General features: G+C 61.9%; 1 protein-coding gene across 3 annotated transcripts; it reads left to right on the forward strand.

The window, feature by feature from the left end:
- Positions 1 to 32,162: 32,162 nt before the first annotated feature.
- On the forward strand, positions 32,163 to 88,127 carry AJAP1 (adherens junctions associated protein 1). 3 transcript variants are annotated; one of them, XM_056128405.1, is made up of 6 exons: positions 32,163 to 32,271; positions 65,194 to 65,981; positions 81,545 to 81,632; positions 83,350 to 83,592; positions 84,644 to 84,772; positions 88,083 to 88,127. In XM_056128405.1, exons 2-5 carry the CDS (start codon positions 65,198 to 65,200, stop codon positions 84,714 to 84,716), a joined length of 1,188 nt encoding a protein of 395 aa, XP_055984380.1. In that variant the 5' UTR covers positions 32,163 to 32,271; positions 65,194 to 65,197; the 3' UTR covers positions 84,717 to 84,772; positions 88,083 to 88,127. The 3 variants fall into 3 exon arrangements, with proteins under 3 accessions (XP_055984380.1, XP_055984379.1, XP_055984378.1); XM_056128404.1 differs by lacking the exon at positions 32,163 to 32,271 and adding an exon at positions 32,425 to 32,669; XM_056128403.1 differs by lacking the exon at positions 32,163 to 32,271 and adding an exon at positions 33,046 to 33,203.
- The last annotated feature ends 52,020 nt before the right edge of the window (positions 88,128 to 140,147 follow it).

Genomic DNA, 140,147 nt, shown 5'->3' on the forward strand with positions numbered 1-140,147 from the left:
GAGGAATGGGGCACCCTTGGGTGGGGTGAGGGATGGGGATCCTTGGGTGGGGTGAGGGACGGGGCACCCTTGGACGGGGTGGTGGATGAGGCACCCTTGGGTGGGGTGAGGGATGGGGCTCCTTGGGTGGGGTGAGGGATGGGGCACCCTTGGGTGGGGTGAGGGATGAGGCACCCTTGGGTGGGGTGAGGGACGGGCACCCTTGGGTGGGGTGAGGGATGGGGTACCCTTGGGTGGGGTGAGGGATGGGGCACCTTTGGGTGGGGTGAAGAACAAGGTACCCTTGGGTGGGGTGAGGAATGGGGCACCCTTGGGTGGGGTGAGGGACGGGGCACCCTTGGGTGGGGTGAGGGATGGGGCACCTTGGGTGGGGTGAAGAACAAGTTACCCTTGGGTGGGGTGAGGGATGGGACTCCTTGGGTGGGTTGAGGGATGGGGCACCCTTGGGTGGGGGTGACAAGGATGGTAGAGAAATTTGTACTGGTTCCAATCCCATCCTCTGATGGGGGAGAAGGGAGCAGTTATTAAATGTTCTGAGAAATCAAGACGGATGCCACGGGAATCACCTGGATAATAACTTCATTACATCCGCGCGGGGGCTGCGGGCCGCATCCCTATTCCATCCGCTGCTCGTCTTTCCTCTGCACAGCCCGGAGCCTCGGGGGTGATGACTCTCTGGGCAGTGATGGATTACTCGTGGGTCCCCTAAAAGGAACGAAGGGAAAAGCTCATTTTCGGGCATCATCTCTGAGCGGAAGCCCCGGTGGCTGGCCAGCTCCCGGACTTTCCCAGGTGTTTCTATTTCCGGTTTGGTTCTGCGTGTTTCTGGAGGAAAACATTGGCCAGCATCTTCTCTGGATGTGCAGAAAATTAATTCCGTCGATGGTGTGGAAACGATAGCCTATAAAGTTAATGAGATATTACTGAAGGCTGGATAAACAATTAGCAGTATTAGCTGCGAAGATGCACCAGGACCTGTTGTCATCTACGAGAACTGCAACTAATTAAATAGAAAATTACAGCGGCGGCGTGTGGAAACAAAAGCCCATGGAATGCAGGGAGAATTAACGGGGTAATATTGCAAAGGCAACTCCGTTATTAAAAATGAGAGGTGGGAGCGGTATTAAAGCCATCCATTTCCCGGCTCTGCCCGCGCTCGGCGGGGCTCCGGAGGCGAGTGTGTACGCGGTACCTTCGTCCACCTCCGGGAGGAGCCGGCCTTGACCCCCGGCCCGTCCTCCGAGGCCGCGGAGCATGAAATTGGCTTCTTTGTTCCGAGCGGGAGCCGTCGCTCCTGGAGTCTGAGCCGTATTTCAGCTCTGCCTCTGCCTTGGCTCTGCGGCTCTCCTTGGCTTTCTGGGTCACGGGCCCGCCTAGTGCCCGCTTGGGGCAGCCCAGGAAGGCCCTGGAGACCCGCAGAGGCATGGCCGGGCCGGGTGGCCTTCCTGCGGGGAGGGAAGAGGCGAGAAACGCAGGGCTGGTTTGCAGGGCCTGCCTGACCATGACGGGCATGTTCAGGGTCCCTGAGGGTCTGGCCCGGCCGCCCGGCTGCCTCCCACCAGCTCAGACCCCCTGGGAAGACGGGGTGGGAGACAGCTGGATGCTGACGGCTTGGCTGCATGACAGAAGCCTGTGGGGTTGGGATGCCCCCAGCTCCAGCACGACCCCCGAGGGGGCAGGGAAGCAGGCACAGGCCCACATGGGGGCAGCATGTCTGGACACTCCTACCCCGGCCGCTGCAGCCAACAGGGCAGACCTCAGGGAGGCCGCCTCAGGAATGGGAGACTGTGTTTGAGACAGACGCATCCAGTAAACTGCATGGTTCCTGAGAGCCCACTTGGTGTCACTGCAAAAGGGGTAGGAGGAAGAGGAGGAGGAGGAGGAAGAAGAGGAGGAGTAAGAGGAGGAGGAGGAGGAGGGGGAGGATGAGGAGGAACGGGAGGAGGAGGAGCAGCAAGAGGAGGAGGAGCAGGACTGTCTGCAGACCCCATGGCACACTTAACTTTACTCTTACTTATTTTCATTTCTAGTTGACTATGAAGAGAAATTTTGTTTCCTCAAGTAGAAGCTTCAGGGTGTCGACTCTCTCCCTTTCTCTCTCTCCCTCTCTCTCTCCCTCTCTCTCCCTCACTCCTTCTTTCCTTCTCTCTGTCTCTCTCACAGACACACACACATGCACACACAGCCACCATGACCTCCCCACAGATGAAGCTCTACACAGATAACCTCAGTGACTTCGCACAGCAGCAGCACCAGCAGCGCCGTGAGCAGCCCTGCAGCAGGGATACGCCACCAGAGACGGGAGCCCCCCACGCCGACACCAGCCCGGGGCCACGCCACCCGTGACACCCCTGTCCCGGCCCACATCTGTCCTGTCTCCCACTGGACACGCTCTGGGCTCAGAGGTGGCCGTGGCCAGCCCACGCTTCCTTATCTAGGCCTCGGTGCCCATCAGACCGGCCCACTCTGGGCTAAGGAGCCGCCGAGTCAGCTGACCAGCCCATGACCAAGTGCCCCCAAGCCTCTGCCTCCTCCCCGCGGCCCTCCCACCTGCGTGCATGACTCAAGTCCAGCTCTCCACAGCCCGACCTGGAGAAGAGGCTGCAGGCTCCGAGTGCTCCCGACAGAAAGGGCTGTGCTCTAGGCCCAGAGCGGGCACCTGGCTGCAGTGCCGTGTACTCCGAAGGCTGCAGGGCTTGTCTCTGCTCCATCACCGCCCAGGTGGGCAGTGACGCAGCCGGCAGGGCTGGGCACTGAGCAAAGGCATGACAGCACCTCTCCGCTGGGCCCGCTGCGCTCTCTGGCCAGGACTCGGCTGATGCTGGCGGGCACACGGAAACAGGAGCTGGCACTGAGTGCCCACTCACTCCCCGCCCTCTGCTCCTCCTGGGCAGGGCTCCGAGCCGAGTGCTCAAGACCCGCAGATCCCAGCCCCCCCTCCCCCCGCACGCAGAGAACCCCCACCCATCCTCCCTGGTGGGCGATGCCCAGGCGAAGGGCACTGGCCCCACTTGTTCGATAAATTCCATCTTTTCAGGTGAAAATAATTACGTGAATGAACGCTCAGGAGGGCGGGACACGGCCGCCCCTTCGCAGCGGCTCACGCTGCCGGAGGAACCGGCAGAAAAGCCGTGGCCGCGACTCGCACCGGTAATTAAACGGCCGGAACGCGCTTATTATCCGCCACGACGCCGGTTAATAATTTTACTGGAAAACGTTTCATAAGTTAATTCTGCAAAGTCCGAGGTGCAGATCGATTTAATTAAATCTATATTTACATTAGCTTTTGTGATTTTTTTTTTTTTAGTTCACACGATTTCTCTGAGAAGTCAAGGAGTGTAGGGACACGCAGAGCCAGCGGCGAGGGGCTCCGGCCCCGGGGAGGGTTTGGGACTGGACATCCGGGAGGGTTCTGGCTGGACGAAGCTGTCACCTGCAGCTCTGGGATGGTGCGGAGACCGGGTGGAGAGGGGCGGATGTTGGGAAATCAGGACTGGGGGTTCCCGCCGTGTCGGAACACGTGTCCTGGTGTGTCCCCCTTTGCCCGTATAGTTCAGGTATGTGTGAGGAGCCCGAGCTGATGGCCAGACTGTGTTTGACTGGGGTAACGGGGAGAACCAAGCCCTTGCGAGTCTCCGCTCAGAAAGGCCCTAAGCGTGTGTCTTGAATGACCCGCCCTGTGCTCCAGAGGGAGAATGCGTCCCCATGTTCCGAGGGGTGGGGGCCCGTCTCAGGGGCGTGGGCCTTCTCAGCGCCGCTCACCCCAGACCCCCGCTTCCTCCTCCCACGTCTTTCTTCTCCTAGTTTCATCTCAAGCCCAACAAGACCGGATGCCCATAACGGAGGAAGCCCGTGATCACCGGCTCCTTGATCTCATCTCTCACCTTCGTTTGCTTCTAGAAAGACGTCGATGGCTCCCAATTAACCCGCCGACCCTGCCGCCTCACCTGCCTTGGCTCGAGCGAGGCAGACGGCTGCAGGTCAGCGGCCCCGCTCTGCTCGGGAGCGTGTTCACGCGGAAGGTGACTCGCGTGGCCGAGGGTGCGCGTGCCAAGGCTTGGGGGCGCTTGGAAACCACGTTCGTAAGAGCAACGGGAGAGGGTGAGAGGTTGGGTCAGACGCGCAGCTAATTACAGACACTTTATTCCAGGGCTAATTGGTATTCGGAGACGGGGCCGGCGCTGGAGGGGCGAGTGGACCTGATCAGAACAAGCGTTTGATCGGGGGGCACAGACGCGTGTACTGTAGAGAAGGCCCCTGATCTGTTGTAACTGCATGCCCCACGGATGTCAGGCATTGCCCTCTTTAGCTAGTGCCTGGCAGCGGGTGGGGACGCTGGCAGCGGCCGCCCAGCATGTGGCCAGGAGCGACATGTGACTCCAGCCCACCACCCTCTCACGGACACCCCCCAGTTCTCCACGAAGTCGGGCTCCATCACAGAGATGGAATAATTTTGGGCTGTGTTAATTTTTAATAAGCTGCTCGCATCAAATCTAATCATGCCACGGAGGGCAGTTTTTATATTTTATGAGCCCGAATCAATCCCTCCGCAATCTGCAGGTTCCTGGGCGGCGGCGGGCAGGGGCCTGGGGGCGGCATGCACGGACCCTCGGCCCCCGGAGCCGTCCCCGGCGTTAGGCCCCTCCAAAAGAGTCCACGCGCCTTAAATAATTGAATCTACTTAGAGAAATGAAGCCAATTAACTTCTCAGTTTACGACCAAGAAATAATTTCCCCGTGTGGGGTCAGACTCTGAGAAAGTATCTGGGGATCCAATTATTGTTTAGAGCTCAGAGAAGCAAAGTGGGGCCCGGGATGCGGCGAGACTGTCCCCACGGCACCCGGCAGTGTCACCTCTGCGGCCGGGCTGCACGGCCAGGCACCGAGCGGGCAGAGCCCATTTCTGGCCTCTGCGGACCCCACTCGCTCCGCCTGCCAGTTACACACCCCCTCGCACCAGTTTGTGCTTCATTTGTTTTCTCCTTCCCGAGGAAGCCCAGAGACCTCTGTGGTCTCTCCGCGCGAGGAGCGTTTTTCCCTCAGACTCTGTGTTGCGCTTGGCGGAGCTACGGTGATGGATGGGAGGTCAGGGAAGGGAATGTTTCTTCAAGGAATTTGCATTTTTAATAGGAAATGTGCAGGAGAAGGAAGGAGGGAAGTGTGGGCTGTGGAGTGTTGGGCGCTGCTGCCGGCAGGGAAGAGTCTGGGGGTTCTTAGCCCTGCAGGGGGGGCAGCCCCGCTGATCTCGGACCCGACCACCCCAGGGAGGTTCCAAGTCACTGCCCCGAGCTGGTCACTCACTGTTCAGAGCCTGGTCACTCGCTGCCCCAATACTGCCTTCCACTCTCCCCCGCGCCCTGTCTGGGGGCTGGCGCTTCTGTCTCCTGCCAGGTCCGAGCACTGCCCGGTGAGCTGGACCTTGATGTGGGCCAGTCCAAACTCACGTCCGCGGCTGTCTGGAGACCCTGCTCAGCTCGCCTCCTCCCGCTCACTGAGCCTGCAGGTCCAGCAGCACCCAGAGGGGCGTTGACCCGTGCCCGCCTTGCCCACAGGCTTTCTTTCTCTTCTCCCCTCCTCCCCCATCACTGGAAACATGGACTGCCGCCCCCCGCCCCCCAGTTTTGGGTCCCATTGATTGTCTCTCCTGTCGCTCCAAGTCATTCCACACACAACACCTCTTCCAGGAAGCCCTTCCTGCTTCTCCACGCCCCAGTCACCTGTTCCTCTTTCCTGTCTCAACACACATTTCGCAGACCCGCCCATCAGTGGGAGGGGCTTGGGTGCTGAGCTGCTTGCCCTTCTCTTGAGAAGGACTAGGGAGCACTGGAGTCTGTAACGGGAGACCTGTCCCTTTGCCTCTCAGCTCCTGTGGGTGAGGCTGGACCTGAGACTCCCGCCCAGGGGCTCCAGCTGGGCCGTGCACATGGCCTCCCCAGGAACTGCAAGTGGACAGCGCCCGGAACAGTAGGACACGGGATCCTGAGCTGGGACTGAGCAGGGTGGGGCTGGGTTGGCCGGACTGGAGGCCCGGCTGGAGGGACCAAAGGCCCAAAGGGCTCTCCTGGCCACACTTGGCCCCGCTGGATTAGCGGCCAGTGGCCGCAGAGGACACGCCCCCTCCATGCTGGGTGAGCTCTGAGCCAGCGCCTTGTTGGGTGCTGGCTGGGGCGGGCTGTAAGGGGCCCCTGGGGCGTCTCTGCCCTGGGCGCTCCCAGCAGCACCCAGACATGCCCAGGGCCCTGTGGGCACCATTCCTGAGCCGCCCCCCTCCCCAGCCCCTGCCCAGAGCAGAGTCCAACCTCGGGGCAAATTCAGCTCCTGGCCACCGGCCATGAGCTCCCCAGCTTGTTTTGATGTCTCTGGGTCCCATGGGTGGCTCACGTGAAGCGGGGAGGAGAGAGACGGTCACTTTCTCCCGATCTGTCTCTGCCACCCGGGACCCAGGGTTCCTGGGTTTCTGTCTCGCCTCGCAGAAAGGAATTTCAGGAGCAGACGAGCAGTGAAATGACACAGTTTTTATTTAGAGGTTTTGAAGGGAAGGAGAGAGAGAAAGTGGGAGAGCGTGGAGAGTAGCATGCTCAAGAGAGAACCCGGGCTTCTCCAAGGGCGGAGGGAGCCCCTACACACAACCCAGCATTAGACAGGAAAGCATGAAAATCCCCATCTCAAGAGGGAAGATGTGGGTGACACGTGTGCTCAGCCACCGTTTGTGCTCAGCCACGTGGACGCAAGCAGCACATGGGCTCGGGCAGCATCTGTGTGACCTCCCTTTGTCCCAGGTGCCTTTGTAGGGTTTCTCCAACCTGCCACCATCTGGGGCTTCTACCTAGGTCAAAGTCGTTGCTAGGGAGGTGACCAAGGGGGTTGGGAGTGGTGATGAAGGTCTTCTTTGAAATTCCCTTCCTGGCCTTTTGTTCCTTGCAGGAGCGTCTGTGGGAGGGTTGGCCCACCCTCCTCAGGGTCTGCTACAGACTGGCACCCGTTCTCCCTGAGGTCAGGGCGATATTACTGCCCAGGAGATTTACTGCCATTGCTTTGGGCTGGAGCGATAGCACAGCGGTAGGGCGTTTGCCTTGCACGCAGCCAACATGGCCGACCCGAGTTCGATTCCTCCGCCCCTCTCGGAGAGCCCGGCAAGCTACCGAGAGTATCTCGCCCGCATGGCAGAGCCTGGCAAGCTCCCCGTGACGTATTGGATATGCCAGACACAGTAACAACAAAGTCTCCAATGGAGACGTTACTGGGCCCGCTCGAGCAAATCGATGATCAACCGGAGGACCCTGCACAGTGACAGTGCCTTGGGGGAGGGGAGGGCTTCCCTACCTGCCTGCCTGCGTCAGTGTCACTGAGCAGCTCCATCCGCAGCCCGGGGGCAGCCAGGGTGGCTGTGGGTGGGCCTGGCTGGCCGGGACAGTGTCCCTGACTCCTAGGGCCTGGGGTGGGAGGTTCTCCGAGCTGGGGGGGGGGTGCGCTGCCAGGACGGGGTGGGGAGCCCCGGGAGCACACAATGGGCAGGAGGATGAATGGGCCGCGCACTCGGCCCAGCACAGAAGCTGCCTCATCCCATTGTGGGTCCCGCACACTCATTAATTTTTCCACCTTGAAATTGGTTATTGAAATCTCGAATTTCAATTTACTTTTAATCCTTTAATTCGGAGCCCAGCCGATGATGCCTAGATTATTAAACCACTTTAAAGTATTTTAATTTTGTCCAATTTGAAACCGATTTAAATGGCCTGTTCTGTAGGCAGGGGGGTGGTGGGGGAATGGGAGGGTGAGGGGTGGCCCGTCCTTCTCTCACTTCCCAAGGCCTCAGAGACAGTCACTGCCCCAGAGTCAGGCGGGGCCAGGCAGAGGGAGCCTGGGGAGGAGCCGCGGGGAGGATAGCGAGGACAGTGACGGTGATGGACAGGGCTGACCCCGCTGAGGAGAGCGGTGCTGGTGTCGCTGGTGGTCTAAGGTCACTCCCTGTAAAAATAATAAATAAATAAATAAATAAATAAATAAATAAAGTGTGGAGTTCATACCCAATTCAATCAGCTTAATCACTGTAGCACTGTCCTCCCGTTGTTCATCGATTTGCTCGAGCGGGCCCAGTAACGTCTCCATCGGAGACTTTGTTGTTACTGTGTCTGGCATATCGAATACGTCACGGGGAGCTTGCCAGGCCCTGCCGTGCAGGCGAGATACTCTCGGTAGCCTGCCGGGCTCTCCGAGAGGGGCAGAGGAACCGAACCCGGCAAGGCCAGGCTAAATGTGCACAAGACAAATGCCCTACCGCTGTGCTATCGCTCCAGCCCAGCAGTGCCCCTACAGTATAAAAAAATAAATAAATAAATAAATAAATAAGGTCAATCCCTGTGCCCAGAGCAGCCCGTGAGTGGACGGGTCAGCTGGCAGCTTGGGGCCAGGCTGGTGCCTGCAGGCACTCGGGACTCGGGAGAGTGAGTCTGCTGTGGCCCTAGCTTTGGTGGCTGAGGGACACGCGGTTGGTTGCACAGTTGTCACTCTCGGGCTCTTCCTGTGGCCAGCCCATGGCCTCTCTAAGGCTCTGGGACCCTCACGGACGGGGGTGCAGCCGGAAAGGGCCCCAGATGGCCACCCGCTCCGGCCATCGTGACAGGGCTGGGCGTGCAGACGGCCTCGGGGCCCGAACCAGGGGACAGTGCGGGCCAGGGTCCAGCTGCCGGGCAGCGTATGGCCTCTCCACGAACGGCATAGCCTGGCTGGTGTCCCCGCTGTTCCCGCAGCCTGTCCCGCCCCCAGCACGCCTCCGTCTTCCTGGCGGGACCCCAGTGTTCCCTGGGGCTGGGGGTCCCCTGAGCATCCCGAGAGACCCTTATCTGGGGTCTTAGGGGCGGTGTGATCGTGCTCAGGGCAGCTGGTGGAGGAACAGACAGCTGTGGCCTCCAGACAGCCGTGCCTCCACTGGGTGCTGGGCCCAGGCGGTCCCTCAGGAGGGAACTTGCTGGCCCAGCCTGTCACTTCCTGTCAGGGCTTACAGGACAAAGCCTCCGGGGTTAGAGCTTCCCGCCCCACAGCAAGGAGGAAACTGTCCTCAGGGCTTGCTCGGGACTGGCCTGAATCCATCACAGGCGAGTGAGAGGATCAAAGGCCTAGAACCCCTGGGGAGGGAGGGGGAGGGAAGGGGGTGACGGGGGCTGCAGCGGGGGAGCTGTGCCCTGACACACCCAAGGGGACTGGTGGCGGGAGGGGCATGGCCGCGAGTCAAGGTCCTTCTCCATCAAGGACACAGCTGGGCCGGCGTGGTCGGTGCTCGGTTCGTTTGGCAAATGGCCATCTTGGCACCCCGCTGGCGCCTGTCGGATCTCTGGAACAACGCCACACGCAGGGACGGTGAGGAGGGATGAACCCCTCGCCCCTGCAAAGGCTCCTCTGCCGCCTCCAGCCGGTTCGGCCAGGACGCTGGGCGAGGGTGACCTTGGGGCACTCATGCTGCGGGGCCGTGCTGGCCGCGGGCCGGGACATGGGGCCGGCATGGGACGGACAGCGCCAGGGTAGGACGGACACGAGCATTGCTGGCTGGTGTCAGACAGCAAAGTAGGGCAACATTGCCAGGATAACGGGCCCGAGTTCAATCAACATCACAGCAAAGGGACGTGAAAAGTGTGTCAGGTTCTTGTCGCATGTTCGGTTATTCGACTTAGGCCTCTCATGTATGCACACGATAATAACATACTCTGACCTGTGGGTGAGTCTCCACAGTCACGCCAGGTGTTGGACCATCTGCTCGCGGTACGTCAGGGGTGCAGCAGGGGAGAGCGCGGCCCACGGCGGGCCTGGGGACCCGGCCAGTGCCACGGCCACCAAGGAGGGCCTGGAGCCGCAAGGAAACCCACACTCCAAGGGCACGTCAGCCTGGCAGTGTCCCTGTCTGTGTCCTCAGAGGAAGACCTGGAGGGAGGCTGAGGGGCAGAGATAGGTGACACCCCCACACACTGTCACCCTCACACACTGTCACCCTCTGTCACCTCATTCACTGTCATCCTCACCACTGTCACCCTCACACACCGTCACCCTCTGTCACCCTCAACACTGTCACCTTCTCACTGTCACCCTCTGTCACCCTCACCACTGTCATCCTAACACGTCACACTCTGCACCCTCAACACTTACCCTCACACACCATCACCCTCTGTCACCTCACACACTGTCACCTCACACAGTCACCCTCTGTCACCCTCACCACTGTCACCCTAACACATGTCACCCTCTGTCACCTCATACACTCTCACCCTCACCACTGTCACCCTCACCATTGTCACCCTCACACACTGTCACCCTCTGTCACCCTCACCATTGTCACCCTCACACACTGTCACCCTCTGTCACCCTCAACACTGTCATCCTCACACTGTCACCCTCAACACTGTCACCTTCTGTCACCCTCACCATTGTCACCCTCACACACTGTCACCCTCAACACTGTCACCCTCAACACTGTCACCCTCACCATTGTCACCCTCATACACCATCACCCTCTAGCTGTCACCTCATACATCGTCACCCTCAAACACTGTCTTCCTCATACACTGTCATCCTCAACACTGTCACCTTCTGTCACCCTCACCATTGTCACCCTCACACTGTCACCCTCTGTCACCTCATACACTGTCACTCTCACCACTGTCACCCTCACATAGTCACCCTCTGTCACTTCATACACTGTCACTTTCACACACTGTCACCATCTCCACTGTCACCCTCTGTCACCCTCAACACTCTCACCCTCTCACACTGTCACTCTCTGTCACCCTCACACACTATCACCCTCAATACTCTCACCCTCTCTCACCCTCACCATTGTCACCCTCATACACTGTCACCCTCTAGCTGTCACCTCACACACTGTCACCCTCAACACTGTCACCCTCACATAGTTACCCTCTGTCACCCTCACACAGTCACCCTCACGCACTGTCACCCTCTGTCACCCTCATACTCTGTGACCCTCACACACTGTCACCCTGTCACCTCATACACTGTCACCCTCACCACTGTCACCCTCACATTGTCATTCTCTGTCACCCTCATACTCTGTGACCCTCACACACCATCACCCTTATTGTTGCCCTTGTCACCATCACTGTCTCCTCATGATCATCGTCATGCAACAGTCACCTCCCTCACGCTCTCCTGCATCTTGTTACTGTCCCCTGAAAGGTCAGTGGTGCCTCCCCCCAGTGCGGGTGCAGGGAGCCCTTGAGCTGGGTGTCGGGGTGGGTGTGGGCAGGACACCCCCCTTCCATGCTCCAGACTGGACCCTGCGGCCCTGAGCTGTGGCTGGGCTGTCCTTGGGCGAGTGACCTTCAGCGACTCGCTGCGTGGCAGGGAGCCAGACCGCCTCCCGGGGAAGTGTGTTCCGAGATGAGTTTCAGGAATTTTCTGGGTGTTTTTATCTCTGCTGTGGAGCCGTAACGGCCTTGGCGGCAGCTGCGCAACTGAGGAGAGGCTGAGGAGAGGCTGAGGAGAGGCTGCTGGTGGCTCATTAGGGCGGAATGGCGTTTCCGAGAGCAGCTCAGCCGCGCGCAGCCGCCCCTGACGCACAGCCCGTCAGCGCCCGTGGCTGATGGACGGCTGACGGGCAGCTGAGGTCCGGACGCTCCCACTTCTGGAAGGATCCAGAGGGCTGGGCGGGGAGGGTGGGGGCTGGGCTGCCACGGGGCATGTGCTGGATCCAGGTGGGGGTGTTGCTGGGTGCAGGGGGGCTGCCCTGGGCTCCCCCAGCCCCCAGAGCCCCAGGTTTGACCTCCTCTGTCCAGGCGCACCTCTGGGTCACCGCTGGCGGGGGCGGTGCTATGTGCAAGAACCTGAAGGCGGGCTGGGGTCTGGGGCCCTGGGCTGGGTGGGCAGCAGGTTTGGGCCGGGGGCTTCGCAGTCCTGTGGCCTTGCCACACGGCCGTCGTGGGTGTCTCAGTGGATCACGCTGAATCAGCAGAGTCCAGTCCCCAGAGGGACCCTCTGACAGAGGATGGAGGTGTGTGGCGTCCTTGGGGCTTGCCCAGAGCCTGTGGGTCATTTCCGTACACTGGCCACTGTGCCCGGCTCCAGCAGGGAGGGGACTCGCTCTCGGGGTGGATGGGTGGTTGGGCCTCCCGGGCCTTCTTCTTCCTCACTCCTGCTGAGGAAGTGGCCAACCCAAAGGGCCACGAGGAGGACAGGACCCAGGGGCTGGAGGGGCGGCTGGGGGCACTTGGGGGGTGTGTCACCCGCCTCTTCCCCGGGGTCTCCCCTCCGTGATGCCCTGGGTGGGTGTGGGCGAAGGACCCCGCTGGGGCTGGGGCAGACGTGACACTCGGGAGGCCAGTGGGGATCCTGCAGGCCACTGTCCAGCGGGTGGGGACACATTTCAGGCTGCCCGCTCCCACCCCGGCTGGGGGCGCCCTTTGTCTGGGCCTTTGATGACGGGGAGGTGCCGGTCCCACGCACGGGGCAGCGGCCAGTGGAAAGGGCCTTGGGGTCTGGGAGAGGAGGGACATAGCAGCCAGCCACCGGCCACCACCACCACCGCTGGCCACTGCCCCCTCTGCTGCGCGAGGGTGACCTGCACTTCGGACAAGGTCACACCAGGGGTGTTTCTCCCTGCCTGACCCCCAGGGAGCCCCAGAAACGAGCCCGTCCCTTGGAAACCCCCTGTCCCCAGCACACAAGGGCAGCGGGGACCCTGTCCCCAGCACACAAGGGCAGCGGGGACCCCCTGGCAGGGAGCGGGGGTGCCTGGTGGCCGGGTGCGGGCGAGGCTCGATATATAAATAGCAGCTTTGAGGGGAAAGTGCTGAGCTGCGCAACCATCGCCACGTCTGCTGAGACTTATTATTCCGGGGTAATTGGGGTTACGGGCACTTGCTCTCTTATCGTCCAGGTTTCCTTCGCGAGCGGCCCCTCGGGGTTCCTCAGGCCCCCTTCACCGCAGCCCTCAGCCTGTTAACCCTTCCTCTTCCAGACAAGGACAGTGTGTGCTCCCCGCCCCACACACACACACACATACCCCGTGCCTCGACGTCCCCGTGGCCCTTCTGGGCTGCCCTCGGTGGAGACGTGAGTGCAGCCTGGGAGGAGCCCGTGGCAGGGGGCACAGTTGTACTGCAAGGGGCACCCAGCTTAGAGACCCCAGGTCTCTCAGGAGAGACACAGAGCCCCACGCCTGTCACTGCGGCCCCTGCCCTGTGACCCCCATTCTGCAAGCCCAGCGACCTTCTCGCACAGGCCAGCACTGAGTTGTAGAAGCCCCCCCAGGAACAGTACCTGGACGGCTGGCCTACACAGCCCGGCCGGCAGCTCACCTGGGCAGTTCAGCTGGACATTTCACCTGGACAGCTCACCTGGGCATCACCTGGACAGCCCACCTGGATAGCCCACCCAGGCAGCAGACCCCACACAAGCGCCTGGGGACGAGGACAAGTCCCTCCCCGGGAAGCTCACAGACTGACCGTGCATCTGTGTGTCCATCAGACTTTGGCCCCAGAGCAGAGCTGACCATGACTAGTGCTGGCCCATGGGACACATGAAGCCCACCCCCCGCCGTGACCCCCACCCCACTCTCTAGGGCTCACCCGAGCCCCCGCCCCCCGCTGCCCCATTTCCCGTGCCTGAGGAGGGTGACCTTGGCGGTCGGACACTCTCTCCCTCTGTGACTCGCTGTTGGTGGGGCAGGGCTCGGGGTGAGCCTGTGAGGAGATGAGCTCCAGTGTGACTACAGGGCACAGTGGAACCCTGGCCTTCCCGCAGTCGGAGATGAGCCACGGCCAGGGCCCTGGGCCTGTTCCCGGCTCCAGTCTTGCTTTCACCCTTCTCCCCCTGTTCGGAGCCACAGAGCAGGGCCAGCATGCAGGGTCGCACCTGCTGCCTATTCCTGAGGAAGCCCCACCATGGCGAATGCAGGGGCCACGCAGAGGCGGGGTCCCGCCTCTGAGCTTCCCTTGGCCCCTGATACACACCCACGCTGGCTGACACCTGGATGCCGGGTGGACCACCGGTGGCACACACCGGAACGTGCTTTTCATGAGCACAGATGCAGAGCCCAAGTGAGTATATGGAAGTCAAATCTTAGGCGTTGGGGAAACAGCCTGGGGCTGACACACGCTGGGCAGGCACAGGGCCGAGAGGGTCATTGACGGCACGGACCCCAAAGGCAACCTGGGCTGGTCCCCAGACACCAGGGCCAGGTACGGCGGCTGGAGACCGGGGGCCTCTCTATGGCCTTTCTGTTTCCAGACTTTAAATCTTGGGGAGGCCACACCCGGCGGTGCTCAGGGCTGACCCCTGGCTCTGCACTCAGGGTCATCCCTGGTGGTGCTCAGGGGACGGCCAGGATCTAGCCGACGTGTGCCCTGAGATGGTAGTAGGCAGGGCAGCTGGTGGCGGTAGTGGGCGGGGCAGTACGTGGCGGTAGTGGGCGGGGCAACTGGAGAGATAGTGGGCGGGGCAGCTGGTGGCAGGGACTCTCGTGTTCTTCCATGTCCTGCAAACCCTCGGGACCCTCCAACAAGAAGACCGAGAACAGGACGGGCCTGAGTCAGGGCCCCAGTCTGAGAGGATGGACTCCCAGGACAGTGCTCCATGGTGGGCGGTGGGGCCGGAGCAGCTGCCAGGACAGGAGCAGCTAGGGAGGGGACCAGTGGGCATGCGGCAGGGGGGCAGTTCTGTCTCTACAGGGGACACAGGGGGCGGGGCACCCAGGGAAGGAACCAGCTGGGTCGGCCAGCCCGTCTCTTGAGGGGATGGTGAGGGAGGACGGGGAGCATTTCTGTGACCTGGGACTAACTTCAGTCTGGTGGTGGAGGCTGCAGATTATGGTGAGTCTGATGGGGGAGGCTGGGACTAGGGCGAGGGTCTGATGGTCGAGGTGATGGGTGAGAATCTGAGGGGGGAGGCTGGGACCTGGGTGAGGCTGATGCAGAGGCTGGAGGCACTCTGGGCTGTGCTGCCCTTGAGGCCTCGTGCTGAGCCTGGAGCCCAGCCGGGACCCCAGGGTGCTCCTCAGACTCCCTGACCCCTTCTTGCTTCCAGGGGCTCCTGCACCATTCTCAAGGACTGAGCTGGGACTCTGCATCCACCATCTCCCTCCAGGCTGCTGTCCACACACAGGCCTTCACACAAACGCGTCCAGCGAGGTGGGTTTGCACCAGGCGGCCTCTGTGCTGTGGGGCCGGCAGAGGCCCGGGAGTCCCTTCACGTCTTCCGAATTACCAGCTGCTCATGTCATTCAAAGAGTCCAATGTGAAATGCCTATTCTGGAGCCAGACGTTCCTTCTGCAGGGTGGAACAAAGAGAGCAGGACGAGGCCTTCGCAGGAGACATTTCGGGGTTTCCAGTCATCGCCACTAACGGTCCGCCGGAGCTTGGGGATGCTGACCCCCGGGTCTGAGGGAAACAAGAGCCAGGCTGTGCCTGGAGCCGCTGTTGGGCCAGCTCCCCGCCTCTGCGGGCTGAGCCGGGTCTCCCCAGACTTGGGGACATGGCGTGAGGGGGGGTGCACGCACGGAGTTGCCCTTGTCCACTGCCCAGAGAGTTCCCTGGTAGGTGACGCCCGTCTCCCAGTGGGCCTGGAGGGGTGGGGACAGTGGGTGGAGGGTGGCCGGGTCAGGGGCCAGCAGAGGAGTGAGGATTGTCCCTGGTCCCCGCCCCTGGCACATCCAGGAAGTACACCAAGTCCCCTGGGGCCATGCCCGTCCAGGGCCTCCCGCATCTCCTGACTCCTCCTTCTGCCCAGGAGCCCGGCAGCCCCTGGCTGGTCCAGGGGAGATGATGGCGGGACGGGGTCTGAGAACAAGGCCAGGCGTCAAGAATGCCTCCATGCCCTCATGGGCACCTTCCAGGGCCGTGCCCCCCCTACCCAAAGGAGGGAGCTGGGGAAGGGCCTGAAGGTGCGTGCCAGGGGGAGCTGAGGACAGGACGCGTCCTGTGAGGCAGGAGGGAAGGAGGGGCAAGGGGGCTCCAACCAGGGGTGGCCACCGGCCCAGGGAAGGGGGGATGCCGAGGGCAAGGAGGACTGACCCAGCCTTGGTGGTCCTCAAGTCTGGGGCGGGGGTCCAGGTCACAGCCTTGCTTGGTTCTCCAGAGGGGAGCTTCAGAGGGCTCAGGTGTTCCCCGGATGGGCCCCAGTGCTCATTTAGGAGGGATCCTGCCTCTCACACTAGAAGCGGAAGTGAGGCAGAGCCGGGTGAAGTGTTCCAGAACACTCTGAGGGGGGCAGGAGGAGCAGGGGGGAGCTCGAGGGCACGGATGCCCTCCACAGGCTGGTGAGGCTCTTCAGAGACAGCCAGGACCCCCTCTGTGGGGGGGGGGGCACATGTGAGCTGAAGCCTCTGGCAGGCGTGTGCACACGAACACGGTTTGAACTTGGTTCCCGAGGCCTGTGGTGACCATCCAGGACCCTCCAGCGACTGCCCCAGCCACCATCTCCTCCCGCAGCAGGATGGCGACCCCCCCAGCCCCCCAGAGACAGTGTGCTGGCCTGACCTCCACGGGGGCTGCACCATCGCAGAACCCCACCCGAGACCTCGGGATTGCACGAGGCGTGTCCCCGCTCTGGAGGAGGTGGGCAGGCAGGTGTGCACCCGTCACACGCCCCCGTTGCCGGCGAGCTCCGAGCTCCGTCTGGCCCCCTCCACCACACTCTTGGCAGCTGCTAATCTCTCACACTCTTCACAGCTTTGCCTCTTCCAGAAAAGCCACAGAGCTGGAATCCTGCAGACGCTCCAGCTCATTCATGCGAGCGCCAAGGGGCCCGGCCCAGAGGATGGGAGAGGGTTTCCATTCCACGGCGGGGCTGCAGGGTCCTGGGGTGGACAGTGGGTCCTGGGGTGGACGGCTGGGTTCTGAGGTGGGATGTGGGTTCTGGGGTGGGGTGCTGGGTTCTGGGGTGGGGTGTGGGGTTCTGGGGTGGGGTGCGGGGCTCTGGGGTGGGCTGTGGGATTCTGGGGGTGAGCTGCGGGGTTCTGCGGTAGGCTGCGGGATTCTGGGAGGAGCTGTGGAGTTCTGGAGGTCGGGTGCGGGGGTTCAGAGGTGGGCTGCGGGGTTCTGAGGTGGGCTGTAGGGTTCCAGGGGTGGAGGGCTGCTCCCCGGGGCTCTGTTTTCCTCTCCCTGCTGACTGCTTCAGTCCCCGAGGCTTATCCACCGGCCCCAGTCTCCTTGCGGCACTTTGCTCATTTTCACCTTCACTGTCGCCTTTGTGAGTCTGTCGGCTATTTGGGATCAGATGCTTATCAATGTGTCATTTATGAAGTTTCCATGCCCTGAGATTCCATAATAAAGAAGCAGTGACCTAATTGAGTCTAAGGAGCTTCTACCCTGCGCCAAAGTGTAGCTGGATGTGCAGAAAGGAGAAGCAGGGCGTGGACGAATTTCCTGGGCTGGGGCCGGCACTGCCAGTGAAACTGACCACAGGCTCTAGAACCCATATGATGCTTGGACCAATCCCGGCAGGAGCAGCCCCATGTGACCCCAGACTCCTCCCTCAGGGCGTGGCTACGGGACGCAGGGGAGGCACTTACACCAATCCTGGCAGGAGCAGCCCCCACGTGACCTCAGAGCTCCTCCCCCTCTGGGCGTGGTTGTGGGGACCCAGGACAGGCACTTACACCAATCCTGCAGGAACATCCGCCCATGTGACCCCAGAGCTCCTCCCTCAGGGCGTGGCTGCGGGGGACCCAGGAGAGGCACTTACACCAATCCTGGCAGGAACACCTGCTCACGTGACCTCAGAGCTCCTCCCCCTCTGGGCGTGGCTGCTGGACCAAGTTTGCAGAGTCTGACACGCTGGTTTCTGGACCCCGGTGGGTGCTTTTCTGCGTCCCTGGGCTTCCTGGTCCTTTCTGTGGTCCCACTACGAGCCAGACTTGTCTGGGTTGGAAGACCCTGTGTCCCCGTCACTGCTACATCTCCCGCCGTCAGACCTGGGCGCGCTGGGCCCTGAGTGCCCTGCTTGGCGCCCGCAGCTCCCCAGCGCTCACGGCAGCTCTACCTGCTCAGGCCCGCATGCCTCAACGTCGGGGGCTCCGCTGGGCTGCAGGGCTTGTTCTCGTTCCTCTTCTCACCTTCAGCCTGGCCGTGCCCACCGCTACTGTCCTTCTCTGGCCAGGGGTGGTGGGGCACTGTCTGATCTGGGCTGTGTGTGCTGCCCAACTGCTTCTGCTCGCGGCCAGCGCCCTGCTGGGCAAGGGTGGGCTCTGCTTGCGGCCAGCATGCTTGGCCTTCTGGGGAGGGGTGCCTCACCATGGTCCTTCCTCCTTTCTGGCAGGTTCTTTCCCAGACCTGAGCTGGAGTTTGCTCCTAGGCTACCGTGTCAGGTGGGGGGATGGGACAACAGGGATGGACCCTCACTGCCTGGAGGTGGGATGCCCTCCGTGGGTGCCCCCACCTGCGTGGCCTCTGGCTCAGGAGGGTGCCACGACTGTGTGCGGGTCAGGCTTCTCCCGAACGTGTCCTAGGACGGGGGCGCCATGCCTCCTGCAAGTGACTGAGCCAGGAAGCTCCCCCTGGGTGGGGGTCTCCCAGCCTGAGCCCAGCCCCGCCAAGCAGCTGACATTTGAGGCGGCTTTGCTTCCGCGGCAGGAATATTCTCAATATGAGAAGATAAGACCTCGGTGTTTGCCGAGAAAATAACACTGCTGTCCTTCAGGCCGAGGGACACAGGTGCCCAGGTACTGTGGCAGGTGGCAAGGGCCCCCTTGGGGGAGGAGAGGTGTGGAGGAAGGAGGGAGCTGGGCCCTGCGGCTCCCGGTGGAAACCACAGTGCTCCCCAGGGACAGAGGCAGCCAGGCCTCTCCTCCCTCCGCCGCGCCTGGGGCCGTCCTGCCTTGAGCCAGGCCGCCCGCAGGATCTCCCCACCCCCACCCCACCCCGTGTCCAGGCCACCAGCGGGAGCTCCCCCACAACCCTGTGTCCGGGCCGCTTGCTGGCTGCTCTCTAGGCCGAGTCCCCTCCTGGCTGCCCCCATCCAGGTCAAGAGGGGGTGCACGGGTCTCTGCAGGGAAAGAGTGAGTAGGAGCAGAGGGTGACAATCCACAGCCACCCCTCAGCGTTGGAAGCTGGGTTTCTCCCCTTAAATGTGTGCTCTTGCCCTGAAGCTATCTCCTCCCCTGAAGCTATGCTCCTCCCCCTTGAAGCTATGCTCCTCCCCCTTGAAGTTATGCTCCTCCCCCTTGGAGCTATGCTCCTCCTCCTGAAACTATGCTCCTCCCCCTGAAGCTATGCCCCTCCCCTGAAGCTATGCTCCTCCCCCTGAAGATATGCTCATCCCCCTTGAAGCTATGCTCATCCCCCTGAAGCTATGCTCATTCCCCTGAAGCTTGACTCCTCCCTTAAATATGTGCTCCCCTCCAAAGTTTTGCTCCTCCCTTAAACTATACTCCCCAGAGGACCGAGAAGGCACAGCACATGCCTGTGCCCACTGGACAGATGCGCGCACACACCTGAGAGCAGCGTCCTTTCCTTAGGACCGGGGCGGGGCAGTGTTTTGTGCACACAGGGAGGATGGGGCGGTGCGGGGGAGGGACTGGGCTCACCCCGAGGCTCCTTTGTCTCCCCAGCGCTGCTCCCCTCGCCGTCCACACCTGGTGACGAAGCGTGAGCTGCCAGGAGAAGCACGAGGCGGCGCCTTCCAGATCCAGACGACAGTGTTCAGACACTCCCGCGGGTGTGAAACCGGGACGTTATTTCCAACGCTCACGCTCGCCCCTGAGCCGGAGCAAGGGAAGCTGCGCCTGGTGGGGGCGCGCCGGGCGGGGTGGGGTGGAGGTGTGGAGAAGCAGAGATGAAAAGCCCTGAAGACTGCAGAGCCCCCACAGGCACTTCTGCTCCCCACCGTGCTGCAGAGCCAGGCAGCCCCTCCTGCCGGGGAGCAGCCGGCCTCCACTAGAGAAGGAAACTCTGAGAGATGTACCTTATGCACTCCACGGCCAACACGCCTTCCCCACCTCACTGGGGAGTGAGACTTGGGTCGGGGCAGCCAGGGTCACAGTGTCATGCCTGCAGACTCGGCTCAGTGATCGTGTCTTTCTATGGGAGCCAATGGCGCCATGTCTATGCAGGGCCCACAAGACACGTATCTGCACAGAGTCCAGATGTGGCAGAACCCACCTGGCCTCGGACCTACACTGATCACACGGCATGGGGCACCCAGGATCCCCCAGGAGCCACCTGGCCTTGGACCCACACTGGATCCACACAGAATGGGGCTCCCAGGATCCCGCCAGGGTCCTCCTGGTCTTGGACTACACTGGATCACTCGACACAGACCTACACTGATCACATGGCCTAGGGCACCCAGGATCCCCTGGGGTGCACGCATGTCCCTCCCTCCCTGCCCAGGCCTGTGGTTTCTGCTCTCCAATGTCATGGCCCGGGGTGGTGCCCCTGTGGCTTCCTGGGGGTTGGTCTAGAGTCTGGGACTCAGTGGCAAGTGTGGGAGGACCTGGTCACCCCCGTGCTGGTGTGGACCCCTGGCACGCTCTCTCAGTGCCTGCCTTGGGATGGGGCTGTGGGCCCAGAAACTCAGGGTATCCCATCCCAGTACGGATGGCTGGAGAGCCTGAGTTTCCAGGGGAAGCCCCTGCAAACTCAGTGCCCCAATCAGCCCCTATCACCGCAGAGCCCACGAAGGTGCATGCCTTGGTTAATGTCCTTGAAATTATTGGCACGTTAGACCTACTCTGCTGGCGGTTACCTTTGAAACTGGCATCATCCTTCCATGTCTTGATACAGGGGTACCTGGGCACCCGGAGAGGACCCCCTGCAGCGGGAAGATGCTTGTTGGGCTGTGTCTGTGTGTCATCAGAGGGAGTGTTGGGGATGGGAATGTGACCTGCACTCGGGACGTTTGCCTGACAAACACACTTGCACCACAGGGCTACTCTGGAGCCGGTGTGAGGAGCCGGAGCTCACACAGGCCCGTGGGAGATCCTGGGTTCCGTCCCAGACTGTCACGAGTCCCCAAACCCAGCGGGAAATATCTCATCAAATAAGTCATTTACAATTGCTTCGGCATAGGAAGCTCTCCCATACATCGAGACGCACCAACACACAGATCTCTCCACTTTGTTCCAGTCTGGTTCAGTATCTAAATGTTTTCATTAAAAAATAAAACGTCATTAAAAGACGCTTTCTACAAACGCTCCGAGACATTCCAAAGCGCCGTTATATCATCATTTCAAAAATAAAATCTTACAGGCTGTCGGGCTTCACGTTGTTCTGGTCCATCCATCGCCCGCGTGCAGAGGGATGGATTTAATTCTTCCTGTCTGCAAGCTTCAGAGACTCTCATGCTCTAAAATCCCCCAGAGCCAACGTGTTTATTGTCGTGCCCTGTCGCCGCTGAGCCGTGGCCACCAAACTTCAGAGGATTTGCTCTGGAGAGCGCCCAAGGCCGGCAGAGCAGCCCGTCGCTCTAAGGAGGACTTGGAGTGGTTCGAGCATTGCCAGAATCTTCTTTTATGCGAGCAGTCAAGAAGTAGCAAGTGCACATTGATCATTTCTCTTCTCTGCAGGGGCGGGAGGGGGGCACGGCTGGGGCTGCTCCTGGCAGTCCTTGGCTGTGTGGGGTGGGCCAAAGGGCGAGGGCCAAGCCATGCATGCCAGCAGCTGGGGCGTTAGGAGTCTCGGCCTCACCCGGGCCAGGCACGCCCCATCCCTTGCATGGCTCCCCTGATCCTCAGGGCTTTTGAATTCACTATCCAGAACATTCCAGCCCAGTCCCGTGCATCACCCCCTGCAGCGCCCGAGCTGCCTCTCTCTGTTCTGGCTGCCTCTCGGCCAGGCTGGGCCCTCACTCCATTTCTTCCTGGAATCCAAAGTGCTCTGAGACTTTTGTCAGACGCACACGATCACAGCTGCAACACCGCAGTTGGTTTGCTGTCCAGCACGGGGCGCCCTGGCTGGACTTGGCCTGGTGGGAGGAAGCTCTTGGGGCTCTGGCCGTCACCCATGGGAGCGGAGTCGCCCTTGGTGGCTGAATTCTCCAGGCTTCTCAGCAGCGCCCAGTGCTCCTGGGAGCTGTGCTGTGGAATCCCAAGTGCCGGGCGGGGGGGGGTGCTGTGGGGGACAGCCTGGGACTCCCGTGGCCCAGCCCCTGCAGGCGCCACCGTCTGCCTCTCACTGCCCTGGAAGTTGACGTGCCCGGGTGAGCATCCCAGCCTCCCAGCCTTGGTCTTGGCTGGGTGGGTGCAGGGGGAGGGGTGGGGTGACTGTTCTCGCTGCAGTTGAGTTTTATCTTGTTCACCTGCAGTGCTTACGAGCTACTCCTGGCTCTGTGCTCATGCTGGAGGTGCCCAGAGAGACCCTCCCAGGGCAGCCAGGCCAGGAGCTTTGCACAGGAGACAGTGCTAACTATGGCCTTTGACCCCCAGAGACCCCAGAACCAGGAGCAGGGAAAGGCTTCCCGAGCAGGACCCCACCAGCAGTCGGGGCCCGAGGGACATGGGGGAGCACAGTTCTCAGAGACACACGCGGGGCCCAGCCACATAGGGGGCCGAGGGGCAGGGCCGCAGGGACCCCCATGCCAGGGTCCATCCCGGAGCAGAGCAACGGGCAAGCCAGGGAAGCCCCTATGCCATCACCAACAGCTGCTGCAGAATCACAGACCCCTGGGTTTCTAGGAAGGAGAAACAGAGCAGAGAGACTCAGATCTGGCCCCAAGACACACAGCTGGATTTTTCTGATGTGGAGCCAGTACGTGGCCTGAGCTCTGTGTGTGTGTGAGTGTGTGTGTACGGGTGTGCATATGTGTGTGAGGGTGTGTGTGAGGGTGTGCGAGTGTGTGCGCGTGCGGATATGCAGGTGTGTGCGGGTATGTGTGTGTGTGTGTGGATATGCAGTTGTGTGGGGTGTGTGTTTGCAGGTCTGTGTATGAGTGTGTGTGTTCGTGTATGTCTGCATGTGTTGTGTTTGTATGAGTGTGTATGTGTGTGTGCATATGTGTGTCTCTGTGTGCATGTGTATACATGCATGTGTGTGAGTGTGTGCGTGTGTGTGTCTGTATGACTGTGTATGTGCGTGTGCATGTGTGTGTCTGTGTGTATGACTGTATGTGTGTGTTTGTGTGCATGTGCGTGTGTGAGTGTGGAAACAGCCTGGTTTACTCTTCTTTAGTGCAAGGCCCGGGACTGGGGGCGCTCAGGTCCCGGAACCCTCCCCCGGTGTTGTGGGGTTTGGCGCCTCTGCCCTTGGGCACGTCACAGGCCCCCACCCCGGCCGCACCTCCTGCTCAGGCGAGTCTGGTGGGAATGGAGAGTTTTCCCCCAGGGCTCGAGAGCCCCATTTCCAAAGGACGCTCTGGTGCCGCTATGCAGCTGGAGCCTGCCAGGCTGCGCATTCAGGTGGGTGCTCGGGAGGGCAGGGCCCTGGTGCTCAGGGTGGTGCCCGGCCCCACCTGGAACTGGGAAGCACCAGGCAGGAGACTGCTGTGTGGCTGCCCGTCCCGGCCGGGCTCTTGAGCCGGGCTCTTGCGCCCTGCAGTAGCCCCTGCACTCGCTGGGGACCTGTAGGCCGCGGAATCCGGGACGCGCATCCACCGCACGGTGGCCTCTGAAGCCGAGTCTCGTCTGCCCCAGATTCTGGGCCATCCCTGCCCGGCGGCAGCCGTGGTGGAAGTTGCTGGCTCTGGTGGGCGGCGGGGGCAGGGGAACCGGACCGCATCCCAGGCGCTGTGGCCGGAAGCCAAGGCAAGCTGGGGAATCTTCTGGAAAGAGTCGACAGGACACACCGGCTCTGTGCAGCTCCCTGCGAGCCCCAGTGGCCACCCTCCTCTTCGCTGCCTGGGGTGAGATAGGGCCCAGACCCTGAAATAAAGGGTCCCTGGGGGCTCCAGGTCACGCGTGAGCCAGAGAGTGGAAATGAGCCAGGAGCACCTTGCTGGGAGGTGCTGGGGTCATGGGGTCATGGGGGTCTTAGGGGAGAGCTGCTTCTCCTCCTCCTGTGCCAGTGTGCACCTTCCGGAACCTTCTGGCTCGGTGGGTGAGCAGGTCCCAACTGTATCCAGCATGGCAGAGCCGGGCCAACTTGGTGGCATGTGGGTGGGGACAGGGGACGGTCAGTTGGGGTCTGGGGTTGGTGTACATGGTGGGGGCCTGTCCCCTCTCCCTCCCGGGACCCTGTTCCCTGCCTCCGTTTTAGCATCAATGAGGGAACACCTCTCCTTTCCTGGAGCCTCTCAGCCCCCCGACAGAAGCCAGAGGTAAAGGGCCCAGAAGAGCACTGTTTGAGGGGTCACAGGAAGGTTTGTGGGGTTCCAGGGCAGGGCACAGGCTCATGGCTGCCAAGGGTGCCCCCCAGTGCGGGAAAGAAGGAAAGAGAGGGAGAAGTAGAGGGGTGGATGGGCGGTAGGAGAGGACCCTAATTAACATCTTCCTTCTCGGGGTGCCCTGGGGTGGCCCAATCTATAAAATCCTTGGCACAGAGCAGCTGGGTGTCACCCGGCTAAGGTGAGCGTGGCCCTGTCACCCCATTCACACAGGGCGGGCACTCAGAGCTCTGCCCGCCACGGGGACACTGGAGCCATGCCACCAGTTCCTGAATGCACGGCTGAGTGAGAATGCACGGCCTCACTGAATGAATGAGTGAGGGAGTGATTTAGCGATTGGGTGAGTGAGTGAGTGATTCAGTGAATGAGGCAGTGAGTAATGATTTAGTGAATGAATGGGCAAGTGCATGAATGAGTGAAGCGCGTGTCTGCAACAGGCCCAGGCCTATCTGGGTGAGTGAGTGAATGAATGTCTGAGTGAGTGAATAAGTGAATGGGTGAGGGAGTGAGTGATTCAGTGAATGAGCAAGTGAGTGCGTGACTGATTCAGTGAATGAGTCAATGAGCGAGTGAGTGCGTAAGGCGTGTCTGTAGCGCGTGTCCAGCGGGCCGAGACTTTGTGTCCTGTCAGACCCAACCACTCTTCACATAAATGACATTTTTATTAAAAATAACTTCCCCGGCCAGCAGGGAGCCACTGGAGTGGCCGACTGTCCTCCTGCTGCCCTGGGCTGCCGCCATCCCGGCTCTGTGGAGCCCTGTGCACAGTGGGGAAGGGCCGAACATCCCGAGTTTTGTGGTGGGCCGCAGCGGTTCTGAAGGGCTGGCGGCCCGCTGGCCTGCACCAGGCTTCTCCCAGCACCGGATCGGGGGTGGCCTCATCACCTGGTGACCCCCCACCCTGCCCCACTCGGCCACTCACCGGGGCAGGGTGCTCACTGGTGGTCAGAGTCCAGTGTCAGTGTCAGGCTGACCACACCCTCAGCTTCAGCCTGTCTTCGCCTCTGCAGAGGACGGGCGCCCCCAGATCCCAGCCCCTCGCCACCACCCCGACCTATGGACCTGTCTCCTGCCTGTGGACCCCAGGGTCCCTGTCCCCAAGCAGAGGCTCTTTCTCTCTCTTCTTTGGCGCCAGGTTTGCAAGGACCCCCACTCGCAGGGATCACGCTTCCCTGAGTCCCGTGTATCCCCATCTCGGGGTCCCATGCGCCCATCTCGGTGAGTCCCGTGTACCCCGTGTCACCGCGTCCTGTACACCCCCCTTTTCCACCCGCATCAGATGTGCTTTGGCGCCAGGCTCAGGGGTCACGGCTGTGCGCTGTTGGGCTGATTCTGGGGCTCACGCCTCCCTTGAGGCCTCACGGCCCGGTGGGCTCCCTGGATGCCTGGCAGCTCTTGGTGGGGAGAACTTGACAGACGGGGTGGGCACACCACGGGGTGCTCCCTGCACCCAGCTGCCCCACCTCCAGGGGGACCCGGAGCCCAGGCAGGGACGGGATGAGCCAGAGGAATCAGGGCATGGGACCCCCCTCCCTCCCATAGCACCAGCCTTGCCCCCAAGCTGGGCTGGTCTGTTTCTGGAACTCTCCGGAATGGAATAGAAGGTTCCACGTGTCCTAAGTTCCTGTTGGAAGAGAAGGAAGAGGTTTCCTCAGGTTGATCAGGGGCCCCGTGGACTCGCAGCTGGTCAGGTAGGGGGATGAATGAGTGAATGTGTGTGCATGGAATGAATGAATGAGTGACCAAATGTGCAAGGGGCACCAGGAGACCGTGTGTGCATGCGCGGGCAGGGGCGGGTGAGCGAGGGAGTGAGTGAAGGGGGGTGGGTGGAATGCGCGAATGAATGAATGAACACAGAATGAATGAGTGAAGGCGTGAGCAGGGGGTGAGTGATAGCACCAGGAAACAGACCAGAGAGGGAGTGTGAGCGTGTGTGCAGGAGAGCAGGTGAGTGAGCAAGTGGCGGCTGCGCCTGCGCACTTGATGGTGCCAGAGAATTCCTCGCCAGCCTTTCTGGAGCTTGAGCTGAAGTTCTGGGTGTGCCAGACCTGCCCTGCAGGGGTCGGAGCGTTCACGGTGGATCCCAGTTGGCCCAAAATTAGTTGATTGGATGAATGGTGGCTCCTTGTAGGAGTGACTCCTTCCTGTCACCCACTGGACTTGCAGGCCAGGGCCTGTCTCCTGGGCAGGTCCCGGTGCCCCGGTCTACCCCCATCCTCTCCCCCAGACTCTGAGTCTGTGGCATCTGCCCTCAGCACTTTGGCCTCGTGGTGACAAAGTGGCTGCTCTGTCTCCTGCATCCTTCTCTGCATTCCAGGGAGGATGAAGGATGAGAAGGAAAGCAAAAGGTGCTTTATTTCAAAGGGCCGAGTCCCTGATGAGCTTCAGCACGGTCTCGCCCGGCCACGTTTGCTGACACCCCACTGGCCTCTGCTGCATCATGGGCCACTTCACTACAGGGGGCTGCGGGTGTCCACAAACCCTGGGTCAGGTGCGTTTCTTGTCACACCCTTCTTCCTCTCAGGCCTAGCACTTGGACCTGAGACCGTGGAGAGGACAGGGACGGCACAGTGCAGAGGTCACGGTCTCGAGGTGGACGGCATTTCCAACAGATGGCGGCTGCAGGGGAGAGCTGGGGCAGACGCCCCACCCCCTGCGTTTCACCCTCCACCCCTGCATTCCGGCCTGGGTGAGAAACATGGCGGGGTGGAGAGGGGCTTCCCCACCTGGTCATGCTGGACAGCCGCTCTGGATACCTCACTGATGCCCAGCCTGGCACTGTCCCTGGCCCCTCTGAGCAGCCGGGATGCTGGAATGTTGCACCCACGGGTGGGCCCTGTGTGCCAAGTGCCCTGTGAGCTGTCCCCGAAGGGCCCAGTCCCTGACCTGCCATCCACCATCACCACCGGTGGGCCGATGCCGCCACGGCTCAGTGCTAAGACTGTCTAACAGGCTGGCAGCCCGGAGGCGAGTGACGGACACCCCGGGCGTGACCTGCACCCCCACGACCCAGGTCTCCAGGCCGGGTGGGTCCCTGGCAGCCGGGGCCACCAGCTGTGGGTCTGCTTGGTGCCAGGCACCCGCTAATGACACTTCATCCTCCCCCGTTGGCATGTTCCGGAAGCCTCTCCCGGCCCCGGACAGAGGCTTGGACAAGGCGTTGTTAGAGGAAGCGGCTTTCTCGCTCGATTACTCTCTGGATTGGCTGCGAGCTGCCGGTGCCCGCTAAGCAGCAGCTGGGGAGACAGGCTCGAGTGACCGCGCGGGGATGGGGCATGGCCAGACGCTGCTTCAGTGCCCGGGAGACCGTGTGTGCGTGCGCGTTTAGCCTGTGTTTCAGCAGCAGCTCGAAGCCCCATGGCAGTGCTGGTGGTGATGGTGTGGATGATGACAGAGTGGTGATGATGATGGCGGATGGTGGTGGTGATGATGGTGATGGTGGTGATGGCGGATGGTGGTAGTGGTGATGTTGGTGGTGGTGGTGATGGTGGTGATGGTGATGGTGATGATGGTGGTGATGGTGGATGGTGGTAGTAATGGTGGTGGTGATGGTGATGATGGTGGTGACGGTGGATGGTGGTGATGGTGGTGGTGGTGGTGATGGTGGTGGTGGTGATGGTGGTAGTGGTGATGGTGGTGGTGATGGTGGATGGTGGTGGTGATGGTGGTGGTGGTGGTAGTAATGGTGGTGGTGGTGATGTGGTAATGGTGGTGATGGTGATGGTGGTAGTGGTGATGTTGGTGGTGGTGGTGATGGTGGATGGTGGTGGTGATGGTGATGATGTTGGTGACGGTGAATGGTGGTGGTGGTGATGGTGGTAGTAATGGTGGTGGTGATGATGGTGGTGATGGTGGATGGTGGTGATGGTGGTGGTGGTGGTGATGGTGGTGGATGTGGTAGTGATGGTGGATGGTGGTGGTGATGGTGATGATGGTGGTGACGGTGGATGGTGGTGATGGTGGTGGTGGTGGTGATGGTGGTGGTGGTGGTGGTAGTGGTGATGGTGGTGGTGATGGTGGATGGTGGTGGTGATGGTGGTGGTGGTGGTAGTAATGGTGGTGGTGGTGATGTGGTAATGGTGGTGATGGTGGATGGTGGTAGTGGTGATGGTGGTGGTGGTGATGGTGGTGGATGTGGTAGTGATGGTGGATGGTGGTGGTGATGGTGATGATGGTGGTGACGGTGGATGGTGGTGGTGGTGATGGTGGTGGTGATGGTGGTAGTAATGGTAGTGGTGATGGTGATGAGGGTGGTGACGGTGGATGGTGGTGATGGTGGATGATGGAGGTTATGGTGGTGGTGATGGTGGTAGTAATGGTGATGGTGGTGGTGATGGTGATGGTGATGGTGGATGGTGGAGGTGATGGTGATGGTGGTGGTGAGGGTGGTAGTAATGTGGTGGTGATGGTGATGTGGTAATGGTGGTGATGGTGGTGGTGATGGTGAAGATGACGGTTTTCCTTGGCTCTTCCCTCTAGAGAGAGGAGGACCCCCTCAGATGACTGTCTGGCTGCCTTACAGTTTGAGGGGAGCTAACCCCCCTCAGCCAACTGTTACTGACAGGCTGTGCCGTGGCACAAAGGCAGAGATGTCAGCCCCATGGGCGAGCGCTGAGGCCTGGCCTGGCCCCTCCCCGCCCTGAGGTTCAAGGACCCGTCTTGAGTCTGGAGGGAAGAGGGGACAGGCCAGCATGACGCAGGGACAGGCTTCTCTCCTGGGGAGGGATCTTGGCATGGCCTGGAGCCGCGGGAACAAGACGCAGAGTCTCCCCGGAAAGGCCTGCGCCCTGCTTGCCGGGTGGCGCGTCGTGGGCGGCCCCGCATCCTCACCCACGACCCAGCTGGGCTGTGACACTTGCCTGTGCCAGCCTGCTGGGCACACAGGGCGGCCTCCCGGCTCGGCGCCATGTGACAGGGACACGGGCGTAGAGCAGAGCCGCGGGGGGTGTAGGGGTCGCGGGCAGCTCAGGGACTGGGAGCAGGCTCAGGCAGTGGGCCGGGGCAGGCTGTCTGCAGGCAGCAAGGGGCTAGTTCGAACTGACCACTGGTGTCCGCGTGTCCAGCCAGGGGGCACACTAAGCCCTGCTCGGCCTTGCCCACCCAGGCCAGGCTGTCAGGGTCCTTTGTGGCTACCGCCCCTCCTTGCGGGTTCCTTTCCCCCTGGGGTGCTCATCCCCAGGGCACCCTCTGCCCCGCCCCCAGCCTCTGCCTGGGCCTGCAGGCACCCCGATACCTCTGTGCTCCACACACACTAGAGCCCGGGGGTCTGCACAGCCTCACAGGGGCTCTGCCCCCTCCCCAGCTCCAACCAAGCCTCAAGCCCCTCAGTGCAACCCACGCGTACAGCCCCTCACCCTGTGCTCCGTCCCGTGGCAGGACCCCAACAGGGCAGCCAGGCAGGACCCTCTCGGCCAGGCCCAGGAGTCTGTCTCTCCCCTGCAGAGTCACCCGCACTGCTGAGAGCAGTTTCAGTTGCCCAGTGGGTGGGCAGGGAGACCCGAGCAGGCAACTGCTCCCTCTGGGTAGCCTCGCGGTGGGAGTGGCCGGGAGCTCGGGTCAAGGTACTTCAGCGTCCCCAGGGAAAGGCGACCTGCCCCCACGCCCCAGGTCCCCCCCGCCCCCGAAGTTGGGGCATCCGGGGCAGGGGGTGCAGAAAGACAGTGCCAGGGCCTTGAAGGGACTTCTAACACCTTTAATCAGCATCTCCCCTTCCGTTTAGAGCCACAGACAGCTCACCCGTGACCGAGGCGGCCTGACAGCTCGATTTGCCGTGGCCAGACTTGAAACGCAGCCAGTCTGTGACGCTTCAAAGATTCCTGCCACCTCCTGGGCCGGGCCGGCCACCTTCGGGCTCCAACCTCTGAGGGTCCAGGCGGGCAGTGGGCAGTGGGCAGGGCCAGGTGGTCCAGTAGCCTCACACGTGAGGTGGTACCTCTGCCCCAGGAACTGGTAGCATGCAGGTTCTCACATGTGTAATGTGTGAAGGTGCGTGATGGTGTGTGATGGCGTGTGATGGCATGTGATGATGTGTGTACCACAACGGTATATGTGTGGGACGATGTGTGCGTGTGTGACAGCGCGTAGGATAGTGTGTGCTCCTGTGTGACCACATGCATGTAGACGCATGTGACTGTGTACTTTCGTGCCTGCATTATCATGTATGTGACACCTCTTTGTGTGTGCACATGTAACACCATGTGCATGTGATAGCATGTCTACTCTTCCAGGACATACACACGGGTGCTTGTGTGTGGTGGTGTGTTTCCATATGTTACACAGGTAACTGTGTGCACGTGTGGGATGGCAGGTGCATGCCCATGACAGTGCGTGCCCCGGTGTGACTGACTGTGTGTCGCCGTGAGTTGTGGCTGGGGTGTGTGTGTGCGTGTGGGAGAGTGACAGTGTGTGGCTGTGTGGTGGTGTCTGATGGCTGTGAAGGGCTGTTGTGTGACGGGGCGGGGGGCGGGTGCCTCCAATGGTGGGGGGTGTTTGGTCACTGCAGCTGCTGGGGTGGGCAGGGCCATGGCAGGGGGCGTCTGGTTCCAGGTCGCCCCACAGCCTGGGAGGGGGCACCCCTGCCAATACCAAGGCAGCAGCCACTGTGTTCACCCAGGGCCCCCAGGGCCCAGCCCCACCCAGCCGCGCCGCACTCCACTCTGTGGAGCCCGGCAGGAGGCAGGACCCTCCCCAGCTTAGAACCCGGCGGCTGACCCGGTGGCTGTGAGTCCACCTGAGATCCCACAGCCCCGCAACTGGACATGCGAACACAGGGTCCTCTGGTCAGAAAGCGCTGACCAAACACACACATGCCAGCACACACACAATGCACACAGCTACATATACTACCTTATTACGCGCATACGTTCACACACAAACTCAAATGCACATACACACATACTCTCGCACACATATACACATGCACATATGCACACACAAACACACGTAAACACAACTCTCACACAAGCACACATACACATTTGCACACACATGCCACATGCACTCACACCCATGCACAAGGACACATGTACACACAATATACACACACTCACATGAGACACATACACACATGCACACATGAACACAACTGTCGTGCATGCCTGTATATGTGCATGCATGACACTCTCACACACAGAAGCACACGTGCGCACACTCACGCACAAGCACACACATGCATGCACACACACAAGCTCGCGTATGTGTGCACACACTCTGACACAAGCACACACGTGCATGCATATGCACACTCACATGCACAATCACACACGTGCGTGCACACACACACAACATGCGTGTGTGTACACACACACATCCACGCACGTGGGAAGCCACAGGCTGCCTCCCAGGAGCCCTCTCGCAGGCCGCGTGCTTCTTACCCCTGCTTCGATTACGCGGTCCGTTGGCTCCATCCGCGCGGGCGCAAGCTGCAGCGCCCCAGAAGCATCGGACAGGAGCCGGGGGTCTCTGAGCCCCTCACGCGCGTGAGTGACTGGGAAGGGGCTCGGCGCAGCATTCCCGACTCTTCCCACTAGGTGGCAGCAATGCGGCCGCCCGCTGCCCACTGGGGCCCAGCTGCTGCCCGACACGGCGGCCCCACATGGACCGGGCAGGGCGCTCCAGGCCACAGGCCAGAACCAGTGGCGGTGCTCCTCTGGCGGGTGGCCGCCAGGGGACGTGGGGCCTCTCCCGGAGCCCCAGAGACCTGGCCTAGGGCAGGTGTGTTCCCCAGGCCACGGGGTCAGCGGCCGGGAGAGAGGTCCGGAGAAGGGCCCCGGGACCCTCGTGCTCTGCCCGGTGCAGACCCCGTGGCTTGAGGACTGACCGCCCGCCGCTGCCCAGACTTGCGCGGGGCTCTCTGTCCGGTGCCCTGTGCCTCGGGGCTCCGCGCCCGGCTGCGTCCGGGCCCGGGTCCATTCCTGCGGGCTCGGCGTGGCCGAGACACCGGCTGTGGGCTTTGTCCAGCACCTGGAGTGACCTTGCAGGAGAGTCCCCGCGGCCACTCATTGTCCCCCAAAGGTGGGGCGGGGTGGGGGGACAGCTGGAGAGGGGCCAGCGTGCGCCGGGCAGCCGAGCCCGGGGGTCCTGGAGCGTCGGGGTCGGAGCTGTGGGCGCGGGCGTGGGCGCGGGTGGGCAGCGGCCGGCCCGGACCTGGGGTGGGGGAGGCGCGCCCCGGCCGGGCGGCCACGCGGGCTCCGGTCCGGCCAATCCGGCGGAAACTTCGGCGGCCCCCGCCGAGTCCCCCCGCGCCCCCGGCCGCGCGCGCTCCCCGCGTCGGCTCCCCGGGCGGGCTGGGCGCGCCCGAAACCGGGTCGGAACCTCCAGCCGCTGCGCTTGCCGCCGGTTACCGTGGCAACACCATCTCCGGCGCCCGGCGGTCCAATCGGAGCCGGCGGCCTCGCTCCAGCCTTCCCGAGGTGGGGACCCGGCCCGGGCCGGCGCTGGGGAAGGGGCGCCGCGAGGCGGGGCCGGGCCGGGGGCGGGGACGGCGGTGACGTGGCCGGGCCGGGCGGGCGCGGGCGGGACCCGCTCGGGAGGCGCAGACGCTCGCGGGGAGGCGGCCGAGCGGCGCGGGCGGCGGGACCCGGGATCCCCCGCGCCGCCGCCGCGTCCGCACGCCCCGCGCCCCCCGCGCGCCCCGGGCCCGCCTCCCGCCCGCCGCCGCGCGCGCCCCCCGAGCCCCGCCGAGCCGCGGGCGCCCAGCGGCGGCCGAGCCCCCCGGCCCGCGCCCCGGAGCCGGCGGCGCGCCGAGGGGACCCGCCCGCGCCCCTCCCGGGCCGGCCGCGGGGTCCCCGCCCGAGCCATGCGCCCCCTCGGCGCGCCGCCGGCCGGCCTGGAGCCCCGCGCGGCCGCGCGCTGACCCGCGGACCCGCGCCGATGGCCGGGGCCCGCCGCGCCTGATCCGCGCCCCGAAACGTGACCATGTGGCTCCGACAGCTCCTGGGACTCAGGTGAGCGGGCGGGCGGGCCGCGCGGGGTCCCGGGCCGGCCCCGGGGGGCGGCGCAGCGTCCCGGCCGGCCGCCCCGAGCGCCTCCGAGCCGGACCCCACGGCCACTTCGCCGGGGAGCGGCCTCCCGGGGCGCCCGGCTGCCCGGCCGGCCCTGGCGGGGACCCCCGCGCGGGGGCGGCGCGGCGGGGGGAGATGCGGCGCCCGAGACCCCGCGCCCCCCGCCCCGCGAGCGCGGGCTGGCACCGGGGCTGGTCCGGGACCCGGGGCCGCCCGGACCCCGTGCGCGGGGCACCCCAGGGCCCTTCCCGAGAAACTTTGGCCGCGCTGCCGGCCGGGCTTCTCCCCCGCCCCGGCGGCCCGGAGCCCCGGAGCCCCGGGCGGACCCGCGGCTTCGTGCCGGCCCGGTTCGGGTCCGGGGTGGCCGCGGAGCGTGCGGTTCGCGCGTCCGTCCACTGGGCTGCACTGCGCGCCCGCGCTGGGCGGCGGGTCCCGCGCTTCCCCGCGTCCCGCCGGCCGCCCCCTCGCCGCCCCCGCCGCCCCGCGCGCGTCCTGGTTTCCGAGCGATCGAGGGCAGAGCCCGCCTCTCCCCGCGCGCGTGACGGGGCCGGCGCCGTGGGAAGCCGCGAGCCCACGGGCCGCTGTCGCTGTCTGGCCCTTTTCTGGAGATCGGCGCCGTTCCCCACCCCGCCGGGGGCTGGGGGTGTCCAGCGCGCCCCGCCGGGCTCTAAAAGGTTAATCGCCAGACGTGGGCTGGTGGGTATCCGCGCCGGGCCCAGGCGGTACCCCGCACCTGGACTAGATAAGGTTTTGGCTTGGCCTTTCTGGAGCAAAAATGGAGCAAGGACGTCTCTGTCCAGGTGACCCATCCAGGGGCCGCGCCTCCCGGCCCCCTGGTCTCTGCCGGAGTGGGGGGCGCGTTGGGCAAGAGGGTACCCCCATCCGCGCACCGCCTCGGCTTCGCTTCCTGCCGCTGTCTGGCTCCCTGTGGCTGAGGCAGGCAAGTTCTTTGAACCGACATTTTTTTTTTTTTATGACTAAGTTGCTAGATGGAGAGATGGGTCCATCTCGATAAGGAGCAGGAAAGCGAATCCCGAGCCGGGTGCCCCGAGGGCCACCAGGCACGGCAGGCAGTGGCTGGAGGAGAGAGTTCTCGGGCTGATTTTGAAGTTTGACCTTCTGGTTTTTGCTTTCGGTATTAGCACCGAGATGTTCTGTGAGCTCGCCGGGCACCTGGTGGGGACGCTGGCAGGAGAGGGCTCCGTCGTGCCCCGGAGCGCTGTCCCCTGGCCAGGAGAGGGGGGACCTGCGTGTCCCTGCCCGCCCCGGGCTGGCTGGCAAGCTGGACTTGGAAATGTGCTTCTGCCTTGGAGACACACTGTCACCTCCGGCTCCCTAGGTGAGCCTCGGCCCCCTGCTGTGGGCCGGCAGCCTGGCCAGGGCAGGCGAAGGCAGAACCGGAGCCCAGGGCAGGCTCCAGCTCCCCCCGCCCCCAGCCGAGTGCAGGGGGGTTTCTGGGTCCTACGTTTGTTCGTCGCGGTGAGAGCTGAGAGCTCGCTGGCGGAGGCTCTCTCGCTCGGGGAAGCAGATTGCTGAGTTCTTTGTATGCGCTTCTGGTGGGAGTTGCTACCCAGATCCAAAGATACCTTCCGTCAGCAGCGGGGGCCCGGGAGGGGGCTCGGCCAGCAGCTGCCCGCGCTCACAGCTCGGCCCCAGCCCTGCTTGCTCAGCGCCCGCGTGCCGATGCCGTCCGCGTCGGGGCTGCCCGTGGGAGTCCGGGCTGGGCGTTGCTGCTGGGCTGCCCCTGGCCGTCCCCAGCCCCGCCTCCTCCTGGCCCCTGCCTGGGGCCATTCCTCTGTTCCTGCTGGAAGGTTCCATGGCTCTCTGGGCTGAGGCATTCCTGGGGGTGTCGGTCCTGGCCTGGGGACGGACGGGAGGCCCACTGCGCCACGCTCGGGTCTCAGGGCGGTGATGGGCGTGTGGCGGTACCCAGAGCCACTTCAGAGCTGGGGCTAGAGCTGGCACAGATGCCCCTCCCGGGGCAGCCCTTCTGGCCGGGGCCCTCCCAGCGGCTGCCCCCGGGAGCCAGAGCCAGAACTGGCCGTGAGGTGATGATGGAGGGGGCAGGGGCAGATGTGTCTGGACTCGGCGTCGTTGGGGGGATGGTGACATCTTCCGACCGCATGGATGAATCCCTGCCTACACCCACCCCCAGATGTCCAGTGTCCAGTGGAGAAGGAGGGGCGGGGGTTACTGGCACTACCCGCCGGGCCTGTGCTCGGATTCACGTGACCACCTGCCTGGCAGAGGGTCAGCGCGCAGCTCCCAGCCACAACCGCTGCCCGCCTCCCCCCTCCCCGCCCCTGCCAGCTGCCACCAACTCCCGGAGGCACCTCCTGGGGTCCCGGGCCTGCGGGCATGGGTCCGGCTCCTTTCTCCGCCTCCCTGGAGGACTTGTGGGGACGCGGCGGGTGCTGGAGCCGAGTCCCGTGAGGGCCGTGTCACTGGGCGAGCAACCCCCTCCCCCCAGGGCGGGCACCCAGGGGCCGCTCCGGGCTTACGTAAGAGTCATCAGCTTTCCACGCGGACTTGCCAAGTTTTCTTCAAAGGGTTACAAGTCAGTCGAGACCGAATTGATGTAAAGATTAGCTTGGACAGCCAAATATATCCTGCTCCAGATTCCCGTGTTTGAAGTCTGGCTCGGAGGGTTTCTCCTGCCGGCTCCGGGGACACGCAGGTGAGGGGGCGGGGGCCCGGGTTGGCCGACCCTCCCTCCGCACGCCTCCTTCCAGGAATCTGGGGGGGGGCTGTCCTCGGCCACCAGGCAGGGAGAGGCCTCTAGGGAGGCTGGCGACCCCCATGTGTAGGAAGTTGGGTCCACCCTGCTCTTCCCTGGGGTTTGCCCCTGTGCACGAGCGTGGGGTCTCCCCCTCCGCCGAAGCCGCCCCTCCCCATGGTGAGCGGTGGGGGCAGGGGGGGTGAAGGCTGGTTCCCGGTTGGGGACTGCTGAGAGTCATGTTGTCCAGCTGGCCGGCAGCCGGCAGGCGGGTCTGCGTGAGTGTCTCAGGAAGGGGCTGTGACCGTGCAGAGCTGACCCCTGCGGGGGGCGCCAAGGTGGGGGTCCCGGGATGAAGAGGCTGATGGGCGGGGCTCGGCCCTCGCCTGTGTCTCCACGGCACCCCAAGCCTGGGCTGTCTTGTCCACCCCGCCCCGTCCTGCCCAGCCCACTTCCTGCCGCTTCTGCCCCCTGGTTGGCGGGCCTGGGCCTCTGCCACCCACTGCCCATCCCAGGACAGCCTTGGTGGTTACTCAGGCTCTGGGAGGAGCCACGGAGCAGGGCCAGGAGGGTGCCCAGGGGTGCCGTTGCTGGAGGCGCCAGGGCCGCCGTGGCAGTCTCTGCTCTGTCAGCCTGGCCATGGGGTCGCTGAGGTGCAGGAAGGAGCCCCCCGGGGCCTGGCTGGGGTCGCGCTGCCGGCTCTTGAGAGAGACCGTCATGCCAAGCGCCCGCCGCTTGCTCGAGGGTCGTTCCTCTGATGGGCCGTCGGCTGATGACAGACCCGAGGGACAGGCGGCTGCGCCCAGCCGAGGGCAGGTGCTGGGGCGGGCGGGAAGCCGGGCACAGGCCTGGCAGGAGAAGCGGGTGATGGGGCAGGCAGGGATGGCACAGGGAGGGGTGGCAAGGCGGGGGCTCAGTCAGGGGTGGACACGCCCTGGGCACAGTTCTGGCAGGAATGTGGGCCTGGGGGCGAGGTGGGGGGGGGGAGCTGGCCTCCACGACTGTCCCCGGCGGAGCCCAGGGCAGGGGGGGGCTGACCGTGCTCCCGCCGACCGTGGGCAGCGGCGTGGCCCCTCAGATGGGCACACTGCGGGTGCCCAGGGCCAGCGCCGGGCCACCGGAAGGGACCGAGGGTGGGTGCAGCTGAGTCAGTGCTTGCAGGCCCGGGTCTTGCCAACACCGCTACACGCGTGTGCAGACCCGTGTTCCACCGTCACCGCCACACGTGTGTGCAGACCCGTGGTCCCGGCTGCCCAGTGCAGAGCTGGGTCTGGGCTGAGGCTTTGTCCCCAACGACAGCTCAGCTTGTGGGGTCTGTGACCCTCCTGCCCCCAGGGAGCTGGAGAGCTGCTGCCCAGCTGCCGTGTGTGACGCGGGTGTGCGGCCACCACGGGTGCTGTGTGTGTTGAATGTGGGACTCGGGATTGAGTGTGCTGTCTGTTGTGTTGAGTGTGTGCTGAGGGTTGTGTTTTCTGCTCTGTGTGTTGTGTTGAGTGTGTGCTGTGGTTGTGTGTCCTGTGTGTTATGTTGAGTGTGTGTTGTGTATTCTGTGTATTGTGTGTTCTGTGGGTTGTGTTGTGTGTACAGTGGGTTTTGTTGTGTGTACTGTGGGTTTTGTGTGGTGGGTTTTGTTGTGTGTGTACTGGGTGTTGTGTTGTGTAATTCTGTGTGTTGTGTGTGCTGTGTTTTGTTGTGTGTGTACTGGGTGTTGTGTAATTCTGTGTGTTGTGTGTGCTGTGTTGTGTTGCGTGTGCTGTGTTGTGTTGAGTGTGTGGGTTGTGTTGTGTGTGCTGGGTTGTGTTGTGTGTGCTGTGTTGTGTTGAGTGTGTGGGTTGTGTTGTGTGTGCTGGGTTGTGTTCTGTATGCAGGTTGTGTTGTGTGTTGTGTGCTGTGTGTTGTGTTGTGTGTAGGTTGTGTTGTGTGTGCTGGATTGTGTTGTGAGTGCTGGATTGTGTTGTGTGTTCTGTGTGTTGTGTGTGCGGGTTGTGTTGTGTGTGCTGGATTGTGTTGTGTGTTGTGTGTGCTGTGTGTTGTGTTGTGTGTGCGGGTTGTGTTGTGTGTGAGGGTTGTGTTGTGTGTGCGGGTTGTGTTGTGTGTGCTGGATTGTGTTGTGTGTTCTGTGTGTTGTGTGTGTGGGTTGTGTTGTGTGTGCTGGGTTGTGTTGTGTGTTCTGTGTGTTGTGTTGTGTGTGCGGGTTGTGTTGGGTGCGTGTGTGAGCAGGGTCTGGGTTGGCGTGACGGGGTGTGGGGCAGGCGGTGGAGGACGCTGTGTCTAGGGGCTGCCCGGCCCCGGGAGCTCGGGCTGAGCCGGGTGCAGACTCGGCTGTGTGAGGCAGGGCCGGGCGTGCGTTCGCTCCGCTGCCCAGTGGCCATGGCGGGCTCTGGCCCAGGAGTGCGGGGAGGGGCGGTGCAGGGGGCCGTGGGGTCTGCAGCCGTGCAGCCTCGTGTTGGGGTGGGGGGGCGCCGTGGCCCAGACCTGGTGCCTCGGGACCCCGTTCCCGGCTGCCTGTGGCTTCGGGCCTGTCCCTGGAGTCCCTGACCCCGGGGAGCCGCCAGCAGGGCCAGCACTGCAGCCCCGGGTCACCCCACGGACGGACGTCACCAGAGCCCGTGCCACCGCTTCGCCCCCCACCACGTGTGACGTGGACAGTCCGTGGCCAGCACCGCCTGCTCCAAGCAGACAGCCGGGTTTATTGCCAGGAGCACAGGCGTGCGGGGAGTGTCCTGCCGGCCAGCGTCGGCCGGACTCGCGGCGAGCACAGACGTCTCTGCCCATGCCGACGGGTGGGGGATCCGGTGATGGAGTTCCTCCTCAGACACACCTGGGGTCTGGGGCGAGGGTGCCGGGGCCTGGGGGGAGGGTCTCGGGGCCCGGGGCGAGGGTCTTGGTCAGGAGCATGCTCAGAGCTGACAGCTTTGTCCTAGGGCTGAGCCTGGACACCTGGAGACCAGGAACAAGTTAAATGCTGTGCGCGCGGGGCGGGGGGGGGGGGGCTCTCTGGCTAGGGAGAGAGGGGTCGGGGGAGGAGGCGGGGGAGAGGGGCAGGGTAGGGGTGCAGGGGGGAGGGCCATGAGCACCTGGGAGGAGCAGTACCCCCACCAGCGTGTTGCCGGTAGCCAGGGACCCACGGGGGCTGGGGCCGCCATAGGGGTGATGAGGGCAGCAGAGGCACCTGCCTCTGACCCGGCATGATCCGGAGCACTGTCTTCTGAGCACCCAGCTGCAGGAGCGGGCAGTGCGGGCAGTCTGTGCCAGGCTGCACTGCCCACAGCACTGTCCCCGTGTCCACGCCACTCCCTGGCCAGGTGCCCTCAGCCCGCGGCGGCGTTGTCTATGCCCCAGGCCCTGGCGTGTGGGTGGGAGGGGAGCCCCATGGGCCGGAGTCCGCTGGCTTCCTCCTTGCGGGGCCTTGAAGGCCAATCTGGGCTGGGCTCGCGGCCCAGGGCAGGCAGGTGGCCGTGCCAGGCTGGTGCAGCGCTCAGGGCTGGAGAAGCAGCGTTAGCCCCGGGCTGGGCCGTGGTTAGCGGCTTCCAGAGGCCTCGCCCCTCCCGGCTGCCCACGGTGGCGCGTTCGCCCGGTGGCAGCGTCCGGCAGGCCCCGGCACCCAGGCCTCTGTCTGCTGCTCCTGGCGCTCACACCGGCGGCCACTGCCCGGAACTGGCCCTGCGCGAACCCAGCGTGATGGGCCCCAGGGGATGCCACCAGGCTCGGTCCTCGGAGCAGTCAGGAAGGAATCTTCTGGACACTGTCTGGGGGAAGCAGAGTTGGGGGGGAGGTGAGGCTGGGGGTGGTGTGGACCCCCAGAGGGTCTCTGCAGAAGCACCATCTGGAATGTTCCAGGAGTCGCTGCCTCGGCCACAGGCAGAGACGCATCATGGGGGGGACAGGCGGCCCAGGGCCGTGCCCAGAGGGGGCCCCTGAGGGCTCTGTAGTGGTGCAGTGATTGGGAGCGTGGGGGCCGCAGCAGAGACCCTCACTGGGAGCTGGACATTGCTAGGAGCTGCACCCCAGGGCTGGTGGACAGGGCAGGGTGGGGCAGGGCAGGGGTGGGCAGGGCAGAGTGCGGGTATGGCCTAGTGGGTGGTGGTGGTGCTGGGAAACCCCCTGGCCTGTGGTGCCTGGGTGGGCCTCACTTGTGCCTGCACTCAGAGGGGGCCAGCCCGGGCCTTCTGGGATGTGTGGGAGAAGGGACGGACACCCCCAGACTGCAGGAGCCCGCAGGGGTGTGGCGCAGGAAGGCAGGCCCTGAGGTGACCACTAGGGTGCTTCAGAACCTTCTGGAAGGCCAGTGAGTCCTGTGTGTAGGGCAGCGCGGTGGCCTAGGCTGGGCCAGGGGTGGGAATGGAGGGCGGGGACTGGAGGCCGGGCGGGGGGGGGGGGTCCTGTGGCACCCCGTGTCTGCCTGGGGAGGGATGTGGTGTGGGGGGTCCGTGTTCCCTCAGAGCTGTGGGTGGAGGCTGCGCTTCAGAGGAAAAGTCTAATTAAGAGGAACGAGCTAATAGCCGGCATTCACTGTCACAGAGCAGCAGATGAGGGCTGCGGTGTGCGGGCATGCAGTTGCACATGAGCACGTGTGGGACACAGCACGCATGGACATGGTTTGCACACATGCCTCATGTGTGCATGTCCGTGTCCACAGCAGTGTGACAATATATACATTGTGTGTGTGTGTGTGTGTGTGTGTGTGTGCATGCTGATGTGAACAGATGCGGGGACTCTCTGGGAATGCGCTGGATGGTGGACAGGACAGAGCTGGCCCAGCCGACTCTGGTGTGATCGTGCCACATCCTTGGACGCATCTGAGCATGTTCTGTTGCGTGACCAGCTGCCGCCTCCTGGGAGACAGGGATCAGTGACCCGGGTGAGAATCACACCTGGACCAGATCAGCTCCAACGACATAGCTGCCTTCCGGGTGCAGAAGGCAGCTCCCGGCCAGTTCCTGACCAGCTCCAGGACCCACCGGGAACCACCTGGACCCACCCGGACCCACCAGGACCCACTGGGAACGACCAGGACCCACCGGGACTCACCAGGACCCACTAGAACCCACCAGGACTTACTAAGACTCACTTGTCCCCACCTGGACCCACCAGGACACCAGAACTCACTAGGACTCACCAGAACACACCAGGACACACCCGGAGCCAGGACCCACCAGAACCCAGGACCCCCCAGGGCCCATGGGGCCCTCCCACCCTCTGGCCCACACGCCACCTTGTCCATGCTCAAGCTGTGCGCAGGTTTTGGGGAAGGATGTAGCCGCCGGCATTGCTGCCTTGGTCTCCTTTTGGTTTTTATGACAGGAGTGTGTGTGCATGTGTGTAGACGTGTGCGTGCATGTCACATGTGCACCACCATGTGTGCCTACGTGTGTGCTCCAGGTGCTGTCTATGCACGTCACGGGCAGGGACCTGAGCTTGGAGTGCCGCGTCCATGCCCCTCCCTGCCCCCGCACCTGTGTTCCGTGAAACCTCCTCTCCCGCCCGGGGAGACTCAGTCCTGGGCCTTCTGGGGAATGAAACAATCCACGAAGTTGTGCAGAGGCGTGAGAGGGGCTGCCAGCCCCTGGGGCCAGCCTGGAGACAGGGGAGAAGGCCCGCGGGACGTCCCACAGAGCGGTGACAGGTCGTGACCAGGAACCGACCCTCCCCCCACCCCACTCTCGGGCTCCACAGATGAGACTCTGAAACCAGCCGAGCCCACCTGGGCCCACGATTCCCTGCCAGTGGTGTGTGCCGTGCCCCTGTGTGTGCATCATGTGTGACTATATGCATGCACGTGGGACTTATGTGTGCTTAGGTGCCTGTGTGTTCTACATGGATTTGTGTGTATGTGTGTGCCTATGTGTGTGTCTGTGTACACATATGTGTGCCCACGTATGTATACATGTGTGCCTTTGTGTGTCTGTGTACACATGTGTACGTGTGTGCCTATGTGTGTCTGTGTACATGCGTGTACATGTGTCTGTGTACATGTGTGAATGTGTGCCTATGTGCCTAAGTGTGTATATGTGTACACATGTATGCATATGTGCCTATGTGTGTATCTGTGTACATATATGCATGTGTGCTTATGTGTGTCTGTGTACACATGTGTACATGTGTTTATGTGTGTATCTGTGTACACGTGTGAGTATGTGCCTATGTGTGTCAGTATACACATGTGTATGTGTGTGCCTACATGTCTGTGTACATGTGTGTGAGTGTGTGCTTATGTGTGTCTGTGTACACATGTGTACATGTGTTTGTGTGTATCTGTGTACACGTGTGAGTATGTGCCTATGTGTGTCGGTGTACACGTGTGTATGTATGTGCCTACATGTCTGTGCACACGCATGTGCCTGTGTGTTTATGTGTGTATCTGTGTACACGTGAGTATGTGCCTATGTGTGTCAATGTACACGTGTGTATGCGTGTGCCTACATGTCTGTGTACATGTGTGAGTGTGTGCTTATGTGTGTCTGTGTACACATGTGTACATGTGTGTTTATGTGTATCTGTGTACACGTGTGAGTATGTGCCTATGTGTGTCGGTGTACACGTGTATATGTGTGTGCCTACATGTCTGTGTACATGTGTGTGCGTGTGTGCCTATGTGTATCTGTGTGCACTTGTGTGCCTATGTGTGTGTACACGTGTATGCGTGTGTGCCTATGTGTGTCTGTGTACACGTGTGTGCAGGGATGCTGTCATTTCGGGCTGGCCCTTCAGGATCCTTTCCCGTAATGGGGAGGTGGATCTCTGTCTCGTCACGCATGCCCCGAGTGGGCTTGTTCCAGGGGATGGGACCCTCGGGCGCTGAGCCAGGAGGAGCCCAGGCTGCCCAGGGTCACCATCTATATGCACCCGGTCTGCCCCGGGACCCCTCTGGGCTGTCTCGGGGCCGTGAGCAGAGGCTGCCAGTGGCCCAGAGTCTGTTCTCGTCTGTTCTCATTCCTGCAGGCTGCCAGCATCATGGGGTGGTGTGTGCAGCCGAGGGCTGGGCCAGCCGGGGGCCTTTTGGGGCCAAAGTCTCGGTGCTGGCCTCAGCACCGGCTGAGACTCGGTGTTGGGGAGGACAGTGCCCCCAAAGGGGCCCCCAGGAGCACTACCACGGGAGCACCTGTGCTAGCATTCCCCGGAGTTCTCGTGTGCGGGCCTGTGCTGAGCTTGTGACGCTGCTCCCCACTCCTGCAGATTTGTTCTGGAATGGTCATTTGTGCCCAGAGAGGTTGGCGTCCTGATTGAGGTCACACAGAAACGACCGTGTGTGTGGCAGGCCGGGCTGTCCAGCTGCTGATCCGAGCCCAGGAGGAGCCGAACGGGGCCAGTCCCGGCTTGCCCAGGAAGGCAGCCGAGGGGGCCTGAGTCCAAGCCCAGAGCTCGGCCTCCCGGGCAGGCGGCGCCCACAGAGCAGGGGCAGCTCCGCCACGTGCAGCCGAGCACCCCACAATGAGCACTGTGGGAGTCCGTGGGGCAGGAGAGAGTCGGGGGCCTTGGCGACCCCCAGCAGTGAGGCGCTCCAGTGCCCAGCTGAGCCGCGGAGGAAGAGGCAGATGCAGGCCTGTGGGGCATGTGCACGTTGGCGTGTGCTCGGAGGGTGTGAAGTGTGTGTGAAGAGTTGGTATGTGTGTGGAATCAGTATGTGTGTGGAGTTGGTGTGTGTGGAGTCAGTATATGTGTGGAGTTGGTGTGTGTGTGTGGAGTTGATGTATGTGGAGTTGGTGTGTTGAGGAGTTGATGTGTGTGGAGATGGTGTGTGTGGAGTCGGTGCATGTGTGTGGAGTCGGTGTGTGTGAGGAGTTGGTGCGTGTGTGTAATTGGTGTGTGTGGAGTCAGTATATGTGTGAAGTTGGTGTGTGTGGAGTTGGTGTGCATGTGTGGAGTCAGTGTGTATGTGTAGTTGGTGTGTGTGGAATCAGTATGCGTGTGGAGATGGTCTGTGTGTGGAGTCAGTGTGTGGAGTCGTGCGTGTGAGGAGTTGGTGTGTGTGTAGTTGGTATGTGTGGAGTTGGTATGCGTGTGGAGTTGGCGTGTGTGTGTGGAGTCAGTGTGTGTGTGTGAAGTCGGTGTGTGTGTGGAGTTGCTGTGTAGAGTTGCCGTGTGTGGTGGTACACTTGGCCTTGAAAAATCAATTAACGAGTCTGCCCTTTTCATCCGTCAGCTGCCAAGCAACTCAGAAACTCTAATTAACAAATCTCTCCACAGCCCTTCAAGGTCAGGGAACATCATTAGCCTTATTTCACAGATGGGTAAACTGAGGCAGCAGGGGTTCAGCAGTTTCTCTAAGCCACGCGAAGTTAGCGACGTCTCGCCCAGGGTTCCATGCGGAGCCCCACCCAAACTTCCCTGCGTCTCCGGGTGGGCTGTGCCCTCTCCTGCGTCTGGTGTGCTGGAGCAGGGGCTCCCAGTCGGTGACGAGTTCCTGCCACCCTCAGCAGCCGTGGCAGTGGTCAGAGACGGCGGGACGGGCACGCTGGAAGCCCGACCACTGTCTCTGCACTGCCACTGTCTGCCTGCAGCGCGCTCCTCCAGCCATGGCTCTCCCGGGGGAACCTGGGTCTGCCACATCATGAGTAGTGGAGTCTGCGCAAGTGCCACCAGGGTCAAACTGGACCCAGACAAGAGGAGGGACCCAGGATCAGCCAATAGGAGGGACCCGGGATCAGCCAATAGGAGGGACTTTGACTCGGGATCAGCCAGTAGGAGGGACTTTGACTTGGGATCAGCCAATAGGAGGGATCTGGGATCAGCCAATAGGAGGGACTTTGACTCGGAATCAGCCAATAGGAGGGACTTTGACTTGGGATCAGCCAATAGGAGGGACCTGGGATCAGCCAATAGGAGGGACTTTGATTCGGGATCAGCTAATAGGAGGGATCTGGGATCAGCCAATAGGAGGGACTTTGACTCAGGATCAGCCAATAGGAGGGACTTTGACTTGGGATCAGCTAATAGGAGGGACCTGGGATCAGCCAATAGGAGGGACTTTGATTCGGGATCAGCCAATAGGAGGGATCTGGGATCAGCCAATAGGAGGGACTTTGACTCGGGATCAGCCAATAGGAGGGACCTGGGATCAGCCAATAGGAGGGACTTTGACTTGGGATCAGCCAATAGGAGGGACCTGGGATCAGCCAATAGGAGGGACTTTGACTTGGGATCAGCCAATAGGAGGGGCTTGGGATCACCCAATAGGAGGATCCAGCTCAGCACTGTCTTGTTTTATGCATCTTTTATTGCAGAAAATTGCAGTGTCACTGTCCACACACGCATCGGTGGCCTTTGGTCACACGTGCTCCCCATGTGCTCTGCGCCAGAGCCGTCCATCTCCCAGGGGGACCCGCCCCGGTGCGCCCTCCCGCTCTTGGCTGCGTGGTCTCTGGCAGGCCTGTTCTGGAAGGTTCTGCATGCACTCACAGCTACAGGAGAGCCGCCCGTTGTGGACTGTCCAGCCTGGAGGGTTTCTGGTGCTCAGTGGGGTTGTGGGCAGAACCGCGTGCTGGGCTGCAGTGCGCATGGGCCTGTGGGGCTGAGGTGGAGCTGTGGAGTTGCAATGCCCAGCTCTGCTTCCCGCGCACCAGGCCCTCCTGGACAGACACGGGCGGCCGCTGTCTGGTCACTGCCCGCGCGCCCAGGGAGAGGCGGAGCGCGGCCCTCCATTAAGCCCTGCGCTAAGAGGGATTAGGAGCCATGGGGAGGTTAGAGCCTTTCCCCGGGGAACCCCCTGCCCGGCGGGCGAAGAGCCCGGTCCACGGACTCGGCTGACGGCTATCCGGCGCCCGGCCACAAGCCTGAGCGACAAGCCTGCGAGCTGGCCCCCGGACCCCACCAACCCTGCCCCTCCACCCCTCCCCCGCCACCCCCACCACCCCTCCACCACTGCTCCCGCCACCCCTGCTCCCACCACCCCTGCCCCCGCCAACCCCCCAACCGTGCCCCTCCAACCCTGCCCCCGCCACCCCTACCCCCACCACGCCTGCCCCTACCACTCATCCCTCCACCCCTGCCCCCTCCACCGCTGCCCCCGCCACCCCTGCCCCCACCATCCCTCCACCCCTGCCCCTGCCACCCTTGCTCCTCCACCCCTGCCCCCCTCCACCCTTGCTCCCGCCAACCCTGCCCCCACCACCCCTGCCCCTGCTACTGCTGCCGCTGCCACCCCTGCAACCCTGCCCCTGCCATCCGTGCCCCTCCACCCCTACCCCTTCACCCCTGCCCCCACCACCCCTGCCCCCACCATCCCTCCACCCCTGCCGCTGCCACCCGTGCCCCTCCACCCCTGCCCCCTTAACTCCTGCCCCCTCCAACCCTGCCCCCTCCACCCCTGCCCCCGCCACCCCTGCCCCTGCCACCCCTGCTCCCTCCACCTCTGCCCCATCCATTCCTACCCCTGCCTGCCCCCTCCACCCCAGGACCCTCCAACCTTGCTCCTGCCCCCTCCACCCCCGCCCCCGCCCCCCCTTCACCCCTCCACCCCTGCCCCTCCTGTCCCCTCCACCCCTGCCCCCTCCATACCCCACCCCTGCTCCCACCACCCATGCTCCCGTCCGCCCTCCCCCACCCTGACCACCCCTCCAACCCCACCCCAGCCTCCCCTGAGAACCCAGAATGTGCTGGAAGGAATCGCCAGCCCAGTCTGCTGTGGCAATTTCTAGAACGTTCTTCCTCTTTGGGGGGTTGGGGTTTAGGGAGGCAAATGCAGACGCTGAGTGTACCTGGGGGTGCCCATGTTCCCTGCGAACAGCAGCGCACACGTGGCCGTTTCCTCCCTCCTGTTTCCTCCCATGTGGGGTGGACAGTGGGGACCCTGGGGTCTGAGCGGCGTGGCCACCCCTGCAGAGGCCACCCTACAGCGTGCCCACTCACTGTAGAGCCTGCGGCCCCTGTACAGTGGGCCCCTGGGCCTGGGCCTGGAGCCTGGCTGTCCCGAGGGGCAGGGCCGGGGATCCTACTGTGACCAGGTGGGGCCCTCCCAGCCCGGGGCCGCATCTCTGTTCAGCTTGCTGGCCTGTCCATTGAGGCCGGGTCCCCCGGCATGGAGCCTGGTGAGCTCGGGAAGACCCGGACATCAGCCCCCAGGCTTTGTCACCCTGTGGGGGTCGGCGGCTCCCTGGGGGACGAGACTGGTTCTGTGGGACAGGCTGCTGGAAGCTGTGCTCTGCCTCTCTCCCCACCCCGCCCCTCCCCGCCCTGCCCTCCCCCTCCTGCCCCCTCTGCCCGCCCCTGCCCCTCCCCACCTCTCCACGCCCCCTCCTCCTGCCCCCGTCCCTCCCCACCCCCCTCTGCTGCCCTCCTGGTGGTGGGGTCAGCCTGGGCTCTGCAGGGGAGCAGGAGTTGGCTGAGCAGGAGACGGGGCAGGTGCAGTGATGGCCCAGGGGAGCAGGCGGGGTGGGGGCGGCCCCAGGCCCTGCGTGTGGGAGGGTCAGTGCCTTACTAGCCACTGATGGGATGTCCCCAGACACTGCCTTTGAGGCCCAGAGACACCACTGCTGCCGCCGGGATCCAGCTGCCTGCCGGATCCAGAACTGCCCCACACAGACAGGCACGCGTGTACACGCAGGTGAGTGCCTGGACACGTGCGTGCGTGGGTGCAGGTGCCCCTGAGTGAGTACGTGTGTGCAGTGTGTGTGTGTGTGCGCAGCTGTGTGTAGCTCAGGAAGGCTGTGAGTTCCACTCGGGACCCTGCTGGATGGCTCTTTGCGAAGATGATGGAGTTTGTGTTCGTCTGTTCACTGTCGCAGCAGCCTCCATGCGGGGAATAAGTGACGGTTAGCGGACACGCTCCGTGGACCACGTCTGCCGGCGGACACGCTCTGTTGATTCACATGTATTAGCTGACATGCTTCGTGGACCACGTCTGTTGACTAAGAAACTCTGTGGATTCACATGTATTAGCTGACATGCTCCGTGGACCACGCCTGTTGGTGGACATGCTCCATGGGTCATGTTCTATTGGCGGACATGCTTCGTGGGTCACATTTGTTAGTGACATGCTCAGTGGGTCTCGTTCTGTTGGCAGACATGCTCAGTAGGCCACGTGTTGGTGGACACACTCCGTGGGTCACGTGTTGGTGGACATGCTCCGTGGTCAGGCTCTCTGGGGCGCCCGTCTCATCTAAGGCTCGACTGGGGAAGATGCTTGGTGGGCCCGGTATGGGGTCCTTGGCGGCCATGCGGGGGCAGCACCCGGAGCTGCGGCAGTGTATCCCCTCCTCCCAGGGCACTGTTGGAGGAGGGGCCCGGGAGTGCCCAACACTTTATGGTCAGCACAGGAGGAAGCCTGGCTGGGGCCTCTGCCTGGCGTGGCTCAGCCGTGCCACCGTCCCTCCCCACAACTCAGTGGACATACTGCAGGTGGGGACCCCTGGACCAGTGCCCAGACCCTGCAGGCCACAGGTGCACCAGAGACAGGGCTGGCACCCAGGAGATGTGCCCAGCCACATGCCGCAGCCCCCTGGCCTAAGGGTATCCAGTCTCTGGTCAGCCCCGTGTGCCGTGTCTGACACCCCTGCCCACCCCCTGGGGCACCCCTGTGTCCTGCCCGCCAGGAGGGACCCACCGGGACCACACCGCTGCCCTGTGACCCTGGATCCCAGGACAGTGATGGCCAGAGAGCAGGTGGCAGGACCCGTTGCTTAAGGGAAGGGACCTTGTCAGACATGACCGCCAGGAAATGTTTCTGGCCCTGCCTGAGCCTCGTCCCGGACTGGGCGGGGTGGGGGGTCAACAGGAACTTCTCTCCAGGCGTCTCTCAGCAGCTGCCGCCGCCTTGTATCCACGCTCCTGGGCGGGCCTGTCCAGCTTCTGTCTCTGGCCTGGCCTGGCATCCCCTGGCCAGTCTCTGGGGCCTCTCAGCTCCCTGTCTGGGGACCAGTTCTAGCACATTCTCCAGAATGACACCACTGACAACAGTGTGGGCTGTTTGTGTGAGTGTGTATGTGTGTGTGTGTGAGTGTGTATATGTGTGTGAGTCTGTGTGAGTATGAGTGTGAGCATGTATATGTGTGTGAGTGTGTATGTGTGTGAATGTGTGAATGTGTATATGTGTGTGAGTATGGGTGTGTGAGTGTATGTGAGTGTGTGTGTGCATGTGTGGGCTGTGTATGAGTGTGTATGTGAGTGTGGGTGTGTATATGTATGTCTACGTGAGTGTGTATGCGTGAGTGTGTATGTGTGTGAGTATTAACGTGTAAGAGTGTGTATGTCTTTGAGTATGTGTATGATTGAGTGAATGTGTGAGTGTGTGAGTGTATGAATGTGTATATGTGCGTGAGTATGAGTGTGTGAGTGTATGTGAGTGTGTGGGCTGTGTGTGTACGTGAGTGTGGGTGTGTATGTGTGTGAGTGTGCATGCGTGAGTGTGTATACGTGAGTGTGTATGTGTGTAAGTGTGTATTAATGTGTATGAGTGTGTATTTGAGTGTGTGTATGAGTGAGTGAATGTGAGTGTGTGTGAGTGTATATGAGTGTGAGTGTGTACATGTGAGTCTATGTGAGTGTGTATGTGTGTGAGTGTGTGTGTTTGTGTGAGTGTATATGTGTGTGAGTGTGTATGTATGTGTGAGTGTGAGTGTGTGAGTGTGTGTGTGTGTGTGTATACAGACACGTGTGATGTCCTGTAGGGAGGATGGACATGTGTGTTCTGGACATTATAGCTGATTGGACACACAGCACTGTGCGAGACATGTATATGTGTCATATGCATCACATACACGTATGCTTGCACATGTAGACACAGGCATGTTTGCATTCACTGTGTGCTGTGTGCACACGATCTGCACATCACACATGTATGTGCACACTTCAGGCCCACCTACAGCATGTACACACGTGTATCCACGTACACATCTGTGCACGCTGTGTGTCTGTGTCTGCACATGTTCTGTGCAGCAACATGGCACACGCGCGTGGACCTGCGTGCATCCATCGTGCCAGCACCCTGCACACACACACTGCACCTGTGTGCGTCTGGGCGTGCCTGTGTGCATCTCTGCACATGTGTGCACACGGGACAGGCGTGTGAGCGCTGATGCTGTGTGTCCTTCATCAAAGGAGGCTCCTTGAGAGAATTGGCTGGCACAGCTGTGGGGCCAGCCCAGCCCGGCTCTGCGGTCACCAGCTGGAGGCCCCGGAGAGCAGATGGTGCCCGTGCCCGCCCCGCGCGGGCCGGCTGGTGAGCGGGGGGCAGACTGAGCTTCCCATTCAAGTTCAAAGGCAGGAGCAGCCGGACCTCGGGGCCGGGCAGTCAGGTGGGGGCAGCTGGACTCACAGCTCCTCACCCGGTTCCCAGAAGCCCAGGGTCGTGCTGGGCCACGTCGGGACAAAGCCCCCTCCACCGCCCCCACATCCGCTGAGCTCAGCCACACCTGCAGAGACGGGGTGGGGCGGGTCCCCTGTGCGGCGGCAGAACAGGAGAGCTCGGGCAGTGGGGGCTCAGGGTGCATGCCCCCCTCCCTGCAGGGTCCTGCCCTCCACAGGCCGAGCCCCAGCCCTGCCTGGCCACTGACCAGCCAACAGTCTGCTCTGGTGAGTTTGCTAGGAATGTGGCCAGGAACAAAGCGACTGTACCATGGGTGGGGCCTGCATAGCCCCCCAGGGCATAGACCCTGGGGCACAGACCCCCAGGGCACAGATCCTCAGGGCACAGACCCCCAGGGCACAGAAACCCTCAGGGCACAGACCCCAAAGCACAGACCTCAGGGCACAGAAACCCTCAGGGCACAGACCCCAGGGAACAACTCCACAGGTCACAGACCCTCAGGGCAAGGTACCCCCAGGACACAGATCCCCAGGGCACAACCCCCCCAGGGCACAGACCCCCACAGGGCATAGATACCCACAGGGCACAGATTCCAAGGGTATGAACCCCCAGGACACAGAAACCCTTAGGGTACAGACCCTCAGGGCGCAGACCCCAACGGCATGGACCCCCGGACAGAGACCCCTCAGGGCACTGGTCCCCAGGGCACAGTTCTTCCCCAAGACACTCGTGGATTCTGGCTGAGTGAGTGGCCACGGTGGCTTCTGCAGGGCCGTGGGTGGCACCTCGTGACCATTGAGCTAAATTATGGGTCTCCGATGTTAGAGCTCGGGCGGTCTGGAAATATTGCAAAGATAAACTTCGAGCAAGTTTTGTGGGAAATGGAGTGTTTTCCAGCTCCCGATATTGGCTTAAAATCCTGGGGGGGAAGAGTTAAATAAATCAAAGAGACAGGTGCAGTTTTTAGATTAAACAGCCAAACTCATACAAAATCCCTTTGTCTAGACTGGACAAACATCGAGTGTTATTCCAGACAGTTTGATGAAACGCCCCAGTGTGAGCACGGCTGCTAAATGCCCACAGTGTTCGCACAGGCCGGGCCAGAACCGCCACCCGCTGGGACGGCCAGGCGTGTCGCCGGCCACACTGGCCGCGTCCCCGTCTGCCAGAAACCGGACTCGGACAGAGGCCAGCACCCCCTCAGGGAGCCCCTTGCGGCTGCGACGCCGGGCACTCCCTCCGCCTGGGCGCCGGGGGGCTGGGCCGGGGGAGGCCACGCCGGGTGTCAGGAGAGACCCCAGTTCCCACGGGACCCTCTGTCTCCTCCTGACCAGGGATGCCCAGCTGTCATGCGCAGAAGCCAGGAGCCCAGCTGGACTCTCCCTGACCTGCACTGGGGTCTGGTCAACTCTGTGGTCCTGGGCAATCCCCGGGGACTGCCCACCCTCAGGACAGCAGGGGGCCAGTGCCCATGGGGAAAGCTGCCCTGGGGCTTGGGGTCCCGGTGCTGCTCTGACCCACCCTCAGCACCCCCGCCCCTCCCCCATTTATAGGCAGGGAAACTGAGGCACGGAGTGTGCAGGGCAGGTCCGGCTCGAGACCGTTAAGGGGAGACGGTGCCAAGGGCAGGTGCTCTCGGTGACAGCCTCCCTCACGCCGTCTCCACACTTGGCCTTCATCTGTGCACCCCCGTCTCCCCAGCTCACCTGTTCCCTAGTGGGGGTCTGCCGAGACTCGGGCTTTCAGGAGGACTGTGGCCCCAGCAGAGTCGGCCTGGAGTTGGGTCCTAAATGCCCCCACATCCCACAACACCCCGGTCTTCATGGGTGTCTGGGCTGGGGGGGGGGAGGAGGAGGAGGAGGAAGATGATAGTGAAGGCAGTGATGGAGACGTTGGTGATGAGGGTGACGGGAGCGAGGATGACCGTGAAGTAGGAAAGAGAGTGTGGTGAGGGCAAGATGGTGGGGCAGGGTGAGGAGGGCCAGGAGGGTGAGGCTGACTGACAGGGTGGTGCTGCTTGTGGTGGCGGGGATGGTGATGGTGATGGTGGTGACAGGGTGGTGGGGATGGGGATGGGAATGGGGATAATGGAGATGGTGGTGGTAACGGTGGTGATGGTGATAGTGGTGATGACGACGGTGGTGATGGTGGTGATGGTGATGGTGATGGTGATACAGGTGATGGTGGTGGTGACAGTGGTGTTGGTGATAGTAGTGATGTTGATGCTATTGGAGGTGATGGTGATGGTGGTGATGATGGTGATGGGTTGATGGTGATTGTGGTGATGTGATGGTAGTGATGTGATGGTGGTGATGGTGATGGTGGTGATGGTGATACATGTGATACAGGTGATGGTGGTGGTGACAGTGATGATGGTGATGGTAGTGATGCTGATGCTATTGGAGGTGATGGTGGTGATGATGGTGGTGATGGTGTGGTGGTGATGGTGATGGTGCTGGTGGTGATGATGGTGTGGTGTGGTGGTGGTGGTGACGGTGGTGATGCTGATGGGGATGGTGATAGTGATGATGGTGGTGCTGAGGATAGTGATCGTATGGTGGTGGTGGTGATGGGGACGGGGATGATGGTGAGGATGATGGTGGTGACGTTCGGGAGGAGGAAGAGGTTGGTGCTGATGGTAAAGGGGATGGCAGTTCTGGTGTCAGGCACGGGAATCATCACGCCCTGCTGGCCCAGCCCCTGCCTGCGCACTCAGAGCGGGAATCCAGGCAGCTCCACTGTCAGGAGCCCCGACTGGGTAAAGGTCAGAGCAGGGCGGGAGGCGTCCCTGGGTGTGACCTTGGGGGCGTCCCTGCCCTCCCTATTCCTTCCTGCCCTTCGGGGGAGGGGAAGGAGCTGGTGTGGGTGCCGGGAGCACCCAGAGATGTTGGCCCAGGAAGAGAATGTGAGTTTCCTGCCAGTCCTCAGGGCTCTCGGGCAAGGGGGGGGGCAGGACGTGTGACCAGTACAGCGTGGGCTTCCTGCCCAGCCTTCGCTCCTGCTTGCCGGGACCCCAAGTACCCTTGGAAGGAGGGAGAGAGTGCCGGCCGGGGATGTCCCCAGCCTGTGTGGGGACCCTGGGCGTGAGAGCTTGGGCGGGGGGCACTGGGGGGTGCAGCTCCTTCCTCCCGGAGAACTCAGGCTTGCCCAGGTTTGGCAGGTTCAAGACGTCACATCCAGGGGCAGGCGCCGGGGGTCCCGTTAGGAGCCTAATCCACCATCTGGTTACTGAGCTGCAGGAACGGCCTCAGAGTGGGGTGGGTGGGTGGGTGGGGGGGAGGCTGGAGCTCCCCAAGGAGACCTTCCCAGGCTCTCGACACCCGCTGGCTGCCGTCCAGGGCCCCCAGAGAGGCCCCCACTCGCCCCTGCAACTGGGTGGGCTGAGCTGGGGGGTGGGGCTCGCGGCCAGGGCCCAAAGGTCAGAGAAGTGCCTGACCCCCCTCAGTCCCGGACAATCGGCGCTTTCTCCCCTCGGACAGGCCAGGCTGTGCTGGGGCTTCCGACGTCGCGGCTGAAAGGGCAGAGTAGCCAGTTGGGTTAGCCGCGGCCCCTCCTGAAGGTCCTCTCCTGCGGGCCTCCTCCTGCGGGCCCCCCTCCTGCAGGCCCCCCTCCTCCAGGGGGGCCTCCCAGCTGCCGTACGGAGCTTGTCTGGGCCCCAACCCCACGTGAGTGCTCGTGTCCCAGCCCAGGAGCCGCGGTCGGTCGGCTGTAAATCAGCGAGCACAAGGACGTAACCTTGGTTCTCCCAGTGCCGCCGATCCGTTATCTGATCCCGGCGTGCTGGAGCGGCTGGCTCGCAGCGGCGCCCGCCCGGGAAGGATCCGCTCCGCTTTGCATCTTAAACGCGGCCGCGCGGCCTCCCCGTGATGGAACAAGTGTCAGGCGGGGAGGAAATAAACACGCTCCGTGTCACCGGCTTCCACCGAGACACTTACTCAGGGCCCGCGACTGCGGCTGCGAGGTGATTCGCGAACGGTCTTCAGCTGCTCACGGCTGTTGGAGCTGGCGCGGCTCCCGCGGTGCAGACGCCGGTGTGTCGGTTGGTGGGCGCCAGCGAGCTTCTTCCGGGGCTCAGGGCTGCCCCCCCCGCCCCCGGGAGTGGGACAGGCTTGGTGGGGCCCGTGCTTGGGCCCCTTTGGGCAGGGCAGGTGCAGCTCAGGGCCAGCCCTCCGGTCAGCCACAGCTCCTGGCCAGTTGCAGCTTCATCCTCACGCCTCCACCGGGCTGAGATGGGGCGTCGAGGCACGGTACCTGGGGTGCATCCCAGGTCTGGACAGATGCTTCCTCTGTGGGGGGCTGCCTGCTGCCTGCTGTGCCGCCCACCCCCCAAGTGCCTGCAGGCCTTTACCTCAGGCTCCATCCCCCAGAGCACAGGCTGGGCCCTGGCAGGCTGGCTCGGCGGCACACACCGGGCCCACCTTGCGGGGCTGCCGGGAAGGCGGGTGCTGCGTCTCCCTGATGGACCCCCCTCACCTGCTCCCACTCCTGAAGACTGGGGTCCCTGGGTCTCACATCACCCGGCCCTGCGTGGGGGCATCTGTCCCAGTACCCGGGGCTCCTTCTGTGCACCCCCAGTTTTCGTCCTGCCCCCTCCCTGCCGGGTCATGCACAGCTGTCACCCATGCTGTCCCCATGGGGGGGGTCCCTCCTAGGTTCCTTCCGGAACCTGCTGGGCAGGGAGCTGAGGCTCGTGGGGCAGTGCTCCTCACCACTGCCTGGAGCAAGGCAGAGGCGTGTGGGGGCAGGGCAGGAGCGTGTGGAGCAGGGGCCAGCTCTCTCCCCAAGCCCTCGGCTCCCAGGCCTGATTCTGTCCCTGGTCGCCCTCCTCCTCCCCTTCCCACACCCCAAGGTCCCCGTGTCGAGGCCCATGTCCCCGGAGGCAGCTGGGCCCGAGTCCTTCCCGCCCAGCGCCCCCTCTGCAGCGAGTGGACCTTGCGCTCCAGCTCCCCGGGGTGGCCGTGGCACCGAGCAGCGACGCTCCACCCCCGGCCAGGCTGCTGCCTCCTTCCTGTCCTCCACCCCCCTGTCCCCGCGTCCTCCCTGGCGACCCTCAGCCCTGCCCCCTGCTCTCAGCAGCTCAGCCTCCCTGCAAACCTCGCTTCTCCAGGGACCAGGGCCACGGGCGCTGCGCTCTCACCCCTGCCTGGGCTGACCAGGCGGCCCCTGGCCACAGGCCACTGCCCTGCGGAGGTTCCCATAAGTCTCGGAGGAAGTAGTCGCGTCCCCTCCCCAATCTGTGCCCTGAGAATCCTCCCGCCATATGCACTCAGACCCTCAGACTCCAGCCGGGGGGATGCAGCTGTGAGACCATGGGACGGGGCATGAACCTTGCAGACCTGCTGCGGGCGCTCGCCAACAGGCAGTGTGGGGTGAGGGTGGGAGTCTGTGCAGGGGTGAGCATGGAGTCTGAGGGGTTAGAGTGAAGGAATCTGTGTGGGGTGGGGACGGGGTTTGTACAGGGGTGAGGGAGTTTGTGGGTGTGAGGGGTGGGAAGCTTTTCAGGGGTGAAGGTGGGGAGTCTGCAGAGGTGTAGGTGGGGAGTCTGAGGGTAGGGAGTTTGCAGGGGTGAGGGTGGGGAGTCAGCATGGGAGAGGGTGGGGAGTCTGCAGGGGTGAGGGTGGGGAGTCTTCTGGGTGAGGGTGGGGAGCTGTGTGTGACTGGGTGGGGAGTCTTCAGGGTTGAGAGTGGGGAGTCTGTAGGGGTGAGGGGTGAGGAGTCTGCAGAGGTGAGATGGGGAGTCTGCAAGGGTGAGGGGTGGGGAGTCCACAGGGGTGAGGTGGAGAGTCTGCAGGAGAGAGGGTGGGGAGCCTGCAGGGGTGAGGGGTGGGGAATCTGCAGGAGTGAGATGGGGAGTCAGCAGGGGTGAGGGGTGGAGGGAGTCTGCAGGGGTGAGGTGGGGAGTCTGCAGGGGAGAGGGTGGGGAGTCTGCAGGGGTGAGGGTGAGGAGTGTGCAGGGGAGAGGGTGGGGAGTGTGCAGGGGAGAGGGTGGGGTGTCTGAAGGGGAGAGGGTGGGGAGTCTGCAGGGGAGAGGGTGGGGTGTCTGAAGGGGAGAGGTGGGGAGTCTGCAGGGGTGAGGGTGGGGAGTGTGCAGGGGAGAGGGTGGGGAGTCTGCAGGGGAGAGGGTGGGGAGTCTGCAGGGGAGAGGGTGGGGAGTGTGTAGGGGTGAGAGGTGGGGAGCCTACAGGGGAGAGGGTGGGGAGTCTGCAGGGGTGAGAGGTGGGGAGTGTGCAGGGAAGAGGGTGGGGAGTCTGCAGGGGAGATGGTGGGGTGTCTGAAGGGGAGAGGTGGGGAGTCTGCAGGGGTGAGGGTGGGGAGTGTGCAGGGGAGAGGGTGGGGAGTCTGCAGGGGAGAGGTGGGGAGTCTGCAGGGGTGAGGGTGGGGAGTGTGCAGGGGAGAGAGTGGGGAGTCTGCAGGGGAGAGGGTGGGTGTCTGAAGGGGAGAGGGTGGGGTGTCTGAAGGGGAGAGGGTGGGGAGTCTGCAGGGGAGAGGGTGGGGAGTCTGCAGGGGAGAGGGTGGGGAGTGTGTAGGGGTGAGAGGTGGGGAGCCTACAGGGGAGAGGGTGGGGAGTCTGCAGGGGTGAGAGGTGGGGAGTGTGCAGGGAAGAGGGTGGGGAGTCTGCAGGGGAGATGGTGGGGTGTCTGCAGGGGAGAGGGTGGGGAGTCTGCAGGGGAGAGGGTGGGGTATCTGAAGGGGAGAGGTGGGGAGTCTGCAGGGGTGAGGGTGGGGAGTGTGCAGGGGAGAGGGTGGGGAGTCTGCAGGGGAGAGGGTGGGGTGTCTGAAGGGGAGAGGTGGGGAGTCTGCAGGGGTGAGGTTGGGAAGTGTGCAGGGGAGAGGGTGGGGAGTCTGCAGGGGAGAGGGTGGGGTGTCTGAAGGGGAGAGGGTGGAGAGTCTGCAGGGGAGAGGGTGGGGTGTCTGAAGGGGAGAGGTGGGGAGTCTGCAGGGGTGAGGGTGGGGAGTGTGCAGGGGTGAGGGTGGGGAGTCTGTAGGGGAGAGGGTGGGGTGTCTGAAGGGGAGAGGTGGGGAGTCTGCAGGGGTGAGGGTGGGGAGTGTGCAGGGGAGAGAGTGGGGAGTCTGCAGGGGAGAGGGTGGGTGTCTGAAGGGGAGAGGGTGGGGTGTCTGAAGGGGAGAGGGTGGGGAGTCTGCAGGGGAGAGGGTGGGGAGTCTGCAGGGGAGAGGGTGGGGTGTCTGAAGGGGAGAGGGTGGGGTGTCTGCAGGGGAGAGGGTGGGGAGTCTGCAGGGGAGAGGGTGGGGTATCTGAAGGGGAGAGGTGGGGAGTCTGCAGGGGTGAGGGTGGGGAGTGTGCAGGGGAGAGGGTGGGGAGTCTGCAGGGGAGAGGGTGGGGTGTCTGAAGGGGCGAGGGTGGAGAGTCTGCAGGGGAGAGGGTGGGGTGTCTGAAGGGTAGAGGTGGGGAGTGTGCAGGGGAGAGGGTGGGGAGTGTGCAGAGGAGAGGGTGGGGAGTCTGCAGGGGAGAGGTGGGGAGTCTACAGGGGTGAGGGTGGGGAGTGTGCAGGGGAGAGGGTGGGGAGTGTGCAGGGGAGAGGGTGGGGAGCCTGAGGGGTGAGGGGTGTGGAGTCTGCAGGGGTGAGGTGGGTGGGGAGTCTGTGTGGTGTTGGTTCCCTACAGGACAGCAGACCTTCCTGCCATGTTCTCTCCTGGGGTGGAGGTGGGGCTTTTTCTCTGGGCGAGATTTGGGCACTTGACCCCGGCCCGCCTCACATCCTGTTTCCCGACCTCAGGAGCCCCGTGAACCCACAGGCCCTCCCCTTGCCGTGTCTAGACTCAGGTCCTGCGTCCTGCCACCTGCTCCCTCACCCGCCATAGGCACTAAGGTTGGTGAGACGCTCTCAGCCATGTGGAGGGACAGGGGCTTGGGCCTGGGCTCAGATGCTCAGGCCAGACCCCGCCCCACCCCATCCTCTGGGCCCGGAACCTGCCACTGCAGACAGGGGCTTTGGGGGCAGCTGTGCCCCGACGTGGGTGTGGGGCCCACCCTTGAGCTGCTCTGCGCCCCTGCTGGACCCCGCCCTCCCGCCAGCCCTGTGCCCCGGGTGCTGCCTCCTCACCCAGGCCCACACAGGCCCAGGGACCCCCAGCTGTGCCCGGGGACGGGGTGCTGGTGCCCCAGCTGCAGACACATCACAGGCGCGGCTCCCGGGACCGGGCCGCATCGTGGGCTGTGACTGAACTCCCAGAGAGCTTGGAGCCCCCAGATGTGCTCGAGGGGCGGCCTGCAGCCCTTCCCGCCTGCCGGGGGCTCGTCCAGGTGCCTGACCCTCGTGTCCTGTTGGTCAGGCTCCCCAGGGGCAGTCAGCTCGGTCAGGGCTGTGAGCGGGCTGGCGTCCCGGTTGCCTGGCAACAGTTGGGGAGAGTTGGGGGGGCATGAGAATCTGTAGGGGGTGGGCAGTGCCATGGGCCTGGGAGGCCTGAGACCTATCCACACTGACAGGCCTGTCACACACACACGCCGATCCACATGGGAGGGTTGGGGGCAACCGGCCAGGAATGAGTCCAGGGACTGCGGGCAACCCAACCCACAAGCCACCCAGCCTCCGTTACCCCGAGCGGGTCCCAGCCCTCCTGGGCACAGGGTCAGATTGGCCAAGCTCCAGGGGAGGACAGCGTCCACCTGGGCTCGGCCTCCTGTGATACCGGAAGCAATCCAGGCTGGGGGCGGCCCCAACAGAGGGTCACCCAGGAGTCCATTGGGGTTAGGGGGACAGTAGCCAGACCCGGTCCCTTCACACAGCTCCAACCCAAGTGTCCAGGGAGGGGGGACTAGGTGGGGTTGGGGCAAGACCCCCTGCCGGCACTATGGGTATGCGGGCACCGAGAGTATCTGGGCTCTGTGGGTATGTGGGCACAGTGGGCGTGAGGCCTGGCGTGGGGCACCCTCTCCCTCTGGGCCTGCGGCAGGCGCATGGGTAGTGCGGGCAGGCCCCGGGCGCAGGGGCAGCTCCTCTGGCTCCCAGGGAGTCTTGGGCATGGCGGTTCCTGGTGGGGGCAGGGTGGGGGGAGTCGTTGTGCCCGGCCGGAAGGGCCAGGACAGGCCCGGCATGGGCCCAGGAGCCCCCTGGGGCCCCGCGCGTCCCCCGCTGGCCTGCACTGGGCTGGGGTCCCCTGGGGGTGCGCCAGGCTCCTGGGCTGGCAGTGCAGTGCGGCAGGCAGAGGCGAGGCCGGGAGGGTTCTCAGCAGGATTGGGGAGACGCTGGGGACCAGCTCGTGCCTTGTGGGCCGGTACCCACCTGCCGGCCCCGGAGGCGTAGGGCATCCCTGCGCTCAGCCCGGTGTCTCTGGGGGGCGCAGCTCCCGAGCAGGTGGGCGTCAGCACCGAGGTCAGCGTGCTGTGCCCCCGCCGAGCTGCCTCACTGGCGGGTCTCACGTTGGCATCGGGCTCACAGGAGGGTTTGGGCTGAGCCCTTGGGTGGGATGCAGTGACCCCCGTGCTCAGCTGATGGGATAGGTAGAAACGTCTGGCCTTTCCAGAAGTTTCTCTCCAGCAGAGTTCCCCTGCAGCCCCTTTTCTACTCAGATTTTGCAGAACCCCACCAGAGGGACATTCTCAAGGTGCCTGCCTGAGATTGTTCTGGAATATTCCAGAGCTTTCTGGAATGTTCTGGATGCCTGCCACCCCAGGCAGCGACAGGAGCATTGCCCCAGGGAGGTAGGGGGTTTCCTAACAGAGGCAGGATGGTGTTCTCCAGGGAAAGGGGGTGCCCACCCACTCCCTGGGCCAGGGCTGTGGGACCAGCTGGGAGATCCTGTGTCCAGTGCTTTGGGTGGGCCGGGGGCTCTGCTCCTGAAATCTAGGGTGGACTTTGCTGTGCCTTCTGGCTGGGGCTGGGGGATACGGGCAGGGGAGGGGGCGAGACGCAGGTCTGGGAGATGTCCGGTCCACCCCCCAGTGCCCATGCCCACCTGGGACAGCTGGACAGTTTCCAGAGTCCAGGGACAGAGAGAACCTCGGGACAGCTCGGGGCTTGGGAGCCGCTGTCGGACCCTCCAGAGGCATCTGGACTCGGGGGTCACATGTGGGTGGGGGGTGACGGGGATGCGGGAGGCTTGCACTGGTGTGGCCATGACATGGGCATGTGGACCCTGCTCTGGGGAGACTGAGGCTTCTCCTGCTGTTAGCACTGGGGCCACCGGCAGGCTGGGCCATAGGGGTGCGGCGGGTCGGGTCGTGGGGTTGTGGCGGGTCGGGCTGTTGGCTGAGTCTGTACCCCTGTCGCAGAGACGTCCCCTGAGGGCCCAGCAGGCAGCCGTTGGCTCAGCTCCTTCCAATGGGACAGTTCGAAGTTGGCCAGTGGTAGAAGGTGCCACAGCGTGGGGTGGGAGCCCAGTCTGCTCGTGCCTCGGAGGCGGCCGGCTGTCCCCCGGCCTTCCCGGGGGATCCGTGGGGCCTCAGTCACCAGGGTGGGGCCCGGCCTGCAGAGCGGCTCAGCAGAGAGAATCTCGGGGTGCTGCCGGTGTTGAGGCTGGGGTGACCCTGAGCACCCCAGAGCTGTGCTCCCGAGCACACCTGGAACCCCAAGACAGCAGCAGTCCGTGGGGTCCCCATGCGGGCGGCTTCTCCCCCACCTGCCCGCCCAGCCCACGCAGCCCCGGGCGGGGGAGGCGCCGTTCCCGCTGGAGCCGGGACTCGGCAGCAGCTGGGCGGCGTGGAGGGGAGGTTCCCATGGCAACCAGCCGCGTTGGGATTGGAGGCAGAGGCAGCGCTCCTTCCTGGGAAGTTCTGGGGCTGCACGTGGCCGCGTGTGTTTCCTGGGGGCTGCCCCCTCGGGCTCTGCTGCTCCTCCTCAGCCCGCTGGGCCAGGCGGGGCGGAGCACTGTGCAGGGAGCCCCAGCTGGGAGCGCCGCCTCGTCTGTCCAGTGTGAGGTGCCCAGTGCTGACCGCAACTGTGCCTTGTGCCGGTGACATGGGGCTGGCCGGGCCCCAGCTCGGCTGCGGAGCAGAGACAGCTGGGCCGGCACAACGGCATGGTGAGCGTCAGATTCTGCAGTGACGCGTTTCCCTCAGGACGGCTAGGCTGCAGCGTCCCCCGCCCACCCGCACGCCCGGTGCAGGGGAGAAGGGCCAGTCGGAGAGGGGACAGGCGGGTTACACCTGGGCTCAGTCACCCCCGGCCCCCACCACACCGGACCCTGAGCTCTCTCTGTCCATATGGACGCTCGGCACCGCTGACATGCCTGACACCACACCTACACATCACCTCACAGACAGGCAACAGACATGCCTGTCACACACAGACACACCTATCACACACATGCCTGTCACACAGACACGCCTATCACACACAGACACACCTGTCACACACAGACACGCCTGTCACACAAAGACACGCCTATCACACAAAGACACGCCTATCACACATAGACACGCCTGTCACACACAGACACGCCTGTCACACACAGATATGCCTGTCACACACAGACATGCCTGTCACACACAGACACGCCTATCTACACAGACGCCTATCACACAGACATGCCTATCCACACTGACACGCCTGTCACACAGACATGCCTGTCACACACAGACACGCCTATCACACACAGACACGCCTATCCATACAGACATGCCTGTCACACACAGACATGCCTATCCACACTGACACACCTTCACACACACGCCTATCCACACTGACACGCCTATCACACACAGACATGCCTGTCACACACAGACATGCCTGTCACACACAGACACGCCTATCCACACTGACACGCCTGTCACACAGACACGTCTATCCACACTGACACGCCTATCACACACACACACCTATCCACACTGACATGCCTATCACACACAGACACACCTGTCACACACAGACACGCCTGTCACACACAGACACGCCTGTCACACACAGATATGCCTGTCACACACAGACATGACTGTCACACACAGACACGCCTATCTACACAGACGCCTATCACACAGACATGCCTATCCACACTGACACGCCTGTCACACAGACATGCCTGTCACACACAGACACGCCTATCACACACAGACACGCCTATCCATACAGACATGCCTGTCACACACAGACATGCCTATCCACACTGACACACCTTCACACACACACGCCTATCCACACTGACACGCCTATCACACACAGACGTGCCTGTCACACACAGACATGCCTGTCACACACAGACACGCCTGTCACATACAGATGCCTGTCACACACAGACACGCCTATCCACACTGACACGCCTGTCACACAGACACGTCTATCCACACTGACACGCCTATCACACACACACGTCTATCCACACTGACACGCCTATCACACACAGACATGCCTGTCACACAGACACGCCTGTCACACACAGACACGCCTGTCACATACAGACACGCCTGTCACACACAGACACGCCTATCCACACTGACACGCCTGTCACACAGACACGCCTATCCACACTGACACGCCTATCACACACAGACATGCCTGTCACACACATACACGCCTGTCACACACAGATACGCCTGTCACATACAGACACGCCTGTCACACAGACACGCCTATTCACACAGACACGCCTGTCACACAGACACGCCTATCCACACTGACACGCCTATCCACACTGACACGCCTATCACACACAGACATGCCTGTCACACACAGACACGCCTATCCGCACTGACACGCCTATCACACAGACACGCCTGTCACACACAGACACGCCTATCTACACTGACACGCCTGTCACACAGACACGCCTGTCACACACAGACACACCTATCACACACAGACACACCTGTCACACACAGACACGCCTGTCACACAAAGACACGCCTATCACACATAGACACGCCTGTCACACACAGACACGCCTGTCACACACAGATATGCCTGTCACACACAGACATGCCTGTCACACACAGACACGCCTATCTACACAGACGCCTATCACACAGACATGCCTATCCACACTGACACGCCTGTCACACAGACATGCCTGTCACACACAGACACGCCTATCACACACAGACACGCCTATCCATACAGACATGCCTGTCACACACAGACATGCCTATCCACACTGACACACCTTCACACACACACGCCTATCCACACTGACACGCCTATCACACACAGACATGCCTGTCACACACAGACACGCCTATCCACACTGACACGCCTGTCACACAGACACGTCTATCCACACTGACACGCCTATCACACACACACACCTATCCACACTGACATGCCTATCACACACAGACACACCTGTCACACACAGACACGCCTGTCACACACAGACACGCCTGTCACACACAGATATGCCTGTCACACACAGACATGACTGTCACACACAGACACGCCTATCTACACAGACGCCTATCACACAGACATGCCTATCCACACTGACACGCCTGTCACACAGACATGCCTGTCACACACAGACACGCCTATCACACACAGACACGTCTATCCATACAGACATGCCTGTCACACACAGACATGCCTATCCACACTGACACACCTTCACACAGACACGTCTATCCACACTGACACGCCTATCACACACACACGTCTATCCACACTGACACGCCTATCACACACAGACATGCCTGTCACACAGACACGCCTGTCACACACAGACACGCCTGTCACATACAGACACGCCTGTCACACACAGACACGCCTATCCACACTGACACGCCTGTCACACAGACACGCCTATCCACACTGACACGCCTATCACACACAGACATGCCTGTCACACACATACACGCCTGTCACACACAGATACGCCTGTCACATACAGACACGCCTGTCACACAGACACGCCTATTCACACAGACACGCCTGTCACACAGACACGCCTATCCACACTGACACGCCTATCCACACTGACACGCCTATCACACACAGACATGCCTGTCACACACAGACACGCCTATCCGCACTGACACGCCTATCACACAGACACGCCTGTCACACACAGACACGCCTATCTACACTGACACGCCTGTCACACAGACACGCCTGTCACACACAGACACACCTATCACACAGACACGCCTGTCACACACAGACACGCCTATCTACACTGACACGCCTGTCACACACAGACACACCTATCACACACAGACATGCCTGTCATACACACATGCCTATCACACACGGACATGCCTGTCTCTCACACATGCCTGTTTCACACACCCATGCACATACCCTTTCACACACATACACAGGCACGCCTGTCTCACACACAGACACGCCTGTTACACACACACACTTGCACTTAGCCATTTCGCGCCTGCTCACACCTGGGCGTGCTCCATCTCCCACTCCCCAACACACTCACACACTCACACTCTCTCACACAGACTCATACACACCCACACTGACTCACACATATACACACACTCAGACATACTCTCACACGCTCACACTCACACGCGGATACATACACTCACACTACACTCACACTATACACTCGCACTCACACACTAACTCCCCCACATACACACTCACACTAACACACCAACTCCACACTTCCACACCCTGACTCACTCACACATTCACTCACACATTCTCATGCGCTCACATGCACACACTCACATGCTCACACATCCACACCCCTCAGTCCCAGTGATGTGCCCTCTTGGCCTGAAGTGCCCCCTCCCCTGGAGCACTGCCTGGAGGGGCCTCACCCACCCCGGCCCCGCACCCCAGGCAGGGCTGCGCCATCCTGTGCCCACACAGCTGGGGTCAGCGGGAGCCGCAGCCTGGGGCCGGAGGGCAGCGGCTCCCTGACAGGACAGCTCTAGGTCAGCACTGCCCATCTGGCCACATCCGTGGCTCTCCCGGGGGCAGACAGGACCCAGGTGGGGACAGTCTCCTCCACGGCTGGCCTCTGCAGGGTGGGGTGGTCGCAGTGGCCTGAGACCGGCCCCTCCCCCAGGCCCTTCTCAGCGTCCCCCCATGGCCTGTGCCCTGACCGCTCTCTCTCTCTCCCCGCAGTGGCATGTCCTTCCGCTGGCCGGGCAGCTCCCTGGGAGGCCACGCGTGGATCCTCATCGCCATGTTCCAGCTCGCCGTGGACCTGCCGTCCTGTGAGGCCCTGGGCCCCGGGCCTGAGTTCCGGCTCCTGCTGCGGCCGCCCAGCCGGCCGCCCCGTCTGTGGGGGCTGCGCAGTGGACAGCCCACGCGGGTGCCCGTGCCGGTGTGGGGCCCACGGCCGCTGCCCCGCGCACATGGGCCTCTGCCGAACCCGCGGGGGGCCCGGCGGGCGCACAGACCCCGGGAGCAGGCGGGCGCCCTGGTGCCCAAGGCGGGGCTCGCCAAACCCCCCACGGCCACCAGATCCAGCCCATCCCTGGGCGCGGCGTCCACCACCTCGGCAGCCCCTGTGGGCAGCGGGGCCACCTCGGGCCAGCAACCGCTGAGCAGGGGCCGGCGGCACCTCCAGGTGGCCGCGCTCGGCGCCTTTGACCTCCGGCCCGGCCGGCCCACCCCGGAGCCCGAGTTCATCGCCTGGGGCCCCACGGGGGAGGAGGAGGGCCCCGAGCTCCACACGGTCCCCGGCGCCTTCGGCCCCACCACCGCCTACGTGTCCCCCACCCGGAGGACCACCATGGCCACCACCATCACCACGGCCACCGCCGCCACGTCCACGACGCTACAGAGCCCGGGCGCCACGGAGCCCCTGGGCCCGGGGCGGCGGTTCCCCTTCGGGGCCAGCACCACGGAGCCGTCCACCAGGCCCAGCAGAGACGCCAAGCCCCCCCGCGTCCTGGGGGAGAGCTCAGGTAGGTGCCTGGCTGGACGCGAAGGTGAGCCCTCGTCTGTCCCCCTGTCCTGCGGTGGGGTGGGAGGGAGGGGGGCCGAGGCGGGCTCCCGGCTTGTCCCCGCTGCTCACACAGCCGTGCCCTGAGGTTCAGCCCCAGGGTCACCAGATTCAGGGGTCGGGGGTTGCACGGTCCCTGGACAGCAGCTGCCCGGCAGCAGCGGGGGTGGGACGGGGCGTCTGCCAGGTCCGGATTCCTCCCAGGGTCTTTGTTTTCCTCTCGGCGGAGTCCTCAGCCTCCTGGTGGTCCATAGCCTCATTCCAGCAGCGCCTCCAGCCCGTGTTCCCCAAGAGCCGGGACCCCCGTCCTCTCTGGCTCCTCTGCTGTGCTCAGGGCCCCAAGGGACAGCCCCTGAGGGTTCTGACTGCGAAGTGGGTCTGATTCTAGGGCACCAGCCCACAGAGTGAGGGGGCCCGAAGCCCCCCGTGCCCTTAACTTTGGGTGCGGGTGCTGTTCTGGGGCCCCTCGGGGTCTCCCCTTGTAGAGGCGCCCCCTGGCAGCAACCGGGTTTCCTGGGCAGGTGCTCACGACTGGGCAGCGTGACTGCTCTGTGCCCTCCTTGTCCTGCGCCAGGGCGGGCATCTGAGTCTGGCCACGTGCTGGGCAGCGAGGGTAGCTCCATCCTTGCCCGCGGCTGGGCCCTTGGGGAGCAGTGCAGGGCTCCTTCACATGAGCATTTTTTCTCTACTGCCTGGACACCAAAACCTCCCTGAGCACGGCCTGGCCGCGGGCAGTGCCCCACACACTGCAGCAAAGGTTCCGTGCTGGGGACAGCCGGTCCAGTTAGAAAATTTATTCTGGGTGCAATGGACGCGGGAATCCACCTCACTGGATGCCAGTCTGCAAAAGGGCGCACGCACGGTTTCTCCTAATAGAATCTGGCGCCTGGCGAACTTGTTTAGCAAAACACGTTTCCAAGGGGAAATGGTGTGTGTTCACTTCTATGCAGAGAAACGTGTGTGGGGAGCTGGACGCTGCCCGGCCTGCTGGGCTTCCGAAGTGGATGTCAGGGCTGTTGGAAGCTTTTCCCCAGGGGGGTGCTAGGGACGGGGGGTGCTCCCTGCGTGCTTGGGGCAGAGGAGGGGCAGACGTGCCCGGCTAACAGCACATGAGCATCCCCAACTGTCGTCTAGGGGCCCTTCCCCACGTCACCTTCTAGTGTGGGGCTCTGCGTGTCTCACCCGGTCCCTGTGTGTGGTTCAGAGGCTGCCCCTCCCCCTGCCCTGCCGTCTGGCGTGGCTGGCTGGTCCCGTGAGTCTTGGGGGCAGGGATCCAGATGGGACCCTCCCACAGCACAGCCGAGACTCGGGGAGAGCAGCCTCCCGGGCCCCGGCCTGGCACAGAGCATTTGCCTGGTGTAGCTTGTGGCTAATATGCCAGCGATGGCGGTGGTGATGGTGATGATGGTGATGGATATTATAGTGATGGTAGTGATGGTGATGGTCGTGGTGATGGTGATGATGACGGTGACCATGACAACGGTGATGATGATGGTGGCAATGATGGTGATGGAGGTTATTGTGATGTTGGTGATGGTGGTGATGGTGATGGAGGTTTTAGTGATGGTGATGATGATGGTGACCATGACAACGGTGATGATGGTGGCAGTGATGTGATGGAGGTTATAGTGATGTTGGTGATGGTGACGTTGGGGACAGTGGTGAAGACTGTCACAGTGAGGATGGTGCTGGAGACCGCGTCGAAGGGATGAGAGCTGGCCGCCCTCCCTGTGATCATTTGCTCCCACATCCTTGTCTGGGGTCCTCGTGAGGCTTCTGGTGAGGCTCTACCCCTTTGTCCTCAACCTGTGCCCCAGACCGGGGCTGCCAGAGACGGAGAGTCGGAGAGTCACCTGGCTCGGTGTCTTGGGTGCTGGGTGCGAAGGGTGGCGGCAGAGAGGTCAGTGAGTTCATCTGAGGCCAGAGCACCTGCCACCTCCTGGCAGCCCTGCTGAGCCCAGTGCGAGGCCTGGGGCTGCCTGCCCGCCCGCCCCCACCCTGCCCAGCCCCTGCTCTCAAGGGGCACCCCCAGGAACGGCCACTGAGCCCTTCTCGGGACCTGGTCAACCCTGAATCCGGACCCCCTGCTGCTCCGGACACAGTGCTCGGCCCTCCATCCTCCCTCCTGCAGGAGCAGTTCACGTTGGAATTGGCTGGCACGTCTCCGAGGATGAGGTTGGCTTCCTGACCCTCCAACCTTGTCACCAGGGACACCCATGTCCTGCGAGTATCCCCGCAAGCCCCTTGACTGCCGTCTCCAGAGCTGCGTGTGGCACCTCAGTTCTCTCACCCTTCCCTGGTGCCGCCGGGTGGAGGCAGACACAGGGCAGACTGGACCCCTGCTGTCGAGACCCCAGAACCCCTTTGATTGGCCACGGCGTGTGCCCGAGGGGAGTGCATGTCTCTAGTTTAAGGGGGTCTGAAGCCGGTGACGTGCAGACTGCCATGGTTTGGGGCTACTCAGCCAGGCAGGCAGGGTTGGCAGGGGCAAGGCTGGGGGGTTCCCGCCTCTGTCATTCCCGCCTGTGCCCCACTTCCGCCCAGTGAGTGGGGGAACCGCAGGCCGGACGCGCCTGTCCGGTGCTCCTGGAACTGTGCTCTCAGCAGAGAAGCCTCCAGCGGCTCTGACTCATTAAAGGCCGCCCCCACACGCTCAGCCTCAGCCCCCCGGGGCTCATTCTGCTGCCACCAGCAAGTCCCGCCCGGAAGCTTCTCTGATGCCTGCACTGCCACGGGAAGCCGGGCACGGGCACTGCGGCACGGCCGGGCCCCAGCCCCGAGGCCCAGAGCTCTGATCCCCCAGCGCCGAGAGGACGGGGCCAAGGGCTGGGGGCTGGGCGGGCGCTGGCAGCTGGACTAGAGTCATGTGGCTGGTGAGCCCCTTGCAACGGCTGCCTCGTCCCAGGACTGGACACTCCCAGGGGAGGTGGGACAGCATGGTCAGCACACGGGCCTGCCCAGGGGGTCTCCCGCAGGGGAGTGTCACGGTGCCAGATGGAAATGGTTGGGAGGAGGAGGGAAGGGCCCGTCTGGGTTCCCAGGAAGCAAGGCCGAGTCTCGAGGTGGACGGGCAGTGTCAGCAAATAGGGCCTGGGGTGGGGGTGTGGTGGTCAGGAGTGCAGGGCTCCTGGAAGCCTGGAGGACTGCACGGTAGAGGGGGCCTGGGCGGGAGACCCCCTTCCAGGATTCCCAGCCAGGGCCTGGTCACAGCACTGAAGTGTCCAGCAAGTGCTGCTTTGGGGTCTCGGGGAGCTTCGGGTTTGAGGAGGGACAGGAGCGACACCCCCCCCCCGAGTTGTCAGCTCTGCCCCTTGCAGGGAGCCCTTGGGACCCCCATGGCTGACCCTGACTGGGTCACTAGCCACTAGCCTATGGCCCGGTCCAGCCCCCTCAGCTGTGGGTGACGGTCAGTGGTTCCTGTGATGTGACGTGGTCAGCGAGGGCCCTGCTGACCGCTGCATCCTGCAGGCCGCCCCTTGCCTGAGGACAGGGGACCAGATCCGAGAGGGAGGACACAGGCCCTGTGCCCCTGTCCTGGCCGGGAACCCCCAAGTCTATGCTCCCTGGTGGTCTCTGCCGTGTTCCTGAGGCAAGTCTAGTGTCATGGCATGGGGGGGGGGCACGGCTGGTCCTGGAAGCCGCAGGGCACCAGCGTCTTGGGGGGCAGGTCCTGCCCTGAGGGCCTTCTCCCAGCAGCTGACCAGCCCTTCCCACCTACCGAGATGGGGAGACCATTGCTCCCCAGGATGTCGGGGACATGTGGGCACAGCACTGAGGGTCCTCACGGGAGAACCTTCATCCATGGAGCAGAAGTTTCTGGAAATTTCCCTCAACCTTCGGTGCTCCGTCTCAGGTCCTTTCTGAGGAGCAGGGCAGCTGCAGAGGGCAGTGGGGACTGACCTTTGGCTTCTGTTCTCGGATGGAGAGAGGAGCCTGGGCGGGTCGCTGCCCCCGAGGGGTGATGTGGGGAGTGGACATTGACTCACACGCCCGAGGCTGTCCCCCCCAGCTCTGCCCTTGCGGGTGACCTTGGGTGTGTCTCCCAAGGTGACCTCCCTGCGTCTCCTGCCGCCCGAGCCCAGGGGTCAGCACGGCCTTCCTGCTCTGAGCCCCGGCTCGAGGACAGACTCTGGCCGGTCAGTGGGACGCCTGTCACTTTAGTCCCTTCTTGTGGAGCCCCTCCTCACATAGCCACCCCCCATCTGCCCCATCCCTGACCCCGGGTCTGTCCCTGCACCAAAGGGACCCAGAACAGACAATCTGAGGGACAGCGGCCCCCTCCCACCACCCCCATTTTCACATCTGTGCACCCCTCTAGATCCGCCCATAACTCGCCTGTACTCCCCCTGGCTGCCTGCCAGCATGGAGCGCCCGTCTCCTGCAGGCGTGCACAGAGACCCCCTGAGCGGGAGCATAGCAGGACGTCTGGGGCGCGAGAACACGGCATTCTTTCCCGAGTGACGGAGGCACTGACATTTGCTCAGGCTCCGACAAGAGGCTGCCATCTGGGCCCTGCGTCCTCTCCTGCCCCCGGGCCAGGGAAGGGGGCCGAGCCCCATGTGTGTCTTACTCTGCTGGGGGCACGCCCTGCACAGGACGAGGAGAGCCCAGGGGAGGGGGCGGGCTGGGGTCCATCACCCGGCCACCCTCAGGGCCAGCCTGGTCCCCCACCTGCCGAGTCCCCACGGACCGGGACTGCACCTGCCTCCTGCTGGAGGCTTCAGGGGCTGGCGAGAGTGTAGACACCGCAGTAGACAAGTAGACAAGCCTAGGTCTTGCATGGCACTGACCAGGGTTCGATCCCCGGCATCCCATAGGGTCCCCTGAGCACTGCCAGGAGTGATTCTTGAGTGCAGAGACACACAGCCAGGAGTAAGCCCTGAGCACTGCCGGGTGTGGCTCAAAGACCAAAAAAAAAAAAAACCCAAAAAGGGAAGGAAGGAAGGAAGGAAGGAAGGAAGGAGGAAGGAAGGAGGAAGGAAGGAAGGAAGGAGGGAGGGAGGAAGGGAGGGAGGGAGGGAGAGAGGGAGGGAGGGAGAGAGGGAGGAAGGAAGGAAGGAGGGAGGGAGGGAGGGAGGGAGAGAGGGAGGGAGGGAGGGAGGGAGGAAGGAAAAAGGAAGGAGGGAGAGAGGGAAGGAGGGAGAGGGAGGGAGGGAGGGAGGGAGGGAGGGAGGAAGGAAGAAGGAAGGAAGAAAGGAGGAAGGGAGGAAGGAAGGAAGGAAGGAAGGAAGGAGGGAGGGAAGGAGGGAGGGAAGGGAGGAAGGAAGGAAGGAAGGAAGGAAGGAAGAGACAGGGAGAGAAAGACAGAGAGAGAGATGGAGGGGCAGGTGTGTCCACCAGCCAGGCTCAGGGTGTCCCGAGGGACGTGTCCTTTGTACCCAGGTGTGTGCTGGGCCCCTCAGAACAAACACTCCAGTTCCTGGCGATGCTGGTCCTCTGCTGCCCGTGCTCCTGCCCCTTGGCTTTGGGGAGACCCACCCCAGCCAACCTCCTCCCCGGACTCAACCCCCCACCCTCAGCTCACTGGCACGAACAGCTAAACAGCCGGCCGACATGTATTTTCACCTTGGGAATCTTCGTGGGACTTCCCTGCCCCTCTGGCCCCCTACAGCTCAGCAGGGAGCTGAGTGCCGCTCCCAGGACTGCGTCTGCCAAGTGTGGGGCTGGAGGCGCCCCGTGTCCCCGGCAGCCGTGGACAGCACCCCCAGAGGAGCCACCGCCGTACATTAGCAGAGGCCCGTGCCCTGCTGCCCAGTGTCCAATGAGGACGGAGCTGGGCACATGTGTGGGGGGGCCAGTGCGCCCTGACCCCGGGCCACGGGCAGGCTGAGCTGGACGCGGCCCCGCCCAGAGCCAGGAGAAGTCCTGGCCACTTGCGTGGCTTCCCAGGGCCCAGAGAAACTTCCGGCGTTGAGATCTGCCCACACGCAGCGTCTGTGTCAGAACCAGAAATAGATCCCGAAGGTTCTTGCTCTGATTTCTGTGCGCATCACTCTGGGGCGAGACGCGCTGAGAATGTGGACCGGAGGCGGGGCCCGCGGACGCGCCAATCAGCGCCCGGGATGCGCGCGCACGCCCCTCCTATTGGCTGGACACGCCGCCCCCTCCACCCCCCATCTGGGCCCTTCAAACCCGACAGCATCAGACCTGGGGTCGGTGTCGGGAGACGGAGGGAGCTGGCTGACCGCTGCCGCGGGGAGGGTGCCGCCTTTGGCCTCAGTGGCCACCCAGCTCCGCCAGGAGTGACCCCTGCATCCCTGCGCATAGCTGGGGTGGCCCTAACGCTCTCCCCGGGAGGCCAAGACCCCTGAAGTCGGAGGAACAGGAAGGTGCGCGTCACCGGGAGCAGGGGAGGAGGGATGCTTAGGTGTGGCCCGTCCCAAGTCCTCACAGCCTCTTTCCCCGTTGAGCTCCAGGTTCTGCTCCGTCTGGGGCGAGGCAGAAGCTCTGGGACACAGACCTCCAGCACCGAGAGGCCAGGTGACTTGCCCAAGGTCACACAGCACAGGGCATGGGGCCGGTCCCGCAGCAAGTTCCCGAGTGGTCACTCTGAGTCTGAGCTCCCGGGCTGCCCATCCCGTCCTCCCCCGGCTTGACCGGCCCAGCAGTTCTTAAGTCATTTTTATGGACTGTGAATGTCACTGGCCGGCCGAGGAGTCCGTGTGGGGGCAGAGCTGTTCTGCTTGGGCGATGGCCTCTGTCTGAGCTGTCCCTCTGCCGACCCAGCCCCTCTTCCCGCCCTGCCGCCCAGAAGCCTGGCTCTCATCCACCCCCGCTTCTCTGCCACTTCTCCAGGAGACTTGTGGGGGGGGGGTCTGGGGACCCTCAGAGGACCGAGTCTGGGTGCAGGGGGGGGGACGGGACTGCTGTGTCCCCAAAACTCCCAGGGATAGTGCCGCAGAGACAGATCCTCTTGTTCCGTTTCTTCCCCGCATCTGCGGTCCCTGAGGCTGCACAGTGATGGTAGTGGGGCCTCTTGGGGTGATGATACCCCTGGAGCAGTCACTGGGGCGTCTAGGTTGGGTGCATAAGACCCCTCTGTCTCATGCAGGAACCCCTGGCCGCTGTGCGGGGGGCAACCCGGGTCCCCTGTGCCAGTAACCAGCCCACAGAGGTGGCCAGGGGAGGTCAGACAAGGGGGCTGGACTCTGCCAGACTTGGAGGATGGCCAGGCTGTGCCCGTCACCCAGACCTGGACTTGGCACAGTGGGAGACGTGTGGCACCAGGGTAAGCTGCTGTGCCACCTGGGAACTGGGTCCCAGAGCTCGGCTGACGCTGGCACTTCCTCACCCCACGTGTCCGCGCCCCTCCCTGAGGCATCTTGGCTGGGCTCTGTCTGGTTCCTTGGGCCCAGATGCGATCCAGGCTGGGCTGCTCTTCCCGGAAGCGGCAGAGCCGGTGGGGTGCTGGTGGGTGCCCACTGTGGAGGTTTCTCCTTCTGTACTGGGGTCCCTGCAGGGCGATGTGCCGCAGCCCCCCTGGAATCCTGTGTTTTGGGCAAAAGCACTCAGATCCGTTTCCTTCTGGGGTACGTGGTCCCTGCAGTGTCCTGGGTCTTAGGTGGGACGGATCCACCAGGTGAAGGCAGCTCACAGGCCCCTTATCCAGAGAGGGAACACAGGGTCTCTGCACACGTGTCCAGACAGCCTGGCAGCTGCATAAGGGGCTATGGGCAGGGGTGTGGATAAGTGGGTTCTAGAGCCCTTGCCAGGTTCTAGAGCTGCCCGGTGGGTTCTAGGGACGTCACTGGGTTCCAGAGGCCTTCCTGGGTTTTGGAGGCCCTGCTGCTGGGCTCTAGAGCTGCCTGCCTGCTTCTAGAGTTGCTTGCTGGGTTCTAGAGACCTCACGGCATTCTGGAGCTTTCCTTTGTGTTCTAGAGCTGCCCTCTGGGTCCTAGAGCCGCCTGCTGGGCTCTAGAGACTTTACCAGGTTCTAGAGGTGCCCACCAGATTTCTGGCGCTGCCAGCCGGGTCCTGGAGCTGCCTGCTGAGTTCTAGAGTCACCTGCTAGATTCTAGAGCCCTCACAGGTTCTGGAGCTCCCTACAGATTCTAGAGCTGCCCGCTGGGTCCTAGAGCCCTCACTGGGTTCTAGCGTTATCTGACTCTGGGCACAGGACACAGACATGGGTGTTGGCTGGTGTTCAAGCTGGCGCTTCCACCCCTTGTACACCCACGGGCAGACTCGTTGGTGGCCTGAGTGGAGGAGGGGCTAACCAATTTGGGAGACACTGTTGGTGTCCCGAGGAGAAAGTTCTAGAGGACCTCGCACTGCACAGGCATGAGGCGGCTCAGCCCAGGCCAGCACACCCTTAGCAGGGAGAAGGGCCGACCCATGCCATCCGCCGTCGGGGGCTGCCAAAGCAGGAACTTGAGCCTCGAGGGAGGGCAGTTGGGTCCCAGGCTCTGTGGTGCTGCAAAGGGGGTGTATGTCACGGGGGAGGGAGCCACGGCGGGAGGGGCTGGGAGCAGGACACTCGAGACGGGGTGGGGCTGGCCGAGGGTGGGTCCAGAGCAGACACAGCAGCTGCGGGTGCAAGGCTCCCAGACGGAGTTGGGGGCGGCCCTGCTCTGCCCGTGCCCTCAGCCCCTCACGTCTGGATATTGGGGCCGTCCACCCGGAGTGACCCTGTCGGCTACAGGGACGGTGTTTCTGTGGCTAGAGGAGGTGCCCCATCTGCCGATCCCTCCCGGCACCCCAGACACTCCTGTCCCCAGTGGCGCCGCTGTTCCCGGCCCACCTCTGAGAGCCCCTCCCTCCCGCCCTCTCCTCTGCCGTACCACACGCGACACACAGCCCCGTCCATGTTGTCGTGGCAAGGCCGGATTCCCCCCCCCCCCACTCAGAGCTGTGCTGCACCCACATGTGTCCAGGCCACGTTGTCTGTCCACTTGCTGGCACTGGGCCCTGGCTTGTGTCCAGGGCTGGCTGCTGTGCTCGGGGCCCGTCTGTGCGCAGCCGGGGAGAGCGGCAACGGGCCGATCGTGGCTTTCCCGGGCGCCCCCAGCCTGTTTTCCATAGACGCGTTTCTGCCGCAGCGAGTGACGGCTCTCCCGTTCCCTTTTCAGCTGCACCCGTAGATGTCTGTATTGGGGCACTCGGACCCCCAAAAGCAGTCGGGGAGCAGTTTTCACAGGCCCGTTGTTTGTCTCTGCGGCTGAGGGAGGCAGGGCTGGCCAGTGGTCTCGTGTTAGCCCAAACATGCCCCAAAGATCCGGTTCCTGATTTATGTTCTGTGGTTCAGTAAATGTCACGGTGGGGGCACCATCCGAGCACGCAAAGGCTCTGGCAAAGTCCCGGGCATGGTGGGCGTGTGACCCCATCCTCACCTCCCTGGGCTTCGTTCCCCGGGATAGGTGCAGGTGGCCTGTGACAGGCGGAATCGCGGTGGGGGCAGGGCAGGGGAGGCCACAGAGCCCCGGTCAGGTTAGGGAGCCCCCGGCTGACCAGACCACTGAACCCCAGCCTCGCTGCCCCTCGCAGGGTACTGGTGTGACTTCACGCAGGCACGGGAACTGGGAGGCAATGCCAGGCTGCCAGGGCCGAGCCGCCCACACACACCGGCCATGCAGCAGGGCAGCCGGGCACAGGGGCTCCCGAACGGTGGGACACAACAGGTGTGAGAGATCAGAGGGAACCAGGACTGGAGCGAGAGCACAGTGGGGAGGCCGCTCGCCTTGCACACAGTCAGCCCGGGTTTGATCCCCGGCATCCCATATGGTCCTCACCAGGAGTGACCCCTTGAGTGCAGAGGCAGGAGTGACCCCTGAACACAGCTGGGTGTGGCCCAAGAACCAACAACAAAATTTCCTCTTACCTATTCTAATTCTTCCATGCACTCCTCCGTGCTCTGCTCACATACACATGCATGGGTGCATCCACATGGGGACACACATGCACAGACATGTACACATGCAACACCATGCACCTGGGCATATGCATATGTGTGCAAGGCATGCTGGCACATGACACTCATGTGCGCACATACATGCATATATGTGCAACCCTATAACATGGAATCATGTGTGCGCATGTACACACATGTACACATATTTCTATGCACATGTACGTTTGCATGTCTGTACATGCACACTGGTATGTGGCTTTCACGTGCATTCATATGTACACACTGGAACATGGCGTTCATATATTCACACATGTCTAAATGCACGTAATACCATACATATTGCTACAAGCATACGTGTGTGCACAATACACTTTACATACATGTACATTTCTCACATATGTACAATAACAAGGTTTACCTACATGTACTGGCACATGCCTGGGCACTTGTGTGTGCATGGGGTACAGAGTGTCTGCCATCAGGAATTCTCGCTCCCCACATCAGTTCAGGATAGGCTGGGCCAGGTGTTTCCCTTTCCCAAGCACTGACCCGAGGCAGCTGCATGTCTGGATGCTTCCCGTGGTGTCCTGGTGATAGCGCACACGCCCAGCTGCACACGCCCTGTGCAGCCTCAGGCTCTGAGCATGTGTGCCCTGGGCTTGGCTGCTCCTTGGTTCCCGCCAGACGTGCTGGCTCCAGAGCCACCGGCAGAACATGATCCAGGGTCCAGGGTCCCAAACAGCTGCCCCCACAGCCCCCCCCCCAGCAGTCTTGTCCATCCATCCATCCTTCTTCTCATCCATTCATCCATCCATTTCCCTCCGTGTCCCGGCCCCCCACCCCCATGGGCCCTGCAACAGCGCTGAGCAGAGCCTGCAGTTCTCTGAGCCCTCCAACCTCGGGGACTTTGCCTCCCTCCCGCATCCTGCCCTGGGCCTTGAGTGCTCATGCCACCATGGCAGATTGCCATGAGGGTCAGGTGGTCTTCATGCCCTGCATGCAGGGCTGGCCCACAGCAGCGCTGACAGACCCCCAGGGCCAGCAGCGGTGTGGGTGGCGGTGACCATGCACTGCTTTGGGGGATGGTGGTGAGGATGGTGACAGCTCGAGGCTGAAGGGTCACAGCACAGGGTGTCCCTAGCTTCCGGTCAGGGTGAAGGGACAGAGGGGCCCTCACAGGGCCTGCAGCAAGCAGTCAGTGCGGTCAGGGCAGGGCGGGCCCAGGGCAGCGGCTGCTCAGCTGTTTGCAGGAACACGGTGTGCGAGCCTGAGCCAGGAACACGCCTATTTCCGGCCGACATTTGTCAAGGTCAGTGAATCACCAGCAGAGGGGCGGTGGGGCGTGAGAGGGCACTGCCCAGTGCCCGCCCGGGCCTCTGAGAGGTGCCAATCTGCCTGGGCCCGCAGAGACTGGCACTGAAGGTGGATGCAGACACACGTGTGCACACACATGTACACAGGCTCCCATGTGCTCACCTCAAGCAACATGCACGCACACGCTTGCTCACAAGCTCACAAGTAATTATACACATCATGCATCTACACCACACAGATGATGCACACACAGGCACATAGCAATAGCAGCACACATAACACATGCATGAGAGCAGACACCTACAACCACACAGACACATGCCCACACACATACGCAGGTATGCAGGTGCACATGAGTGTACACACACTAACACAGATACACATGCTTGCACACAGACATCTGCATGTGTCCACACTGAGAGGCTCACATGCATACAGAGGTGTGCACCTACCGCACGCACATGTGGGTTACACCGTGTGTACACAGGTGTGTGCACTCAGCCAGGGGTACACATGTGCGCGCACACACCAAGCCAAGCTTCAGGCTCCATCGGGCACCCCGTGGCACAGTGGAACTTCGGGCTGCCACACCCCCTCCGCTCAAACAGAAACGGTCGGAGGAACCCGCTGTGCCCTATACACAGCCACGGGCAGCGGTCACGCCGCACCTCTGCCCGCTGCAGGGGTGGCAGTGCCAGAAGTAATTGTTTCGGGGCGTTGACCTCAGCCTTAGGGGGCTCCTGTGCAGGTGGGGGCTGGGAGGGCTCCAGGCACCTCGAGGAGGAAGCCTCTGCCCATGCTCTCACCCTCCACCCCCACCCCTGCCCTCCGCCCATGCTCTCACCCTCCTGCCCATCCTCTGGCTTCTCTCCAGGCCACGGGGTCAGAAGCTCCTGGCCATGTCATGGCCCCTCTGCCAGCTCCAGGAACAGCCCTGCTGGGCCGCCAGCACTGTGCCAACATCCCTGGGCCTGTCGCCGCGGGTGGGCAGTGCTCATGCTCAGGGAATTCTGCCCTTCCCAGAATGGGCAGAGTCTTGGCAGAGGGCAGGGGGTAGGGGCAGGGGGCAGGCCCGGAGCTGTGATCTGAGGAACAGCTGGCGTTCCTGATGCGCAGGACTTCAGGCAGGGCTTGGCTCGAGCGCGGCGGGCACAGGCAGTTGAGGCTGAGGCGGGCAGCAGGTCCGACTCTGCTCTACAGTCTAGGCATTGCTTTGCCGCGGGAACGTCCAGGGTCCTGGACCCTGGAGCAGAACTGTGGGACCTTGGAGTTCAGCCTGGAAGCATGGCTGGGCCACAGCCTGCATGGGCCGGACAGCGGGCTGGGTGGGGCCTGTGGAGTGGACCTTCCTGTCCCCAATCCCTGGACATTCATCCTCCAACCTTTGAGCAAAGTTTGCTCCCCAAGGCCCAGCATGGGGTTGCAGTGAACCCCCGTGGTCCCCCTTCTCTTCACCCTCCTGGACACGGACGGTGAGGGGCCCTCCTGGTCCCCAACTGCCTGTTACTGCCCCCCCCCCCAAGACCCAGTTCCTGCCACCATCATGACAAGCCCTGCGTGCCCTGGCCTGGTGACGGCCGGTTGTGGGTGGCTGCAGACTCCAGGTTGTTGGGAGGGTTTTCTGGGATCCGAGTGTCTCCGTCCGGGCTCTGCCCGCTGCCGAGGGGCACTTTGAGTGGCAGGGGGTGAGGCCGTGGGGCCGCGGCTTCTGGGCACAGCCCTGCTACAGTCACACAGCCCGGGCACAGGGCGTGGACAGGTGGGCCTGAAAGCCTGGTGTGGGCATTGCTGCCTGGAGGGGGCGACCGGTGGGGCAGGGCCCCCAGAGCATCTCTGCGGGTCTGAGCCCAGCCCGCGGTGCCATGACCCTGAGCATCAGGGCGGCTGGGGGCCTCCTGAGCCCAGTGCTGGGTGTGGTCACTGGCTGCCCCCAGCCTCCAGGTCTCATGTCCGCCTTTCCAGCCAGGGGTGGATGGGGGGCTCCATCAAGCTGTAGAGAAGCAGGCGGGGTGGAAGGGGGCTGATGCGCCCCCCCCCCCCCATGCTCAGAGACTTGGACAGTGTGGGCTAAGGAAGGCCTGGGCTTGGCTTGTGGCCAGGACGAGGGTCCTGGAGTCCACTGTCTGTCTGTCTGGAGGGGCCCTTCCGTCAGGAGGCACTCAGGGTGCCAAGGACTCAGCCCCTGCCAGCCCAGCCCTGTCCCCTCCACAGGGCCCTCCCGGTGGGGCAAGCCAGGCTCTCTGTTGTACCGACAGGCACAGAGCAATAGGTGGGATGGAGGCTGGGGCCTCCTCACCATGGTTCCAGAAGCTTCTCCCTCCCAAGCGGAGCCCACACCCAGCCTGAGCCCAGCGAGCTGGCCCTGTCACATGTGGCCCTTCCCTCAGATGGACTTTGAACCATCCCCTGGGGCACAGCATCTCCCTCGCTTGGCTGCTCCTGCGTCATAGATGCCAGGATCTCTGTGCCGAGTCGTTGTCAGGATTCACCCTGTGGTATCCACCCGATGACTGATGTTGCTGGTGTCCGGGTCCTTTATGACTTACCACCCCAGCCTCACCTCCAGTGTCATCACCATCAACACCACCATCAGATTAGCATCAGCATCACCATCAGCACCACCATCAGCATCAAAGTCACCATCCGCTTCAGTATCACCATCAGCATCAATATCAGTATCACCATCAGCACCACCATCAGCATCACCATCATCATCAGCAGCATCAGCACCACCATCAGCACAACCATCTCCATCAGTATCAGTATCAGCATCAGCATCAGCTCTACCATCAGCATCAATGTCACCATCAGCTTCTATATCACCATCAGCATCAATATCAGTATCACCATCAGCATCACCACATTATCAACATCAGCACCACCATTCACCATCAGGACCACCATCAGCACCAATGTCACCATCAGCTTCAGTATCACCATCAGCATCAATATCAGTATCACCATCAGCACCAGCATCAGCATCACCATCAGCATCAGCACCACTATCACCATCAGTACCATCAGCATCAGCATTTGTACCACCATCAGCATCAACATCAGCACCACCATCACCATCAGCACCACCATCACCATCAGCACCACCATTAGCATCACCATCAGCACCATCATATTTACCACTGCCACTAGCACCAGCACCACTTTGACCATTTCCATCATCACCATCATTATCACCATAATCACCATCATTACCACCCTCACCATCACAGTTACCGCCACCCTCACCATCACCATCAGCGCTGTCAACACCATCACCACTGTGACTCCAGCACTGTCCTTTGCCCTCCCACCCTCTCCCCAATGGTCACTGAGACTGGCCAGGCACGCACTCTGAGAGCACCTGGCTTTCTCCAGGTCCAGCTGTGTGGTGGGTGAGGCTGGACAGTGCCCTGCGCGGCTCCCAGCCATGAGTCCTCTCCAGCTGACTGGGCGGCTGCTGGGTCAGAGGAAGTGGACGGTGGGGGTCACTGTGGAGAGCGGGCCTTGTGCCATCACCAACTTCCCCCGGGCAGGCTGACCTGGCTGTTTAGGAGAAGACAGACTTGCCCGGAGGGTCTTCTTGGCAGGTGCCACCCTGGGGGCAAAGGCACGGGAGCCGTTGGCAGGGGAGAGGCCTGCCCGCGTGTCCCGGGGTTGCACACAGTCGGTCCTTAATAAGTGGCTTTTCATCACGGATGTCAACGTGAGGGGACGGAGGCCCTGGCATTCACACCTGCGCTGACCTGCGGGGCCAGTGTGAGCTTGAGTCCCTGCAGACGCGGTCCCCAGTGCCAGGGCGCGTTGGCCGTGGGCAGGTCCCCAGATTCCACGATCAGTGGAGAGGGAACGTCTGTGTGTCCGCTTGGCTCCGGAGCTCCCTGTGAACACAGGGCACGTCGGCAGGCAGAGGGTGATGCCCCTGCCCTAAAGGGCGGCCTGCAGCCTCAGCATCAACTGAGTTGCACCCCGAGCCCTGGACAGCTGGGCAGGAACCAGAGGGCTGGTTCCAGGAGAATGAAATGGGCTGAGGGCAGCTGAGGGACAGAAAGAGAGTGCCCCATGTGCAGTGAGCTGACCACTCAGCGGCCTCTAGAGTGGCAGTTCCCAGGGCCTGCCCAGACAAAAGACGCAGCCCTGGACCAGCCAGAGACGCCCCAGAGGAGAAACGCAGCCCGGGGCTCCCCGCCCTCTGCACCTTTCTGCCCCTCAGGCAGCCCCCTCAGCAGCCTGGGGCCAGGACCCCCACACCAGCTCTGCCTACTCCCTCATTGAGTCCCGGGGTCCTTCCTGTCCCTGCAGGCCACCCATGGGGGCAGTGTCTCTGTGGGGAGGGGCGGGGCTGTGCTGACTCCTGCCCGTGTCCGCAGGCCTGGCCGTGCACCAGATCGTCACCATCACTGTGTCCCTCATCATGGTCATCGCTGCTCTCGTCACGACGCTTGTCTTAAAGAACTGGTAAGGACACGTGGCCACTGCCCCAGGCCCAGCCCCTGCAGATGCTCCCCCTCATCCCTGTCTCCTTGGCCCCTCTGGCTGTCTCCTCTGGCCATCTCTGGCCGTCTCTGGCCATCTCTGGCCATCTCGGCCCGGCTGAGTCACGCGGTCTCCGTCCTGTGTCCTCCTGCCAGTGCTGAGTCTGCGGAACTAGGTCGCTCCTGGCTCCCGGCGGCCGGCTGCCACTTCCCCGGCAGTCGGCCTACTTTGGGGCCTCGCTGGGCAGCACCTGAGACACCTGGGGAAGCCGAGGGCTGCCGTGACTCAGAGCTGCCCCCGCGCGGGGCTGGCCAGGTGGCAGCCGCCTTCCAGCCCAGGCGCCTCCGCAGCCCAGAGCCTCCAACGGAGCTGCCGCTCGCTCGGGGGACCAGGCCCTGGGATGTTACCCCAGGGACACGCCTGGCCGCCCTTGCTGGGCCCACGTGCCTGCCAGGGTCATGGGGTCAGTGCCGGGGTCATAGGATCAAAGCTAGGGTCGTGTGGTCAGGGCAGGGGTCATAGGGATAAGTCAGCACCTGAGCCACAGAGGTCAGCACTGGGGTCACAGGGAGGTCAGCACTGGGGTCATGAGGAGGTCAACACTGAGGTCATGGGAAGGTTAGCACTGGGGTCACTGGGGGAGGTCAGCACTGGGGTCACGGGGAGGTCAGCACTGGGGTCACAGGGAGGTCAGCACTGGGGTCACAGGGAGGTCAGCACTGGGGTCATGAGGAGGTTAACACTGAGGTCATGGGAAGGTTAGCACTGGGGTCACTGGGGGAGGTCAGCACTGGGGTCACGGGGAGGTCAGCACTGGGGTCACGGAGAGGTCAGCACTGGGGTCTTGGGTGTGGGAGGGTGACCCTCTGCAGAGGCCCTTCGGAACAGCCTGGCACAAGGGCCCATGACCCCAGGGTCCAGGTTTTCTTTCTTCTTTCACCCTGCCCCCGGGGGTCCCCCTGTCACAGGAGGCAGGTGAGGCTGGGCCCGTGGGGTCCCTCTTGCCCATGAGCGTGAGGAGGGGTCCCCTTTTCTCCTGGCTCCTGCCCACTTTGCCGTGTGGCATCCTGGGCCAGTCTGGGCTCCTGTGTCTCCTGGCCTGGCCTGGGGGCTTAGGCTAGGCACAAGGGCGCCCTGAGGGATGGACAGGACCCCACGGCACGATGGACCCCCAACTTGTCCTAGAGGCTCCTGCCTGGCAACTATGGGCTCCAATTCAGACAGGCCGTCGTGGGGCAACCGAGTCAGTCCCCCTCTGTCCTGCTCCCTCCCAGACGCCTGCGATGTCGAGGCCACTGGACAAAGGGAAAAGACGGTCGCTTGGCTGTGGTAGATGGTCCCGCAGAGGCCAGACTCACCACTTAGTAGGAAACGCTAATTAGTGCCCGGTCAGTCCCAGGGTGGCCATCCAGAGGGGCCCAAGCAGGCCAAGGACACGATGCGAGGTCCCGTGGGCATGCGCAGTCCAGGGCGTGCGTGGGCGGTGGGGGGGCAAGGGGGACATGCACATGCGTCCCGAGGTAGGTGCGGCCCCGAGCACATGCGCCCCAAGCACGCGCTCTCGAGGGAGGCGCGACCCCGAGCACGCGCGCTCCCGAGGCAGGGGCTCCGGAGTGCGCGCCCCAGTGCACGCGCCCCGAGCATGCGCCCCCGTGCACACGCCCCCGTGCACGCGCCCCAGCACGTCCCTGTCCCGCAGCTGCGCGCAGAGCGGGCACGCGCGGCGCAGCAGCCGGCAGCGCAAGCTGCAGCAGCAGGAGGAGAGCTGCCAGAACCTGACGGACTTCGCGCCCGCGCGCGTGCCCAGCACCCTGGACGTCTTCACCGCCTACAACGAGACGCTGCAGTGCTCGCACGAGTGCGTGCGCGCCTCCGTGCCCGTCTACGCCGACGACACGCTGCGCTCCGTGGGCGAGTTCAAGTCCACGTTCAACGGGAACCGGTGAGTGGACGCGGCCCGGGATGGGCCCTGCGTCCTGAGACGCCTCGAGGGCCGGTGCCCCTGAGATGCCCCCCCCCACCCCGCGGCCAGGGCGACCCCCGCAGCACCCGGGACCCCGTCCACTCAGGCCCACGGCGTCACAGCCCCCGGCCCGCGGCAGCGAGTGAGGGGCCGGGGTGGGCGCTGCCCAGGACAGGGGCGCCCAGGGCGCATGGGAGGAGGTCGGGGCTAGCAAGGAGCCCTGGGGTCAAGCCAGCCACGGGTCTGCCCCTCACGTGGCAGGTGTGTCCCCCACGTGGCAGGTGTGTCCCTCAAATGGTGGGTCAGTCCCTGGCATGGCGGGGGTCTGTCCAGGTGCTCCTCACTTTGGCGGAGGCTGTCGGGACACCCCCTTCCCTGCATGGGAGGCTCGACCAGTCCCTTTGGAGCTGCTGTCATCTTGCTTTCACACAGTGCGTAGTGGGTGCTGCGTGGACCTGCCCACCTTCCACAGTCTCTGCAGAGAGGGGTTTCAGAGCCTCCGTGGAAGGGGCCGGAGCAACTGGGCTGTTGGAGGCACTTGCCTTGCCCACGTTCTACCCGGGTTACATCCCCAGCGCCCCGTGGGGTCCCCGGAGCCCCACTGGGAGTGGTGGGTGCAGAGCCCCTGGCAGCAGCCCTGCACACCGTGGGGTATGGTTCCCAACAAAACAAGTACAAAACTGGGAAACAGAGGCCTGGGGCAGGCTCGTGGGTGGCTCCGAGCTGGGGTGTGCTGGGTTCCTGCTCCCCTCCGCCCCGCGAGGCTCTGGGCGCCCGGGGTGGGCAGCAGCTGTGCCCGTGGGTCTGCATGTCCGGGGACAGGCCTTCCTCCCCTCCAAGGGGCTGGGATCTGGGGCCCTGCGGGCGTGCCCTGCCCCTGGGACTGAGCCCGGGGCGGCGGGGAGCTGACCCCAGGCTGGTGACCCCGAGGGAAGGGGTCACTGCTGCAGAAGGGGTCACTCAGCCCCGTGGGGCCCCAGGGGTGGCCCATGTGCCTGGCCCTGCCTGCAGCCTCCCTTCCTGCCCACAGGCCGCCGCCCTCTGACCGGCATCTGATCCCTGTGGCCTTCGTGTCTGAGAAGTGGTTCGAGATCTCCTGCTGACTGGCGTGTGTTTTTACCTCCCGGGGGCTGGGCAGAAGCCATGCATCCTCTTTATGGTGTGTACCCCACTTCCCCCTTTCCCTGGGGGTGGCCAGGGGAGGGGAACACGATGTGTGGGACCGAGCATGTGTGTGGCCTGTCATGGGGGGAACCGCACAGGGGAGAGAGACGGCCCAACTCTGCAGCCCCAGGCAGTCGGGGGCAAGTACCACCTGTGCGGCCCACCACAGTCTATCCCTGACACCCCCTAGGGATCTCTGAGCACTGGGCTGGGAGTCAGCCCTGAGCACTGCTGGGTGTAGCCCGAGAGAAAAGCAAAGACAGGCAGGGACCAGGTGGGGACCAGGCTGCCCGGCCAGAGAAGGCTCTGGAAGGAACCGCTGGCCGGTCCCCGAGACAGACTCACACATCTCCGTCCCGCCTGGATGCCTCGGCGGGAGAGCCCAGGAGGCAGAACTGAAACGCAGCCGTGAGAAAGAACAGTGAGAAGGATGCCCAGGCCAGGGGAGGGCCGAGGGCCCAGACGTGGCTGGTCTGAAGCTGGCGAGAGCCCCGAGGGCGCTTGGCGCGGCCGCGGAGTCGCCCCTCGTGAGCTGCCCGTCATCAGGGAACCTGCTGGTCTGTGTCGGCCTCTGCCCTCTGGTCGCATCTCGCCCCTTGCGGGACCATCTTACCTCTTGCAGAACAGGGCGACACCCTGGGGCACTGCTGACTGCGTCGTCGGGGCGGGTCTGCTGGTCAAAGGCCCTGGGTGCAGCCCCCGTGGTCCCTGGAGCCCTGGGTCCGAGCTGTGGGGGAGCCGCTAGTACCCAGTCCCAGCCCTGACGAGGGTTGACTGGGCACCACTCTCGCCAGCCCTCACTGCTGTCCGGGGTCAGAACAGCCTGCACAGCCTGTGTCAGCCAGCGACAGGCTGGGCGGGTGGTGTCCAGGGGCCCTGGACAGGGTGGGCACGCAGGCACCGTTGGGTCTGCCCCGCCTGGGCACACGGAGATCACAGTAGCCTGGGCCCTGGAAGGGCCCCCGGGTACCCCTTAGGTTGCTGGCAACCAGGAGTTCGCGTGTGTCCACACATGTGCCCACTGCGTCCACCTGTGGGTGTGCCCTGCGGGGACCAGCCGGCCAGCCCCCTCGTCCCCATTAGGTTTTGAAAAATGCACAAAAGTTTCGGCCCCTGACGTCGGAGGTGTGGGCCCCTAACAGGACCTCCGCCCCCTTCCCCAAGGCGTAGGCACTTGGGAGCCCCTGCTGGCACGTGTCCCCCCTTGGACATCCAGGCGGCAGTGCACCAGGAGCCCATACGGTGGGCGAAGGGAAACTGAGGCACAGTCTCGGTGGACAGGGCAGCTCGCCCCGAGGCATGCAGGAGACCCTGTCTTGCTTTTCTGCCCTCCCCTGTGTCCGAGGAGCCTTGGGCGGGAGGGGACAGAGTGCATGTCCCTTGAGGTGGGCGCACGCACCCTGCAGGTTGCCACTTGACCGTCCCCCACCCCCCCACGCTGGGAGGCCCCCGTTATGGGCTGCTCACATAAATAGTGATGAATACACGACACTTAGTGAGGCTCGCGTCCCTGCAAACCACTTGGCGGGGAGGACCCGCTGCTCACCACCAGGCAGGGGTGGCCCGTGGCCAGTGGGGGGGGTCTCCAGACCCTGGACAGAGGCGCCCCAGCCCGGGCAGGCCAGCAGCCTCTCCCCTCCCCGGGGTCTGTGGCCATGTGCTGCCCGCCCCGCCTCCGCCTGGTCAGTGGGTTCCAGCTGGGCCGAGCTGCTGCTGGCCGCGGCTGCCCGGGCTGTGGCTGGCCTGCAGCTCATTTCCTGCCGTTCTCCTCGCCGCGAGTCCACCCCAGAGAAGCTCATTAGTACTCGAGCCGTCGTGGCTGCTTCATCCCAGCAGCGCCTGAGAAGTAATAAAAGTTCTTGAATCCGAAGCGGGTGAGGAATGAATCATGTTATTATTTTCAAAACACAGTGAAGACACAACGGATCATCCTTGTAATCATAAACAACAAAAAAAAAGGCACCTGAGGGGCTGGAACGATAGCACAGTGGGGAGGGCATTTGCCTTGCACGCAGCCGACCCGGGTTCGATTCCCAGCATCCCATAGGGTCCCCCGAGCACCGCCAGGAGTAATTCCTGAGTGCAGAGCCAGGAGTAAGCCCTGAGCATCACCAGGTGTGACCCAAAAAGCAAAAAAAAAAAAAAAAAAAAAAATGGCACCTGGCCTCGGCGCTGGGTTCTCAGGACAGAGGCTGGGCTGGCTGGGAGTGGGGGCTGCGGGACCCTCTGCTCAGCCGCCTGCAGGGCAGAGAGAAGCCAGGGATGAAGCTGAACGACTATGGCAGGAGGCCCTCCCTGGGGGCTCTCGACCACACCCCCTCATGCACCCCCGGGGCCCCCCAACCCCCCATGCTCCCCTCCCAAATGCGCCCCCGACCCTGACGCGCCCCCGACTCTGTTGGTCCCTCAGCGTCTGCGTCCAGCATCCCCTTCATTGTAAATTGACGTTTTCTTCATTTTCAAACTAGCAAAATGTGTGCCGCTCAACTCGGCCCCAACTCCTTCACCAGAAGGCCCAGGGGGCACCAGCCACTTCCCACAGCTGGTGATTCCCTCCCAGCCCAGATCCCCCACCCAAAGAGACCCCGCCCCAGGGCAGCACAGGCAGCCAGGCACCCGGCCCTGTAGTTGGCTGGGCACCACCTTCATGGTGGGATGCTGCAGAGACCCCCATGGGCCTTCATCCTGGAGTGCGCAAAAAGGCTGGGCGCGGGGGGGGGTACCTCTGCATGCCACACCCCCTCACTGCAGGGGCGGCTGGGTTGGGGGGTGCCTCAGGGATGGACCCAGCAAGGGGCCTCAGGCGGGAACCCCAGTGGGTTCGAGAGGAGCAGCACCAGCATTGTGGGGCGTCAGTGCCTTCCTAAGGGGTCCCCTGCAGGGCTGAGGGCCAGTGTACCCCCCTCGATGCCATCAGAGAGCTGTCAGTGTGGGGGTCAGGACTCCTGATCTCGGGTCCTGGGGTTCCCAAGATCCGGGGGACACCCGGGCCGGGCCCTAAGACTTCCCTGCAGTGTCCCCAGCCCAGGGCCATGGGGGTCAGTGTCCACATGTCCCTGATGTGGCCCCCAGCTGAGGGGGCGGTGCCACTGCCCAGGGGTGGGAGTGGAGAGGATCTGCCAGATGTTCGGGTCCCAGAGGCCTGGGGCAGCGCAGCCCTGACGCTCCTGCCCATCTCACGGCTCCTGTGCGTAGCCAGTGGCCCTGTCCAGTCCCTCCTTGTCTGTGGTACCTCGGGGGGCCGGTGGGTGGACGGAGGCGTCCACCCGGCCGCCGCCCCTCACTCTTTTCCTGTCTCTCCCCAGGATCCCGTCGGCGAACCTGTAAAAATACAAACTACAATAAACACAAACCCTGGAGCTCAGCCGGGGAGGCGAGATCTATTTTTCTACGTTCACGTCTGCGGGAACTGCTCGAAAGGGAAGGAGGCGAGGAGGGATCGGAAAGGACGAGGCGGGGCGCCGCCCCACGGATCCCGGCCTGGACCGAGACTCGAGCCTGTGCCAATAATACCATTATGTGCCATGTACCGACCCGGAGGCGGCGCTGGAGCCCGCGGCCGCGCCAGGACGCCCGGCAAGCGGCGCGGAGCTCCGCCCAGGGGAAGCTATTTCTGGTTACTATACATATATAAATATATAAATACAAACACACACGCACACAAGCGCACACGCACACACGCGCACACACACACACACACTTTTTTTGTACTGTAGCAATTTTTGAAGATCTTCCACGTTCCTTTTTAAAAAAAAATGTGTTCTCGGTTCCAAGAGCTGATTTATTTCACACGCTTAGTACGAACAGAATCGACTGTGTTTTCTACCTTGGCGACGCACATATATATGCATATATCGGACTACAGTTCCAGAGTGAGTGTCCGCTTCTCTGGGGACCTGCTGACCCAGTGCCACCTCCCCCGCCCCGGGGACCGTGTGCAGCCAGCCACCACACAACGGGCCCCTTCCGTGACACGCCGCCTGGCCGCTTCGGGCGTGAGACCGCCACGTTTTCTACCCAGGCATATAAATAGATATATACACGCACACACTTACTCTCTCTTTCCGTTTCCTCGTTCGAAGAAGCCGCCCCTCGGCCGCCGAGCCCCGGTCTGGGGGTGGGGGTGGTGGATTCTTGGCCATCTTTGTGTTATACAGACATAGACCGAATTAAAGACATTCTCCAGTGCCAATCACGCGGGGCAGTGGTCTTCTCTGAGTCCTCGCACGCGGCCCTGCCAGCCCGGCCTCAGGCCCCACGGCCCTGGCACTCTGCACGTGGGCACTCTTGGGACCCCCAGGGACCACTGTCTGGGGTTGCTCCACCCCTGCTCCTGCAGACAAAGGGGTCCATGTGGGGACCACCTCCCGTCACCTTCTGATAAAGTTGGCCTGGGGGAATTTTATCATCCACCCCGGGGGATCTGGCACCCCAAATGCCACTGGGGCCTGCCAGGCTCAAACCTTCGGCCCACAGTCTTGTCCTTGAACCCCAGGTTGGGAGGGGACGGCTGGCCCCAAGGTAGTATCTTGGGGACCCTCGGGGGCTCTTACCTGACCTGAGCTCGGCCCAGGGAGCCCGTGAGAGAAAGTCTCGGCTGCGAACCACATCCAGGAGGACCCTTATGTGACTTTGGTGTCATGGTCAGGGCACGTGACCCGACCCCGCCGACCCAGGGGACTCCTGGGTGTCCTGGGGTGACTGGTGGGCTCGAACCCCTGTTCCATGAGCACCTGGGCATTGGGTGAGGCAGGGAGCACATCTGCTCTGCTCTGGGCCGGGCGGATGAGGGGTTAGAGCTGGGTGTTTGCCCGGAACCCCAACTGCTGACTGAACCCCACCCACCCCCCACCTGCCACCAGTGACAGCCAGCTCCGGGCATGGGGAAATGGGGGCAGGGACATGGGGACAGGGGAATGGGGATGGGCACGGGATAGGGCCTTGTCCCTCCCAGCTGGGTGTCGGGCCACACCCCAGGGTGATAGTCACACTGATAGTCACAGCAGCAAGGATTGATCTCTGAAGAGAGACAGAAAGGAGGGGGGATAAGGAGGGAGGGAGAGGGAGAGAGAAGGGGATAGAAGAAGAGAGTGAGAAGGAGAGAGGGTGAGAGGAAGGGAGGGAGGGATAGGTAGAGAGTGGTGGAGGGAGAGGGCGAGAAGGGAGGGGGGGAGAGGGAGATAGGGGAGGGAGGGAGGGGAGGGAGGCCCAGGCATGCTCTGCCCATGGGCCTCTGGACTCCAGCTGCTGCGGGAGTGGACGGGGAAGCACATGGACTGAGTGTCCAGCACAGAGAGCCTGGACCGTGTTCCCTGCACGGCGGCGGCTCTGCTCAGACAGGAACCATGTCAGTGTGATGCCCAAAAGCCCCTTGGCTCGGCTCCTCCCGAGGGCCGCTAGTAGTGCTACCCCCAAAGGACTGGGTGGGGGACAGAGGCCCAGCGGCCCCTCAGCATCGGCCTGGAGGCCCCAAACCTGGAATGGGACCCCCGGGTCAGGGCAGCAACCGGCCCAGCCCAGTGCCCGAGCTCTGGCTGGCCGCCGGGTTTCTGAAGGCTGGTCAGTGGTGGCCCCATCGGTGAGCCTCAGCAGGGACAAGCATGTGGGGGACACAGTGGCCCTGAGAAGCCCCCAGGGGCTCGTGCTCAACCTCCGCACCAAGGGGATGGTGACAGCTGCCCACATGCCCCCCAGGGCTGCAAAGGGCCACCCAGGGCCCCAGGAACAAACTGGAGAGGCCCTGGGTCCCCACCGACCCGTCTTGGGGTCGTCACTGGGCTTGGAAGCTGGGCAGAGGGCGGGTGCAGCCCCCCGCAGAGACGCCATGGCGGGCTCAGGGTTCCAGCCAGAGAGCTGCACCCGAGCCTCGTCGGGGTCCCTGGAGCCCCCTGGAGGGGCCGATGCCGGGTCTCCTGATCCTCACGCCCAGACGAGGGAGTGAAGAAAATGACTCATATTTTTTTGTTTTTTGCATCACACCCGGCGATGCTCAGGGGTTCCTCCTGGCTCTGCACTCAGGAATTACTCCTGGCGGTGCTCAGGGGACTGTATGGGATGCTGGGAATCGAACCCGGATCGGCCGCGTGCAAGGCAAACTCCCTACCTGCTGTGCTATTGCTCCAGCCCCGGAAATGACTCATTTTAATCCCTCCGAATTAGCAATAGGGACGCCCACATCAGACACGTGATCCTGGTCAAGAACTCATTCATTTCTTGATTAAGAAATTTCCTTATTTCTTCCATGATGTCCTTTTATTATTTTTTTTTCATGAAGACACCGTGGTTTTGAAAGTTATTCATGGTTAAGTTTCAGACATCCATTCTCATCACGCATGTTTAAACCGTGTTCATCTCCCACCTTGAATCTGTGAGCACGGGTGTGTGTGTGGATGTGTGGATGGTTGGTGTGAGCATGTGTGAGTATGGCTGTGTGTGTGACTGTGCATGAGTGTATGTGAGGTTGTGACTGTGTGTATGTGCATGTGAGTGTGTGAAACTGAGTGTGTGACTGTGTGCATGAGTGTCTATGAGTGTGTGAATGTGTGAACTTGTGAGTGTGTACATGTGTGAGTGTGCATATGTGTGTGAGTTGTGTGAGTGTGTAGGTGGGTGTGTAAGTGATGAGATGGGAGTGCGTGAATGTGCAAATGTGAGTGTGTGAGCGTGAGTGCATGTGTGTGAATTTTAGTGTATTTGAGTGTGTGTGAGTGTTTATATGTGTGTACATGAGTGTGTGAGTGTGAGTGTGTGTTTGTGAGTGTGTGAGTGTGAGAGTATGTGTGTCTGAGTGCGGGTGAGTGTGGGTGATTGTGAGTGTGTGTGAGTGTGTATATGTGTGTATATGAGTGCGTGAGTGTGTGTGAGTGTGAGAGTGTGTGACTGTGAGTGTGTGAGTGTGAATGTGGGTGATAGTGTGTGAGTGTGGGTGATTGTAAGTGTGTGAGTGTGAGTGTGTGTGACTGTGGGTGGTTGTATGTGAGTGTGTGTAAGTTTGAGAGTGTGAGTGTGAGCATGTGGGAGCATGTGTGAGTGTGAGTGTGTGAGTGTGTGTACGTGTGAGAGTGTGAGTGTGAGTGTGTGTGTGCACTTTACAAGGAGCACCTACCTCTGTTCCAGCGGGACCCAGATCTCTCCGGCCTCGGTGCTGACAGCGTCTCCGCTCCTGGAGGAGCCGCCCGGGCCACCTCATGTGCCCCTCAGCTGCATCTCACGATCAGGTCAGCGCCCGGGACCTACAGGCATGTCGGGTGGGGCTGGGCTGGCGTGATTTCCACACGGGTGAGCTTCAGTCCCCGTGTCCCTGTGCTTCAGGCTCCGCGTGTGGGAGGCTGGCGACGCACCTGCTTCTCTGCCAGCGACTCACACCCCAACGTGCGGCACCCGCAGAACAGGCGCTGCCGGTGCTCCGACAGAGAATATGTGCCTGTCGCCCAGCGGGACGCAGTGCCCGCAGCTCTGGGCCCAGCCAGGCCAGCCTCCCCGGGGAGCGGCTTGAGGCTCGTCTCCTGTTGGGGACAGCGGGCGCCCGGGCCCTTGGATCTGCGGCCACTGTGGCTGCGTGTGCGTGTGTGAGCGTGTGGGCAGCTGCCACACGGAGCGGCACGAGGGCCCCGTGGAGTTCTGCCTGGAGAGGGCTGTTTTCTGACCAGGAGACTTCGGAGGGCAAGGCAGTGAGGGATGGAGCCGAGCCCACCTTGAGCCCCCAGGAGGTCAGGACGCCCAGGACAGGGAGATGCACAGACCCAGCTCGGGACCAGGCCCCACGGATCTCAGGGGACTCTCCTGAAAGTGCTCAGGGCCGCACACCGCAAGGGCGGGGCACGGAACCTGGGATCTGCACTCACTTTGCAGCTGCCTCCTGGCCAGGCACAAGGACATGATGGGGACAGGGGGAGTCAGAGGGTGCTGCGATGGCCCTGAGGCGCCAGCTCTGCCCACCCCGAGGGGAGCCAGCCCCTCACCAGGGAAGGCCTGGCCCCTGGGGCACTCACTCTTGGTGAGGGTAACACCCACGACGCCAAGGTGCTCCCCACCCAGTGCTCTCAGCCCAGTGTCGAGCCCACCGTGTCTCACGTCTGTGGGCCACTGAACAGGCACAAACGTGGGTTCCACAAGAGTCAGAGGCTTCCAGACCCCCCTCTCACCTGTCCCCAACCTCACCCAGCTCCCACCTCACCCCTCCCCACCTCGGCTCCCAGACGCCTGGTTCAGAGGGCTGGCTCCCGGGCCCTGGCTGAAATGCCCCTTCCTAGGAGGGGCCGCTTCCCAGGGGGAGGGGCAGGGGTGGGGGCAGAGGGGCCGGGTGAGGGGCAGGGGCAGAGGGGCAGGGGTGAGGGGCCGGGGTGAGAAGCAGGGTATAGGGCAGGAGTGGGGGCAGGGGTGAGGGGCTGGGGTGAGGGGTAGGGGCAGGGGCAGAGGGGCAGGGATGAGGGGCAGAGGCAGAGGGGCCGGGTGAGGGGCAGGGGCAGAGGGGCAGGGGTGAGGGGCCAGGATGAGAAGCAGGGTGTAGGGCAGGAGTGGGGGCAGGGGTGAGGGGCTGGGGTGAGGGGTAGGGGCAGGGGCAGAGGGACAGGGATGACGGACAGAGGCAGAGGGGTCAGGTGAGAGACAGAGGCAGAGGGGTCAGGTGAGGGGCCGGGGTGAGGGCAGGGGTGAGGGGAGAGTGGCAGGGGTGAGGGTAGCAGTGAGGGGCAGGGGTGGGGGCAGAGGGGCAGGGGTGGGGGCAGGGGTGAGGGGCTGGGGTGACGGGCCGGGGTGAGGGGCAGGGGTGGGGGCAGAGGCCCCGGGCTCACTGGAGCCCTGAGCCGAGCCGGGGCAGCACTGTCACCTCTCCTGCAGGGACACGCCCTCACTGCAGATACCCACAGGCCCTCAGCCCCGCAGAGCACCCTGGGCAGATCCTTCCTGGCGTGGGCTGAGGAGAGCAGAGCCACCCATCCTGCCGCTCCCGCAGAGCTCAGGGAGTGGGGGGCGAGGGGGCCCCCCAGCACCACCACCCGCCTTTGCCTCTGCTGCCTCCTTCTGCCCCCGGAGTCCGGCAAGTCTTGTTGAGGGCCGTCCTGACTGCGCCAGGCTTCGCGGGCCCCGCCGGGGCGGCTCTGCAGGGCCAGCCAGGGCTCCGAGCCACCCCGCCGGGCACCTTCCTCAAGCAGAGAAGAGACAGTGCCGCCGCAGTCACTTAACTGGTTTAAACAAATCAACAGTGGGGATACCATTAAGATCAACTCAATTTGCTCAGCAGCGAGAGGGAAATTGGAAGCTGGTCTCCATTTGCAGGGAGCACGCGCGCCTTGAGCGGAGGCCAGGAGCTAAGTGTGGGCCCGGGAGGTGGCAGCCGGGGCCGAGGGGCTGCCTGTTCCCAGGGGCCCCGCGGAGCCTGGCGCAGTCAGGACGCGCCCTCAACAAGACTCGCCGGCTTCCAGCAGCCTCTGCACGCGGGGGGAGAGGACGGAAGAAAGCCACGTGTGGCTGAGACCTCAGGAAGCGGGGGGGACAGGTGGCAGGAACAAGGGGTCCCGAGAGGAGCCTGCAGGAAGGCCGAACTGCAAGCAGGGTCCAGGGCCTGACCCTGCCTTCACTGCCCAGGGCACAGGGCGCAGGTGGCTGGACGTGCCCAAAGGGCCCCCTGGGCACCGCAAGGCGTCCTGGCATGTCCAGTGCTGATGTTATTCCCTCCCCTGCCCCAAGCTGGTGTGGAGTCAGCGTGGGTCCACGTCGGGAGCGTCGCTGGCCAGGAAGAGGAGGGAGCGAGGCCCCCAACTACAGCCGCCCCCCCTCCCCCCGTAGAAAGCGGAACCGACTTTTTTTTTCTTTTTGGGTCACACCCGGCGATGCTCAGGGGTTACTCCTGGCTCATGCACTCAGGAATTGCTCCTGGCGGTGCTCAGGGGACCATATGGGGTGCTGGGAATCGAACCTGTGTTGGTCATGTTGGCTGCGTGCAAGGCAAACGCCCTACCCACTGTGCTAAGTTGCTCCAGCCCTGCGGAATCGACTTTTCATAAGGAAACGGACGCTTAAGTACATGCTTGAAGCTCACCAAGGTTCCGAGCCACCAGACACGGGGAAGGTGTGGGAGGAGCCGGTTAGCAAGGGAACTACGGTGAGACGAGGGGACATGTGAGGCCCTGTGGATGGTCAGAGCAGGCCAGGCTCAGCTGAAAGGTGTGTCTGGGTGACCCCAAGGCAGCAGAATGGTGCACCCCAACCTCCAGAAGTCCCGAGGGAGAGGCACCAGCGCACCCATCATGGACAGTGGGGGTTGGATAAAGCCATGGGTGTAGGGACCAGTCGAGTGACTCGCCCTGTGAGAGAAGGGGCGGGCAGCTGACTCTCCCTGCGGGGCCTGGTGCTGAGATGGGGAAGGAGACCCATAGAGGCTGCCAGGCTCAGAAGGGCGGCACTGAAGTTGGCAGTGAGGGTAGAGGACTCAACACTGGCTCCCAGATGGGGCCGGCAGGAAGAACCGGCAGCACCTGTGCGGAGCTCCCTGTAGAGTCAGGCCCACCCCAGATTTGTCTGAAAATATATTTGGAAACAAGGCCACGAAGGTTCAAATGGATCCACAATTAAGTCCAGCTGGCACCAGGCTCAAAGGAGTCTCCAGGGGAAACAGAAGGCATACAACCAGGGACTGTTCAAAATATGCAACCTCAAATGAAAAATGCCCACACACAGCCAGAAGCAGGAGGACAAACGATAAGGAGAAAGCGTATTTAATAGAAAGAACCAAGAGGATGGCTTTGTCTGCCCAGGGTCTCCGAGGCAGGAATGATGAAGATGCTCAAGAGCTTTAAAGGAAATAATAATAATAATAATAATAATAATAATAATAATAATAATAATAAAAAAGGAAGATTTAAAAGTACTAACAAGGACTTCTAAAAGTAGCAGAATAAAACAGTATGAAATGCAAACGTTTCTGGAAGGGCTCAATGTCAGATTAGGTGCTGAAGAAGAAAGGGCCAGTGATCTTGAAGACACAGAAGGGGAAATCATGCAGCCAAACCCTATGAAAGAGTCTCCAGACTCTGCGTCACGCCGTCTTCACTGGGAAACTCGGAGGGGGGGGGGGGCCAGGTGAGTTTCCCTCCTCTCCCCAGCAAAATCTGGCAGCCAAAAACCTTCAGAACCCAACCGCACAGCCACACTCAAGGCCGCTCTCCACAGGTTCAGATGTGCTCACCCAGGAGTGAATCTGCAGAAAAACCCAGGTATGCGGGACCCGTGACAGATCTCCAAGCCCGCTCAGAGCAGGACCGGGCCTCCTCCCCCAGCTCCCCAGTTTTCCAGTAACTTGGCAGTCACACCCACAAACTGCCCCCCCCCACCTACGCACACCATATAATCTCATCAACGGCCTCACCCATGAGCGAATCTACTGTATAATTGTATTCTAAATTTTAGAATTCCTGGACCTCTCATACTCCACGCCACTGATGTACCAAGAGCAGCACACAACATTTGATGGGGTTTAACATACATGTTAGTAATCTCTGACACAAGGGTTTAATGTACTCCAGGACGGAATACCACCATCTTCATAAGCTTTCCTATAAGGAAAAACTCTATTGGACCATTTTTAGAAGATTATTCATAGCAAGCAATACAAAATTAATTGCTTCAGTTCTGTTTTGGAGGTGGGTCACAATTTGGGATTGGGGTGGAAACATTGGAAATACAGTGGTGGAAAGGGCCAATGGTGGTGGGATTGGTGTTTGAATATTAAATGTAATGAATTCTTGTGAACAATTTTATAAAAATAAAATAAATTTTAAAAAAACAGCAAAGAAATGGAAAGTAAACAAAACTGATCTGCAGGACCAGAATCAAGTATTGTCCCATGGAGTCCCAGAAGGAGAATGTCAGAACTGGGAGGCAAAGGATCTAAAGAAACAGCCACAGAAGCCTCCCTGCTGGCTAGAACACAGCCTGGCGGTCTACAAGATAAACATCACACACACACACACACACACACACACACACACACGCACGCACGCACGCACGCACACACGCACCATTAATCGCTTCCCCAGCAGGGGTGAGGCTGTGAATCAACCCCCGGGGCCTCTGCTCACTCTGAGAGCCTGCTGTCTGGAGACCCCGGCATGGGGGACACCCACAAAGGCAGATCAGCACCCAACTCCTGCAAAGGAGGAACAGAGAACAGGAGACAATACCCAGGATGAGAAGGAGGCAGAGGAGAACCAGGGTGAAAAACTGGCACCAGATTCAGCTCGTCCAAATAAGCCAGGCAGGAGGCGACAAGATGATCTTGGGAATGGAAGATGACGACATTTAAAAGCAATGAAAGCTGAAGGGATTGGGCGCTGACAACACACTAAGGAATCTGCCCAGGGCTGGAGAGATGGTCCAGGGGTTAAGACACTCACCCTGGGGTGAGGGTGAAGGAGGGATACTGGGAACATTGGAGGGGTGGGTACTTGAACATTGTTTGACTGAAATGCAATCATGAAAGTTTGTAAGTCTGGAATTGTATCTCATGATGATTCATTAAAATAATTTTTTTTATGTCTATCCCTCTCTTTCTTACTCATTCAACTGGGGAACATAAAGTAACAAAATAGGAGACTAACACCCAAGAGTGGCCTAGATTAGTACCAGGAGGTTTGCTCCCTGGCTTGGAGGCCAGCCACACATGCTAGGGGAAAGGGGAGCTCAGATAGAGAAGGGAACACCAAATAAAGGTGTTGGGAGGATCCTCCCAGGATGGGAGATGCAAGCTGAAAGTAGACTATAGACCGAACATGATTGCCACTCAATGCCTCTTTTGCAAACCACAGCACCCAAAAGGAGAGAGAGAACAAAAGGGAGTGCCCTGCCACAGAGGCAGGGTGGGATGGGGGTGGGGTGGGGGAGTGGGAGGGATACTGGGACCCATGGTGGTGGAAAATGGGCACTGGTGGAGGGATGGGTGTTTGATCATTGTATAATTGAAACCCAAGCACAAAAAATTGTAAATCTACAACTGTACCTCATGGTGTTTCACTAATAAAAATTTAAATAATAATAATAATATTTTTTTAATTAAAAAAAGACAGGGGCTGGAGAGATAGCACAGTGGGTAGGCGTTTGCCTTGCACCCAGCCGCCCTGGGTTCGATTCCCAGTATCCCATATAGTCCCCTGAGCACCGCCAGGAGTGATTCCTGAGTGCACGAGCTAGGAATAACCCCTGTGCAAAGCCGGGTGTGGCCCAGAAAGCAAAAAAATAAAGTAAAAAATAAATAATAAATAAAAAAAAAAAGACATTCGCCCTGCATGTGGCTGACCTTGGCTCAAGCCCCAGCACCACACTTGACTGTCCAGGCTCTGCCAGAGTGACCCCGCCCACAGAGCCAGGAGCCTGGGCACCCCACACAACCTCCCTCCCTGAGAGGGAGGAATCGTGAACAGCACTATCCTCACTCTCGCCTCCTCCATTTTCTAGAAAATCATCCCAACGGCGGAATCCACGTTCTTTTAGCATGCATGTGGAAGCCACATACGTGCGGGGCCATGAAACAAGTTTCAGTACTTACCATGTTAAAGGCAAGGATGGAGAGAGAGAGAGAGAACAGGAGCCTAGGAGCTTGCCTTGCAGGAAGCGAACTCTGGTTCCATCCCATCTCTGCATCTGCCCCCTGAGCACTGCCAGGAATGATCTCTGAGCATCACTGAGCACAGAGTCGGGAGTAATTTCTGAGCACTGCCCATGTAGCCCCCAAACCTGCATATAAATATCTATGTGCATAAAAATAAGTCACACATGGTCTATGCTCCGATCATAATAAAATTCCTAACTTTATTAGAAATTGGTTTACTTTCATGTATTATGAAACCGACAGGGATGAATGGAGACATCACTGGTGCCCTCTCCAGCAGCAAATCGATGAGTAACGGGAAGTCAAGCGATCAAGTGATTATGAAACAAAAATAATAACATCCATATGTACCCAAGATCTTTAGAAATGAAGAAATATTTTTCTTTTTAAAAAGTTTAATCCTTGAGGGGGCTGGAGTGATAGCACAGCGGGGAGGGCATTTGCCTTGCATGCGGCTGGCCCAGGTTCGATTCCCAGCATCCCATATGTTCCCCTCCCCCAAGCACCACCAGGAGTAATTCCTGAGTGCAGCGACAGGAGTAACCCCTGAACATCACCAGGTGTGACCCAAAAAGAAAAACAAATGTTCAGTCCTCAGACATTGTAAAGTATTTTAATCTCAATGAAGTGAAAATGCAAAGAAGTCAAAAGACAGAAATCGTATCAAACACAGGGGCTTGGGGATTATTTGGAATGATAATTGAGCAACCTCTGGAACTGTGTCTGACTCAGCTAACACAGAGGGAAAACCATTAGCATGTTTATGTGAGAAAGGAATCAAGGTGCCAAATTAATGACTTAATGTTTCCGCTTCACTGTCACTGTCCTCCCGTTGTTCATCGATTTGCTCGAGCGGGCCCAGTAACGTCTCCATTGGAGACTTTGTTGTTACCGTGTTTGGCATATCGAATACGTCCCGGGGAGCTTGCCAGGCTCTGCCGTGCGGGTGAGATACTCTCGGTAGCCTGCCGGGCTCTCCGAGAGGGGCGGAGGAATCGAACTCAGGTCGACCACGTTGGCTGCGTGCAAAGCAAATGCCCTATTGCTGTGCTATCTCTCCAGCCCTACTCTGTCTCTCTTCCTACTCTCTCCCACTTTCTCTCCCTCCTTCCCTTCAAAAACCTTCAAATCTGATTTACTTCAGTGCTTGGGCTGGAGCGACAGCACAGCAGTAGGGCGTTTGCGTTGCACACAGCCAACATGGCCGACCCGAGTTCGATTCCTCTGCCCCTCTTGGAGAGCCCGGCAAGCTAAAGAGAGTATCTCGCCTGAACGGCAGAGCCTGGCAAGCTCCCCGTGACGTATTCGATATGCCAAACACAGTAACAACAAAGTCTCCAATGGAGACGTTACTGGGCCCGCTCGAGCAAATCGATGAACAACGGGAGGACAGTGACAGTGACAGTTTCCACTTCAAGAATCAAAAGAAAAAGTTGAGAGTACAAAACAAGAACGAAAGGTTGGAGAAGCAGGAAAGTACCAGGATCGAGGAGCTTGCTTCCGCGTGTGGTCGACTCTGGTTCGATCCCCAGCATCCCACGTGGTCTCCTGAGCACAGAGCCAGGGGTGATCCCTGAGCACAGAGCCAGGAGTCAGCCCCGAGCCTTGCTGGGTGTGGTCCAAGCCTCCCCACCCCCGCACAAACAAGAACCAAAAGCAATTAAATAGAATATAAGCAATAGGCAAAAATCAATAAAATGATATAACCGGATCGTTGAAAAAAAAAAACCCTAAAAGCCATCAGCGCGAGTGAAACTATCCAGAACAAAGCAACGGAAAAATGGGATGATGCCCCATCCTAGAGTTTGAGGTGACGAGGGGATGAGCACCCCAGAGAGGGAGAGGACAGTGAGGTGTGCGAGGAGTAGGCGTCTGCCAATCAACGCGACAGCTTCGATGAAAGGTGAGAATGACTGACAGTGACCCCAAGGAGAGCCAGATGTTTGCACGTAAAGCTCTCGAGTCCACTGCTAGGGCCCAGGCTAGCAGTGGACTCGAGGCTTTTCGGGTTAGTGATGCTACAATTCCGAGGAAATGGCGCCAACCCCATACTAGTTCTTCCCCCCACAAGAAGAGAAGGTAGTTCCTGGTTTGTTTATGAACTGAGAGCCAAAGGCGTTATTAAGAACTCCAGAACCAGCCTCCCCAAAGTATTATTTTTGGCATGAGGATTATGTTGAGTTACAGCCATTTAAGACCCAGAAAACTCCAAGAGAAACTTTTGCTTCTTCCTTAATTACCTAGAAGAATTTTAATAGCAGGGCTTGCCATGTGAAATATTACCAGAAATAACTTTTTATGACCCAACTGTAAGGCATGGAAAACCTCTAATTACTGTGCATCTGCCTTTCTTTTTGCCAGGGGATCACCCATATCGGAAGAACCCCGGGCCCCACATTCCAGGTTCATGGGGACTCATAACTCATAGCCTCCCGTCTTTAGGTACCTTGTAGATATCTTGGTTCCCTGCAAGTAAAAATGAAATTTTCCTGTTAATCTATTTTGTGTTCATTTCATTATTAGACTTCTGAAGGGAAGATTCTGCCTCCCAACCAGTACAACATGCAGAGATCATGACGGATCGATATCCTCACTACCTGCTAGTGACACAGCCCTTATTATGATTTCAACAAATCAAATCCCGACAGATGCGGAAGGCATCATCCCGGCTCCTGATCATTCCAGTTAGTTCCATCTTTAGAAAGTCAATACCGTCAAAGTCCACTTAGTTCCATCTTTAAAACCTCCGTGAGAGATGGTTTTATTATAGAACGAGAAAGAAGAGCACGGGGTCACTCCCATGACTCAAAAAACGCACTTGATACATTTGACAAACAGCAAGACCCAGAAAGCGAGTCATTCCCCAGCAAAGGACAAATACAAGGAATCATCCCTTGTGGGGTAACGGGAAATCCTCAAGCCACCCAGACCCCAGACGGAAGTCTCAGCCGTAGGGAAGCACTATTTCACAAATTCACTGGTGAAACTGGCCTGTACAGTGAAGGGAAAGCTATCAAGGCCTTCAGAAAAGCCAGGAGACGGTCTTTACTTGCAGGTTACGTGATCTTACGTGCAGACAACCTGAGGCACTTCTCCAAATGGTTAGTGCACGAGCTAACGGGGCAGGATTTGGGGATAAAATCTGGGATGCTTGCGGCTGGTTAAGGAGCAGTGATGGAGGAACCAGCCCCCCAGGATGAGGGAAGCAGTGATGGAGACCCCAGCCCCGCAGGACAAGAGAAGCAGCGATGGAGGGACTAGAAGCCCTCTCTGGGAAGGACCCGGCACCGTGGCAGGGCCATCTGTGCCCACAAGACAGATTCGCACCTGCTCAGGGCAGCATTGTTCAGAACAGCCCATGCTGCGAAGGAGGGACCCAGCCCCTCAGTGTGGCCAAGGGACTATCCGTGTCACCGGATCAATGCCCCTAGATGTGTACATCCTCTGTCCCACCCACTGTCAGCAAGCTGACACCTCTCATCGTCCCTGCCACCCAGGGCAGCTGTCACCCGCTAACTGATGACCGAGTTACCATCCACCCACCACGTTTCCATCCACCCTCACCCACGTGTCCATCCGTCCACTCCTCTCTCCTCCGTCCATCCATCTCTCCCTCCATCTACCCACCCACACGGCCATCCAGCTGCCCACCCACAGACACGAGGACCAGCACACTGTTCTCTGCTGGGTCCTCCTGCAGCTAGCTGTACCTCCTTGGGCCAGCTTGAAGCCAACATTTCAGGCTCCCGGTGTCTCCAAGCTCTCCTGAGCCTGCCGGTGAGATGCCTCCTGCGTCACACCCACCTGCACTTCCCCCACCTGGAGCTGCCTCTGCAACACCAGCTCCCTGCCAACTCCGTTCCTCGGGTCCGGCCCAGCGTGGAGTGAGCATCTGGCTGCGTCCCCTTCCCTGGCCCGGCCCGTGGCAGGAATCCCGGGGGTCCATCCCTCAGGGGTGAAAGTAGCCAGCCTGGGGGTGCCAGAGGGTCTTCTGAGACCCAGAGCCCCTCCCGCATCTCTTCCTGTTCTGCAAGCCTCGACCCAAATTCCAAAGACGGCCCCGGCCCCCCGGGGCTCGGGTTGGTTGGGGGAGTCCAGAGCGCTCGTTTTGTCTAATTAGCTAGTCCTCATTGACATGAAGATAAATAACTTTTCGAATGATTCTTCCCTGTGAAATTGGGACTTGGGGGAGGCCAACCATCTCTAATTTAAATCGATGAATTAAAACATGTGATTTAGTGGGTGCTGAGGAGAGGAAAACTCTCATGCGCCAACCAGCTCATCCCTGCAGGGCCAGGGAACGTCCAGACCTGCTAATCACAGTGGATGCAGCATGGCTTGAGTTTGGCAGGCGGCGGTGACTCAATAAGCAGCAGAGGCCATAGTGGGGGGCCGCAGGTGGGCTTCAGAGGAGTGTGGGGGCTGCCCCTGAAACTACTCAACTCACTCCCTTGCTTCCCCACTTTGGTTCTTGCCCACGCCGCGTGCCCAGCTGCATGGGGTAACTTTCTCTGGATGCCCAGGGCCCCGACCAGGGATGTGGAAGTTTTAGCAAGCAGGCACGGGGGCACAGGGAAGGTGCCTCCTCCTAGCAGCTGCCCTGGGGCCCAGGCTCCAGGCGGGTGAGGCCCCTTCCTGCCCCGCTGCCCCCTCTCTGGCCTGAGCGAAGGCAGCAGAGTTTGGGGTGCAGAGGAGAGAGGGTGGGCTGGGTTGGTCCTGCTCATGCCCTCAGGCTCCCTCGTGGGTGCTGGGGTGTCTGTCCCCTCCTGGAGCTGTGGGGACACTGCACGGGGGGGTCAGGGCCCTGGGGACACTGGCACACACCCACCCCCTGTTGTTCCTTTCATCCCTGCTCCCGTGTCCCCCTCAGCACAGGGCAGTGGCCCGCCTGTCCATGCAGGGAGAAAGGAGCAACCTTGGACCACCCGGCAGAAAAATCCACCAGACCATCCCCCAGATGCTAGCCTGACGCAGCACCCAGCCCACCCTCAGGCACCGTCCCATGGACAAAGCTGCTGGAGCTCCTGAATGCCCACTTCCCCAGCCCTGTGTATGTGTGTGTGTGTTTCTGTCTGTCTGTCTGTTCCTGCACAGCCATCTCAGCAGGTGTGGAGGGGCCCTGAGGGCCGCCACATATCTGTGGGTCCCAGCTGCTCCGCAGGGAAGCCAGGGAATGCGGGGGGAATCTCCCTGCCATGTAGACACAGCATTGGCATGGCCATCAACAAACACGTCTACATGGTAATCAGCAAACACGTCTACACGGCCATCAGCGAACATGTCTACATGGCCATCAATGAACACGTCTACATGGCCATCAATGAACACATCTGCACAACTATCAGTGAACACGTCTACACGGCCATCAACAAACATGTCTACATGGCCATCAATGAACACGTCTACACGGCCATCAGTGAACATGTCTACATGGCCATCAGCGAACACGTCTACACATCCATAAGCAAACACGTCTACACGGCTATCAGTGAACATGTCTACATGGCCATCAATGAACATCAACATCCTCCTGCAGCCGTGACCCACAGTGAGAAGTGGGCGGGTGGTGCTCCAGTCCCCACACCAGCCAGCACACGCCTGAACACGCCGAGCGGACAGACACTCACCTTCTAACCCTGCTCTCTCCAGCCCCAAGAAGCCAAGTCCTGCCCCTGCCCCCAACAACTCTGCAAGCCTGTGGCCTGCCGTCCGGGGCTCTGCTCTCCCCTTCCCAGAGAAGCCACACTGCAATCAATTGGCACATAAATTGCATAAATTGGCAGCTCGTTAAGGCGACGGCAGGGTGCCCGCTGCACCCCCAGAGTTAGGGCGGGAGTTGGGGAGCCTCAGCCTGAGCCTGCAGCATAGAGGGGCTGATCAGGCACATGGAGGGGCGCTGGGCTCATCTGGGCATTACATCCCTGGTGGCACTCCGCTCAGTGCCAGGGACAGGGCGCTCACCTGCTTCCCGCTATCACGCTGTTCACACACTGGAGCTGTGAGATAAAAAACGACACGCAGTCGCTGCTGGGATTCCTGCCCCGTTGCTTCAGACGGCAAACCAGGGAGAAGGAAAGTGCTCCCCGGGGCGGGGCCGGCTGGCCTCAGGAAGGCCCTGGTCACCGGTGATGCGTGTTGAGGAACACTGACCGGCACCACCTCGGCACACAACAGGCACAGCAACTGTTCCCACTGCCTGCCCTCACCTCACGGAGAAGCCGCTGTCGCCCAGCCCGGGGGCTTCTGCCCACTTCCGCCCTCAGCCAGGTGAGGCCCATCTGTGCTGTGTCCTGAGCCACACTTGTGTCTGTGTGTCCACACGCGTGTCTCTGTGCCTACATCAGTCTGTCCCCATCCACGTGTCGCAAGCCCCGCACTCGGGCCTGTTTCGGCACGTGTGTCGGTGTCCTGCTGTTCCCCGGCCGCGCAAGTGTCCCCAGTCGTGTCTATGCCCACTCACTCTCCGTACCTTGGCCAACACTTTGCCCAGACCCACCCCGGACTCTTCTCCGTCCTGCAGCCCAGGTGCGTCTGTCCCGCGTGCTGAGCAGTGTCTCCACCCTGAAGTCACCACACGCACCGCAGCCACTGGGCCTCTGGCCACACGAGGGACCTCTCGGGTGGGGGTGCGGCCTGCTCAGCTCCGGGCTGGGCCCCCCAGCTGATGATGCTATGGTGCGCGGCGCGCGGCAGGAGGGGACACACTGCATCCCCTTCCCCGGGCACCGGCCCTGATGCTGTTTCTCCTCCTCCTCCCCTGCCCCTCCTCCTCCTGTCCCTCCTCCTGCCCCTCCTCCTCCTTCCCCTCCCACTCCTCCTCCCGACCCTTCCCCGCTCCTCCCACGCCTCTTCCTCGGGCTCCTCCTCTTGCTCCTCCTCCCCATCCTTCCCCGTGCCCCTCACCGCCTCCTCCTGCTCCTCCCTCTTCTCCTCCCTAGGTTCCTCCCCATGCTCCCCTTCCATCTCTTATTCTCCTTTCTCCTTTTGGCTTCCTCTGAAGTTAACTCTACAAAGTAGAGTATGGCCCCGCCCACCCGAGCTCAGGCCCCGCCCACCTGAGCATGACCCCGCCCCTCAAAGCCTAGCCCTGCCCACCGAGCTCAGGTCACGCCCACCTTAGCTTGACCCCGCCCGTGATTAGCCTATCCCCGCCTATTCCCCGCCCACTTATTGGGATCTGCTCTGAGGGGCAGCTCCTCCTGCCCGAACACTGGCAGGTTGCCTGGGCTGGAAAGGGCCAGGGCTTGGGTGGGCGAGGCCTGTGTCCCTGCGGGCAGGCAGGGCCATGCTTTGGTGGGCGGGGCCTGAGCCCGGGTGGGAGGGACCATGTTCAGGTGGGCGGGACCAGGCTGATCACAGGTGGGGCCTTGCTAGAATGGGCGGGGCTAGGCTAATCACGAGTGGGGCCAAGCTTAGGTGGGCGTGGCCTGAACTCGGTGGGCAGGACTATGCTTTGATGGGCGGGACCAGGCTAGTTGTGGGCGGGGTCATGCTCAGGTGGGCGGGGTCTGAGCACGGGTGGGCCGGGCCAGGCTGATGGTGGGAGACACCCTCTCTGCTTGGGTCTCACTTAGTGGACGGGCTGCCTAGTTTCCCACTTATCGGGAAAGCGGTGGCATGGAGCATGCAGCTTGGCACGTGAAACCTTGTCTCCCCTGCAATCTGTGGGCAGGGAGGCCACGCGGGCTCTGGACGCGTCAAACGGGCTCTTAACTTTGATGCCTGCGGGCTGCCCGCTGACTAACCAGCACAGCGAGGTGCCGCCTGCCAAGTCCCCGCAGCCCGCAGCCTTTCCTGGCCTTGAGCTCAGGGCTGGCGGTGCACGCCTCTCCCCAGGGCTCCCAGGCGGGAGGGCAGGGAGGACCGTCCCTGGGGGCACCCGGGTGAGGACGCGAACCTGCCGTGATCCCAGCACCCATGATCCCTCTCTGGGCACGGCTGTGTGCTCTCAGCTTGGCTAGAGTATGACTCTGCAGGGTTGTGGGGTATCCTGGGGCCAGGCTGAGCCTCCGAGCCTCTGGCACGGTGCAGAGGCCCCTCTCAGCTCTGCAGGGGTGAGGAGGGACCCCTGCCCACATTTCAATCACGCAGACCCCAAGACAGCAGTGCCTGACAGAGGCAGCTGGGCTTGGGTGCACGTCCAGGGCATCCGGAGAAGGTCCTCGTCTCGCCCCGAACCCTTGGTAACCTGGGGCCGGTGCAGGTGTGCTCATGGCCCCATGGAGGGGCAGACCCCGCTTTGCAAATACAACGTAGGGGATTTCTGCTTCTGTCTTTGCGGTGGCCAGCACGCCCGGCCCCCCGACCGTCTGGGATGAGCTGTCCCGTGTTCTGTGCCCAGCACTGGCCATAGCAGAGGCAAGAGCAGGGATGGGGAGGCCCCTGCCCCCAGCAGGCCAGAGGGGTGATTAGAAGGAGAGATGTGTGTCTGGCTGGAAGCTTCCAGGAGCAGAGCTGGCCCTCTCTGCCCCTCAGACCCGCCCCCCTGCGTCTGGGTTCTTGAAAGGATCAGACGCACCGGGACCCGGGGGCAGAGGGGCAGAGCCAGCCTGGGACAGGGAGGACACGGGCGGGATCCAAGGTGGGTCCTGAGGTCACACAGCTCCCAACATGCAGAGACGGGACGGGATAACCCTCTGTCCCCCAGAAAGGTGTGTGGGGAGGGAGAGGAGATATCCACGGAGCCAGTCAGCACGGGGGGCCCTGACCTGGCCTGCCCCCAGGGTCAACAGCAGCTGGAATGTGGGCGGCACTGGGGGTCTAGTGCTTGAGGCTGAAGCCTGTTTGCCAGCCCCTGGCTCTGCCCCAGATGCCGGGGAGGGGACAGAGGGTGCCCAGTCCAAGATGGGGGCTCACAGCAGCCCTGTGCCAGGCTCCAGGACCTGCGCAAAACCTCTCTGGGTGCTGGGCTGCCACCCTCTGGGGGTCCCATGGGGTCCCCACTGCAGCGGGTAGCAAGGGGAGCCTCCAGCATAGGCCTTACCCCCGCAATGAGGCCCACACTGACCCCCAAACTATCCCTCACGCTGACCCCACACTGATCCCACCTCAGAGTGTTCAGTGCTGAGTACCCTGTCCACCAGGCTTCATGGGGTCACTGCACTGTGGCCCCGCCCATGTCCTTATCTGCTCTCTGGAAGTGCCATCCCCTGCCCTGGGCAGAGTCCCCCTGGGCTTCCACAGGGCCTGGGGTGGGGGGGGGGGTGGGCAGCCTGCTGGCCTTGGCTGGTCCAGGTCATCCCGGCTTGGCCCCAAGCTCAGAACCTCTGTCTCTCCTCTCTCTGCCTCTCCCTCTCCCTCTCTCCTTCCCTCTTTCTCTCTCTTTCCCTCTCTCCCTCACCCCTCTGCCCGCCCCCTTGCTAATATGTAAGCGTCTGGCTCCCTTTCCCTGGATTTTGTAAGTAGAAATTTAAATACAATATCCGAAGCTTTTAGCCTTACTTATGGCAACCCACAAAAAAAAATGCAATTATCAATTAGAACTGATGGTGTTTTATAGACTGTTCCCTCCACCAGAGTCAGGCTGCAGCCAACTGCAGAGAACGCTTCTCAGAAACGGCCGCGGCTCAGGCTTCTGCTGACTCCATCCTGCGGAAGATTTAAGGTTCTGGCGAGAGGCGCCGGGGGGAGTGGGGGTGCAGGGCACCCTTCCCCCGACCGCGGGCACTGTGCCCCGGGGACGGTCCTCAAGGTGACCTCACGGGAGACCTGGGGCTCTGGCCCCCCGTCCCTAACTACGAACTTGACAAGGCCCCAGGGTCCAGCTGGGGGACCCCAAAGTGGCCGCTGAGATGAGGGCGCAGGAGGCAGCTTCCTGGCCTGCCCTCCCCTGAAGCGTCTGATCTACAGGCCCTGGGTTGTCGAGGCTGCCACCCCCAACGCAGGCGTTGGGTGGGGGTCACTCTCCCACTGCCTCTGTCGCCTCTGGCTTCAGCTTAGGGTCATGGCAGGTGGGAGCCGGCCAGCAGTGCGGGTCTGGCCTTGCACACGGCTGACCCAGAGGGGCCCTGAGCACGGAGTCAGGAATATGCCTGAGCATCAGCTGCGGGGGCTCAACCTTTCCCCACCGCCACAGGAAGAAATAGAACCAACTCCTTGAGGAGACCCTCCAGTTACGGGGGCAGCGTCCCGGGGTGGTGGGCTTCCAGCTCCAGGGTTTGGGCAGCCACCACTACACCCACTCCTGGCCCCCGGCTGCTCCATACTGGGCCCTGGAGTCAGGTTTGTTCAGTGCTGGAAACTGCTCTGAGAACTGGGGGGACTGGCTGGGCCCCTTCCCCTACAGACCTCCCCTCCCCCACACTCAGCCTCCTGCCCCCAGAATCCTGCGACCCCTCCTGAGAAGGCTGTTTTTCCCCTCCAGGAAATCTTGGAGGGGAAGCTCAGCGCGGTTTCTCCTCCTCCTCCTCCTCCTCCTTCTCCACCTCCTCCTCCTCCTCCTCCTCCTCCTCCTCCTCCTCCTCCTCCTCCACCTCCACCTCCTCCTTCTCCTCCTCCTCCTCCTCCACCTCCTCCTCCTCCTCCTCCTCCTCCTCCTCCTCCTCCTCCTCCTCCTCAACCTCTTCCTCCTCCACCTGCCTTTTCCCACTCCTCGCGGTTCTAGATTGTTCTTTGCACTCACCTTGACCTGTGCCCTCAGCAGCTCTCCAGCTCTCCGATCCCCGAGGGCTGAGAGCAGGAATGCTGACCGCAGGCACCAGTGGCCTCCTGTCTGCTCCTCCTTGGGTGACTGACCCTTAACCGGCAGGACTGGAGCGGTAGCACAGCAGGGAGGGCGTTTGCCTTGCACGTGGTCGACCCTGATCGATTCTGGCATCCCATAGGGTTCCCCGAGCACCACCAGGAGTGATTCCTGAGTGCAGAGCCAGGAGTAACCCCTGATGATCGCCGGGTGTGACCCCAAAAGCAATACAAAACAAAACAAAACAAAAAACAAAAAACAAACAAACCCACAAAAGAACAAAAAACAAACCAAACAAAAAAGCAAAAACCAGCAGGATGGGGAGGGGGTCCTGGGGTGGCCATAGCCGTGCTCTATGGCCTGGACTTGTTGCCTGTGTAGACAGACACACCCCTTGAATGGTTCATCTCTGCTTCCCAGCCCTCCCCAGAGCAGGGAATGTCACTAGGGCAGGGGGCGCTGGCCTGTCCTGGGAGGTGCCGGCTGGCTTCTTCAGACAGAGGGTGGTCTCTGAGCTGGTGGGTGCCCAGTCCGAGGGCTTGGACCAGAAACACCAGTGCAGGTAACGCTCCGGGGGTGCGGCCACGCCCACTGGGCTGACTCATCCTTTGTCGCCTGGTCCTGCAGACTGACCTGGAGAGCCACCCCCCCCCCCTGCCTCCAATCAACATTAGCTATAAATTAGAAACCAGAAAGCTGTCTGCGAGGCTGACGGGCAGGAGTCCCCCCAAGCCTGTGCTCACCCCAATTTCTCGCCGGCAGAGAGAGAACAGTTGAGACCCAAATCTGCATTCTGGCACTTTGCCCCCACGGTCCAGTTGCAGCCGGGGGCCCTGAGCTCCCCCTGAGGCTCAGAGACACTTGACCTGGGCGGGGAGGACACGGGAACTGGACAAGCGCACTGGATGGGGGTGATGGGTGGCACTCTCGCAGGGTCAGCAGGACCGGCTGGGCGGTTCTTCTTGCTGGTCAGTGTTATTTCCCTCATGTTGGCTGGTGCCTGCTGTCCCCGCCCTGGTCTAGTTTACAATATTGTGGGGCTCCGAGGGCTCTGTGCTCCTAAAGAGTTTGGGGTTCGGAGAAGCTGCGGGCCTCACGCTTGGCTCCCACCGCAGTGGGCCCACCAAATCTGGGCTGTGACTTAAAAGAGCCGCAAGTGGACGCATCAGCGCGGCTGAGCAGGCGGGGCCATGTGGCCTCAACGTCAGTTCCAGGCACTAGTGGGTCTTATCACTCTGCTTAATTATCAGGAGGAATGACCCTGTCTGTTAACGGCAGAAAAGTCATCAAAACCGAAACCGCAGAAGCCCAGACTGTCCGCATGTCCTGTTATAGAGAAGATTAATCGGCTCAGTGGCGCGTGCAGGTGAGAGGGGTGGGCTCTGCGCCGAGGCTCCCGGAGGCCTGTGGGGCGTCGGTCAACACGCCTCCGCAGTCTCCCCCCAGCTCTTGGCCCTCGGCCTCAGACGGAGTCCGGGAAGTGTGTGTCCTGGGGTCTCCCTGGGAGCCAGCCCAGCTCACACACAAACACACACACATGTCCACACACACTCACATATGCTCCCCCCATACATATGTCCACACATACACCATAGTGCACACATATGCAGTCTTCATTGCACACAGCACCACATGCTCTATATGCACACGCACACTCATGATCTATGCTCATCTACATGCACACCCCTGTACAAGCATGTGATCATGTAAACACATGTGCCCATGCACAAACACACATGTGCTCGCATAGACACACATACTGTGCACACCCAGGCACACACATACTCACATAGGCTCCTATATACACACACCCATGCACACCTGTATGATCACATTTACACATCCACGTACAAGCATGCACAAATACATATGCTCACATCTACATACATGTACACTCATGCACATGCAATCTTGTGTTTGAATATTTGCATGCAACCCATACAGACAACTATGAACTCACCTTCAATCACATGTGCACATAGATGCAGGCACCATACATACACACATGATGTGCAAACACACACTCATGCCACCCATACACGCAGACCGCCACATGAGCACACACAATGCACACATATAGTCACACACATGTACTCAGACACATTAATACATGATACACACCCTCAGGTATGTGCACATGTGTGAAGACACCCACATGTGCACATACACACATGGTCATACACATACGTGCACAATGACCTGCATATCCAGTACACGTGTATGCAGACACACATGCACACACATGCACACACATGCACACACATGCACATACTCTGATCATATCATGGTCAGGACGTCAGGGCAGGGGACAGTCTTAAGCCTGGAAGCCGCCTTCCCTGGCCCCGGGGGGCTGCCTGTGCATGGGGCAAGCATTCTGGGCTGGGGACCCACAACCTCTCCCAATTCAGGGGGGAACCATGCTCAGGTCAGACATGGGCTCCCAGAACCAGGACCCAGACCTGAGACCCCCAGTCCAAGCAGGGGTGCTGGGTGCTGCTCAGAGCATTTCACCACGATGGGCCAGGCCAGGGGTCCCCGGGATTCACATAGTGGGGTCCTGTCCCCAAATCCTCAGGACACAGTGGCCTGGGGGTAAGCAGAAGGGTCATCTGGTGGCCCCACCCAACGTGGACAGTGTCCCTTGAAGCCAGGTGGCCCGAACCCTTGCAAACAGTGTCCCTCACCTGGGTGAGCCTGACCCATGGGCCGGTACACCTCACACAGGTGGGCCTGACCCAGGTGGACAGTGCTCCTCACCTGGGCGGGCCTGACCTGTGGGCCGGTGCCCTCTGAGCAGAGGTGAGGCCTCTAGGCAGAGGGCACAGAGGGCTGTGGCCGGGTGGAGAACCTGTGTCTCCCGGCCATGGACATCAGATCTGAGTGTGAAAACTTCCTGCTAGAAGCCGTGTGCGGGACCCTGTGTCCATCTGAGGGTGCCCCTGTTCCCCGCCAGAGCCCTGGCCATTGCCCCCGGGCAGCTACTGTCCTGTCCATCTGATCCTGGCCTGTGGGCTCCCGCTCTGTCTTGGACAGGACTCGGAGGTGCCAGGACGGCCCCCAAACGGGTCTCTGAGAGCCGGTTCCCACCTGCCCGGGGATGCGCCTCCTGGACTGCTCTCCTTGCGCTCCCTCACCGAGGGGCTGAGCTCCTTCCTCAGAGCTGCAGTGTCCTGGGCTAAATTTAGCTAATCACACCTCTGAGCGCATCCCAGCCGTCCCGGCGCCCCAGTGGGAGGATTATGGTGCAGCCCCAGCGATGAGGCCCGGGCCCGTCCCAACGTCCCCGCAGACCCCGCAGAGATGGGGTGGGCAGCAGTGCTGGGGGGGACACAGGCATGGCAGGCGCGGCCCAGCTCTGCCCATCTCGGCACACACAGTTCCCGCCAGCCCGCGTGTCCCTGCGCTCACCCAGGAGGGGCCAGGCTCTGCTCCTGTTTCCCGTCACCCCTGAGGGCCCCCTGTACCCTGGGCAGGAGGTGGGTGACCACCGGCCACAGCCTGTCAGGGCTGGATGCTGCACAGGCCTGGAGGGAATGTGTGGAGTCACCAGCGCAGCTCTGGGGCCGGGGCTCAGGGACACACAGGGACACACAGGGAGACCCGGGTCCCGGGTCACGAATGAGAGCTGGTCCCAGGTCATGGAGGGGACCCAGTTCCTGGGGTCTCAGGGGAATTCCAGTTCCTGGGGTCATGAGTGAGATCTGGTCCAGGGGTCACGGGTGAGATCTGGTCCCTGGGTCATGGATGATCCCCAGGTCCTGGGGTCACAGGGAAGATCTGGTCCTGGGGTCATGGGTGAGGTCTGGTCCCTGGGTCATGGATAATCCCTGGTTCCTGGGGTCACAGGGAAGATCTGGTCCTGGGGTCATGGGTGAGGTCTGGTCCCTGGGTCATGGATAATCCCTGGTTCCTGGGGTCACAGGGAAGATCTGGTCCCGGGGTCACGGGTGAGATCTGGTCCCTGGGTCATGGATGATCCCCAGTTCCTGGGGTCACAGGGAAGATCTGGTCCTTGGGTCATGGGTGAGATCTGGTCCCTGGGTCATGGATAATCCCCGGTTCCTGCGGTCACGGGTGAGATCTGGTTCTTGGGTCCCAAGTGAGCTCCGGTGCTGGCCATGGGCACCTCTGGGCCGTGGCTCAGTGCTGTTTGGGGTCAGTGAGGGAGTCAGGCCCGAGGGAACCCTCTGGGGCTGGGGCTGGCCTAGTCTATGGGCCCGGCCCCCTGAACTAGCTCCCGCCCTTTGAGCCGAGGTCCGCAGGGCCCATGTCCCGGCCTACCGCTGGAACGCTGTGGCTGCAGAGTGGCCCTGGGGACCAGAACTCTGTCCTCCGGAGCAGGTGTGGAACAAGAGCTCCCAGTGTCCCTGCGTCTGCTGACCCCATGCCAGCAGCTGCCCTGGACTCCCACCCAGTTCCAGCCTGCAGGGCACTCGCTCTGTGCTCCTTCCCCCGGCCAGCTGCCCCCTACCCTCTGCCTTTCCTTCCCACCCTGGGCTGGGTCCAGGGGCACAAGGGCCTCGGCCAGCCTCAGGAGCTGCCCACAGTGCTGGCCACGCCCACGAGGCCTTGCAAGCTGCCGTCTCCTCCTCCAGGACCTGGGGACACGTCTCCCAAGGCTGGCCGTCAGTGGGGCCTCCGCGGACGCGGTGGGTATGTGGACCAAGTGTCCCTGAGGAGGGGCTCTGAGTTCGCCGGCGCCCGGTGGGGGCACCAGGCAGCACGGGGACGCCAAGCTGACGTTCTCGCTCCATTTCAGGTCTGCGGCATGGCTGGTCTCCTCCAGCCCTTCTAAGGTGGGCACCCGTCCCTTCTCTCGTCTGTGTCCTTAGTGGCCTCTGGTCGTGAATCCTCCAGGGTCTGTGAGCCACGCACCACAGCCCGGACACGCGGCGTGTCCTAGAGCCGGATGCGTCTACCGGGTGCTCTGGGCCCAGCTCCGGAGTTGGCTGCTGGCCAGGGGGTCACGTGCGTGTGAAGTACCAGGGGCTGCAGGTCCCACGAGCCCAGGTGAGCACCCATGAGTGGCTGCCCAGGCCCACCCTGGAGGAAGCAGACCCCCAGCTGGCCACGCCCCGCTGTGATGACGCCAGGGCTCCCAGCTCACCTGGATGGACTGGCCCTGAGTTTGGGGTTACGAGACCCACTGTGGAACCATTTGGAGCCTGTGGAGACACAGAGCTCATGGAGGAGACCTGGGCGAGGCCGGGGGACTCAGAGCATCCTGCCCTTCCTCCCAGGACCCCCTGAACATGGTCGGTGAAGGACCCCGCAAGAGGCCCCGGAGAGAGGCCCAGCCTCATCACGTCCACAGGGCCCGCCCCCTCCGCATCCCAGGCCTCCAGGGGCCCGCAGCCTACCAGAGAGGCGCCCAGGAGTGGGGGAGGGGCCCAGGAGCCGGACATCTCTGCACGACGAGGGCCACAGCACCCAGGGAGACTGCAGGGCAGCACCCACTCCCAGCTGCCGGGGTCCCCCGGCCCTTCCCATCCTGTGTCTGGACCCTGGAACTTGACTCCAGGCCGCTCTATCTGCAGGACAGAAAGACACAACAGGGGCCAGCTCGCCAGGGAGCTGCAGAGAAGGGGGTCCCAGGCAGCTCCCTAGAGAGCCCACCCCCTCCCCATCCCAGACCCCCAGGGGCTGCAGCCTACTGTCCCCATGCCCCTGTCCCCTTGGGGGCTCCCCTTGGTCTGGGATCCTGGCGGATGAGGCCAGAGCCCAGGGTGACCACCCCCGCCTGGTCTGGCTGCCTCCCAGGTACACCTGCCGTTTCTCAGGGCTGGGGCCAAGGAGGGGCAGGTGGAGCCCCTCTAGCTGCTGCTGGTGCCCCCTTCCCGTGCCCCCACACAGTGGAGATGGAACTCTGCCAAGGGGGGGGGGACACCTCTCTTCCCCCTTCTACGGGGCTCGTCTCAGAAGCAGCCACTTGGGGCTGGAAGTGACTCAGGGAACGGGTAGACACAGCCAGCCCGGCACATGGGTCTGCAGCCCGGGCCTCGGGGGCACTGGGGAACCCCCTTCCAAGCCTCCCCCAGGCCAGAGCGAGCCCTGCAGACCCCAGGTGCCATGCGAGAGGGTCCCTGATTCCTGGGGCACGCGTGTGCAGGGCTGTGGTAGCGGGGGATTGAGCCGCCTCCAGCTTCTCAAAGAGGCAACGTCCCCGACACGCTCCGGCTGAAAAATACTACACGCGTCTGCTCAGGGTTTTTAAGCACCGAGAACATAAAAGGGAAATTGGCCGGATCCCCCCCTCCCACCCCCTCAGAGGTGCTGCGGCCAGGGAGACAGAATATCACGTCTCTGCGGGCAATCTCATCAATAGGAGCGACTTTAAATAAGACACTTTGTTATTAAATAAAACCTCCTCGCAGACAGGGAGCAGGAGGGTTCACGGGTCAGGCGGCGGGGCTGGAAATCGCCTTTAATATGAATTTCCAGAGGATATTACCAAAGGGCCCGCATGGGCAATGAGACACGGCGTGTGGAGCTGTAAATGTGCATTTCTGCCACCTCCTTAGCGCATATGCATGAGCCCGGTCGGCCTGTCTGCAGCGGAAGCAGGTTCCAGACACCAGACACGGCCCTTCCGATCACACCGCGGGGAGATGCCGAGCCCAGACCTGGGCCGGGTGGGGCCGCGGTGGGCTCGCTCTGATGGTGCAGCGGGGCCCCGGGACCCCATGGGGACCCCACAGTGACAGAGCCCAGAGGAGGCAGGGGCAGGAGATGGGCTGGAGCTGCCCCCCCACACCTCAGGGCTTGCGGCTCCAGGCACGGCTGGGTGGTCACTAAGCGGCTGCTGGCCGGGTCGCAGAGGGCTGGGCGCTGCGGTCGCTGCAGTCAGGCCCTGTGAGCTGGGGGTGAAGGGGCCATGGCAGAGACCCCACTGCTGAGAGCTGGGTTAAACGCTGGACCAAGGTCCTGGGCAAGGCTCCCAGGTGCTTAGCACGTGGGCAGTGCAGCCTTGAAGGACGCCAGGGAGCCCTGCCCCCTCCCTCAGCCAAGGGGATGCCTGCTGTGTCTCACTGTCCCTGGGTCAGTGGGGCTGGGAGAACCTGGGGAGTGGCAGCACCACCGGGAGGGCCTGATGCCCCCACTCCATCCCCCCAGACCCCTGACCCTGGGAAGGGGCCCGGACACCTGAACAGGCGGAGAGTGCAAGCCCCGGGCTCCCGGCCTGCCCCAAGGGCACCGGGAACCACCGGAGGTGACCCAGGCTGCGTGGGGGCTGGGTGGGCGCCCTGTGACCCACATGGGGTTCTTGGGAACCCCAGGGGAGTCACGGGTGAGAGTGAGGGTCTGGGGGCCAGCGCTGTGGAAAGTCACTTCTCTGTGTGTCCTGGGGGTTGGGATCTTTGGGCAAAAGGGCACCAGCCGAGGCCCCTGAGTCTGACGCTCCACAGGGCAGTACCGGCCCTCTCAGCCTCCCATGGAATCCAGCTTCTCGAGGTCCCTCGGGTGACAGTGCCCCCTCTACTCTACCGCCTCTTTTATTCTATTCTGGGAGCGGCTGCTTCTCTGGGGATCGACGGGCCGACCGGGCACTGCCTGCTCTGTGTCTGGGGACCCCCGGGGGGGAGACGCACAGAAGCTGAGGGACCGGGAAGGAAATGTGGGAACAAGATAGAGGCTGTGCGTGTGTGTGTGTGTGTTCACATCTGCATGTGTGTGTGTGCATATGCATATGTGTGTATGTGCCTGTGTGTGTATGTGTGTGTGTGCGTGTGTGTGCATGTGTGGGCATGCAGGTATGTGTGCCTTTGTGTATGTGTGCATGCATACGTATGTGCGCATGTGCACGTGTGTGCATACGTGTTTATGCCCATGTGCATGTCTATGTTGTGTGTGCATGTGTGCGTGGGGGAATACAGGGGGTGGAAAGAGTGGGAGAGGAAGAGGGGGAGGAGAAAGGCAGAGAGAGAGAGAGAGAGAGAGAGAGAGGTTCCTGCAGCCCAATCCCGGGGCCCATCCGCCCAGGCCCCTGACTGGTGCCGCCATCCTCCCAGCTGGCCAGCGGTCATGCCCTTGCATGGGAGGGATGTGGCCAAGCAGTGCAGGAGACCGGGGCTCAGCAGGCGTTCAGGGGCCAGGAAGCCTGGCGTCAGACCGTGCAGATTAAACCCACCGTTACCTCAGGACCCACAGCTGGCCGGCATCCGATCACCCATTCCTGGCAGTGATCTCAGGTGCTGACCCCGGCTGGCGTGGGTGCTGGCTGGACTCTGACTCTGGGTCACTCCCACGTTCCTGGCCGTGGTCACACTTCCCCTGTCTGCAACGTCCAGCCCTGGCCCTTTGCCGACAGCTCCAGAGAGCTCGGCCCTGAGCAGCAGCAGCGAATGGCCCGGGGTGGCTGGGGGCTGGGACGTGACCCTGGTGGGGGGGGAGGCATCTGAGCACTCACGTATGATCCCTATGCCCATGTCTGCGCCTGCACACTGGCCTTTGGCTGGGCGGCAGGGACGTTCTCCACGGCCTCTGTCTGGGCTGAGTGGCCTCCACTGCCCCTCCCTCAGGCCTGAGGTGCTGCTCAGTGCCAAGAGCGCAGGTGAGGTGCACACATCCGTGCGCTTGCATGCCAGGTGTGAATGGGAATGTGTACACACAATTGCAGGAGTTTGTGGGCATGCATACCACGTGCACTTGTGCATGCACAGACAGGAAACCACGTGCATGCCAGCTTGCACACAGAATGTACACGTATGTCCTCGTGCATATGCAAGCATGCGCCTCCGCGTGTGCGGCCAGCATCCTCATTGCAGTTTGGGCTCCGATCCCCTCCTCAGTGGACCCTGCATTGGGCTGAGGCTCCTGTGGGCAGTCGCCCCGCCCAGGAGCCAGGCTGACCCCCACTCTGCACGGAGCGGGGAGCCACCGCCGGGGTTTGGGGGCTGCTGCAGCCTCCCCCGCCAGGGAGCCCTCTCGCCCCCGGCACTGTCTCTCCCACCCCATCCCGGCTGCCCGTCCAGGCAGCTGCCACTGCTGCCGGCTGGTCTCTCGGGCTCTGCGCGGCCGCTGTGGGGACTCGGGTGTTTCTCAGGAAAAGGAAACTTCCGCGAGATGCAATTTAACTTGTAATTTTATTTGCTGTGGAGTAGCTTAAGCCATGATTGTGTTTGATGGAGAGTTGAAATGCATAAAGAGATAAATGGCTTAATTTGAATCAATATTAATTTAGTGCAATTTGCTTTTAACTGTACTTCTCCGCAAATGAAATTACTCTGCTCAGGAGTCCTTCGAAACTTTCCTCTGCTCAGAGAACAAGTCGCCGGGTGCCGTCCCTCCCCACCCCCGCAACTCCCCGGGGCAGGCTGGAGGGACCGGCAAAGGGGGGGTTCTGGGAACCCCGTGATCAGACCCACGACCCCGCCTGGACACTGCCCAGTTCTGGCTTCTTGGGCGGCTCTGCTTTCCGGGCCTCGGCTCGGGCCCCAAGCGGCGTCGGTAGCGCTGGATTCTGAGTGTCTCTCCGGCAGCCTCCATGCTGTCTGAGCACCTGTTCCCGTCCCCTGAGTCCCCTCCTGTCTCCCTGGGCCCCCTTCCCATCCCCCTGGGAACCCTCCTGTCCCCCGTGACCTCACTCTGCCAGACCATCTCTCTATAGCCCCCAAGTTCACGCACAGTCAGGGCCTGGCCGGTCCGACAGCAGAACTCCTGGAGACACAAATGAGACTCTTCTCTCGCCAGGCATGGCGTGGGTGGGGACCCGTGTCACCCCGCCCCGAAGCCTCCTCAGAGCCAGCCTACAGCCTCTCCCAAGGGCTGGCCACAGGGAAGGTCAGGGAACTGGGGCTCTCTGGGTCCTGCTCGGGCCCCCATGGACATCCTGTGTGCTGCCTGTGTGTCCTGCCCATCCCTAGGAGGGCAGTGTGGACACCCAGACCCGGGGAGGGGCTGAGGAAGGAGAAGGCGGGGAGGGGGTTTCAAACATGGGGGAGTCCACGCGTGGGAACCTGGGGAGGTCAGAGGCACAGGAGGGGTCACAATCTGACTTCCAAGTCCTACGTGCCGACCAGAGGGACTTGGCTGGGAAGCCCGACTGAGCTCAGAAGGCCGGGACCCCCACTAGAGGCTCAATGATGGGACCCTGAGATGCTGGGGGTGACCCCAGCTGTACCTGGCCAGGCTCTGGGGACCCTGTGCTCCCAGGGATCAAACAGGGGTAGGACAGACACTGGCCAAGTGCTCTAACCACTGCACCATCTCTCTGGCCCCCAGGATGACTTTGAGAATGGACCCTGACGGGGTCACTCCGGCAACCTCAGACCCCAGCTCTGTGGAGCGGCCACCAAGAGTCCTACCCTGTCCTTGGCTGTTCCCTCCAGTTCCCGTCCCTGAGCGCTTTCCCTGCAGAACTTGGGGGCACCGCAGGGTCTGCTCACCCCTGGACAGTGCTCGAGCCCAGGCCACCTGCCCTGCTCATACACCTGCTAAGCTCGCCCCTCTCTGCCCTCACCTGGCCGGGCAGACCCCCCCCCTTCCCTGCAGAGTGAAGGCTCAGGCTGCAGCCGGGGGCCTGGTGGCTGGCCCTGGGGAGGCTCTGGGGAATGACGGGGGGCGGGGTGTCAGGGTGTCGGGACCCTTGGAGGCGGCCGGTGGGGGCGTGCCAGGGTTTGCCAACATCTGAGATCCCCAAGACGGAGAAAGTGCACTCCGACCTCTTTCCCGCGCGTGCCCCGCAAACACAGATGCTCAGTTTACGGGTGACTTCACGGGATTCTTTCTGCTCCGTAAATTAATGCGCATCCCGTCGCATCTTAGCCGTGGAGACGCTTCCTGCGGATCCTGAGGAGTGCGTGGGCGGGCTTGTTTTTGCTTACACACTCGAGGATGTCTGTCTGTATTTCTCCTCAGAGCAGGAGACACATCTAATCACAGCTTGGCAGGGCCCAGGCGAAAACGCTCCTTTAATTGGACTTCGGGGACGGGACAGTTTGGGGTCGGTCTGGCTGGGCAGGGCCGGAAGTCTGGTCAGCGGAGCGCGCGGGTGTGATTTGTCCACTTCTAATTGGCACATAGAGAGTCTGGGGTGGGGGTGGGGGCTGGAGCCCACCCTTCCCGCTGAGGTTGGCTGGGATTGAATCTGTGTGGAGCTGATGACTTGAAGGTACTCAACTCCCCAAGGGACCCAGCGTGGCCCCCAGTTCCCGTCCGTCCACCCTGTGCGGCCAAGTTGTATTGCTGTTTCCCTCAGGCAGGGAGGGTGCAGGCATGCAGGTCAGGCATCGGGCGTGGGCAGTAGGTGCCTCCCGGCCCTGCCCTGGCTTCTGGTCTGGACAGCTCCTGACCCGGACCAAACCCACGCAGGGCTGGCACCACAGCAGGAGCAGGGCTGGGGCCGTCCATGGGCACAGAGAGGCTGGGGCCACCCGGAACTTGGCGTGTCCGTTCCCCACAGGGCGCCCTGGGAGGCGGGAGCAGGAAGGACGACTGGAGTCGAGCTGGCCCGCAGTCCCACAGTCGGCAGCTCCCCGGAGGGTGGGTTTGGGGGCACCTGGGCAGCCCCTTTTTAGCCCAGTGTGAGTTCCTGACCCACGGAGGCCAGTGCAGTGGGCACGCTGGACGCAGCTCAGCACAGCCTTGGACCCAGTGTCCCTGACCGTGCCATGGAAGGGGCCCAACTCCCCCGTGCCGGCCACAGGGGATTGTGCACCCCCTGGCCTGTGCCCCGCCCGCCCGGGAACCATTGCTGGTATGCAAGTGTGATAAGCACATGGCCAAGGCCCGCCCCGTCCAGCCCTGGCCTCCTGGGGCCCCACTGGGCGTCCCTCCTGCTCCCCGAGACCCCTGTGCCCCTCTCCACAGAGACACAAGGGTCCGCCCCAGGCATGACCTCAGGTGTCGCACTCGAGGAGGGACTCAGGGTAGTTCCATCCGCCACGGTAAGCTGCCCCCACACGGGCGAGCCCTGCCGTGCCCGCGGGTCCCTGGGCAGCTGTCCTGGTGCTGAGCGGGGAATGCTCCAGATCCCAGGCAGGACTAAGGGTCCGAACCAAATACCAGCCGGGAGAACTCAGCTCGGAGCCAAGTACCAGCTGGGAATACTCAGTTCATGGCCAATTACCAGTTGGGAGCACTCAGATAGGGCAGATTACTAGCCAGGAGTACCTAGCACAGTGCCAAGTACCGACCAGAAGTACTCAGCCCATGGAACAGTACCCAGCACAGAACAGAGTAGTCAGGGCAGCATACCCAGCACAGGGCAGCGTGAGGTAGAGCCACCGGGCCCTTCCCGGGTCCTTTCTCCTCCCGGAAGAGCCCCATGGCTGCGAGGAGGCGTCTGAAGCCCGGCTCTCCAGGGAACCGTTGGGCCTGTCGGATTCTTCAGCAGCTCCACATGCCTCGGCCCTTCTGATTCCGGAACCGTCCGCCACCCGACACAGACTGTGCCCTCCCGGTCTGCACAGCTGCACCCCAGACCCTGTCGTGGTCTCCTGCCCTGCCCCACACGCGGGGGCTCAGTGGGGTCCTGGGCACCGCCCATCCCTGGGGTGGGGGGGCAGGGGCAGGCCAGGCCCGGGCACCCGCGGGCGGTCAGCACGTGTGCCCAAGTGGCCTTTCCGTCACCCTCTGGCCTGCAGCCCACCATAGCAGGGTCCCGCCATGCCCCTCCCCTTCAGCAGTGGCTGGGCTCAGGCAGGAGGGGCTTAGGGCCTGGGCCACGGCCTTCGTCCCTGTGGTTATGGGCCCAGAACAGCTGCAGGACCCAGGGCCTGACCCACAGGCGGCTCTGACCCGAGCTTGGGGGTCCCTGGGGGGATAGGCAGGACCGCACGCCTGGGGCTACGGCATGCGTTGGCAGTGTGGGGTGCGGTAGGCCTGTGGGACACCTGGGGGTGGCATCCGTCCCCTCAGGAGGCCTGTGAGACCCCCGGGGTGACACCCACCCCCTCAAGACGTCTGTGAGACCCCCTGGGTGACACCCGCCCCTCAAGACTCCTGTGAGACCCTTGGGGGTGACACCCGCCCCCTCAGGACACCTGTGAGACCCCCAGGGATGACACCCTCCCCTGGGCAGAGTTAGCTGGGCTGCCAGGAGGAAGCCACTGGGGAGGAAGGCAGCAGGGGGGGAGAAAGCACTTGCTCTGTGCCAACTAGAACTTTCTGGAAAGGCAATTAGGACTCCCAGTGCCTCTCGGTAAAGCGGTGATGATCCCTCCTCTCAAAGCAATTGCTCATAAAATTAAAGCCTAAAAGACAGAGAGGGCAGGAGAGAGACGGAATACAAATCGGGTCTTAGAGAGAGAGAAATCTGTAATTGTGGCGAGGAGGCCGGGCGCGGCGGGGATTTGGCTGGGCCGCGGCCGCGGGTCCATTAGCGGAATATTGATGGGTCCCTCCCTCCCCGGCCGGCCCGACCCTGGTCAGCCCCGCACAGGGAACGCGGACACGGCCAGCTCCTGCCCGCAGGATGGGCACCACAGGGGTGGACACGGCCGGGCGCCCGGCAGAAAGGCCACTGTGTCCCCTGACCCCAACTCCTGGGCCAGGGACCCAGCTCCAGTGGTGCCCACAGGGTGGGGGGCGGGGCGGGCGTAGGTGCCGTGTCTACACCCCCTGCCGTCCCCAGGACTCAGCTACCCACGGCAGCCTCAGGTGGCTCTCCGGCAGGTGCCCTCACGCCGTGCCCACCTGGGCCCTGGCACCCACCCTCCCCTCCAGCCCGATGTGCCAGGCCCAGCTCTGCTGGGGCGCAGCCCCCCATCTGGGCTGACAGGGGCTCTGGGGAGTCGGGTTCCTGCGCCCAGAGGCAGCCGTGGGGACGACGGGGACAGGCGGGTGTTGGTTTCTCTTCAGACCGTCTCGGCTTCTCAGCAGCTGTGGCGGCTTCAGACATGCCCGTGGCAAAAACTAGGAGCCTGGGTGTCATTTGGTTGATGGAAAAGCTGGTTTAATGGAAATAGCATCGAGGAAGAAAGGAGGGGAGGGGTGGGGGTGGGGAAGTCTGGGAAGAGGAGGGGAGGGGAGGGAAGGAAGGGGAGAAGATGGGTGGGAAGAGGAGGGGGCAGGGGAGGGGGAGGAGGGAGGGGAAGGAAGAGGAGGGGAGGAGGTGTAGGGAGGGGAGGGGTGGGAGGAGGGGTGCAGAGGGGGGAGAAGGTGAGGCTGCTTCCTCCTTTGGAACCTGGGGTGGGTGCTTGTTCGCTCTGTGCCTGGGGTTTGCCCGGGACCGGCGGACCCCGTGTCTGTGGTTGCGTCTCTGGCCTGCGGCTGCCCAGGGCCCTGAGCACAGAGGACAGAGTCGGTCAGCAGGATTTTCTCCTCAGGTGCTGCAGCCAGGGTGGGGGGGGTGGTCCTTGGGAACCAGAACAGGCAAAGCAGGGGAGAGAGGAGGGGCTTGCTCAGGCAGCAGGACCCCTGGCACCAGGCCCAGTGCCCGGGCTGGCGGGACCGTCCGCACCCTGGCCCCCAGGAGGACTACTCGTGGTGGGCTGTGCCAATGAGGCCTTTATCGTCCATGAGTGCTTAACAGTGCTCAGGAAGAGCCAACCTGGTGCACGCTCCTGCCCACATGCCCGTTGACCACCCCCTGGGGCTGGGCAGGGCCGCTCCCCTCAAGCTGCCCAAGGTAGGGGTTTGGACAGTGACCTGCAGCACAGGACGGGGCAGTTCCTGGGTGAGAAACTGAGGCTGCAAGCTCCGCCCCCGAGCAGGCTTCAGTTGTCCCTTGGGTAAGGACCCCCCCCACCATGGGCCCTGCAGGCTGCGAGGAGGGGACCTCGCAGACCCCAAGGCCACCGGCCCTGACAAACAGCGTTTGCTGAACCTGTAGGGCCTGGCCCCTTGCACAGCCATCGGAACAAGGAAGAGCTACCCGGTCAGCAGGGCCAAGGAGGGGGTGGACTGCCGGGACTCAGTCGGCGGCACTTCTCGTGGCTCACAGGTGCCCATGTGAGTGAGTATGTTCACCGGACTCGACTCTGCATGTGTGTATGCCTGGAAGTGAGTGTTGTGCACGTGTGTGCATGCACACATGAACGTGGGCATGCGAGTGCTGGAACTCGGTGTACATACTCAAACGTGCACATGTCTGCGTGCAGAGTGTGTGCTCCTGATGGTGAGAACATGTGTGCTGCATTTGAAATTCGGTGTGTGTGCCGTCTGCTCCTCCCGGATGGGAAGCAAAGCCCCCAAGCGCGGCAGCGGCTCTGGGGCCCAGTGCCTCGGCCCTGGGCAGGCAGAGAGTAGGGGGCCTGGTCCTCGCAGGGACGCAGGAGTGGGCTGGGGTCAACTCTGGGCTAGTTTGGGGGCAGTGGTAGGGGGGCGGGGTCTCCCCCATGACGCTCACCTGAGCAGGCCCGGGTGGGTGCACTGCCCTTCTAGAGTGCTCAAGAGGTGTCCACATGGGGAGCGGCTGAGAGCAGCCATGCTGGTCCCTGGGAACGGCTGCCCGCGGGTGAGACGCTTGTGTCCGCGTGACTGCGTGAGCGTGGATGAGCCCTGCCGAGCCCAGTGGCAGCGCGTGAGTGTGGACCAGGCGTCCCTGCCCCCAGGGGCAGCCGGACCCACTCGGGAACGGGCGGCTCCCGGGACACGCTGGACACAGACCCTGCACTGTCTGCCGGCCCCCGAGGGCTGCGTTTGGGTTTATTTCTGAAGCTCCTCATTATTCCCAGGACCTAAATGGATCCAGTTCTAAAAGCCTTTTCAAAGGAAAGAAAGACAAAGTTTACATCCTGGCGGGCGCAGCAGGAAGTGGGGCTGGCCCGAGGCTGTCCTCAGAGTGAGTTAGTATCGATCGGGCAGCAAGTGGCCACCGCGGACACCATGGCGCTTGGATCCCCAGGCATGGCTAATATCTGAGAAAATACCCACTGCTCCCGCCCCATGCAAGCAGTCGGGCCCGCATAATGCACATACTTCCTCACATGCAGGTACACGTGATACGTGCTCACCCACACACACAGGCATGCATGATGCGTGCACAATCACGCAGGCAGGCACGCATGATGAATGACACATGCACGCCCACGCATGCAAGCACGTGGCCATGCGTGACACACGCACACTCACACATGCAGGCACATCACGCACACCCATGCTCGCAGACATGCAGGGCACACACACACATCTAGGCACCCATGCACGCATGCACACATGACACCTGAGCACACACTCATGAGCACATGCAGGCAAGCGTGGACACACCCATGCAGGTATACACACCTGTACACATGCAGGCATGTTTGCACACACATAGACGGGCAGGTGCTACACACACGTGGGCACCCATCCACGCACACATGTAGACAAGCACGCAGACACGTATACACACAGGCACACACACGCAGGACATGGGGAACACATTGTTTGCTGGTGTGAGCACAAACACAGTGAGATCTGCCTGGTGACCCTGGCGGGGACACTGGGGGTCAGGGACGTGGCAAGGGTGCAGGGTGGGGCTGCGGTCTGGGAGTCCGGGGACTGGGCCTCACTAGCGTCCACTCGGCTGTAATTAGCCAAAGGATGAGGCGTGGTTTAGCAGCGGTTTAGCCGTGAGCACTGTGGCCCGCCCGGCTGCTAATTAAAGCTGTAAATCCATCCCTGGCCGTGCAGTGGGGGAAACTGAGTTTGCAGGAAAGGGAGAGGTGCTGAGGGAAGGGGCGCGGGGCTACACTGGACAGAGGGGGTGAGTGGCCTCTGTCCTCTGCTTCCGACTCTCCCAGCGTCTGAAGCTCCTTCCTGAAGCGCAAACCCAGTAGGAGCCCCTGGCCAGCCGGCTGGGGTGGGGCGTGGGGGGAGGGGCTGTGGTGCCACTGAGGGGGATGGGCCCAGCAGGGACAGCCGCCCCCTGTCCCCAGCCCAGAGCAGCTTCTCTCCTGGGGCACGGGGACCTGGGGGAGGGACATTCAGTAACAACCTTAGGGTGCCGCTGAGGTGCCAGGAGTGCCCCGGAGGGGACAGTGGTCAGCTCGGAAAGTCAGTCTCTGAGCTGCCCAGTGGACACGTAGCGTTCAGCGTGCACCTGACCCAGCTAGGGGTGGACACATGGGTGCCGTGGGCATAAGGTCACCCTGTGGGCAGTTCACAGACCCAAGGGTCCCACAGTTCCTGAGAGCCACTGTCACCCTGAGAATGTCCGAGGGCTCAGAGGTCAGCACAGAGGGCCGGGTCACCTGCAGAGTGACCGCGACTCTCCTCCTGGATGCTTCATGTCCAATCAAAGGGACAAAACTGGACAGACACCAGCCGGGCAGCCCAGCCCCTCAGCCGGGCAGCCCAGCCCCTCAGCCCCACCCCCAAAAGACTCCGGCAGCCAGGCTGGACTTGCCTGCCGCTGAGAGGTCTGAGAAAGCCCCCAGATGCCCGCCCTGACACCACCTGAGCTGCGTGTCCTCGGGGACCAGGATGGGGCAGGGTCAGTTAGGACCCAGCGGAAGCTAAGGGAGGGGGTGGGTGCTTGGCCCTGAGAGCTAGAGGCGCTGGCCAGGGGCAGCCTGAGCTCATGGGCGGCCCCCTCCCACCCTGAGCTGGAGCCGCAGGACACCACACGCTGGTCCACTGTCCCCAGCATCACGGCTTCAAACCGTGACGTCAGCAAGGCCGACTGGGCACAGGAGGAGCAGGTGGGGAGCGGGATCATGGAAGGAAGTGCGGGGTGGGGGGGCTGGGGGAACTAGGTTGGGGGAGGACTCAGTGTGGGGAGCGCTCTGCTGAAGGAGGGATGCAGCCTGGGGAGCACTCAGCTGGGAGGAGGGATGCAGCACGGGGAGCACTCGGCTCAAGGAGGGACCCAGCGTGGGGAGCACTTAGTTGGAGGAAGGACTCAGTGTGGGGAGCACTCGGCTCAAGGAGGGACCCAGCATGGGGAGCACTCAGTTGGAGGAGGGACTCAGCGTGGGGAGCACTCGGCTGGAGGAGAGACGCAGTGCGGGGAGCACTTGACTGGAGGAGGTACCCAGCGTGGGGAGCACTCAGCTGGGCGGAGGGACTCAGTGTGGGGAGCACTCGGCTGGAGGAGGGACCCAAGCATGGGGAGCACTTGGCTGGAGGAGGGATGCAGCCCGGGGAGCACTCAGCTGGGAGGAGGGATGCAGCGTGCGGAGGACTTGGCTGGAGGAGGGACCCAGCACGGGGACGACACTCTGGGAGCGAGTGAGAGACAGAACAGCCAAGTGAGCCCTTAATGCGACTGTCCCAAGCTGTGGCCAGGAAGGACTACCCTGAGAACGTTTTCTGAGAAAGGAGGATGGAGGGCACTGCGGGAATCCGGGACAGAGCAATTGGGGGTCCCTGTGGTCAGGGCCGAGAGGGCCTCCCCCGGGCACTGGTTCCAAAAGTCAGGACATGGAAGGGAACGCTGACCTTGGAAGAGGCCACCATCAGGGAGCGGGCAGCGGCCAGTGGGCAGAGGCAGGAGGGCACTGGCTCGGCTGCTCCAGAAGGACGCTGAGCTGGCCCGGCCAGTGGAGTCCAGAGCTGGGAGAATCGGCCAGGTGGCCCTCGGCTCGACCCTCGCATAGCCACAGTCCCGGGAGCGATGCCACAGACGCCACAGACACCCACAAAGTCCGGGCACCCGGACACTCGCCCTCAGCTCAGACATCGTGATGGGGGACAATTATTTTTAATTGGAAAAAACGTTTCCATGAAAAAGAACTCTCCTCCTCCAGGAGAGTTTGAAAAGGGCAAATGGAAAATTCTGGCAGTCACATGCAAATGAGAAGACACAGCTCTGAGGCCACCGTGATTCTAGGGGCAGATTTCCCGGCCCCCCACACACACAGGGTGGCCTCCAGACCCAGGCCAGAGTGCCACCCAAGAGTCGGAGCCACTGAGCTGCCAGAGAAGCACGCCCGGACATGTGGCACCGTCTGATTTGCACCAAGACAAATCACAGCTGCAACACACAGCAACAGCAAGAAATTGTCCCCAAAAGGCTGCTGGCCGACCCCAGACGCTGCCCAGGGTCCTGCCTCTGTTGGTGGCTCCAACATCACAACGCTTCTGTGAGGTAAGAAACGTCAGGGGCTGCTGGGGGCCACACCTGGCGGTGCTTGGGACCCACTCCAGGCTCTGTGCTCAGGAATCACTTCTGGCAGTGCTTGGGGGACCCTGTGGGGTGTACCGGGAATCCAACAGGGCTGGCCGCATGTAAGGCTTGCGCCCTGCCTGCTGTACTATCTCTATTCCCAGCTATTTTGATTTTTACTTTCAGGGGATGATGCTGAGATGTTGGGTGGATTGGGCAAAGCCACACACGGCTCGGAGGAAGCAAAGGAGCTTGTTCCCATGAGGAGGAGCGAGAGACGGGAAGGAAAGAAGAAGACAGTCGCACAAGGCGAGAGCGAGAGCAGAATGGCGGCACGACACAGAGCACGCTATCCATCAGCGATCAGGAACAGCAAACAGATGAAAGTTGCCACTTGTAGACAGATTGTGAGATCCAATTTCCCGAGCAAAAGTCATTCTCATCTGCTGACAAGCAAGGCAGCCCCAACACGGGGACACAGGTTGTATATAGAAGGCGGTGGGAGAGTCAGACTGTGCAATTAACAACTAATAGAACCCCGTGTGGGTCTATTAATATCAGACTAAAATAGCTTCTAATATCAAAAAAGCATTAGCAGAAATAGAACCAGTACATTTTGATATATTGCTCAATTTCCCAGGAAGATATCACAATTCCAATTTGTATTCACCTAATAAAATTGCTTCAAAATATATAAAGCAGTGCCTGATGGAATCTTGGGGAGAAATGGATAAATTCGTCATCCTCTGGTGGGGAGGGGGTCTATCTCCCCTCAACTCAAAGGCAACATTTCTGAAGACCCAGAAGGATGGCACGGCCCTGGGCCGGGGGAGTTGCCCTTACTCGTCACAAGGGGCGCTTCCTTCTCAGATATATGGAATGATTACAGGCTCATCCTGACCCAAAGAGAGTGTCCAGGGGCCCTGTCCCTGTCATGCGGGCACTGGGACAGCTGGGCAATGAAGGCAGAGCTCCCAGGGGGTCAGGGGCTTGACCTGGCCAAGGCCGCGGCTGGGCTCTGTGTGCCACATCAAGCCAGTCCTGAATTGATACCGCTAATGGTGATAGTGAGGATGGTGGTGGTGATGGTAATGGCGGTGATGGTGGTGGTAATGGTGATGGTGTTGGCAGTGATGGTGATGGTCATGGTGATGATGGTGGTGATGGTAAGAGTGATAATGGTGATCGTGATGGTGTTGGCAGTGATGGTGTTGGTGATGGTTTTGGTGATGGTGTTGGTGATGGTGTTGGAAGTGATAGTGTTGGTGATGGTGTTGCGATGGTGATGGTGTTGGCAGTGATGGTGGTGGTGGTGATGGTAATGAGGTGATGTTGTTGGTGATGGTGATTGTGTTGGCGGTGATGGTAATGGCGGTGATGATGGTGGTGATGGTAATGGAGGTGACAATGGTGATTATGAGAATGATGGTGATAATGCGGTATTGACAGTGATGGTGTTGGTGATGGTGTTGGTGCTGGCGGAGATGGTAATAATGGAGGTGATAATGATGATGAGCATGATGGTGATAATGACAAAGGTGACGGCGTTGGCAGTGATGGTGTTGGTGACGGTGCTGGCGATGGTGATGATGACAGTGCTGCTGGTGTTGGTGGTGAAGACAGTGATGGCCAGAATACCAGTGACACAGACGGCAACAGAGTCCTCCCACGTGCACCAAGCACAGAGAGTGGCCCTGGGCACCTTTATCAACTCGTGGCTTAGAAGCAGGAGTGTGTGGGTGTGGCAGATGCTGTCCTCAGTGAGCCAGACCCCAGAGGAGGGGGTGAAAGACCTTCTCTGGTCTTGGGGTGGAGGAAGACTCAGCCAGACACAGGTGCGGGAGACGGTCCTGACGCTCTGGCGGTCACTGCTTCCTGTAGTGGATAAAGCCGAGCCAACAGGCTCCTGCCTGGTATGACCCGCAGACCCAAATCCGCCGGGCACCTCAGGCCAGGTCCCCGCTGAGGGGGGATCAGGCAACTGCCACGGGCAGCGTCCTCAGCCCAGGGGGCCGGGCTGGGGCGAGCTATGGGGTCTCCTTCCTGGCAGGCAAAACTGCAGTGTCCTCAGAGCCTGAATACCAGCCAGGCCTGTCCCTCCCCAGTCCTGAGATGAGTGCCGGGTGTCGGGGCTGGGCTGGCTGAGATCTTGGTCCTAGTTTGGGGTTTGGGGTGAGAATGCTGGATTGTGGAGCTGGCGTTGTGCATGTGGCCAGGGCCCATGGCCTTTCACACCCTGAGCCCCTCAGCGGCCCCACCTTCCTTGGAGAGGGAGGTCCAGGTCCCCGCCATCCATCCAGGCCTCTGGGACCCTGGCACCTCCCTGTCCTTGGCGGTGGGGCTTCCCTTACTACCCCCGAAGTCCCTGCTGCCTGTCCTGGGCACGACTCCCCACCTCGGGGCCTGGGACCCCCACACGGACTTGGAAAGTTGGCGCGGTTCCCACACACCTCTCTGCCCCTCCCCGCCAGGACTCAGGGCCGCGCCAGGCAGTGGAATTGATCAAAGAGGAAAAGGGATTTGCAAGGAGAGCAAACAAGCTTCCGAAGAGCAAACGTGTCAGAGCCTGAAATCGCTGGTGACAAGCAGTTACTGTCGGAGACACGGACCGGAGACAGGAGGGACTTGGCGGGGGGGGGGGGGGAGGGCGGTGACGGGGTGCCCGGCCCGTCACTGGCAATATGGATGGAGTCCAAGCCGCGGGGGGCACGGGCCAGGAGACGAGCTTCCCGACAGATCAGGCCAGACAGTTGCCACTCCCCATTTCCTCCCGCGGGGCACGAGCCGGGACAGTGTCTCCAACTAGGAAGAAGGGGGGACACGTGCCCGCAGGCCACACCCATTCTGTACAAGGACCATGCTCAGACGCATAGAACTGAAGGGATGCGGCCGTGTAGGCAGGACACACTCATGCCCGAGGGTCCAGGTCTCAGGAGGCCTCTGAGGGCTTCTTCCCTCCGAGGGTGGAGGCGGACGAGAGTGACATGATGTGCAGATGACAGTCCTCAGGATCCTGGCGTCTGCTTTGGAGCCGGCCCTCAGCTATGAGACAGGGGTGTTGGGAGGGAGACCCCACCCCCGGACCCTTGAAGGGGCCTGGCAGGCCCCCCTTGGCCGTGGCTCCCAGGACAGTGGCCACTTAGCCTCAGCGTCCCCCTCCCATCCGTGCTCAGGCCAGGGTAAGCTGGACGTGGGGTTAGGGCAGGGAGCGTCAGGGGACGCCTGCCCCTCTGCACCACCCCACGAGGCCACCCATGGGGTGCTGCAGGGTGCTGGCTGAGGGAGCGGCTCCCAAGGGCGCCTTCCCGAGACCCAGCTCAGGTTCGGGTGCCGGGAAACACCAACCCCGCATGACCCGAGGGTGCGTGGGGCAGAGGGTGGTCTCAGGCGCCCCTGCCGAGATTGGTCTGAAACCCCGAACGGGACGTGCAGCCCCAAGGTGGGTCTCTGAACGCGGCTCCCCTATGAGTCCTGCAGGTCAGCGGCCAGCCAGCCCCAGAGCTGCCCCAGGCGGCCCCGAGTCCCCCAGAAATAGGACTCCTGGGGCCCAGGCTGGAGCCAGCTGCCAGAGTCCCCCAGGGGCCCCCGAATCGTGCTGAAGGCAAGTGGCGGCCCCAGCCCTGGGCAAGCAGTGCCTGGGGCCAGTGAGTGGCCCCGAGACGGCTTTCTGAGTCCAGCAGAGCATCTCTATAGCCAGGGCAGGCCAAGGCGACCTTGCCCGCCTCTGCCCCAGCCCTCGGCTTGGCGACTCTCTCCATGTATTTAGTATGTTTCGGTTCCTCTGGTCTCTGCACTCAGGGATCTCTCCTGGCAGTGCTCAGGGACCCTCAGGGGCAAGCGCCCTCCTGGCTGGACTGTGGCCCGCGCCCGCCCACGGCCGTCTCTCCTGCCTGAGCCTGGCAGGGGGGATGCAGGGCCGTACCAAAGGCGACAGTTACTGACAGGGCCTGAGCCAAAGTAAAGTCCCCTAAGGACTTCCGGACCCGGCCACCTGCTTCCTGGGTGGGAACCTCTCCTCTTCCAGGGAAACCTGAGTGCGTGGGCTTGGCCCTGCCCCAGGAGCTGGGCAGTGTCGGGCTGGCCAGCTGCATGGGGCGGGGGCTTCTCCGGGTCTCTGGGAAGCAGTGACCACCTAGTCCATCTGTTCCGCCCTGCCCAGAGCAGACCATGGCGGGGGCTGCGCTCTAGCCTCGATGCCTGATGCAAAAGCAGCCCCACAAGAAGGTCTCGGTGCCCTTCCTGGAATGGATGTGGCCTGGGTCAGCGGGAGGACATGGCCAGGAGGTGGGGTGTTTGCATGTGCACACGGGGACCCCCTGGTTGATGGGCAGTTGGGCCCGGGCAAAGAAGTTCCCTCACCTGCCCGAATCCCCTGGGCCACCTGCACGCCCTGAAGCCCTGGGACTGTGGCTGGCCACCATCTCTTGTGCTGCTGGACTCGGCCAGGGCTGCCTTGCACCTGAGCCCCAGCATCTCCTGGTGCCCCCGTGGGCTTGCATGTTCCCCACGTTCCCCAGCCCCAGAAGATTGTCCAGGTCGCACGCCTCGGCTGCTCAGGACCTCCTAGAATGAAACCCGCCAGCTCACAGCTCAAGTCCCTCTCTCGGCCAGCTGAGGAAACACGACAAGCCCCAAAGTGTGACGTGGGACAGTGCAGACAGAGGCTGAGCCGCCCAGCACGGGCCATCAGGGTTAATAACGCCCAGGGCCTGGCTCGTGATCACTTGGGAGCCGCACCTGCACCTGACTTCCGTGACTGATTAATGTAATTGGTGGCGGAGTATTTTCTGGGTTTTTAACATTCATGCCATGCAAATGCATCAATTTCTAACAATATCTAATAAGATCATTTGAAAGTGAGATTCTCCGGAGAATCGCAATCACGGTGTCGAGTCCCGCTTGGTAGCCACTCACGGGGATCAACAGAGAGGTGGTTGCGGTCCGCGGGGTGCTCTCCGCAGACGGGGGGCGCCAATCCATATGCATTACGCGGCACCTGTCCACCTGTTGCGGCTGATCCCGAGGGGAGGAAGGGCCGCGTGTGCCGGGTTGATGAGCAAACGTTTTTCTTGCTCATAAGACTTGGAAATGAGCGAGTGCGCCCAGTTCCGCGAGCGCTGTCACGTGACCGACTCTTCCCGCTCCCCACGTGGAGGGTTCTAAATTGAAAATCTCTACCTCTAGGGGCTCAGAGACCAGAGAAAACGGTTGGACCCCAAAGGGACCATTTCCCACCATAATGAGAATTTTAAGTGGCGAGCTTAAGACTCTCTGAAAAACCCTTTCAGAATTGTGTGTGCAAATGATAGTTTCTGAATTACTGCAGAGATGCAATTAAATGAGAGGGAGAGAGAGAGAGAGGAGAGGGAGAGGAGAGGGAGCAGGCCCCCACCCTCCAGTCTTGCACACCCCTTGGCTGTGTCCCCTCAGCTGGATGGGGGTCCCCAAGACTGGGGGCCTTTTGACCGCTGGAGTCGGGGGCCCTCTCTTGACACAGAGTCCCATCCTGTTTGGGTGCCGGGGTTAAGTTTCTTGTGAGGATCCCACAAAGGCTTAAGGACACTGTCCACCCTACAGATGGGCTGGGAGGCCTCCGGAGGCCCCGTGATGACTCGGGAACCCAGGAGAAGCCCCCATGGTCACAGATAAAGGAGTTCACTCTTTGCTCAGAGATGGGGCTCAGGACCCTGAGGTCCATGGGCAAAGCCACAGTCCTGCCTACACGGGGACTGTAGTGACCCTGGCGGGACCTGCAGCTGCTGCCCGCTGGTGAGGGATCGCCCTGCATGCCCCCCTCGAGTGGCAGAGCCGGCGCCCACCAGCCTTGAGAGCGGATGGCATTTCCCACGGGGCACTAAAGCAGGGTGGAATTTCCTGATGGGCAATAAATAGGATGGCATTTCCTGAGGGTGCTAAAATAGGATGGCATTCACCAGGGAGCGCTAAGGCTGGCACTGATCCTCCCCAGGGTCCCAGGCACCCAGGCTGCCAGCCGTGACCTCCAGCACAGAGCCTCATTGTTGGCGGACAGCACTGGGCATCAGTGGGCACCCCACCCCAGCCCTGCTCGGCACCTCAGACAAGGCTGCCGGTGTCCACCCTCTGGCAGATAAAGGGACCCTGTCTGTCCCCAGGCCTCTGCCTGACCCTCGACCCCATGACCCTTCCCCCCAGAAAGGCCCGGGGTGGACAGACGACAGTGTTCCAGATACGCTGCTCGAGACAGCTGTGGTCACCACACCGTGTCCGGCTGGGCTGGGTGGCCAGGCTGGGACCCCCAGCTCTAGGACAACCCCCCTGCCAAACCATCCCCCTACCCCGGTGACGGGGTCCTCCCGGGGATGCTGGCACTGGCCACTCCTCTTGCCCCTCATACATACCAGCATGCCCTGCCTGCAGCCTCCCACAGACATGAATGGTCCCGTCCGGGGGTGAAGGGGCACCGGTGTTTAGCCAGGCTGAAATCATAGAACAGTGCTTGCTCCTCCCTGCAGCACCAGGGACGGGTGCTCACAGTCCGCAGGGGCCCCTGTCCAGCCTGGGGGGAGGCCGGAGAAAGCAGAAAGTGGGGGTCAGGGAGAGGCCCGGCCAGCCCAGGGGCACTGTCTGAAGCAGGCGGGTCTGTCCCTGTCCAGGGGGACAGGGATAGCGAGACGGGGCTGGTCAGGGTGGGGGGGGGGCAAGGTTGCAGGAAAGGGGCCCGAGGGTCTGTCCAGCCTCGGGTATTTCCTGGGGCTTCTCGGGAATGAGGGGATGGACCCCAGGTGAGCGGGACCCCGCGGGGTGAGGCTGGGGGGGCCTGTGTGGCCGGACTGGACGGTCAGGGCGCGGCGGCCGGGAGCAGAGCAGGGAGCTGAGCCTGGAGGGGGCGGTCACTGGGGGGCCACGGGCCTGGGGGAGGTGCCCCCCGCAGCACCCCCATCTCTGTGGGCATCGCCCCAACACGCACGGCGGGGGCTGTGAGCAGTGCCCGCCCCTTGGCCGAGACAGACTCGGGCCCAGCACTGGCCGTTGTCTCGGGAGCCCCACTTGTCAGGTGAGCTGGGGGGCACAGAAGGCAGGCTGGGGCTGCGTGCACCCGTCCGTGTGTCTGTCTGTCCCCTGCCCCGCACACTGGCCCGAGTTCTCCCTCTCACCTGGGCTACCCCAAACTGGCGCCCACAGAGAACCCCTCTTTCTCTCATTTCTTTTCTTTTCCTTTCTTTCAGTTTTGGGAAACCCTAGCTGTGCTCAGGGTTACTCCTGACCCTGAGCTCAGGGGCCTCAGGCGTGCCGGGGATGAAACCAGGGGAGTGACCCACCTGCTGTGCGTTACTGTGGCCCCTGGGCTGGGATTTAAGGTCATACAAACTCAGTGGCTCGTGCACCTTCCCTGTTTATTGTCGTGAAATTAATAGACAGGGAGAGAGAGAGGGAGAGAGGGAGAGACTGAGAGGGAGAGAGAGGGAGAAGGATAGAGAGATGGAGAGAGGGAGGGAAAGAGAGAGGAGGGAGAGGCAGAGAGAGGGAGAGAGGGAGGGAGAGAGAGGGAGAGCGAGGGAGAGAGGGCTCAAGGTAAGATAGTGAGTTTATTATCAGCGCTGAGGACGCCAGGTGGAGAGCGAGAGCCCTGGGCTCATTGGCTGAGGAGTCTCTGACGCTCTAGGGTGGGCGTCATCCCACGTGCCTCCTTGTCCCGGGGCTCAGTGGAGCAGGAGACAGGCGGCGAGCCAGGCGGTCAGCACGTCCTCCCGCCCCTCCCAGCTGCAGGCGGTGGGCGCGGGCGCAGGTCTCGGCTGCCTCAAGGCCTTAAACGGGAAACCCTCCCCCGCCTCCTTCCTTACCCCCCCCCCCCCCCACCAGTTTCAGTTCCTCAGTTCACGTGCCATAACTCTCGCCACAGGGTCTTACCCTCGTTACACTGTTGCAAACCTCACACCCAAGGCTCACAGACAGGGCATGCTTGCACACCTAAGCACACTCCCCCACAAACACACATGCACACAGGGACACACACACATGCACACACAAACACATACATGCACATATACACACACGCTTGACCTGAGGACACCGATGGGTGGCTCTGCTCGGGGAGAGGGACAGTCACCGTGGACATAAAGCAGGAACGTCAGCAGCATCGGAAGGAAGCAAGTCAGATCCATTTAAATAGGAAGGAAGGAGGGAAGGAAGGAGGGAGGAAGGGGGAGGAGAGAGGAGAGAGGAGAAAGCAAGCAAGAGAGAAGAAGGAAGGAAGGAAGGAAGGAGAAAGAAAGGGAACGAGAGAAGGGAATGGAGAAAGAGAAAAAAGGAAGGGAAGGAGAAAGGAAGGAAAGAAGAAAGGAAGAGAGAGAAAGAAAGAAAGAAAGAAAGAAAGAAAGAAAGATTAACACACTTTTATTAAAGTACCATGATTTACAAAGTTGCTCACAGTTGAGTTTTAGACCTAAAATACTACAACATGATCCAAGCACCAGGGCCCACTGCACCCCCCCACCACCACTTACCCCAGATCCCCCCACGGCCGACACCTCCAGCCGCCCTCCTTTCTAAACTGAATTGCTAAAGTTTGGTCTCTTGACTTTAGTGCTGTGACTCTGTGGTTGGATATTACTCCTTCATAGCACCTTTACACCTTAAGCCCCTGTTCACAACATTGAAACAAATTTTTTAATAAAAATAAATTTTTAAAAAAGATGGGTGTTTTTGCAAATCTAGTACAAATGCCCTAGAATCCTTTAAAATATCAAAACTTTGGATTAGAAACTACGAATACATTTTCCTTGGAATATGAAAGAGAGAAAGAAAGAGAGAAGAAAGAAGGAAGGAAGGAAGGAAGGAAGGAAGGAAAGAAGGAAGAAAGAAAAAGAAAGAAAGTTAGTCTCAAGTTGGCCGCTTTCCCTCCTAATCTCATTTTGCATATTAAATTTTTATTGTCTTCATTCTTGTTTAGGGGAAAATCATTGGTTTGGCTTTTTAAAAAACTATCAGATGTTTTATAGACCTTCTAATGGCGTCTTTGGTGTGAAATTAATTATCAAAGATTCGCAGAGAGTTTTAAATTAAATTTCCCCTGCTCTTCAAGGCAAACAACTGGTTCTGTTTTTGTCACTAATATAAGGTTCTCCTTGCTGCTTTTTTTTTCCTCAAGAATGGAATGATAAAACAAATCTTCAACTTATTTTAATGTGCTAATTGGGGGTTATTACAGCTCATTTTATTTACATTGAAATAAAAAGCACCAATTCATTTTCTTTGCACAAACAACTTAGAAAGGATTTTAATTGCCTCCTATGCAAACATGTATTTGTAAAGAGAAACCATAAATAAAACTAGAGGCCTAGGAGAGAATTCAGTGAGGGCCCTGGATCATGTGGGGCCCACGGGTTTCTGCACAGGTGCCCACGGCAGACCCCCACGGCAGACCCCGGTCCCTTCGGATGGGCGGTCATGGGGACCACAGCCACCAGCCCCGGGAGTTGTGGACAGAGGGGCCCACGCAGGCACTTCGCAGAAACTCCAGAGCGTGGAGACCTCGGACCCGGCCTTCTTGACGCCCCCGCCCTCGCCTCCCGCCTTGACCTGCCTGTCTCCACCGTGGCTTTCGGGCGTCCAACACGCAGGAACTGGTGATTATCCTGCAGAACGCCTGGCGGGGCCCGCACAGCAGACGGGCCTGCGGGCTGGCGTCTCCCAGGGATGGCCCCGAGCAGGGCAAGGGGCACCAGGGGGAGATGGGGGTCCTGCCTGACGGGGGTCTGGGTCTCACGGCTTGGGTTCAGGGCTGGGACTCTTCCCGCTCCACCCAGACCCTGTGGGTGGTAGCATTCATGCCTTCGTTCATTCACCTTTCATGGCAGGACTCGCGGGCACGGAGGTTGGCAGGGGTGGAAGCCCAGGGAAGTGGTGCCCTGGGAGGGCAGAGCTGTAGGCCGGGTGGGGCAGGAAGCACCTTCCAGGCTGTGCCAGGGCCGTGCCAGGGTGGGAGTCTGGCCTCCTGGCTGCATCAGGGCACAAGGGCTGGCAAGGGGCTGGCACAGGGACAGGCCACCCAGGGTTCTCTGGGAACCTGGAAGCCTCTGGCCATGGTGGGGAGGGGCTGCAGCTCAGCCACCCCAGGACGGGCCCAGTGACCCCCGGAGCAGCCTGTCACTGGCTGAGGGAGAATGTTCCAGCCCCCAGCAGCAGGCGCCTACCCACAGCCCAGCCCCTCGCCCACCCTCACACCTGACTCAGGGGCACAGGGCTCTGGTGAGGGGCGACTCCCGTCTCCCAGTGGGGGGGGGGGGAGGCTGGGGCACCTCTACTGGGTCATGTAGGAGGGAGGGAAGAAAGAGAGGGGGAGAAAGGGGGAGAGCGGGAGGGAAGAGAGATGGGGAGAGAGCGAGAGAGGGAGGAAAAGGGGGGAGAGAGAAGGAGAAGAGGGGGAGGAGGAAGGAGGGAAAGGGAGGGAGGGGTTGAAAGAAAGGCAGGGGGAGGAGGGGAGGAGAGGGGAGGGGAGGGGAGAAGAGGGGAGGGGAAGGAAAGGGAGGGGAGGAGAGGGGAGGGGAGGGGAAAAGAGGGGAGGGGAAGGAAAGGGAGGGGAGGAGAGGGGAGGGGAGGGAGGGGACGGGAGAGAAGAGGAGGGGAGGGGAGGAGAGGGGAGGGGAGGGGAGAAGAGGGGAGGGGAAGGAAAGGGAGGGGAGGAGAGGGGAGGGGAGGGGAGAAGAGGGGAGGGGAAGGAAAGGGAGGGGAGGAGAGGGGAGGGGAGGGGAGAAGAGGGGAGGGGAAGGAAAGGGAGGGGAGGAGAGGGGAGGGGAGGGGAGAAGAGGGAAGGGGAAGGAAAGGGAGGGGAGGAGAGGGGAGGGGAAGGAAAGGGAGGGGAGGAGAGGGGAGGGGAGGGGAGAAGAGGGGAGGGGAAGGAAAGGGAGGGGAGGAGAGGGGAGGGGAGGGGAGAAGAGGGAAGGGGAAGGAAAGGGAGGGGAGGAGAGGGGAGGGGAGGGGAGAAGAGGGGAGGGGAAGGAAAGGGAGGGGAGGAGAGGGGAGGGGAGGGAAGGGACGAGAGAGAAGAGGAGGGGAGGGGAGGAGAGGGGAGGGGAGGGGAAAAGAGGGGAGGGGAAGGAAAGGGAGGGGAGGAGAGGGGAGGGGAGGGAGGGGACGGGAGAGAAGAGGAGGGGAGGGGAGGAGAGGGGAGGGGAAGGAAAGGGAGGGGAGGAGAGGGGAGGGGAGGGGAGAAGAGGGGAGGGGAGGGAGGGGACGGGAGAGAAGAGGAGGGGAAGGGAGGAGAGAGAGGGGAGGGGAAGAGAGGGGAGTGGAGAGAAGAGGAGGGGAAGGGAGGGGAGAGGAGGGGAGGAGAGTGGAGGGGAGGGGAGAGAAGAGGAGGGGAAGGGAGGGGAGAAGAGGGGAGGGGAGGGAGGGGACGGGAGAGAAGAGGAGGGGAAGGGAGGAGAGGGGAGGGGAGGGGAGAAGAGGGGAGGGGAAGGAAAGGGAGGGGAGGAGAGGGGAGGGGAGGGAGGGGACGGGAGAGAAGAGGAGGGGAGGGGAGGAGAGGGGAGGGGAGGGGAGAAGAGGGGAGGGGAAGGAAAGGGAGGGGAGGAGAGGGGAGGGGAGGGAGGGGACGGGAGAGAAGAGGAGGGGAGGGGAGGAGAGGGGAGGGGAAGGAAAGGGAGGGGAGGAGAGGGGAGGGGAGGGAGGGGACGGGAGAGAAGAGGAGGGGAAGGGGAGAAGAGAGAGGGGAGGGAAAGAGAGGGGAGTGGAGAGAAGAGGAGGGGAAGGGAGGGGAGAGGAGGGGAGGAGAGTGGAGGGGAGGGGAGAGAAGAGGAGGGGAAGGGAGGGGAGAAGAGGGGAGGGGAGGGGAGGAGAGAGGAGGGAAGGGGAGGGGAGGGGAGGGAGAGGAGGGGAGGAGAGTGGAGGGGAGGGGAGAGAAGAGGAGGGGAAGGGAGGGGAGAAGAGGGGAGGGGAGGGGAGGAGAGAGGAGGGAAGGGGAGGGGAGAAAAGAGGAGGGGAAGGGAGGGAAGAGGAGGGGAAGGGAGGGGAGAGGAGGGAAGGGTGAGGGGGAGAGAAGAGGAGGGGAAGGGAGGGGAGAGGAGGGGAGAGGAGGGGAGGAGGGTAGAGGGGAGGGGAGAGAAGAGGAGGGGAAGGGAGGGGAGAAGAGG

This window comes from Sorex fumeus, unplaced genomic scaffold, assembly GCF_029834395.1.
Source record: "Sorex fumeus unplaced genomic scaffold, SorFum_2.1 ptg000064l, whole genome shotgun sequence".
Lineage (NCBI taxonomy): Eukaryota > Metazoa > Chordata > Mammalia > Eulipotyphla > Soricidae > Sorex > Sorex fumeus.

What these genes read in the sequence shown, in the direction of transcription:
- AJAP1 (XM_056128403.1), top strand. Translation starts at nt 33,175, where the DNA reads ATGTGGCTCCGACAGCTCCTGGGACTCAG. An exon ending in CGACAGCTCCTGGGACTCAG is followed by an intron (nt 33,204 to 65,193) that starts GTGAGCGGGCGG and finishes CTCTCCCCGCAG; the next exon opens with TGGCATGTCCTTCCGCTGGC. An exon ending in CGTCCTGGGGGAGAGCTCAG is followed by an intron (nt 65,982 to 81,544) that starts GTAGGTGCCTGG and finishes CCGTGTCCGCAG; the next exon opens with GCCTGGCCGTGCACCAGATC.